Consider the following 118,083-nt stretch of genomic DNA (forward strand, 5'->3'; position numbering starts at 1 on the left):
GAGTAGGGTCCTGGGCCCTGCAGGCAGGACATCTCCAATCACATCACTGTGGGAAACTCGGAACAGCTTTTGCACAGGACATACTTAAAGCTGCAAACAGAAGGAACATTAGGTTAAGGATTAATTTCTTCCTGAGCTGGATCTAACAACCATCACGTGAAAAAGCATTGACAAGCAGCTGAGGTGGCAGAAGTATGTGATAGCATGAGTACAAAGTAATGGGCAGAGGGTCATGATAGTCCTGCCAAATAGTGGTACAAATTGTAGCATCCTGTTATCTGTCTTTGCAAGGCCTTTTTTTTTCTCCATCAGTTTTTGTCTGCAGGCTCAAATTGAGTGATATTCTGGAATGCAAATACCTAATTGTGCTTGCAAATCAGTGCTTAAACTTCCAAATCCTCGTCATCTTAGTATCTTTGTTGTCCAGATTATATGAATCCTAAGGATAAGAAAAGGAGTTTCAGTCTGTGAAGCTGTCATCCTGACATAATTCATACAGGACTGTGGCATTTTGTAAATGCCACATTAACAACCAGGGATGAGTTATCACCCAGAAGTATTCTTCATAAATGAACAGAGTTCCTCTTAGAGGCAAAAATGAAAGTCACAGTAAACATCCCCAGAGCAACATGTTTTGTATGTTGGACACTGTCACCCACTGGCTCAATGACAGAGCACACATAATTTCTCTTCTCTGTGTCCCGTTTACAACAAGCTGCTTGGGCAGGTTAGTGAGATAAGAAGTCCTCACTTCTGTAGAAACTGTGGTGGGCTGCTACCTGCTCTGTTGGAAAGCAATTGTCAACCCTTACATTTTGCTTCCAACTTCAGAAAACACCAATAAGGACCGTGTAATAGTTTCCTGTGTTTTAAAATACATCTACCCTTAGGTAATAGTAGTTTAGCGAAATGAATTACTGACTGAGTTACCTGGGATTTGGATCTTCAGATTCTTATTTATAACGTTTCTAGTGGGAGCAGGAAATGAATAGGGAATTTTGTGGTAAATGAAGACTTGCATGTGGGGATAAACTGTGGGTTCTTTTTCGGAGTCGGAGAGTCTTTATTTGTGTGAAATTATAGACTCCAGGAAAAATAAGGTTTTATCATCAGGTGTCATCCTCTTCCTTTAATGAGATGTAATTAATAACACTCTTACCTGAATAGATGGCCAGAAAGAGCTTAAATATTACAGTAGAGCTTTGTATTAGTTTCTGAGGCACATCATAGATGATTACAGGTGCTCTCACTGTGAGGCATGGTGAGGCTATTCCCACTGGAATATTTGTCAAAATGAAGCCCTGACAGCTTAGAAATGTGATGGGGAGAAGAGCATCTCTGGTTGATGCTGTCTGGGTATGGACAGTTCTGTGGCAGTAAAATGCATTCACGCAAGTGGAAATGTGGACAGAATGATGCTATCATCTTTGCATGACAGCTCATTCAACTCTCTTCTGCAGACCTCCTTCCTGCCAAATTAAAATATGGGCCTCTAACAGCTCTTTGTGAATGTCTAGACATCAAATCAAGATTGTTGTTGAAGTTTTCCAAACCTACAGTCCCAAATGCCTTTACTGTCAAAACATCATCATGTTTTTGCTTATCACAGATGTCTCCCATCCAGGCAGTGTTTAGACGTTGTAAGTCTTACATCCACATTTTGTTTAGGTCCTGTATAATATTTGAGGCAATGGCCCTTTCTATCCAATGGTTTACATAAAGCTTGTGTGTCCAGGTGTTAGCTTTTATTTCATTTCAGTAACATAATTTTTCCTCTGACTTTGACAGATGCTATATAGCTCAGCTAAAGGAATTGAATGTATCACTGTGACTGTGTTACCCATGTCCCCATCCTTCCCTCTATACTCCACCAAATCACTTTTCTTCATTTTCCAGAGCTTTCACAGACTTTCCCCACTTACAGCCTGTATCAAATGAGATCAAAGATCCTGCCTCCAATCAGCCCATAATGCTAGCCTTCATCACCTGCTCATTTCATTTTCAATCACACATTTCTGCTCCTTTGTCCTAGGCAATCCCTCACTCTTGGAGGAAACCCACCATCAGCCTGCACACAACAATGCCATTAGCATCCTTGAAGTCCATATTTCTACCATGCTCCCTGATGATAATGATTAGGCTGCGTGCTATGATGATCATCTTGATCTCACAGTTTCTTTGTATTTTTTCCTCTCTCTGCACATTTCTGTCATCTCTTGCCTTTGGATAGCGACTTCTTTGGGACCATGGTGGTGCCTGTACATTGTGTAATAGTGATGCAAGACTAGCAACAGGAGAAAAACAGAAGAACTTGGAAGGATGCAGAATATTCATCCTCTGAAGTCAGCATAAATCTGGTCAAAGCAAGACTTCAAAAATTAGGTACATATTTAGCAGATTTTCACTGTCCTTTGGGATGCTGGGGTAGATATTTGTGTCTTTTATTAAATTTTTTAGTAGATGTGGGAGTACATTCAGTAGCAGGAACTACTACTCCACAGTTACCTACTTTCTCACTAGCAACATCAATGCAAATTTAAAGACGTGGTAATGTCTGCAGAAGGACACAGAGAAAATGGTATGAGTTAATTAAACACCTGAATTAGTGGAATATTTAAACCTTCTGGGTGGAAACTTTCATGCAGAGTTAAAATTGCCTTAATTCACTTTGCAATAAATATTTAATTTTAAAATATGCACACAGCTTTTGGGGACGTTGTTATCTCCCCTTATTAATTTTTTTCTGGCTTCCTGGTTTGCCGGGGTTGGAAACGTAATACTAGGCTGGGGACTTGGTTCTCCCACTGACCTCTCTTCAGTGGATCTTTGGGATGTGCTGGAGATACTTGCTTGACTCCATGCCCGGATGCATCTCTGGGAGTCAGCTGGGGGGGGGCGCTCAATGAGTGCAGCTGATTGTGCATGCTTCTGGGGCATGCATGTGAATGGCAGGAGGTTGCTCAGATGGTTTAGAACATGTACTGCTGATGCAGGGAGGCTTGGGGCTCCTACTAATCCCATTTAAAAACGAGCTGCAGAAAAGGGATTGCATCTTGCACAGCTTATCTGAATCCAGCGGCACAGCTCTTTGTCCCTCTAGAGGAAGACAGGTTGCTGTGTTTAACAGGAGAGCTGGGAAATCAGGTAGCTCTTTTGACCATCTTTTATCACTATCAGAACTGTCCTTTAGGAAAAAAACCCACACAATTACAGTTGCTTAAGATTAGATTATGTGGCAGAATTCTAACACCATCTCTGCTGCTGGAGTATGTGTCTGCTATGTGTTATGAATATTTCAAGTGAAGCCTCCTCCTCTTCCCCCCACCATTAGTTTTATAGATGGCTAATTAATTATCCTCCCTATGGCAGCTGGCTGTGGTTTTTATTAACTCACAAATCAAAGGAAGAGTCTGAAAAATGATAAGCTAATTTTTTTAGTAAGGTAGGTCTTCTGTGCTTATTTTATTAGCCAGCAGTCTGCAAAGTTATCTGTTTAATTTGGGAAAACACATTATTGCGGTTTGAGTAATCTCCCATATTAAAAAAATAAAGCTTATTTTGCAACCACAGTGATGAAATTTATTGTACTTCAGTCACGAATATGCTAAACAGATACATATCTTTGCTTAATTTAAGTAAATCAGAGTCTCACTCTCCCATTATAATGATCACGACAGTAGTGTTACTGTTAATATAATCCTGGCATCAGTTTTCTCCTGATGTGGGACACTCCCACATGCCAGATTTCTGCCATGCAGTTTCCTGCCATCCTTTTTATTTCTTTACATTTGAGATAAATCCTGGGCCTGTTTCAGCAACAAGTGTTTTGCAATTGGTTTTGATGGAGCCAAGATTTCGCTGGTTCTCTCTAGTCCACAAAACTGAGAATTGCTCCACCAACGTGAAATGAAGTTTGTACAAGCAGCTCTTCCACATGAAAAGGATGAAAAAATACAGAGGAGCTCCTGCCAATGCTTGCTTCATATTGAAACTATTCTGAGGAGGATTCTCAGAAATGAGGGTGAAAACTCGAGGGGGGGAGGGAATAATAATGACTGATGCAACACTTTGATAGCTGTTTGTAGCCTTTACACCAAGGGTAATGCTTACCACTTGAGGTCCTGCTGCTTTTGTGGCTTATCTCAGGAAGAAATGAGCTCTGCAATCCTGGCCAAGTTTAGCAAAGTCACTAATTGAAAGTTGCTTTGATTTCACCTTTCAGCTGCTTGTCCTATTGAGTGCTGTCCTCTTTGTGGGACCATGCCTGAAGGTGGTGACAGATTCCTGCTGGCTAGGGGCTCGTGTGTGTCCTTTCCCTTTAGAGACAATCAGCTCTGTTATATGTTTCCCTTTATTCTGCACTTCTGCGATATTACCGGGAGGAACCACCTCTCACTCATCAGTTCATACCACACTCGGCTCGTGTGGATCCATCTGCTGTTTCGTCATGCTTTGACCATGGGAAGTACCAGATGCGTTCATAAGGAAGATGCTGGGCAGCCATAAAGGGAAGAGGGGATTTCCCACTCACCTCAAGGCCAGCTTTTTGAGATGAGCATAGGTTCTCTTTGAAGCTCTGAAGCAAATTGCTCCATTTGTTGCGCTGTTGAAAACTTGGCTAGAAGTCACTGGCTTTCATTCTGAAGCGCACTGGTTTATAATCTTCCTATTTCCTTTGTTCCATTGGCACAACTTAGTGATTTCTTTATTATTCATATTTATGAGCCAGTTCTTGGAAGAGTGTGGAGAAGACAAGATAGAGAAATTGTACTGAAAGATCAAGCTGTCAAGCTTAATATGGTACATTTCTCAGTCTCTGAAACTGTGGAAAGAAATATTTGTGAGGGTGTTGTTTGGAAAGCTTTAGAAACCTTGGCATGTGTGTTTGACTATACAAAAGGTATGAGTGCATGATAAATCCGGATAAGCAGAGCACTGGGCAGTGCTATGCCATCCATGGTCTGTAAGGTGTCAGCAGGTCACCAGTGACAGCATTGCGAATACTCATCCCATCTGTTGGATATGTTGGGCAAAGGGGGTTCCAGCCCCAGGTGCTTGCAAGAGGCAGGAGTTAGCTCCTAACAGCAGTTGGGAGCTGACAGGAAGTCACATTATTGTTGATTATGATCATATTTACAACTTTAATATAGCTGAGTTGTGTTTACAATGAGAAAAACAATTTTGGATAGCAGTAACATTTTGTCTGCCTGTGTGATTAGTGTTTCATTTAGTGTTCTGTTAACTGCCTGCCAGACTCAGAAGGGATAAATGCTGGTGCATAACATCTTTCTCCAAGGCTGTTAGGGTATTCTTTATTTAATCAGAGGTTGAGGGAAACTTTGTGCAAAGAAACCCAGTGGCTAATGCGATCGTATTGAGAAAGCAAGAACCATGCCTTGGTGTGTGTGTGAGTGGGGAGTTGTTTTGTTTTAAATCTGCATCATGGGGCTGCAGTGGAGAATCTGAGTTGGTTGGACTCATGCTGGCTTCTAATTGCAGTGGATCCTGTTGAACTGGAGAAGTCACAGCTCTGACATGGAGCGGAGTAGACTCATTCATATGTTAGCTGACTTGCTGGAATTGAGGTTGATGTATTGGCATGGTGCTCTGCACTGACCCAGGGAAGAGTGTAGGACTGCATCCAACAGCAGTGGGCTTGAGCAGCAGGGATTGCAGGGTGCATCCTGTGGGATGTGCACTCTTCTTCACTGCTGCTCACACCCAGAAATAAGACTCCATACACTGCTGTGAAGTTCTCGGTTCTGTTCTGTTAATGTCTGGCACCAATAGTGGATTTTGAATTCCCTGGGATAATTAGGCGTAGTCTGAAAACGCCAAAAAGAACTTTGACTGTATTTAGAAGTTGTATTTCACAGCAGTAAAAAATCCTACTGGAATTTTAGGATTGTCCACACACTTTTTCTTCTTAATCACTCAAACTTTGGTTTCCCTCCTTGGAGTGTCACTGATAAATATCTTGGCTTTCCACGTCATAATGTTTAACTAACCTTATTTTCACACTCTACCCAAAATCTAGATCCCTACCATTGGTAAATGATATGAGGAACACTCAATTTCTTTCCAATCTCAGGAAAATGGAGAAATCCCCACCCTACCAGCTTCCCTCGAAGAATGTGGCAATCACGTTTCTTTTTCTTACTTTATTTTTTTATTCCAAATAATTTTGCTCATAACCTTGCTGTATTGTAAGTTAAAGAAACTATTCTTTTCAGCCCTGGCACCAAACTAATTTAATTTCCATAGTTTCATTATCTTCTTCTTAACCACAAGTCCTCTTCAACAAAGAAGCGATTTGAAATATCTAAAGCTAGAGCCATTTCATGCTGCAAAGTCTCAGGGGCACCTCGATAAATTACATCCTCGTAATGAAGAAGTAAGGGAGAAAGAGTGGCAACAATAGATTATTTTTTTTTTTTTACAATAGAATGAAATCGGGGTTTGATCTGATGCAACATGACTTGCTCACAGCACAGATAGAATATCAAATCATCCCTGTGAAATTTAAACCTTGTGATATTCCCCCCGTTGTATCCATTGTCCTGCTAAAACCTTGAAGACTACATATAATAATTTGCAAATCGGGATTTAGTTGATATAGTTTATGCTTTTTTTCAGCTTGCTCAATTTAATTATCCTCAGCCTACAGACTAATTTATGTGTGTTTGATGTCAGTATTCATTAGCAGTACAGATACAGCCTGTACAGCGAAACGCAGCTGGGTTCCCTTAAACACACTGCTGGTTATATGCTGGAGTTGTGTTACAGAATGGGTTTGAAACAACACCGTCAGAGAAATTACTACCTAGAGAAGCATAAGAATGTGAGTTTGTACAAGAAATGTCTGTAAAAGTTGTAGTATCAAAAGGACATAGTTCTAATTCTGTGCCAGGACACATATCTGATTCATTAGCTGTCACTTAGAAGAGAGACAGACAGACAGACCCTAAAGTAGAGTTATGATTTTCAAGGTCACTGGCCACATTGATGAAATGGCAATATATTTAATTATGGGTTACTGTGAAATACATTTGTTTGGGTGGATTTTTTTTTCTCCTCTTTTAAATGAAAATTCTTTATAATGTTTTTAAACAAATGTAAGGTTTTGTGTATCCAAAATGAAACATTTGGGTTCTTTTTTGTTTTAGGCACAAACTGTGAAATGGAGGTCACTTCCATCTGAAAAGGAAAAAAACCAAAATGTTTTTGGTTTTCACTTCTATGTGTTGGGGTTTTTTAAAATACAAATATTTCTGCAGTCAAAACAAGCTACTGACATTGACAGCAACTTGAAGATTGGTTTTGATTAACAGAAATACACATTTGTAAGGAAGTTATAGACATTGGTTTGACTGACTTATCTAAATACACTGCCTGGCTCTAATGAAACAGTACATTCAACCTGGGTCCCAGCTTAGGAGTCCCTGAGTTTGTCAGAGACCAAATCAAGGTGCTGACTTTCCTGGTCCCTCCATCCCTATAAATGCAGGTGTAAACCAGTATTATTTTATGCCTTCAGGCTTAAGGGAAGCAGATTTTCCAGTTGAGGCCCATCCTGCTGGCAGGGAGACACCTGCTTGGGAAAATCCTTTCCACCCATCTTCCTCCCTCCACCCTTCTTGGCCCTGGGTGGGGGGGAATTGGTAAACCCTTGGAAATGGGGATGCTGAACTGACTTCTCTGACCTCTCTGCTGCTTGTTGCTCCCTGCTGCGGGTGCTGCAGAGTTATAGGGCAAAATAAGTGGGCAAACTGCTCTGCGAGGTCTGGAAGGAAGAAGTTCCTTACTGTGAGGGTGCTGAGGCGCGGCACAGGGTGCCTAGAGAAGCTGTGGTTGCCCCATCCCTGACAGTGTTCAAGGCCAGGTTGGATGGGGCTTGGAGCAAGCTGCTCTACTGGAAGGTGTCCCTGCCCATGGCAGGGGGTTGGAACTACGAGATCTTAAGGTCCCTTCCAACACACACCATTCTATGACTCTGTTTGTTACCCCTGTTTTAGGCTGTTTGCCTTCTGAATGATATAATGGTCACTTGGAAATTAATAAATAACTCATAAAACCAAAAAAGCCCATATCTCCCCACCAAGACCAAATTCCCTGCTAGGGTAGAGCAAATGGCACTATGCCTGTTTGTGGGAGGTCTCGCTTGGTCTCAAAATCTTTCCTTGGGCTTAGCTGAAATCTCAGATTTCAGGAGTGTGGCCTGCTGCCCTTGCTTCCCTGGCCATGGGGCTGAGAAGGAATTTCTCAGTGCCTGACGCTTGCCAGCTGGCCAAAGCTGCTGCTGATTTGGGGGGGAACCTATGGGCTGGCAAACAGAGAGATGCGCTTGATCCCAGCACTGCATTGAACATCCAAGTGATATGTATTGCGGCATTTGGGGTGGTTGGGGTCTGGAGCCTATGAACTATTGCATGCCAACATGGTGATTGCTCCCAGTTATCTCCGTGAAAAGCCACCTATTCTTACTATGAAAAATACAGCCCACTTTAAAACAATAGGGTGAATTGTTGTATGTATCAATTAAATCAACCCTTCCAGTGACAAGTGAATATTTGATTTTGTATCCCCAAAGGACAGTGCATACCATATTACACTACAGTGATATTTTCTAATAAATTATCTAGCTGACATCTTGCCTCCAAGGGGAGCAGGAGATTGTTAACAAAAAAGACAAGACCAGCTCTTTCCTATTTATGCCTCATCTCCATTATGCATAAAGGCACCAGTTGCAATGCTTTGTACCTTGTAAATGATGATAAATAGAAAAGAAAGCATTCCTTTGCTGTTTATACATGCACATATACAGTTTTGAAACTCGTAGAGAGCAGTCACAGAGTCAACCCCAGCTTTGTCCTTCCCTCTTCCTTTCTCTACCCAGAAGCAAGTGTTTATCTCAGTGATAGTAAGGGAAATACTAGGTCAGATCCTCCAGTGACTTTGCATCAGTGTTTCTTCATACAGAAGGGTGGGAAATCACGGTGGTTGCGCAATGAGAATATATGAAGTTTGCTGGCTTGGGAGAGACACTGGCTCTGTGCAGGAGCTAGGGTAGATAAAAGGGCTGGGTTTGCTTTCTTTCAGTCTTGGGGATAGCCTGGAAAAGGATGATTCATCCCTCAGCATCTCTTTCCTCATTTGCAGAGATTGTGATCCCGAACATTCCTACCAGGGCTAAGGTTTGGTGAAGAGCCAGAGGAAAGGCTATTTGAGAAGTATTCGTTGTTCCCAAGGGAACGCTTGTGAGGCTTTGGAGAGGGTTTTGGTGGTTTGCAACATTCAAGAGAATTACTGGGAATGTTAAAGTGGAAATAATAAATTCTTAATTACCATTCTGACCAAGCAAGCTGGGAGAGAGGGTGATAGATGACAGCTGGTGGACACAAGTTGCACAAACTTCCATGAGCTTTCACTGCCCCAACATCCTTTACTGGTTCTCTTGTTGTCTTTAAAACTATAACAACATCTGCTCAGGGATCAGGAATTGCGCAGTAGGGCTCCTGTAAATAAGCAAGTAAAGCAGGAGTCTCAGGAGACGGTTTTGGATGAATTTACACTGAAAATGCTCCTTTACACATAGTTAAGAAAGTGCTCGGGACTCAATTGCGTGCAAATACAATACATTAACTCATTCTTCTGTTTACTGGTTCTTTATTGTGTATTTTTATATACTCACTAGTAATTGGATCAACTACCTACATGCAATTTTCATTCAGTAATTTTTTGAACAAATTTTTGTACTTTATCCCAGAAACGTGACAGAAGAATTTGGTTTGATGGGTTGTGTTTTTCCTAGTTTTGCCTCTGAAAGGGTTTTCGCAGCTCTCAAACAGGAGTTGTTGTGGTTTAGTGCCTCAGAGTCGCAAGTAAATGACAGTTCTCCACAGGGAAGGGTATGTCTGAAAAGGGCTCAGCCTTCTGCAGATAGTGGAATAACTGCAGGAGAAGCCTTAATTGGGTGCAGGAGGGAGGAAGGAAAGAAAACGCTTGACAGGTTGAAATATTTTTCTATAGCAGCAGCATTTTAGAGACACTTGTTAATGAAGATGATTGATTGGAAAATGAGTCAAAGCTTTTAAATCTTTAAAAAGGGTATTTTTTTTCTCTTCTTCTTGAAAGTGGATTCCTTATCTGATCATGAAGACAAGAGAATTTTCCTTTCCACCTCCAAAGAATTAAAAGTTCCTCCAGGCTCAATCTGAGAAACACTGCATAATTACACACAGGACACCTGGTGCAGTCTGTGTGACAGGCAGGATGAGGTGTCTGCTTTTGCTTTTGAGAGACACAGAAAGGTGAGAAAAAAAGGTGTAATACCTTTTGTGCTAAGTGTTTAATAATGTCTTTTGTCAAACAAATTAACACCAGACACCCTCCCCAAAACCCAACCAAAGCTACCAAATAGGTGCGATAATACCCGAGATGTGACCAAGGTGTGTAGGCAGTATGTATTGTTGCTTCTCATGAAAAACAGTGCAAAGAAAGTAAATGGTTTCATTGTCTACTCTGTTCTAGTGAAGTGACAGTCATCAGTATTGGTAGGGAAGGTAGAAATAATAGTATCAATATTAATATCCGTCTTCCATTCAAGTCTCACTTCCAAATGCATGAAGTATATGTTAGAAGACACATGGCATTGATGTAGCATTAATAAGAGCTCAAATATTAAAAAAAAATAGCCAAAGTGAAAGCTTTTTCCATCAGTTTAGATTTGCTGCCAATTTATATTTAATAAATAAAATCTATCTTGTGCTGCCTACCCATATAGCTGGCACTCATATATTACTGATGCAGTAGAATTTGAACATGAGGAAAGGAAATGAATATGTTTTTTAAATGTTGAAGTTATGTGAGGCAGAGCAAACGTAGCTGGTAGGTTGCATTGCTTTCTGCGTACTCAGTCTTACAGCCGTGCTGCACGCATGGTTTATATACCTTCAAATTGTTTAAATGTCAATGGTCATAAAGATTAGTAAAAGTTAAAATCCAGTGAAGTAGGAAGCAGGGTTCTCCCCACACGTACTTTCTTAATTTTTTAAGGTTATTTTTAATGGGTCTGCTTCAAGCAAAATACTCAGTTCAGCAGCTTTGACCTCAGATAAATAATGTATTTTATCATAACTTGAAATCAATGGATATTCTTCATGTGCTCGATGTTAGCTGTGTATGTAAACACCTTGCTGAATCAAGGCCTCTTCTGGCAGAAACCCCAAAGTCTCCAAACCTCCAAGAGTGAAGCTGTTCACCTTGGGAAATGCACAGGCTCCATTTGTAATGGAGAAGCCTGTGCTAAATATACCTTCCTGCTGATCCAGGGTGAAAATGAACTGGTTCCTTGTTCAAAACTATGCACGAATGGCCTTTCTTGGCTGGCTGCTCTGCAAGGTGTATGGGGTGCTACAAGCACAGCTGAATTCTCCTTTCAGGTCTGCACTTCAGTTCTGGTGACTGGCAAACCACAGCTGTGCTCACAGTCCGTGCAGCCTCTCTTTTCCAGCATCCCATGCTGTATTTTCTTGTCTTTCAGTGATGGTAGGAGGGACTGAAATGATTTTTCCTCTGTTGGGCTGGCTTTATCCTCTGAGTACCCACGATACAATTTTGGGCTGGATGCCCAAGTGATCTGCTGAGCCTTGGATCTCTTTGCAAGATCTGCACAGACAGGGATAGGGAACATGTTTCATTCCATTCTTGTTTGCAGCCCTCTGTGATGGTTCAGTAATCCTAGGAGCTAACAATAATAATATCAAGTGTCATTACCAATGTTTTTTTAATCATCCTTATAATTCTTATTCTGAATAGCACTTAAATCACATTTTTATCTTTCGTTGACAATAAAATGCAGCCTCATAAATATTTAACTTGCCTGATTAAATTATCCATGCTGAAACAGATAACTGGGCACTTTAATAAGCTTAAACTAAAATCTTGGGTCTTATTATCTCCCTGGAGAAGAGGCAGAAAATGATAAAGGCTCCCCTGGCCTGGGTGACCCTCACACCATTCAGCTCTGCAGCGGGAGATTCTTATCAAACCTGAAAGAAGCCTCAGAAACGAACATGGAGTTGATGATAATTAATAGCAATTATCGTCTGTCTTTATGGCTTTATAGCTGATGAATACTGGGAGAGGCCAGAAAGTCTGTGAGGCTCCTGTTGTTGCACGGCCAGAGAACCAAAGCGGGGAGAGGTGGTGGCTGTGCTGGAGTTGAGGCACAGCTGCGATGCTTTAGAGATAGCTCACCAAACCAACTTCTTCTGTCTAAAGCCCCTTTCCTACACTCAGAGACACCTGCCTCAAGTGTGCAGAGAGGTTTTTAGGGCCAGAGAGGACTGTTACAGTCTCGTCTTGAGGTGCATTGAAATGTGCCAGGCACGGGATACAGCCCAACTCTCTTTGTTTCAAGCCTTCTGGCTTGCAGCTGGCTGAAAGCATGTTTTTTTTTTAATTGAAAAAGGAAATTATGATGGCAGCTGCTGTTTTGCTCTCTTTGTGTTCCTGGAGAGCATTGAAACAGCCCCTGGGTCACCTGCTGCTGACTCCTGTGGTCATTGCTCTCACTCCAACAGAGGTATCATCTGTACCTCTGTCCAGGCTTGTCAGTCTGAGTCACTGTTAAAGCACCTGCACTGGGCCATAACTCTGTAACAGGTATGAGAACATCTCCCAGAGCTACTTTCAGACCAGAATTGTAATATATTGCTAGTCCCTCCTCTGGACATGTGGCATATACATGGGGTTTGGTGCAACCTCGGGGCCTTGTTGATGGAGAGTGGGGAACCAGATGTGATGCATTTCAGAGCAAGGATACATGAAGATGTAGGAGAGTCACATTTGAAACAGAACCTGGGACAACAGAAGCTTGAGCAGGAGCAAAAGAAGACCATGGGTGAGAGAAAGGGAAGAGGAATGGAAATTTGGGGCCAGGGTCAAAGATGCATAGGTTGTGTTGTGGAGATGGTAAGTCTCTGCAAGACCTTTTGTGCAACAGGAGCATCCTCTGCAGTGGTGATGAAGTTGGCTTTGTTTGATCCCAGACTCTGGATCGCTTGCTGCTGACTCTCTGTGAGTCACTGAGCCTTTGGCTGTGCTGCTCAGCTCCTTCATATCTTGTCCAAAATTCTTGTGCCCCTCCTTGTTTCCCAATCACTTCTTGTGCCCGCTCCACACTGTTTGCTGTGGCTCTGCCAGGCAGCTGCAAGTGAATATAACCATGAGCCAGAAACTGGTATCCCTCACCTTGGGAAGAAGTGTTTAGAGATTACTTTGTGTGCTCTGGGCGAGTGTGGACTGGGTCAAAGTAGAGAGGAAATAGGAAAGATTTCCATTGCAACCTGTTAGATTGGGTAAAGTCAGTATAGCAAATTTGGTCACAAAAGCAGGAGGCATGATCTCAGTTTGTCTGCAGTCCCTTTGGTGCTTGACAAGAAATTAAACAAAATATCCTCAACATCCTTCAGCAGGAAAAAAATAACAACTAAAAAAACCGCACTTCATGCATATCTGAGGGGAAAAGAAATGCTTGGTCTGAAAGTAAAAGGAAAAGCAGGGCAAGAAATGCAATTAAGAGACTTCTTACCTCAGGGGAGAAGAGTTTGTTTTGCAACTTCTCAGGATGGGAAAGATTTAAATGCTAGGTGGGTGCCTATGTTTCCCTGTGCATATGAATTTCTAGGTCTGTGTCTGTGCTTTTGTGTCTGAGTATAGAGATGGAGAGTTGGCAGGACTTGTGTTACTCAGTTTATATGTAAAATGTATATACATTATTTATACATTTGATGTGAAACATGGAACAAGCTGTCAAGAGCAGGTGTGGGGTATGTGTGTATGAGAAATGCCTAATATATACTTTCTCTCCCTCCTTCCAACTTACACAAACACACCCAACTACATTTCCACTCCATTTTAGGCCAAATGCTCCCAAAGCCACTGAGCACTCTGCACCCTTCCCTGCAAATGAAGAACTGACAAATAATAGCTGAAAACCACCATTCCCCTCTCTCGTTCCTCCTTTTTAAACCATTTCCCACAATTTGGCTGCACTCTCATTTTCCAAAAGCAGAACTGCAGGTATTTGCCATGCCGAGACAAAACGTGTAACCCCAAACGTGATTGTTAGTCTGGCAGGTAGTGCACAGGCCTCCCTGTTAATGAATCTTTAATGTCATTAATTGGTTATCTGCTTGGTGGCAAGAAAAAAGGTAAATGTTGTTCACAAAGCAATTTAATTCTGCTTCTAACCAGCTTGTTTCCAAGGGGATAAAAACTATTATGAGCATTGCACTGACCGGACACCCAGGCTTTACTGATAACACCGCAGGAACAATAAAACATGCAAGCCATGCTCACTGTTGCAGCGCTGCTGATTGAGTTTCTTTCCGCTCAGATTGACTCATTTGTTTGTTGTGGATACAGGTACATGATAAGAAGGGGATATGTTGGATTTCATTCCTTCTGGCCAGCTGACTCCTTTTATTTATACCCTGGGCTTGCTCTAAAACAGACCTTCTGGAGTCTGCTGCAGTATGCAGAAATAAAAGCAGTTGTTCCTGGCTGTGGCTATTGAGCTTACAGCACAAGCACATGTGTGTTTCTTTCCACAGCGGGACCTGGGATTCTTCATTCTCTTAATCACTGTGACAATCTCTGCTCCAGCACCTGGGTAGGGTACAGCCAGCCCTTAGTTTTAGCATGGGTGTGACAGTGTTTGTGACAGAGCAGGAGCAGTAGCATGGAACTTCTCTTGCTGCCAGTCAGGTTTCGACAGAGGTGTGGGATAACGTGCCAAAATGAGAAGGTCTCAGGATGAAGTATGTGAGATCTGCACAGTAGATATCACAGATGTCTTGTGGTGAGGACTTGTGCTCACACAGCCACTGGTGGTGCAGCAGAGAGCTCTGCTGGGCTTTGCATGGCTTTTCCTAAAGATCAGGGGAAGGGTCTCTGTGTGTGCCTGTTAAGTGTTATTCCGGAGTATCTCCCAAGATCCATCTTCTATTTTAACCCTCTTCCTGCCAGAATTGGTGTACTAGAGCTTAGCCCTGTGTCAAATAAGGCTGAAATGCCCTTTAGTTAGCTAATGCCCTCTCTTCATGTTCTTAACTGCTTCTAGAAAATCTCAACTTATGATAATGTGACAATTTCCTACACCAGCCCTCTGGTTGGGATCAGAGAGAGCTGGCAAGTGAGCTGCATGGAAAAGGTTCTCCAGAGCATTCAAAATGATACTTAGGACTAAGTAAAACACCAACCCTGAACTTCAGAGCAGCTCAGACCACCTGGTAATCAGCCTGGTAACTCAGGAAAGCTGGAGTAGGGCAGCAGGCAGCCTTATCATTAACAGTGAGTATCAAGGCGGGGGGAGAAGGTTTTATCTCTGCTTGAGGCTAGGAGCTGATATTTAGTTCTGACACCTTCTGATCTGTAAAACTTTCTTAGATTTAAGGAAGAAAATGTCTCTTCCCAGGATTTTCTTTTAGAGTGATGAGGCCTTTTGGCTTATGTTACTGTGTTCTGTGCAAATGGTGAAGGATGTGTGCTGGCAGCAGGGTTAGGAATGAAGTAAAAGAGTAGCTCTTGTGGAGGAAGAGCAGTTTGTGAAGCACTGAAGAAGGTGGTTTCACAGGAGCACTGGATTCCCTGTTCAGCTCCATGCAGAGCCTGCAGCATGACCTGGGGTAAGTCTTTCTTTGGGATCTGTGGCTTGATGATCTTGTCCTGGCTCTGTTCTTGGTGAACAGTATTGCAGAGAGCACAAGGAGTCGGTGATGCTACAGCAGGATGTGGTACATCTACCTTAAGCTGTTCTAAAGCAGGTGTGGTAGTATCTGCTTTAGATTTGTAGGCACAAATACAAATGGGTGGACATGCAGTTTCTCACAATGTTGCTAATTTTTTTTTTTTTTTTCTAAGAAGTTATAAATTTAAAACATTCTGTGTATCTATTATATTTTTGGCCCTTCTTGAAGGACTTCAAAAGCCTTTTCCCTTCTTCATAGGAGGCAGAAAGGATTTTGGATTCTAACCATGAGTGTTTAAGCCTTAATGGTTTGGATGTGAGTTTGTGGTGCTTTGCCTTCTGCAACTATAGAGGCCAGACCTGGCTGCTTTAACTTAAGCATATCAAGACATAAACCTTAATTCCTTCAGTAGGATTGTTCCTTCAGACAGCACGTTTATACAAACACCTCGTGGAGTTTCCTGTACTGTCGTGACAGTTTTGAATGCTCCGCTTGCAGTGTTTTCATATCTAATGTGATGGTGTTCATGAAACCTTTGTCAGTGTCTCTCAGCAGGGCTGGAGCCTCTTTGTGTCCTTTTAATCTTAAAATCCCCCAGTATGGAGAATTTCTTTTGTACCTCATTTTCCCAGAAACTCATTGGGGCTCTTTGTTTTCCAGCTGATTTTTTTTATTTCTGACTAGAAAAACCCAATGCTCGATATATCTGAGTGCCCTGTTCACCTTCCCCAAGTGCTTGGGAGCCAAATGATATTTCCTATGTGCTTCTCTTGAGCTGCGGCACTTGCCAGGGAAGCTGCTTCTTCCATGTAATCAAAGATTGAAACTGTTATTACTCTTCTTTGGAAAATTTCTTTGACTTGATTACTCAGAGCTTTCAAGAGGGCAATGCTCTTACTGCTTGGGGTAATTAAGAAGCCTTAATTAGCTCTTCAAACAAAATCAGAACTTAGCTGTGTCATTGCTGTATTGCCCTCATTAGTTCAACCTGGCAGCTTCTCAGTGGCCCATTTATGTTTCTGATTTACATATCTGTTCCCATAGTGCTGAGCAATATAACTTGCAATAATAATACTGAAAAAGTTAAGTTACTCCAGAGAACCATTATATGAGATGTGGGTATAGACAATATGTGAAGAATATCCCAGTAGCTTACAGCTGAACTTGGTTTATTACCACAGTACTTAAAATACAATTAAAAATGTATGTGTGTATACTGCCTTTTTTTTTTGTATCACTAGCCTTGCCCTTATTTAAGTTCTGTGGGGGTGCAGGAACACATTATTGCTCTAGATTGCCCTTATTTTTGGAGGGCAAAAATGACAAATGTAAGCTCCTCTCAAGGAGTTAAAGTTAAAGCTGCAGGTACTTTGCTTCCAGAATGCTAAAAAAACTATTTACTGGAGTCAGAAGAAGGTTTTGCTCATGATCCTGAGTGAAGCAGAGGTTGAGTTTAGTTATTTATTTTAAAGCTTAATTAGAATGGCAATTTTAATCCAATCGGTACTTTATTCTAAAAGAGATATAAAGTCTTTATGTAAAGGTATATCACACCTTTTTCACTATATATATATGTAAATAAAACCATCCAAACAGAAACCAAACTGCTCATAGTGAGGGGGGAAAAGATACCTTTCATACTGTCCTCTGAGTAAACAAAATGATCCAGCTTTTTTTTCCATGTGCTTCACTGTGATTTAAAGTGATTCTCTAGGTAGAGTGTGGGGGTAACACAGATCCTTGGACATAAACAACTTTCAACTATCCACTATGCTGCTGGCCTCTTAGGACTGATTGTATGATGTTGAAGGATAATGTTGAATGTAACAATTATTCAAGATGGTATTCACTCTTAAAATGAATATGCAGAGCTGACGTTCTCTTTCCTTTCTAGCTGCATTAAAAGCAAACTGTGTTTTAATGCAACTCATGGTGTGTTGTGTAGGAGTTCACTCATTTACAATGGTTATCTTGCTCATCTACTTGCTGGTTACTGAGGCTTTTGGCCCTGCTGTGGTCTCCCAGTTTTGTGATGGCCAACAGCTCCCCTGACCTCACAGCCTTTTCTGCAGAACGACCGTCACCTTTATCTCCTTTCTCCAGGGTGTTTCCTTTTAAAAAAATCTAATCAAACCACTTTGATGCATCAGAAGCCCCCATCAGTCTTCAGCTCAGTCCCTGGGCTTGATGGCATCTGGGAGGTACTGAAAAATGCTTTTTTTTGCCCCTTTAATTTGAACAGTGTTCAAAGAAATGAGCCTTTACTTTCTGAACTTTTCCTTTGCCCCTTGACGTAGCTTCCTCAGATGTAGGACAGTGCAGCTATTTCTCTGTTGCTCTTCCAGCTGTGACATGAGCATGTTTGAGAAAACATGCAACTGGATTTGAAAGCTGACCAGTAAGTACCGAATTCAATAGGTTTTTCAACAGTGTAGCATCTAGATTGAGACAGCTGCTAGTAACGATGTATGTAGTTCATCTCTGGTTTATTAAGATGCTGTGGGCTTGAGAAGTTTCTAGATAATTCTGCAAACCTTGCTGAAACAAATCGTGACTCTTTCCATCAGAGTGCTTTTTTATGCAGAGCTTACTTTCTCATAATAGCAAAGCCTGAGCTAAGCAAGCGTTTCCCTGTGAAATCAGCTACTGTTTGTTCTTCCCCAGCCATGCTTGCCCTCTGCAAAGCCACAGTATAAACTAATTAGGGATTTGCTATTTGGAGAAAGTTATGATAAGTTTGCCAACAAGGGCATCGTCTAATCTCATTGCACACACATCAGTGGCTATACATGTGTGAAATTAAGTGGGTTTTTGCTGATTCCTGCACACTGCCTGTTTTTATCTTGAGACAACATTCCCAGTCAAAAATACATTTAACATCTGCTATCAGGGGCTTACTGTAATATGTGTAACACCAGCAGCAGTTCTTTGATTTCGCCTTCAAATGTATTGTTAAGGGAGATCATAGAAATGGCTTTGATAGACTACGTGATTTACCTAGTAGAAGGAAAAGCTGATAGGGAAGATAATCCTGCAAGGTTTTTGCTTCAAATAGAAATGGTATAGATGGATCTGGTGCCTCAGTTACTGATAGGAGCTTGTCTACTTGGGGGCATTTTGTTCTTTCAAACTAGTGTTAAGTGAAACAACTGGCCTGTGAAGACCTTGGAATCGCGCACCTGCATCTGGGAGGATGATGGGAGCTTTGAAGTGATAATAATACAGAGCAGGGAATCAAAAAAGCCAACAAAGCAGCTACCTTCTATGCAGCGAAGAGGGAGCATCTCCATTTCCTAAACCTAACTTTTTCTGGGTCACAATAAAACAGTAATTACTTCCATAGGATTTGCTGCAGGGAGATGGTTAAAGCACCAGATACACATAGCTAAGAAGACAATATTCACTTATGTTGTAATATGTTTACTTTATACTTTAAAATTTCCAGTTTGTAGAAGCTTTCTGGGCTTTGAGCTGAAACATGGCTTTGGAGGCAGTAATGTTCAACTGGGGAGAAATGGGTAAGAATACTAAAATACAGAGTTTATCACATGAGTCTGGATTTAACTGCAGGTAAGCCCAGTAAGATCACTCCTCTGGCAGTGAACAATTACTTTATGAAAGCATAGCTTTTGCTCAGCTGTCATAGTAAATGCCATTATGCTCCATGGAACAATGGTCTTGTGGAGTCCTTTGAGCACAATCAAGATCAGCTGCTCAAGGACATCAGCAATGTCCTCTGCATGCTGCTCAGCACAGCCTGTCTATGCTAATGCTGCCCTTCTTATTAGGGATGCTCCAGGGCACTGTCAGGACACCATCTCCTCTTACCCCTGTCTTGAGTTGTTGCAGTTCAAAGTACAATGGCTGCAGGATGCTTTCACACACAAAATGTTGGGGAGCACCACATCCTGTCACACTACAAAACCTTTTCATATCTGTGTGCTTTTCTGCACTACTGAGTAGAGATCAGTATTCAATTTTCAGGGAGTGAAAGGCATTTGGGAACTGTACTTCAAAGCCTTGGGTCTGAAATAACTGTGTGTGAAGGGAAGTCTATAAAATAGAGGTGATTTGTTATTATCTGATAGCAGGCATATGATTATTGATTATTTTTGTTCTATTTTAATTCTATGGAAGTATGTGTAGTGGGGATTTGCAAACCAGGAGACATTTGGTGGTACACAGGGGAGGATTTTGTTTTATTTCTTCTCTGGGGGTTGAGGAGACAAAAGGCAGGAAAAGTGAGAATTAGCTGAAACCAATAATTCTTTCCTGCTAATTAAAGTGAACCTGTATGGTCAGCTAAGTCATGAGGTATATGGAAGAAGATGGTGAAAACTTCCAGTTAAGGATGGACTGACTGGACACATCCTTTATGTTGTTAACCTTACGGATGTTAATAAATATGTAGTTTGTAGGGAACAAAACTAAACTGCTTCCTGTAATGGGCTAATTGGGATTGCTGAGGCTGTTGCACACTAAGCAAAATAACTAGGCTGTGAGCAAGGTGCTTCGCTGGGGTTATTTGCCCCATGGTATTCAAAGCACGGAAGGAAATCCAAGGAAATTGCAGGGCAGACTGACTTAATCAGAAGTCCCTACTATAGCAATCAGGATGAAATGGATAGTAATTGTGTTAATCAGCTTGTGAACTTTTATGTCCTGTTCTTAACTTCAAATATCACCAAATCCTGCACAGTGAGTCAGTTGCTGCTGATTCAATGAAACTGTTGTATGTGCGAGGAGGCATTGGTTTTGCCAGAAGTGAGATACTGGTTTTCCTCCAGCAGCTTTTGTCAAAGCCTTGGATTTTCATTTATTTATTTATTTAAATTTGGAGTTGCCGGAATCTTCTCAAGTACAACCATAAGAGTCCCCATCATACTTTTCAGGAAGGAGATTATTGTTTTGGTACCTCCACTGAGGAGGTACAGGCTTCCCTCTGTAACTGAGCAGCATGTCCATCGGCTCAAACTATGGACCTACCTCAGGAAAAACCTCTTTACCCCCAGACCAGGTTGTTGACCCCAGGAGAACTTTGTCCTCCTGGTTGTGCTGATGGCTTGGGGTGACTCTGAATGGGGATAAGGTTCCAGTATCCCACAGATGAGACTTTAACCAATCTCTGTTTTAAAGTTACTAAAGCAAGCAGGAGAACCCCCAGGATCCTGCTTAATATTTACTACCGTAAAGCTGGAGCTGAGTGTGTGGGAGCTACTGGCAGGTTGGATGCTATTTTGCTGAGCCAGTCAATCATACCTTGCAAGTCAACAGGGCTATTTTGGCAGGGTAATTAAGGCATCACATTTACCTTGTACCTGAGGCTGCACCATGGCCCAGGGCTGAGCTTCCCAGCCTGTGGCAGCTCAGGTGTGGGAACCTTGGAGCTGAGCTCTTATTTCCCAATGCTGCTGCCTCTTTTTTTCTTCCCAAAACGGATGCTCTTTGCTTTCTTGTCTGTTGGAAATGAGAGCTCTCTAGGGCTTCTAAGCCTGAACACAGGAGCAGCCAAAGCCGTACTTAAAACAGCTGTGATGTGATACTCTTGTCTCTCCTGTGTGTGTTTGCATGTTTGCTATTTTTCTTTGGTGTAAGTTTTTCATGGGCAGTATTCTGCTACTAATAGCAGTAAATAAGAGCAATGAATGTTATGTCTTTAAAGACTGAAAGAGGCTGCAGTGATTGGAAATGCCTAACGTCATGATGTAGCACACCAAATTCCTTTATACTTTCTTATGACTTACTAATAAAAGTGTCACTTATTCATGGGCTCAAATCCTCCTTGCAGAAGTAGGTATAGATGCTCACTCCTCATCTGGACCCCCCCCCTTATCCCTCCTGAAAAATTGCAGGCCAAATAAGACAAAAGCAGCATTTAAAATAATCTTTACATTCATGAAGTTTTACAGAGAGAGAAAAGGAGATTTATGCCTGTTTAAAAGCTGGGCTCTGTCAAAGCCAAAGGGAATTTTGCTTCAGTGGAAATGGAGTTGATCCAAATGCAGAATGGGAACGTGGGTGCAGGGAGTGTTAGGGAGAGCAAAGTATGATTGAAAAGCCTAAACAAAATTAGCACTCAAAGTAGCCTGGATTCAGTTTCTGCTCCTGCTCTGTTTCTTTTGTCTATTTGAGCAAATTACTTAAGCTGTTAATTATGGTGCATTCAGGTTATGAAACATACATCTAAGTAAGGCAAAAGAGTATGTATCCTTTTTTTTTCCCCTTTAAATGTGCCTGTTCCTTCCAGCACAGGGTCTGGATTCCTTGGGAGCTTTCAAGTGTATCCAAAACACAAATGCAGCCTGTATGCTGGCTGCCTTTTTTTAAGGTCACATGTGATATACACCATAACTGGGGAGGAAAGGGTCAGAAAAAGCAATGGAAGGTGAGGGGGCAGCTGTGACAGCATCACAACATCACCACATCAATTAAAGCCTGCTGTTGTCAGCACTGATTGGTGAGTGGCATCAGCAACAGCATTTCCTTCAGAACAAGGCTGAGAAAGTCATTTTATTGCTAATGTCTCATCTTTACAGAAGGATGTCTACAGGAGCCTTATGCTTAAATTCCTGCCTACCAGCGTAGGAAAGAACATAGGTTGTCTCTTATCCTACATTGATTAATACTTAAAAAATATGTGATTCTTTCTGTCTGATGCCATAGTTATATTTCAAAATGCTTATCTTGGCCTGGTTCACTTGTCTGAATGTTGTTCTCCCTCAGATAATGCTACAGCAAGACACAGGGTTTGTGCACAGGTAGCAGGCACTGTTTGGCTTTCCAGTTTCCTAACCCCTCATATGGGGAAATCATATTCCCTTCTTTATCCTGACAGCAGGGCAGGGCCCTTTTGAGGTCTTCCTGGAATCACTGCAGCAAGCTGTGATGTGAATAATAGATGACAGGAGAATCCCTGCCCAGCAAAGAGAGAATAGCTTGGTGCAGTTTTCCTGTTGCACTGAGACTCTGGCTGTGTGCTGAAAGCATGCAAGCAGTAATCTGCAATTCAAAAGAAGAAGAAATAGAAGCTCTCGTACCTCACTATCCTCTAGCTGGAGACAGCAGCATACCAGCTTTCAGTTCTGACAATAGATCTTCTTAGGAAGTCTTTTTTTATTCTGCTGTACTACAGAGAAACTAACAGCCTTCCTTTTGCATCCCACCTTTCCCTTTCCCCTTCACCACTTAAGAAAACCTGTTTGCAGAGCATAGCCTGTTCTACAAGGATGTAATTCCAGCTGTTGAGGCTGTCCCCAGCCTCATTGCATTGTCCCTCTGCAATGGTTGGGAAGGAGGGGAGCAGAAGGGGCTGAGGCTATGCTGGCAGGCTAAGGGGCTTCTCTCCTGTCCCTTCTGCCCTGACGCTGCTGTTGGAAACTGAGGTTAAAGATAATCTTTCCCTGTCATTTCCCAGGTTTAGCTGCATTAAATATTATGGTATCTTTATGGAACTTTCAGATCCTTTTGGAATGCTCTGATTTTTAGCCTTCAATTTAATGATGGGCTCATCCTTGCCTGATGGAAGACTCTCCTGTCACCCTGTTAGATTTTCTTCTTCTGATCTTCCTGAGGCTTTATTTTTTTCCCTTCTTTCTAGCTTATTTTTTCACAGTGATATGGGTTGTTTGCTTTTTCATGATCCTCTTCCCCTCAGGGTATTCTGTGACCCAACCATCTTTTTTTCTGTATTTTCATTTTTCTTTGTGTGTTGCCTCCTTTGGCATCTTTGCTTCATTATGCACACTGCTCATGTTCTCTCTGTGCCAAATATTTCCTTTGTGCTGTTTCATCTTTTCCTTATAGATCACCTCTGCCTGCTTAGTAATTCAGTGTTTCTAATTCCAAAATTATACATCTTTCATTTTACATTTTTAATTAATTTTTAATGTACTTTAGTTTGGTGACATCCTGAACCCATCGAATATAACCCTCTAAAAAAAAAGTTTAGGTAAAATTACTTAAGCAAATTCAGCAGAGAAAGAAAAAGAAGTACCTTCACACCTGAAATACAGGGATAGCCTCAGTAAAAGTTGTGTTAGTAAATAGATTTTATAGCTTGATCTTTGTTCTTTCCCTCTTCTCAGTTCTTGAAAGCAAATGGAGAAAGGAGTACATAAGTGAAATCAGTATTTTCCACCCCTCTTGATTAGAGCAGGGCTTTTTCTTAGTGCTGAAGGTCACAAGGGTAGAATGGAATATAAATGAAACTAAAAATGTTTTAATTTCATAAAATATAAGCATGTGCACTTAATATGCTGGCTTTGATTGGACTCTGCATTCCTAAGCTTCCAAAGTAAATCAGGTGTTTTGTGCAGCAGACCTGTGAGAGAGAAAGATTAGTGACATTTAAAAGGTGGCTATGTGGAGGCGAATGCATCCTAATGGTGACCATAAGTCTTTTGTATCTATTCATGAATTCGTGAGGCTTGTCTCGTTCATGGAGAGTGAACTCCAGGGATGATAAGCAAAAAGTTAGGAATGCTGAAATATGAATTGCTAATAAAGCTCTTGTGTTGGAGTCTCCTTGCTTACCTGGCTGGTGGGTTATTGAAGGCATTTCAAATTATTAGTTCGAGATAAAAGAGGTTTAGAGTTTGCTTATAGCTGTTCAAAGTTGTCATATACTTCAGGCAAATTGTACTTCAGCACATACAAAAGTTTAATTTGCTGGGTCTCAGCAACCTTCCTGAATGAATAGTTTCCTGTTTCTAGTTGTATCTCAGTCTCTGCTCGTGTTTTGTACTGAATGAGCCACACTGCATCCTTCCAAATGGCTTTTAACTGGAGATTCTCTTTACAAATGTTTCTACTTGCAGGCTTTGGGCAGCCCCAGCTCTGAGAGCTGCTTGTCAACACCTCCCACAGCCTTGCATGGTCAGTGCTTGATGAGTCTTGTCACCTATGTCCTGTCCCATCCAGGTAGCAATGGTCTCTGCCTCATGAAAGAAGGCAAATATTTAAGCTCATCACACAGCCTCATACATTGTCCTGTCCCTGATCTACAGGATGCCTCCTTTCTGTTTAAAACTTTCTGCTGTTTCTGGTCTGGGATCAAGCCTGGAGGACCAGCATGTGCCCTACCTTCTGCCACAAGCCTGTACTGAGTAGCCCTTCAGGGGTCTTGGATATGGTTGTTCATCTTTCTGATTTTGTGAGTAGTGTGGAGTTACTGCCTGAAGGGGAACTGAAATATTCCTCTTTCAGAGGGAGAGAGTGATTAGGACATCACAGCTCACCTCAGGATGGCTGTCTTTTAACACAGCTGGGAAGGGCAAAATATCTTCAAGACAGAACTTGTTACATTGCTAGTTTTGCATCTAAGTGTAGCCTAATAGATAATGAAGGTGGCAGCTAAAGGAAATGAATATCAAGACTTACATTCTTTCTAGTTCTACTAGGCAAGAAAAATGAAGTGTAGGAGTGACTAAAATTAAGGAAAAGTTCATTCAGTTATCATTTTTGGAAGAAGGGTGGGGAAAGGCACTGGTGTTTAAGTCTAAGCTCAGTATTCTGTTCTTTTTCTTATGATTGTCCTAAACCATTACATTAGTACTTTGGGAACTGAGCTGGGCCTGGGCACTTTAGTAAGAAGTGGAACTTTGCCTCTGTAGATATGTTGTCATTCTAGAAAAATTCTACCCAGAGTGATTTTTAAGTTTAAAGCCTGGAACTGATTTTTAAAGCATAGACAGCTTGTATCTACTATATTTAATTACCAGGCTGTCTAGCAGTAAAACTCTAGTTCCTTTATATTTTGTTAGCTCTTGGCTTATTAACTTCTAAGATGAATTCTGTGACCAAAATAGTATTTTTCACATCAATACTAGTTGTTATTGCACAAAGTCCTAATTCAAACGTTCTGTGTTTTTGCACTTGGTAGTCGTCTACAGTGCTCAGAGAATATTAATGATCTTACATACTTAGGGAATTTACAACTGTATGTCGTTGTTTGTGCATAGTGCATTTTATATTGCTTCTAAATGGTTGGATTTTCTTAAGTATTTTGGACTGAAGCTGAAAAGGTTTAGCTCTGCAGAAATCTATTTAAGTGGCTGCAGTTCTGTACAGAATTGATCCATCAACCAGGAGTTCAGTGTTGATCACCAGGACAGATCATAAGTCCTTCCTCTGTCTTCTCTAATTTGCTTTTTCCAGTTACATAATGTCATTGTTATAATTAATAGCATTAAACATTGATCTAGTCATTACCGTTTTGCCTGCCTCTCTCTATAAATGAGCTTTGGAGTTATAGTAGTAGTGAGTAGGACCTGTGAGGAACAGAAGAATGAATTTATGTGTCAGCTGTTGCAAACCTGACTCATGCCCACTGTAACATGGCTCTTTAGCTGAGATGGGATGAGTTGTAGTCCAAAAGCTCACTTTTGTAGAAATTCAAAATCCTTCTTCTTCCAAACTCAGGATGTTGATGTCTGTAGCAAAGCTTGGGAAGAGATATAAGGAGCTCCAGCCAGCATATCACTGCTCTGAGGAAGGCTCCTTCGCTTGTTTGCGTACTAGCTGTTCAAAGAGCCACCAAGGACTTTGCATCTAACTGCATTGTGCCTCCTTTTAGAGCTGAGTTCCTTTTCTCATCCTTCTTTGTACCTGTAGGCTTTGCATATTACTTCACATCCCACCTCCTGCAAACTTCTTGGGAGACTTAGGATGCTCTCTGCATATTCCTGGGCTGCATACTGTAAAGCAGTATGTAAGGCATAGTATAGGGCAGTATATGTGGCTCCTCAGAAATTCAGGACTTTGTACTGTGTGCATATTTTGTCTTTGTTTTCTTGCACTGATTATTACAGGGAGAAATGCCATCACAGAATGGAAAGCACAGGTGAATAGTTCATGGTGTTTGATGGGGATGTTTGTGGGTGAAGCTGGATTTGAGCTCACTGCCTTTTATGGAAAATAATGCTGGAAGATAATTCTAGAAGTGGTTTAATTTCTTACCCTTTTGATTTCTTGCTATATTTGGACTTTGCTTATTTCTTGAACCAACAGGCCATGGTTTTATAGTCATAACTGCCTACAATGGGTGCAGAAATCATTGTATAGAAGTAGAGGTTTGCTGTCAGCAACAGGCAAAGCATGAATCCAGAGGAAAAAAGCTGGAAGGTGAGGAAGGCTGTAATGCATGAGACATTGGCTTCATATCTTGCACAACTGGATCCTTCTGTGTGTGAACTGCAAACTTTTTTGGGAAATCCTGACAAAGAATTGGACTAGTGAAAATATGGATGGAAAAAGGGGGCAGGGGCATGGGTGGATATTATTTATAAGAGCAGTGACTGTATTCTCAACTCTGCTGTTGAATAATCTCCAAATTTTAGTAAGTTTATAGTTCAGGTGGATGCATGTAAGCCATTGTTTAAGAAGCCTGAGATGAAATAGGCTAGAAAATGGGAAGACGTAACTGTTAGCACAGTCCAAATGAAGTGAGTTAAACTTGTTCTACTCACCTAGGGATGACTTAATGTTAAGAAAGGATACGCTTGCCATCAAAATAAGTTTGTTTCTTCGCCCTGGAGTGGGGAAGAAGGAAAACTCTGCCTGCAAAATGCAAAAAAGCAGTTTGATATTGCAGCTATGACATAGCCTCCATTGTAAATGTTACAATGAGGTGCTCTAGCACTTATGAATAATTCAGGCTGCCGAGAGGAGGCCATTAGACACTGACCCAACACAAGCTTGGTCCCATCAATCTTTTTTTTTCTGAAGAAAGCCTGGGCAGTAGCAGGATCCTTTAGAAAGAACCAGCAGAAGACATTTCTGATTTGCAAGCTAAAGTGGCCCTCAAGTAAGAAAATCAATTCCAACACAAAATGACATGTGAGTTTTATTAAGTCAGCAGCGTCTAGCCTGCATTATTTAATAGTATGAGCTGCGCTGACCTCTATGAAGAGTTAAGCTGCATGAGGAGAATAAAGTATGCTTCAGCCTAGCTCCAAAAGTCAGTCAAGAGTTAAGGTAGAAGCAGCCTGGCAAAGCTGGATTCACCTACTGTTTATGTCCTGGCATAACAAGTAGGCAAAATGTAAAATCTCAGATGCAGCAAAGTGTTGTAAATAAGATCAGGTGCTTCCTTTCAGTGTATTTCATTGACAACAGCCCTAAAAAAGCCACAACAGGTTTTCTTTGGGACAGGGGGAGAAGAAGGTGAGGCAAAAACCCCACTTTTGGTAGCCTTTTTGCCTCTGGCTAAAGTAAGAAGCTTGACAGAATCCATTCTTTCCTAATATTCTGGGATCTGGGTTCTAGATGTAACCAGAAGGCTCCAGTTTGGAAAGCAAAAAAGATGAACACGAACAGCAAGGGAATGGATTTTATTTCTTTTCATCCTATTAACATTTGAAATCTGCAATATTTGTTATTGGTCCAGAAGGAATTGGGACCTTTCAAAGTTTAGGATTGAAAGAGGGAGTGCCACATCTAAGAGCGGCTGATAACTGGGAGATAAATCTACCTGGACCTATGATCTATGCATTCGATGATTCTATGATTTTTATGTCATGTGGAAGGCAAAGGCTTTAGTAGCTGCTATTGGCTATATAGGCTGTGTTTCCAACTCTTTCCTAATTCTCTGGATTTGATTAGAAATCTTGCACTTGATAATGCTTCCTTGACAAGAGCCTTGTTAAAACTTCAATGTTTTGAAAAAACAATGTTTTAGCAGATGTTCTTTCCCTGCTGAGGAAAAAATGACAATGTTTAAAAGTTTCTTTTAAGAAACTCTTAAAAAAAGAGTTTTTTTTTAAGAGTCAAAGATGTGTGAAACACCTCAGTCCAAAGTGGTTTCCCCTAAAAATGTAATTTTGCTGGTTTATTTTGGCTCCGAATGTTTTAAATTTTTGGTTCCAAACAAAATGCTTCAGCGCAATATTGCAAAATGTAAAAACGTAAAACGAGCATTTCATTTTAGAATTGTTTGTACATTCAGGGTTTGGGATTTTCAAATATTTTTGTCACAGGTTAAAAAAAAATCTGTTCTTTCTGAGGAACTTTTTTTTTTTTTTTTACCTCTTCTGTTCAGACACGAATGTGGAAAATCAATTATTCACATAATTCTCTTTGAGTGAAGGCTGAGGTCAGGTTAGCTCTTACTTTACCCTGCCATTCCAATTATTTTATAATATATGCAAATTCCCTTTGGCTCTTTGGCTCTCTGATAGTCTAGTCTGTCAAACTTTGGCTGCCTAATTGCATTAAAAATGAGACTCATCAAGCAAATCGGGTGCAGTTCTACTCTTAACAGTTCTAATTGTTAAGAAGGCTTGCTCAGTTGTTAAAGCAACCCATCCTTTGATACTACTTCTTTTTCTTTCCTGCAGATAAGGACTTTAGAGTGCAACTCAACTCCTAAGAGCAGAATGTAAAACTACCTTTAAGCTCTGGTAGTTTCCCTACCAGAAATGTGTAAGCTAGACTCTCTAACAAGACAGTTAGATGCATTTCACAGAAATAAATGCAAGTCTTTATGAGATTTCAGCTGAAAGACTTAAACGGCTCAATGTGTGGTGTTGGGATGGCATAGAAATAGACTTTGAGACCAGTAGTCTGAGCTCCTGCTCCTGAGCATGGGCAATCACTGTTTTTAATTAAACCATTTAAGAAAAGGTCTGAGCCCCAGGATGTGGCTCTGAGTCACTTGTTTCCTTCAGTAGTGAAGCCATTTCCCCAGGGACTTCAGTTTCGTAAGCCCAGCTCTGCCCTGTTGATTAAGGAATCCCATGACTTGGACCACAAGAAGTATTTCATTTATTTCGGATACAATTAAAGGCAAAGAAATTGAGTGTGTAATTTTCTGGCAAACTGCACCCCACTCACCCCCCCCATAACCCCCTAACCCTTATGCTTATTTTCCAAATTTGGGTACTGATGAAACTCGAGGGAAATGTGAATTATAACTTGCTTGTGGCTTGGCTAATGAAGAAGGAGCAGACTTTGTTTCCATCTGGACTGTGGTTTTATTTATTTTCTACTCTTTCAATGTAGGAAGTTGAATTTCTTAAAAACAAATTACGGCAAAATTAAATTCACCTGAATTTGCTGGTAGTGAGAGTGGGGCTCCTGAACAGCCCTTGTCTACATTAATAGTTTTTGCTTATATAAAGCTTATTGATGCTAGAACATCACCTTCAAGATGCGTAACCCCTTGTAGAGTTGTGAGGGTTTGCCTGCAGGAGCAGCCTGCTGAACGCAGCTGTGCAGGATCTTTTCTATGTATGGCCTCTGCTTATGTTTTCTTGCTCAGTGGGGTGTCCAAACTATTCCTTCTGCAGGGGAGAGGGATGGGGAAGCTGTAAGTATAATGCATCCTTGGATTAGAAGAAGCACTGTCAGCTTCTGCATCTCCTGAAGCTTCTGGCATTATAGGAGATCGGTTGTGCAGATATGCTATGCTACAGCTAGAAAAGCTGATCACTTCCTCTTTTAATTTAACTTCTCCCAGGGAGCTAGGAGCAACAGCTGAATGCTTTGCCTTTGCAGGTTTTCCAAAAGGATACCATTTCTGACAGTATGAGCTACTATTCCTGGGCAAATGCCATTAGCTGGACATCATCTAATTGATGGTGGCTCAACTCTAGTTGAGTTCAGCCTCAACCCACTGATATGCTTTTCTGGTTCTTAGGAAGCTGGGAGCTTCCCTGTAGTCTCAAGAAAGGCTTGTGGTAGATTTGGAGCTTCATTGCACTGAAGGGGTTTCATTACCAATCACAAAATGTCAGTGACAGCTGTAGTATTTTCTTAATCTTCTGACAAAACTTAGAAATCAATTCGCAGTGAAGTTGTAGGAGATACAGAAGAGCACTTGGACAGGCTTCTCATGCTTTTCTTCTGCTTCAGAATGACCCTCAGTCTCCGCAATATGTTTCCATATGTCCTAGACCATAACATTGGAAAATATTTATGTGGTTCTGGCCTCAGTAGGGATGATGTGAAAATGAAGCTCAGGTAGAAAAAGGAGCTGTAACCCTTGGGTCTCTTTCCCCACATGAAACAGCCCTGGAGGACAGAAAGCCCACCAAAAACCCTACTGAGGTCCTGTTGTGAGAAATCAAGTAAGTCATAGAATAGTTAGGGTTGGAAATGGACCTTAAGATCATCTAACTCCAACCCCCCTGCCATGGGCAGAGACAGAATTGTTATGGCATGGCTTGGCTTGGCACGGGGGACAACCGAGGAACTGGGGCACTGAGGGGGTCTGGGGCAGCCCGGCAGCGGGAGGGGGGGAGTCACTGCGGGCTGGGGCTGGGACCGTCTCTCCCTTCCCATCCCTCGGCCAGAGGTACTCGTGTTCCCTGCTGCCCCTCAGTGTCACGGTCTCCAACGGCAAGAGGAGCCCATGCCCTGACTACTGTGTACCAGCACCCAGCAGAGCCGGGTGTTCCTTTTAGCAAGTCCCAGAACCATGGCAGCAGCTTTCCTGGGAGAGGATTTTGTATTTGATGGGATTCAGGCTTTGGATGATGGGGGGCTCTTTAATTTTGGAATTACCAACCATGGGAATTCTGTTCTGGCAAGTCTGAGTTTCAAAGAATATTTTTCTGCTATCTGAGGAGCAACCCCCCCCCCGAGACAAAACACAGCCATTCAGCCCAACAGGATTCCCACCTTTGGAATGATTGCTCAGAAACATCTGATATTAACAATGATCTGCCCGGAAAGCAAGAAAAAGAAAACCCAGTTTAGCCAAGCCCAGCACCGTTTAGCCCAGTTCAGACCAGCCCAGACCAGTTTAGCTCAGTTCAGCCTGGCTTAGTCCAGTTCAGCCCAGTTTAGCCTAGTTAAGTCGGGTATAGGCCATTTCAGACCAATGTAGCCCAACCCAACAGTTTGGACCAGTATAGCCCAGTTTAGCCCAGTGGACACTAGTCCAGCCCAGTTTATCTCAGTTCAGACACTTTACTCCAGTTCATCCCAGCCCAGTTTAGCCCTGTCCAGCCCATTCCAGCTCATCCCAGCCCACTTAGCCCAGGGCAGCCAACTTCAGCACAATCCATTTCAGTTTAGCCCAATTCAGCCCAGTTTAGCCCTGTCCAGACCAATTTAGCCCAGCACAGTTTAGCCCAGCAAAGCCCAGCCCAGACTAACCCAGTTCAGCACAGTTTAGCCCAATTCAGACCTGTCCAAACCAATTTATCACAGTTCAGCAGGGTTTAGCCCAATTCAGAGCAGTCTAGCACAGTTTAGCCCTGTTGAGCCTAGTTTAGCCCATTTCAGCCCAGTTTAGACCAGTTCATCCTTGTTTAGCTCAATTCAGATCTGTCCAGACCAGTTTAGCACTGTTAAACCAAATTTAGCCCAGCCCAGTCAAGCCCAGCTTAGCCCAAAGCAGCCCAACAAAACACAGTTTAGGCCAGCTCAGTTTAGCCCAGTCCAGCCTATCCCAGCCCAATTTAACCCAGTTTACAGCCCAGCTCAGCCCAGACAAGTTTAGCCCAATTAGACCCAGTTTAGCTCAGCCCAGCCAAGACGTGTTTAGCAGATTCAAGCCCAGTTCAGCCCAGCCCAGCAAAATTTAGGCCAGTTCAGCCCAGTTTAGACCAGTTTAGTGGGATTCAGCCCAGTTTAACCCACCCAAGCAAAGCCCAGCCCAGTTTAACCAAGTTTAGTCCATTTTAGCCAAGTTCAGCCTAGCCCAGCCCAATTTAGCCCGATTCAGCACAGTTTAGCCTTGTTCAGCCCAGTATAGCCCAGCCTCCTTTAGCCCAGTTAAGCCTATCTTGGCCTACTTCAGCCCAGTTCAGCCCAGTCCAGCGCAATTAAGCCCAGCCAAGAACAGTTTAGCCCAGTGCAGCTATTTTATCCCAGTTCAGACCTGTCCAGCCTGGTTTAGCCCAGCCAAGAACAGTTCAGCCCAGTTTAGCTCATTCCAGCACAGCTCAGTTTAGCACAGATTAGCCCAGCTCAGCCCAGTCCAGCTCTGTCCAGCCCAGTTTAGCCCATTTAAGGCCACTCCATTTGACCCAGTCCAGACAAGTTTAGCCCAGTTCAGCTCATTTTAGACTTGTCCAGCCAGTCTCAGACAGGTTCAGCCCAATGTAGCCAAGGCCAGCTCAGTTTAGCCTAGAGCATCCCAGTTTAGTCCAGTCCAGCCAGTTTAACCCAATGTAGCACAGCCCAGTTTAGCTTAGTTCAGCTCAGAACAGTCCAGGCCATTTTACCCCTGCCCAGCCTAGTTTAGCCCAGCCTAGTTTAGACCAGTTTAGCCCAGTGCACACCAGTCCAGCCCAGTTTATCTCAGTTCAGACACTTTACCCCAGCCCAGTTTAGCCCTGTCCTCTTGGAGCAGAAGACCAGAACAAAAGTTCCATCTTGTTCTCATTATTTGTCCCACTGAATGTTGTTAGAACCTGTTGAAAATGTCCTGGTTTGCCTTTCTCTGGGCTTTACACTCCCTCTTCAAGTGTTTTGCCTGCTTGGAGGTAAAGCCCATTTAATTTCCATTCCAATCTGCAGCACACAGCACATGCCTGCTGCCTCACAATTATGCACACCCACGTCCCGCACAGCAGCACCCAATCTGTGTGTGTGGGGACACTTTTGTTCTCTCTCAGATTGATTTTCCTTTAATCTAACACAAGACGCGTAGGCAGAGGGGACGCAGCTGTGTGAGCAGTAGAAAACTGAACACATGCAGTAATGGAGTACAGTAATGCATCCTGTCTCCTCTCGGTCCTCTATGTACATTATTTCATGTTTGCTGCCCACTTCTCTTAGAGGAATAAGAAAATAAAAGGTCCAGGAAGGAGCCATTTATTTAAACACAAGCGTGAGGAACAACTGGATGCCTGTGTCTGGCCCTTTGTTGCTATCACATCTATGAGACCCCTCATACATCAGATCAGAAGTGAAAGCTTCCCTTTTTCCTCTTTCTTTCCATAAAATGGCAAATGACTTTGCCTAATTCAGCAGCTGATGTATTTAAATGCCTTGGCCCAGCTCCTGAAGCTTGCTAAAAATATATAATTTAATCTTATCAGATCCTGTTTCACTGCTTCCTTGTTGACCATATGGTGGCAAAGTTCTGAGAAAGGAAATAGATTTAGGAAAGAAACAATGAGAATTGTTCCTGCTTCTGAATGATATATGGGGTTTACTTAGTTCCTACTGTTTCCTGAAAGGGCACTCTGGAGAGTAAATTACTCTGTTAATGGTGTCTAAAGACATGCCTAAAATAGCTTCTGTCCTACTGTTAATAAATAATCTGCAAACATGTCACACTTCGCAGCTTTTCATTATATTAGGGGGAATACAGACTTTTCACAGGCCTGTCTCTGGGTGTGCATTTAATTTTCTCTAGCTTCCTTCATGCACAGATTAAAAGAGGTTTTTCTCCCAAGCTCTGATTCAAGGAAGAGACTTGCACAGACCATGCTCTTAAGCTTTTTTAATGCTTTTCTAAACCATAACTTTCTGCTCCCCAAAGCAGCCTGTGCCTTTTTTTTCTTTTAATGTTATTTATAGTTTTTATTTTTGTTTTTGTTAACAAGCCTGTGAGACATTTAAAAATAATATCTCAAATCTCTTTGAGGGAGGTCACAGGACTGTCTCAGACTCTCAGCTTCTGCTCCTTGATGAAATGAATTAGTGTGTGGGAGCCACATGTCCTGTTGCAAGCGCATATTGGGTGAACCAAGATCAAACTGCTGTCATTTTTTGGCTTCTAAACAATACAGAACTTGCTGACACTGAAAAACTGAACAGGCTGTAAGCACAAGGAAGAAAGGGGATTATCTTGATCTATGGATGCTTCTTCTCGGAATGTACAAACAGTACAGATGACAAAACCTTACAGCTAAAGGGGTTTTCATATTATTACTGACACTGGTCTAGATTGAGTGATGTTCTCCTGTCCCTATGTAATCCTAGCTGTGTAGCTACTCTACCTGGGAAAGGTGTGGTTTGCCTTCAAAGAGTTGTTTCATTTCTCCTTCTGTCTCTAGTTGCTCACCTTTCACACTCTAGGTTTGTTTTTCTTCCACTGTCCATAGCCATTCCTTTGTGACAACTCTGAACTGGCACCAGATTTTTCGGGAGTTTGGGTGCAGACGTGGTTTCACTTAGAATCACGGAATGGTTTAGGTTGGTGTCATAGAACTGTAGAATGGTTTGGGTGGAAGGAACCTTAAAGCTTGTCCAGCTTCGACCCCCTGCCACAGGCACGGACACCTTCCATTAGAACAGCTTGCTCCAAGCCCCTGTGTCCAACCTGGTCTTGAACACTGCCAGGGATGGGGCAGCCACAGCTTCTCTGGGCACCCTGTGCCAGCGCCTCAGCACCCTCACAGGGAAGTTTGGTTTGTTTTGGTTTTTTTCCTAATATATGATCCAAAACTATCTCTCAGTGTTCTTTGTTGCTGCCCCTCAAGCAGGATGCATCCATCCACTGAGTTTGGAGTCAGCCTGGAGAGAGCATGTGGATATGGCCATAGGGTCTGCAGGGCTCTTATCTTTTTGGGGATGGTGAGTCCCTGGCTGTAGTGTACAGAAGAGGCAGTGGCTGCAGTTCCTCCTGCGTTGTCAGGGCTACATTATGTAATGTTTATATTAATAAAGGAATGTTTCTTTTGTAGATGGAAAAAGAACAGCAGCACTTTTTATTGCTATAGTTTCCTGCAGAAGGCAGTGTAGTAAACTGCAACTCAAGATGAGCTGAAATTTTTGGGATTTGACCCAGAATTTTGCATTTGTCTACCTAAGGACTAAACTATCCTCTGTATGAACATCTATATGAGTGCTCTGACTTACTGTGATCTGATAAATAAGAACTGGATCCAGAAGTCTCTCTTCCATCTTATGCTTTCTTCTGCTCCATTTTTCAAAACCTGAAAGTCAACACATCCTCTCTTCCTAAAAGATGGTTTAAATAGGTCTGCCGTCTGACTTTGTTGCATTTTGTCTCCTCTGGTGTCATCACTTTGCTGGAAATTCATCTTATTGTAGTTTCCCCATCTTATTGTAGTTGTGTGGAAAAGCATGTTCCAGTGACTGGGGAGAGCTGGGCTATCTTGCTCTGTTAGTAATTTTAACTGGTATCACCTTTGATCATTTCCATTTTATGCCTTAATTTTGTCTTTCCAAATGCCAGACATGATCTCATTAGGAATCTCCTATGATGTATTTTGGGGTGGGCAATCCCAGCATGTGCATGTCCTGAATGTTGTTCTCCATAGTAGTGAACTAGCTCAAGAAACTCGCTGCTGGAGGGCATTACAAAGCTTAGCAGAGTTCAAAATCCCTGAACATAGGGAGTTCACAGGACTATCTAAAGGTAAGTTATACCAGCCAGAAACTATTATCTAACATGAAAGTTAACTAGAAGCTTTTCTCAGGTAATTATCTATTTCTTCCGCTTTCCTCTGAAGCGGTTTATCGCTTTCTCTGGAAGTGACAAGTATCCAGGGTAAAATGAGTTACTGAATTCATCCAGTGTGGCACTTTGCATGTGCAGTGATGAAGTGGGCATGCGAAAATGTCTTGGAGTGCAATCAGAGTGAAAATGGAAAACAAAAGTTCCACCTTTTGCAGCTGTTCAAGTTACTGCCTGGCTCTCTGTCATTAATCCCTCCCCGAGATAAAATTACTAGGGCCCTAAATGTTTTAAAAATCATTTACTGGCCTCCTTAGGATAATTAAATGAATAAAATCATCAGCCACACTCACTTCTCTGCTGAACTAATTATACCAGATCTACAAAGCAGAGGAAGAAATACTTTAGGATTTAGGAAACTCTCAGTTTTGCAGAATATCTTGCTTTTTTCCTTTCATTGCCCTTTATACTGATGAATAAAGGATGAAGCCCCAATGCTAAATACTACCTAGATTAGTGTAGCCTTTCAATTTGAAGGGCTTTTGTCTGGGTAAAGCCTGAACTGACTTTACTACCTTTACTTTATTACATACACTGAGGCATTGGTGAAGGACCAGCACTCAGTCCCACAGTCTTGGTCTTATTCTGCCTTCAGCTAGCAATGGTACAGATGAAATTATTTTGTTATTTCTCATATGAATATGAAATATTTCTCATCTGACAGCATTTAGAAGCTGATTTTCTAGAGCATTTTGAGGTACTGGACACTGATTACTCACTGGTTGCAGTTTGCTTCAAAGTTTCTTAATGGAGATGGAAAACCTTTTATCTGAAGAGACCTGAAAAGTGCTTTGCAAATAGCAATTAACCTTCATGCCATTCCAGTCTGTTGTCAGCTGTTAACCTTGTAAGCTCTCTCCTGAATCCTCTGCCTGTGTCTGTTTGGTGCTTGAACCTTGATTTAATACATGAGATGTTACTACCACATTAGTAAAAACCCTCTCTTGACCCAGGGAGAGACTGGAACTTTGGGGGTCATGTAACAGTTGTAATGTAAAAGGATAAAGAAAGTTTTGTGGATTCTAGGTGGGTTCTGAGTGGAAAAGGGAAAGGATAAACCAGCATTTGGCTCCCCCATCCCCATTTTCCTTTCCAAATGGTTCTATATCTCTGTAAGAGCTCTGATGTGTTAGAGGAGTTTAGGGTTTTGGATGGCAGAGCCATGGTTGTTCACTGCAGTCGAAGCCTGCAAATCTCTCAGGATGCCCCAGCTCAAAACAAGCTGCTCTCTTGGTGAAATATGTTAAACTGATCAATGACTGCTCCTTTTGTTAATAATTTAATTACACTCTGAGCAGTGGAAATGGCCTGTTGAGAGTTGAGCTGATACCTGTAGGTCTCTTCCTTCTCTGCCTCTGAGGAACAAGGTTAGATGGTGGGAAACAGTAGGCATCAGTCAGGCTTGCTTCCTTTCTATGTTCCACCAAAATAATCAGCTACACCGGGATAAAACTGCATTAGTGCCGTGGCCGACCAGTCTCCACATGTGCACATCTCTGTAACACGTATGTATTCCTAGGAGGACTGTAATAGCTCTTCTGCCTCAGTTTTATTGTCTCTTCCAACACTAAAACACCACACAGTGTTTGGCAGTCACTGAGCTTCTCTGCACCTCAGTTTTCCAGCCCCAATTGTGGGTCCAGGATAATAAGTAAGTCTGATAAATTGGAAAGCTGGCACTTCTGAAATAAGATAACTAACAAATCAGGGAAACTTCTGCTGTTTAATGCACTGTGATGTGGGCAATTTAATTATGGGTGAGTGGTAGAGGGTGGAAGAAGAGCCAGTGTTGTTAATGATACATGCTAAATAGCTGTGGAAGGCAGTGGTGGAGTGTCCACAAAGGCTGGCCCTGCTCTAACAAGCTCCTATTACTTCCAAATATTTAAATACAAGCCATAATACTAACAGCTGTTTGCTCCCTTCCTGTTGCTTATTATTCCACAGGTAAAAAACCCCACAAAGTTGCTCAGCTGGGCTGTTTGCCAAGGAAGTTTAATTGCAAGATCTTTATTGAAAGAAAATGTAATCCATTCCTTTAATTATCCAGAAATATGAGAGCTGTGTGCAAGGGAATTACTGCAAGAATTAGCATGAGCTTACATAATCACCCATTTTAGCAGGGAACAAATTTACAAAGTGACTGTGGTCTCCTTAAGGATCACTGCCACCAGGGAATGAACTGCATCTCACTTGTTTGGGGTGTGTGTGTGTGTGTCTGCCTGCCACGACCTGATTTAACATCTTGTCCTCTGTGCTAAGCTCAGCCTGTCAAGGTGAAGAGCATCCTCTGTTCAGTGACATGAACAGAGCTGCTGTTTCAGCATAGGTCTTTGAAAATTCATAGACTGGTGGTACAAGCTTGTGCCTTTTTGAACCAGTGAGAGTCTTTGATGCTCTCAAAAATGCATGTTTTAAAGAAACCTATTTCTTTTCTGTTCTGTCCTACCACAAAGGGCTTGTAAGGAATTGGGTGTTCATTGTATGCATGGGAAAACTGCAACTGAGAGAACTGAGACTGCAAGATGATTAAAGTCAAATCTGTAGAGTTCACTTAAATCATAAACTATCTCACCAGAAACACACACAGACTTTACCTTCTACCTGTCTTTTAGGGATTCCAATCAGTTATTGCTCCAAGATTATTTTTTGGTTTTAGACCATTATCTCCTTGCTCACTTTTGGTATTTTTATGCATACAAATAGTGGGGGAAATCGGTACCAGATATCTTGTTATACCACTACAACTATCATTTTGCCTTTTGCTAGGACCTTTTCATTGCTGTAGGTACAGATGTGCTTTGATTTTGCTGTTCTTGTGAGGACTCTGTATCAGCATGATGCCATCAGAGGGCACGTTGTTCCCTCTGACTTGCTGGAGTTTGTTCTCTTTTTGTTGGGATGCTAGTCTCGAAACACAGCTGCAATTTTATGGAAAATAGTTCTCTTTACACATATATTCATGAATTAAATATTGCATGTGTAATAACACATTTTAACTTCCAGACAGGGTATTTCATTCCCCAGGGTTTCACAACCCTCCTGCACAGGTGCAAGAATTGGTTCATTGCTCAGGGAAATTTAGTCACCTCAGGGATGCATTATGTGTTACCTGCTAAATCCATCTATCTAGTTTCTTATTCTGAGCCTACTCTGCGCTTTGCAAATGCACAAGCATTTCCTTCCCCACATAGCTTTACATTATCCATCGAAAATGAATTATGCCTGCAACCCTCTAATTCACTTACACTATTTCCAAAGTTGCCTTATTGAATATTAGAATCTTCTGTGCGTTCATGTTTTAATTTGCATTCGATTTCGCTCCCCAGACCTTGCGGAGTGACCTTGATCATCCTTGGAAGAATGAAAAACAACCACCCCACCACAAAATGACAATACCCAAACCCATGCATTTTTGTATATTAAAATTTAAGTTCTTTTTTCATGGTTTAAAAAGGAAAAAGGTCTCCATGTTTCAATGCAAACACACTTGTGTAGCTGGTGTTACAACATGCTCCTTCAGATGTGCTTCTGCCAGAGCCTTTGTCTCTCTGTAGCATTAAATTGCAGAGGCTTGAATTCTTCAGTCCACTTCACCCATGACTCTGCTGTGAATACTTTTAGCTCTTCTCAATGCTTCAGTATTTTTGTGTCTGTGGCTTAGGAGTTTTTTTTAGTTCTAGCCTCAGTAAAATCAATGTCAACTTTTCCTTTGCTTTTATGTGGCCACAACTTTATCGGTGATGGTAAAATAGCACTGCTTCAGAATTCACTAATGACAATCATATTCAGAGTCCCAGCAAAGTATGGGAAGAACTGATTGGGTCTTCAGGACTGTGACCAACCTTTTTCTCCCCATTTTCCTAAATATATGGTCTCTGTCCATGGTATTGCAAGGTTTATTGCAAGTAAATATAACCGTGCATGGTCTAAAATAAATAATTTTATCCCTCAAGGACTGTAGGATTGACAAACAAGATTTTCCTGAACACTTTACAGACCAAATAGCATCACCTTCCTATGAACTAAGTATACCTGGATGGCATTCATTCGGGGGTTTCTAGCTCTGTGAACTGCTTGTGATCAGATTGTGCTTTTTATGGGTTACTGCCTAGCCAAAATTGCCAGAGAAATGGTTTTGAGCAAATATCAATGTCTGTTCTGCTTGCAGAAGGTTTGCTATGATTGTTTATTCACAAAGCAGGACGGAAATTTCCTTATCCCTTTGATTCAGTTAGCCATCGCTTATGCCTTACTTCTGCATTCTTACTGTAAAACTCTTCTTAACGCCAGGGAAGTTCTGCTCATAATAAAACTACTTGAACTTTAAAAAGAGGCTCATCTAGCCATGAATCTTGTCTCTGCTCTTTGTTTTAATGTAGCCAGGCCTGTAGAAACACTTGCAAACCCCACAAAATCACAAAGTAGAAGTGCCGAGTCAAAATGTATGTCAGAACATGCTTAAGCAATCCTCGATACCTTTCTTTCTGGATTCAAAGATCTGCAGAGATGATGGTGGATTGGGCTTGTCAAGGCAACAGAAAAAAGTTTCAACTTTTTATTTGTTCCCTCCACAGAGGATGGATACCAACCTATGTAATTCCTAGAGAAAACCCACCTCCATACAAAAGCCCAAGTGTTTTCTTTATTTCATATTATTTTTCTAACAATCAAAATATAATCTAAATCAAGCCACACATCCCAGAGGATGGAGAAACAGCAGCTCTTTCCTGAGATGAATCTCTTTGACCTGATGACTGAGCACAGAATTTATGATGCTGGAATGATAAGGAGCATATCAGTTCTTAACTTACTCATGGTCTATAGCCTTATCAGAAACTTGTTCGGGTAGGATGAAAGACATCCTGTTTTTCTGTCTCTTCCAGACACATGACAGGTTATAGATGGATTATAGAAGAGATGATTTTGATGGCTCTGTCTTGACACCTTGCAGTGTTTTTTATTGAAACTTATTTCTAATAAAATCCAAAAAGACATTTACATCAGCTGAGAGTTTGACCCAAAGACCTTGTAGCTTTTTGTGGAGACACTGCCGTCATATAAATAGCTGTTTGTTCATGCTCTTTCTCCTATTCATTATGGTCAAAGTCTGAGCTCATGTCTGTTTCTTAACACAAAAAAAGTCTATAAATTCAGGGATGCTTAAGTCATTCTTGAGTTTCATTAATTGAAATGTTACATTATGATAAGACTGGGCAGCATGAATGTGAGCTTTTTAAGATCCTATCTCGGGAAACAAAAAAGATTCTTTAGCTATTTTGAGTTCTGCAATTACCCGCGCAAATAAATCCTAACTATTAAAGAAACACAGTATCTCCCATTACCAAAAAGCAGCAAATAGGATTTAGCTTGTGTTGGGGAAGACATGCTGTCGTTTATGTTTTTCATTACCAGAATAATCATAGCAGATTTATTTAACCAATCATTCATCATCTAGTTTACAAAAGCTCCTGGGGCTGCTGCAGTTGTTGGACAGTTGACAGAGTTGTTTAGCTGATAAATACAAAAGATAACTTGATTCAAGTATGATTTCTGTGGGACTGAGAAAAACACAGCAGTTGTTTTGTCTCCCTTTGGATTCAAAGAGGATGCGGAATTAGATCTTGGAGTAAGAGTTAATTTCACAGTTGGCCTCTGGAAATATCCTGTTATTTTAAAAATCATTTTAGTCATTAGTCCTGCTTGTAATTAAATAAATATAGCTACATTTTGCACTAATTATGCCCTCAGTCCAATAAAGCACTTAACAGGTGTATGACTTTAGAGCATGAATAATCCTGCTGGCTCATATGCTTATGGTTAGATCTGTACATAACAGCTTGGTTCATCAAAACACAATAAACACTTTAGTCTCACTATTAGCAGTAAGTTTTAGGTGTGTGCTTGAAATTAAGCATGTGTTCAATTGCTTTGCCTGGATGGTGGTGAAAAATAGCCTGTTAATTTAACTACATGCTGGAAAGCTTTACTGGATTCAGGTCTGTTGGAGCAAGATTCAGAGGGCCACATAGTTCTAATTTGGTCTGTGGTGCAAATGACCTGATATTAATGCTATAACTTATTCTTGGCACTAGTTGTTGTGGTACCTGTGATACTCAGTAATGTCGTTGTGACTTAGGTTGATCAGAAGTCTGGAAAAGATGAGAAAGATAAGCTGTGGTGATGCTAGAGCTGTTGCCAGTGAAGGTCTCCAAAAGCAGGATGGTCAATGTCCCCATGGATGACAATCGCCATCAGCCCTGCTCTGGGGTAGGGGATGAACAGAGTGACCTCTAAAAGACTCTGGCCTCTAGTTCCTGAATATGGGAAAAGCTTCAGTGATAAATATCTGAATAATTCCCATGCCAGCGATTTTATCATTAAGCAAAGAGTATAAATATTTCTGGTTCTTTTCCCCTCCTGTTTTACAAAAGAAGTTTTCCTGGAAAGAAATGAAATATGACATGAGCAGGGTACTAAGTGTCGGCTTGTTTTTATTCCAAGCAAATGCTTAATATTTATTTTCTTTGTCTTATTGAAATTTTACCTCCCAATTGCAGCATGTTTTGTGCAGATTAAAATGAACACTAAAACTATATCTGACATTATTTCCTGACAAAAGCTGAGAAACTCCAAGGCCACAATACCATTTCAGAGTACTACTTTTTTTTTCTTTAAAAAAGCCACACTTCCAAAATGGTTTGGAAGGTCCTGGATAGAAGAAAACACTGGAAAATGCCACCATTAGCAAAGCTGGTTTTCTCTACATTGGTCTGAAGCAGACCTGACAGATATAATGCAACTGTCTAGTCTAGCTAAATGCGTAATAAGAACTCCACTTAAAAATCTCAGACTCTTGCCTGGACTTTAAATTCTCGAGTCCCTGGTGGGGTACGTGAGCTCAACTGTCCTTATTTTTAGTGAGGAGAGAACAAGTGTCATTTCTTGTGTGTAGCCATTTGCCATGGAAATCCACCAAGGCTATGATAGAGATGGAGCCAGAAGATCTCTTGTAATTTCCCCTCTGAATCTTTTTTTATTATTGTATAAAAAAGACCTAAAAAAAATTAGAATTCCCAAACTTCCTTCTCTGCTCAGAATAAAGATGCAGTTACGCAGAATATCTTCCTTTTGCCTCTACACATGTTTTCCTCTGCCAGATCTGTGAGGAACTTGATGGATCTAGACCTTCAACCTAAGAAACCAGTATTTTCCAGGGTGTGTTGCATCAGTACATCATTATTTTGTTCCTTGCTCCCTTCTCCTTACTAATTTATTTATTTAATTGTTGGTATTAAATGGTTTTGTCAAAAGCAGCTCTTTCCAGACCATTAATGCCAGAGCAGATGATTGTTTTCCACCAGCCCTCATGAATAATTCAAGCTGCCGGCTCACAGCATCATGCTAGGCACTGAGGGCTCTTCTGAGGAAGCAGGGTTATTAAAGGTAACAGTCATGATGAGTCTCACCTTTGAGCAGGATGTAATCATTAATCCTCGGAAGCAGCCCTATCTTGAAACAAATCATGCACCACTGGGGCTTTTTCCACCTTCTGCTTTTTCTCTCCCCCTTGCAGCTGCTTTCGTTGATGATAGTGTTTTTGAGATTCTGCTATAACAAGAAAGTCAAAGGATGTGATAAATACTTTGGGAGAAGTGGAAGGAAAAGTAAACAGCGTGATGAGTGCTCAGCAAGCAAGCTGGTTTCCTTTCTCCTTGCTCCTCTTTCTAAATTAATTTACTTTACTGGTTCTCATGCCCTTTGCATGCTGGCTCTCTGCAAGTACTTGAATGAACATGTTTGTTGGCAGAAATGTTCTGGGACTCGGGGAATGATAAGACTAGAATATTAAAGCAATGAAAGCTGTATACATATTCATAGACCAGGAACTTGATTATTAATCCTGATAATTGGTTCTCAGCTGTGTTTACACAATGATGGCGAAATCTTATAAGTAAATTGTGAGGTTAGTTCTGAAGCTGGCAATTGGTTTTGTTCATGCCAATCATAGAAGATTACTGAGAAAATACTTGGAAACAAGCCTATTCTCTTGGGTTCACCAGTATTCAAAACAACCATGAAACATTTAGGCTCTCCTAAATGGTAATAATATCATAGGTTTTTGTTGTCTTTGCTTTGAAAGGTGATTTCATATTAGATAGTCTGAGGTTTTATTAGTGTATTTGTCTAAAAATACAGTAATAGGCCCTAGATTCATGCACAGCTGAGCTGCAGGTGGCTTCTAGTCCAGCCAACTATTTGTAATTTTAGTAAGCAAGTGAGTAGAGATTGGTCCCCCTTGAGTCTAAAGAGATGTTGTTGCTCTAGGCTTTTTGGATCATAAACAGCACATCTCTATTGGCATAATGCTCTGTTGCTTTGTATGGCTCTGTAGGTTACTGGAATAGACTGAAAAGATATTTTTTTTTTCTCTTTTTCTCTGTTGATGGTGCTTGTACGTTGCCATTATTTTTCTTTTAAAAATGAATACGGAAAGGGCAAAAAATATCTTTAAAAAAGCACATTGTTTCTGTTCTTGCTGGAAGAGCCTTTCAAACACTGGGAAATATTGTACTGGGAGCCAGCTAAGGCTGAATATCTAAGGAAGAAAGGAATATTCATTAGTCAACCTTAAATTTTCCATTTAAATCCCTATTTTTATCAACTTCCCAATTAGCCTGTATTGGATATTGGCTGTGGGGACTGGTACAATGCCTGCCTCTGATCACGTCTGCATAAACCCTGTTCTGGAGATGTGGAAGGACTGGTATTTTTTCACACTCTTTTGAGGAAGCTAAATGTCCCTTTCCCTCAGTCTATTGAATTTGTTGAAGAGGAGGTTAAAAGGTGATTTTGATTCACTAATAGATAGTAGACAGCTCCATTAATCTGGAGATGTTAAGGAAAGCATGTGAAGGTATCTAGTGGTTGGAAGGTAAAGCTGGCTGAAGTCAACCACTGCTATCTTTAACACTGAAGATAACTAACCACTCACCTGGATCTGCTGTGGATTTTCCCTCCTCCACATAAAATAAACTGAGTTGAACAGTAGCTGTGATTTTGATAGAGAAATGACTGTGCACAGTTTACTAACTTCTGTTCTGCAGGAGAACATCACGGCTGTAACTGTTTCTTCTGGCCTAAAAATCTATGAAGGATGAGAGAAACCCCACACCTACACATCCTTCAGGGTTTTGTGCTGTTAAACAGGAGGGAGAAGATATGATATTATAACATTCTGTGGCCAGAGAACAACAGAATATACTGCTATAACTTAAAACAAAAAGATAAGCATGGTCCTAAGATGTCTGTGTTCCTTTGTCCTAATGTTCCCTACCCTGGCAAGAAATTAGAGAACACTCCTATTTATGGTCTTTGTATATCACTTTCAGGCTGCAATGTTGTTTGATCTGTCTGATGGAGCCTTGGGGTACAATACTAATGAGAGAAGAATTTGTTGCATAGAATGCATTAGTGAGTCAATATTTCTTTCTTGTTCCCCAGGGCTAATACTACCTGTGTCTTGTTTTCTTGATGGTTCTGCTGCAGCAGAAAGTGTTGACTGACAACTGCTTGAAAAAAGTCTTTTTCTTTCCTCCAAGATAAACTGAGGCATAAACAAGGGGAAGCCACAGGAACTGCAATTCTATCACTGCTCCAAGAGAACTCAAATCTTGCCTCTTTTGCTGAGCATATCAATGAGAAGGTGCCGCTCAAGCTTGTATACCTAATACTGGGGCTTTAGAAACTGGTCTTATACAACTAATTTTAAGTTGCCAGAAGTAGGAAAACAGGTTTTTTGTTGATATGGATCTGCTCAATAAGCAGGTTAAGAACCCATATGGGAAATATTTAATTTCTCTTTCTAATCCCCTGAGGCTCCTGTTTCCTGCAAAAAAACACATCTTCAGATTCTTCAATTGATACAAATGACACAGCTGACTGCTCTTTCCCCTTTTCAAGTATGTAGGACAGGGCATTTATTTCAGTGGTAAACCTGCACTGTATCATGCTTTGAAAGAAATTGGTTAGTAGGAGGTGACTGAAGCATCACCCTCCCCTGGCAACCCCAGGTAATCCTCTTTGCTTTAGTGTCTCTTTTCACTTGAATCTACAAAACAAGTTGTTGTGCTTCTCAAAATGGACTCTCTGCCTACTTGGATTCCTTTTGAGGTCACTTGGAGGACGTTTGCAGCAGCATTTAATGGAGATCATGCTCTAAAGGCAGGGACTGAAGAGCAGTTGATAAGGGTTTAAAAACATTAAACTTGTTCATTTGCTAAAAGCATAAAATCACAAGGTTAAGCTTGATAATGTTCTGTTAGCTTAAGCCAATGCTTCAGCACAAATGTCAAGTGATGTGAATATTAATAAACCTTTAAGAGTATTTTTATTCTCACGGTGCCTTTTTGTGATAGTAAATCAAAGTACATGTAAACTCTTAATAACTGGGAGTGATAAGTAGAATACAAAGCAGCAGTTTGCTTTTAAAAAAGACTATAAAGTTCAGATTTTAGGTATTCAAGAATAAGTGCCTTGGAGGGACATAAGTCTGTCAAGACCCTAAGTCTGGTTATACAGTAAAGTGTGAATGACTGCTTCTTGAAGACCTATAGCATTTCTAATTTGAACTTCAGAAGTGCAGGTACTAATGAAAAATCAAATGACGCATGCAGGAAGGTCAGGATTTTAGGGTTTGGGCTGACTTGTGAGAGTTTTAGTCTTGGAAATAATGAACTTACATTAGCTAACAAATGTCAAAGAATTAAATACTTGCATTCCCACTGAGTTGCACAGAGCTGGAATCTGCCTCTCAAGATGCACGTCTACCCAGACATCTACCGTGCTGTCTTCTTGAGCATGTACTGATTTGTCTTTACCTGCTATGGACAGAAAGATGAATAGAAGCAGTTCAAAAGTAGGCTGAGATTTAAACTGTAAGTGTCCTCAAGTGCTAGGATTTTCAGGTCTGTTTTCTCCTTCTGAAAAACTCATCAGTGCTGTTGATGAGGAGCATGTGAAGTTGGTGTGAAAAATCTGGGAAAAGTCTGTTTGTCCCAGCAAAACCCTGAACCTTGGTGTAAACCTGGGGAGATTTATGGTTTCAAGATGAAATTGGGTAACGCTGACATTCTCGGGGGTGTGGGGTGTTCAGTACCAGGTGAAATATGTTGTTTATTCTTAGTTTTTCTTTTGAACTTTGTATTTGAACTCCTAAAAAGATATTATTTTGGGGGGTGCAAATTGCTGCCAGATGGCAAAGGATAAGTGTCTGACAACTCTTCTGTCCTGTAAAACATTTAGTCTAGGTGAGTTTCTGGAGCTGGAGGGTGGAAAAGACTGCAGGGGAGAGCTGGAAGCTCCCAGCATTCCTGTCATTGTTTTCTGAGATGGCTGAATTGGCTTGGGCTACCAAAGGGCTGACAAAAATTAAGGAGATTGAGAAAATAAATAGTGTTTGATTTATTTCATAGCAAAGTGCCAAAAGCTGCAATCCTCGTTGCTTTGCTGCGTGAAACATCCCGTGGCAAGGAGTTCTATACTTTAATACAAAGATTTCTGTAGGAATATGTTCTTTTTTGTATGCGTTAAGTCTGCTGCTTGATGAGTTTAAGGTTCCTTAGCTGTTTTGTTTTGAAAAAAAGGGAATAGCTATTCTTGCTTTCCAATAGAATAGCTTTCAGAGTTGCAGTTCTGCTCTTACATACTTTTACAACAGCCAGTAAAAGTCACATGCTTGTGACCGTCTGGACCTCCACTGCACATGAAGAAGCAAGAGCAGCATGTGTTCTAGATAGTCCCTAGAAAACTGAAGAATTAATGAAAATTAAAGAACAGAACAGACTCAGAATGTTCTCTGTCAAGTGTGGAACAGAATTTAATCCAGCTGTTTGAGCAGCGTGAGGATGGGATTGTGCTCGGTTTCATTAGCGTTAAATGTTTGCAACTCCACTGTCTTTAAATGCTTATGCTGGAACTGGCTTTGTAGCACAGATCAGCCTTTAGAGTTTTGTTTCCATTAAAGGTATGAGGGACAATAATGAGGAATAAAAGGGAAAATCAATGATTCTTCTCTTTTTTCCTGTGCCACAATCTTCCTCTCTACAACTGTGAAGTGGTTCTCCAGCGAATTATTGTGTCTGCTTTAGGACCTTCACAGCGTTGCTATTTCTAGCTAAAATGATTTTAGTGTAATCAGCATTTGGAACTTTAATTGTGGAGTTCAGTCCCTCTTACATCAAGCCAGGCAGTACCTATCCAAGTGCCAAAGCTTCTTCCAGCTTGATTTATTCATTAAGTTTCTGACCTTCTGGAACAGAAGATCCTTTAGATAAGTACATGTGTCCAGAAGTAAAAATCCTAAAACAAATGAAATCAGTTCCCACACTCCATGCTTCTGACCTGACTGGGAAGAAAGAGTATCCCATGAAAACCTGGACTGGGTTGCTGCTCAGATTCAGTTCAGCAGACATGCACAGCTCTTCACCTACCATCTGAACTATTGGTTTCTAGGACTCTGATTAATCTCATTTACTAGATTGCTGCCTAAAGAAAAAGTCTCAGATGAAAATCCCTGCAGTGTAGGCAGCAATAAAAATACAGATCAGCCCATGTATTTCTTCTACAATAACTCTATGTTTTTCTGTACATAAGGACAATTCTGGAAACACACATATTAATTTTCCATATAGAATTTCAAGAGGAACTCCAACACCATGGGAACGCTAGGTTTTTTTATGTATATAACACTCATGTACAATACGTGACCAATGTGGTTCCATCCACATCATTGTGCAGTTTAAACAAAAACAAAATTGGGCCACCTGCCATGAAAAACCTCAGCCTGTGGCTTGACTGCTGGGGAGAAATTTCACAGGTCTCGTGGTAAGCAAGGCATGAAAATAGACTGTGGGATTGCGAGCAGCTTATCAGAGGGAGAATGTGCGTTGCAAAGTCAGAGCTGAACAGAGTATTTCGTGTCTTTGGCAAGTGTGGTGTGCATGATCTGAACCATTAATCAAACACTGACAGCCTGCTTGGGGAAGCAGAGTGTCATATGGAGGAGGGCTTGCAGAGCCCCATTCAAATGGCATCTGGGGGAAAAGAAGGGGGAAGAGAACAATGAAAGGAATGTTTATGGTACTGGAACAATTTTACGTACATTTACTCCAAACATTTGGAAATTTATATTGATCTCGGTAGAAGCTGGTTCTGGGGGGAGAGTAAAATCATCATTCTATGTTGCCCTGTCGGCGTGATTTATGCTGGGCATTTGACAACCACTTGGTTCCAAAGCCTTTCACAACCTTCTTGTTTATTTCATAAGCAAAGCAAATGAGCTTTAAAAAAACCCAAGGAAACAAGAACCCACCCCAAAACAACAACAAAACCCAGATCCTGCACTAAATGTAGAGAATTCTGCACATCTGGCGATGCTAATGTCTGAGATGTGTTTCCAGATGTTTACTTAGAGAAGGTGGAAGTGTATTCAGCTTGTTTATGTGCAGTATTTGCTGACTTCAATTTTGGCAATCTGTGTAATAGCTGCTTTTGTTAAAATAACATGGCTTTGTCTTCCCCCTTCTTTTTAATATTCTCTCCTTTATGGAATTAAAAATACTGTGTGAGGCAAGAAAGAGTCTTTCATTGCATTTATTATAAATGAAAAATAAAATAATCTGGTTTGTCTTTACAAATTCATGTCGATATTGGAAAATGCAGAGTTGACCCTTTTGAAACCCCTGTTTTTTTCTGCTCCATTTATTTTGGGAGAAGACTGTACTCAGTTTTCACAGTGATGAGAGGTACATGTAGTCACTGATGTGAGAAAGGAGGTCTTACATCTTGCAATGCTACTGCAAATTAGCAGAACATCATCAGCATCACTAGAGTTATATTTAATTTCTATCGATGCCGCAGAGACCAGTTGACTGATCGGTACAGTGGTATTTACATAGCTCTGCTGGCCATGGAAATTCACAGCTAGGAAATGTCTTGGGTTTTTTGGTGGTTTTAGTTTTCTTTTGTGTGTGTCTGTGTGTGTATTTTTTTAGTTTGCTCTGTTGCGTCCTTCAGCTTGCATGCCCTTCTGAAGTACTACTGACTGCCTCCTATCATCAAAATAAAATGCTTACCTCTTGCCCACCTATGGTATATGTTCTAAATATCTAGAGACGTACCTCATTTTTACTGGGATCTTTTAACTGAACTGCTTTTAGCACATTTCTGAGTGTGTGCTGAATATGCGTGCTGAATATGAAAAGCCTTTGTTAAAGAAATAAGTGTCTTGAGTGTTCTGGGATGGGGTCTTCAGAACAGACTGTGGGAGCTCAGCTCCCATAGCCTTAAAAGCTAGTTATTGTGATTTATAGTTAAGCTTAAATTTGAGAAGTGAACCTTTTTCCATGTGCATCATATTCTCTATTCTGCTTTGCCTCACTTCTGCCCCAAGCACCCTTCTAATAAAAAGGATGTTTCATCTTCCCTGTATTATGCTGAATAACCCAGAAACCCTAATTGCAGTCAGTGCAGAGCAGTATCTTGACTGTGTGTACTTCTCTATTTGTTGTGAGTGATCCTAAGGACTTTGTTAGCTTTTCAATATGCAAAAAACTCGTGTGGGTACCTGCCTCCTGGCTTGGAACAACCATGGGCTGAGGAATGTCTCAGATGAATTCTCTGTTCCAAAGGGTGTTCATATCCAGGATGAAGGACACTACATGTGTGACTAAGGAATGTGTGATTAAGGTTTCATTAAGGAAAATAGGGTACTTATAAAAAAGAGGGGAATCAAGTCATGGGCAGAGTACTCTAGAAGCTTCTTGAACAGGGATGAAGCAGGCTGTGAAAGACCTGGCAGGGAGGCTTAAGGGGCAACTCTGAGAGGAAGCAGCTTGTTGCTTTGGTTTGACAAGTCCTGGTTTGAGTGCTGAAAAATATAAAATGTGTTTAACCTTCATTAGCAGTGGGCTGTATCACTTGAGATGGCTTTATTTTCTCTAAATCTGTAAGTTTCCATAGTCCATTACACTGATATTGGTAGCTTTTATGGATTTTTATGCCCAATAAACTTGTGCAGTTAATGAATAGTGTTGCCATAGAATTTTAATTACATTTCTTATTACATCTTATGACTGCAGCTTCATGAAATTAAACCCATCATTAAGGAAAAAGCTTTATTGACTGTCATCTATAGGGATGGGGAAATGCATGTGTGATGGAGGTAGAGCTGGGCAGTGAACATGCTGAAATGCAACGAGTTCGTCTGATTGCCAGGGCCTGAGCTAAACTCCAAGGTATACAAATACCTTTACAAAATGCTCTATTGGGCAGTGCCGTGCAGTATCTTCTCTGAGGGTGAGTCTGTAGATGTTACTCCTTAGCAGCTGTATTTGGGAGCCTGGTTTAGAATCCCTTTCCAGAACAGGACGGTCTTTCTGACCGTGTGGATAGCAGGCAGCCGTGAGTGCTCTGTTGCAAAGAGCCTGTACAGGAAAGGGCTCTGGAGCCAGAAAGAGAACCAAGACATTGACATCTGCCATTCAAGGTGATGTATAAAACTGTGCGTGTGCTCCAACAGGCCAATGTGCAGACTAAAAGCCACCCTGGGCTCCTGCTGTGCCCTGTGCTTTGGTGCTACAGTGACAAGGAGTCAAGCGAAAGGACTTGAACATGGAACCTTTGAAGGCTTTTGTGGGCTTGGTTTTAGTCAGAGTTTTTAGTTCCACAAGTGTGCTTTGCAAGCCTGTTACCATGAGTCATGACCACTATTCTAAGGGCAGAATTGGAAAATTGCAGTGCAATCTGCAGCCCTACTGCAGATACAGAGCCTGCAGCCAGGATTCCTCCTCAGTGGTGAGAGCTGGAAAAACAAGCCCATTAGACCTCAACCATTTTGTTCCCTAAGGAAATGAATGCTGCTTGGTAAGGCAACAGCAGAATAAAAGATGCATATAAAAAAAAACCTTAAGAGATTAGACAAGCTAAACTCTGCCACTTACAGACTGTCTTTAAAACAGAGACAAGAGGAGGAGGGAAAAGCCTGAACTCTTGTGTGAAATGCAGTCAACTTAGCCAAGTCAGCAGCAAACTCTGTTCTTCCACTGTTAAAAGATTCAGACTTGTCTTGGGGATGTTTGACTGCAGTGAGCATGCAGTCGGTTTTACTGGCAGGTAACACAGTCTCTCAGCTACGATGAGCTCTTCCTTCCAAGGCATTTTAATTTTTACAGCTCGAGTGATCTGAGAGTGCCAAAATAATCAGGGCTTTGCATTTCATGTTTTTGCCATATATAGCCTAGGATCTGATTGTTAATCCCTCATGGAGGAATAGCTTAATTAAAGCTATGTATATGTGAAGAGATAATTGTAATGTCCTTTGAGTGGCTGGTCCTAATTTACACCGTGTACAGCCTGATCTAGTCATCTATAATGTATCAAAGGTCCATGCTAGGTTTTAATGTAAAGCCGTGTAAGATAAATGAAGAGTACATGTGGCAGGTGCTCAGTACATGCATTTAGATTAAGCCCTGCTCATTGAGGTGGTGATTAGATGAGTTATGTCAGGGAATTGTAACTGCTTCAGTGCATGAGGAAAAGGTTATTTCTAAGAGCTCATTTTAGCAGCATAACTGGTACATAATTCAGATCCCAAATGCTAAATGAGAAAGGAGAGCAGGCAGGGTGCAGGATGCAGATTCTGAGCCATGTGAACAATACGCACACAAATGAAATAGGCATTCTAGGGCAAAATTGATGCTAAAAAGCTATTTGAGAAATGCATTCTCTGGTTAGCTTTAAGTACCCAGCAGTAATATTTAACTACATCTAAAGTGAGGTTAGAGTGTGACTTCTTCTGAAATAGGATCTCAGCCATAGCTCATCTGCTTTCCCTGTGCCTCTGTAGACCCAGGGACAGGCAGGTCAAATTTATCAGAGGAAGGTGGAAGTGCAAGGCTTGTTTTCCTCAAACAGTTTTATTAGCAGGAGAATCATGTTTATGAAACAGGCAGAACTGAGAGAGATAGTTGGGACTTGCTTTTTCAGCGCTGCAACAAGATCACAAAGAAAATGTGCACCCATGCATTTATTAACTCTCCAAAAATATGAGACCTTCTTTTCTGCATTGTTTCTCCAACTGGGCTTGGACAAACACTGGATCAGAGGATTTAGTGAGCACTAACGGGCTATGCCCTACTCATATAGATCATGGGTGCTGGTGCATGAAGAGGATGAGGCAGTTCTAAAGAGAAGAGAACCTAAGGGCAGAGGGGAGGCCTCATAGCAAGGATTCCTGAAAGGAAGATAGGATGAGAGTGGAACAAGAGCTGTGCATGTGTAATGAAATACTGTTGGATCTGTTCAGTATTTTTGTTTTATATCCACAAAGAAAACACAGTACAGCTTGGAAATACCAGGCTCTGGCACTCGCTGCCCTCTGCACACCCTTATGCCTGTGAACATACTCAAAATGTCAAGAACACGCTGCTAGGTGTTCACAGGAGCTGCTCTTTCCAGAAAGTGATTTTGTTTGGGGGTGTTTTTTGTTCTTTTTTTCTTGTTTTTTTTTCCCTACCCCAGCAAATGCAGCACCGGCTGTGAGGTTTTGCAGCCACACTTGGTGCATTAACCATCTTCACACCTTCTCTTAAAGGTCAGTTGGGATCCACGGCCCCTGTTATTCCAAGTGCAGCAGAAGAAAGGGCAAAGTGGGAAAAAAGTGAGCTGTAATTCAGTGAGATGACTCTCAGCAGGTAAAACCGGAGCAATGGAGTGCTGTAAGGATCCCACCTTTACATCTAACATGTATGAGAGGGAATGCACTTCCATATGTTGCACCTTCCTCTAGCCAGGAATGGAAAACTCCACAGAAGACACGCAGCACGATCTAGTAAGTTTATGATATTGGGTATATCTATGCATGACAAGAACACAGGATGCTGGAGGGTCCCAGAGTGTTTCTTACCAGCCTTTTTTTTTTCCACAATGGCAATATCTACTGCATCAAATCTTGTGCAGTCTATTAAATCTTGCAGGCAAGACAAATGCCCTGTGACAAGAGACTGATCTTCTGTGTCTTGCTCCAACCTCACAAAACAGAAGGCTTCCCTCAAATAAGGCTCTTGGAGGGGAACGGTGGAGCGGTTGTATTATTTCTTCCTGTTACGAGAAGGCTTAACAGGCCGTGCAATAAAAGACATAACATTCAGTTGACCTTTTGCTTATCTATAAACGTAAAATGAGATACACAGACCCCAATTCACCGAGGAGCCATTTCTGAGAAATTTATTTCCTTTTACTAGCCATAAAAATAAATTGCTCAGCACAAAGAATAGGCACAAGAATAGCTCTACTAGCCTCTAATAAGATTATTATGAAGGAGATGTTTTTCCTTGGGCAATCACAGCCAGCCAATGTGTTATCATATTCTTATCTCTTCAAATTGCTAGGCAGAGATTAGTGTTCTAGGGAGATTTTATATGTTACACTGGCCTTCTGTAACCTTTTGCAGCCTCTGTACCCAAAATAGGCTGGATTCAGGGATTGACTTCTATTCTTTGAAGGATGGATTTTATTTTTTTCCCTCTGCCCTACTTTTAAGCCAGATTTAAAAAGTCTTTCACAAAGCTTTCAAAGATGAAAAAAAGTAATTTTTACATGTCATATCAGTCTGTTTGGACAAAGCAGGGCAAAATTGTTCTGAAAGGCAATGGGAGGATAAGTCAATAAGTCAGAGTTTATCGAGCCCATTTCTCTTTGTGGAGCCTAAGACAATGAGGCTAGCTATTAATCTTGTCAGAGTTGTAACTGAAGAAGTTGGCTCACTCACTTCTACATTTTCATTCTGCTTTTGCTGTTAAATTCATAGTGGAAAATTCTCCTTCTAAAAAAAATACCCCTCCTAAAAGCTCATTGCCCCATTGTGATTAGAAGTCAGGAATTATTAGGGTTAATGTTTCTTGTGCTCAACTGTGTCTTGATGTGTCATCTACTGATGCAGATGCTGAGCAGGAGCAGGCTGGTGAATTCTAGAGTTAGGGCATGTGTTCTCTTGTTGGTGCAGTTATGTCCTGTTCTCCTTGCCTTTGCTTCCCATCATCTTTTTTCATCTGGTTAGTTACAAGGTTCTTACAGCAGAGGCTGTTCCTCAAAGTCTGTTTGCAGAGTACAGCTCAAGGTGTGCAGTGTCAGGTGAAACTGCTCTGAAGGGTCTCCCAGCACTTCTTCACCTAAGTCATACTTACTTAGCATCATGTCTTCCTACTGGTAAAGTTTGCAACCCAGATATGCCTTGTTACAAGCATGACATGTCCAGCGTCCCTGTAAAGGAGGAAGAGGGCAGCATGTCATATCTTGGTAGCTGCTCCTCTGACTAGGAAAAAGGAGTGCAAGAACTGGGGAGAGGTGGTGATGAGTGGGTTTGGCTTGAGAGCCAATATGCTTTGGTGCAAATCACTGTGGGGTCTCTTTTTGCTCATATCAAGGCAGGGAAGCACTAAATGGAATATGTTTACTTCAGATCTATTCAGGTCATCATTTTATGCTTTCTGAATATTTTTTGGTTGCATACGTTGAAGCTTAAATCATTATGTAATGGTGATTAATTCATTATATTGTGAAATTTCAAAAGCATCCTCTGTTCTCACATGGTACTAATTAGGAACCAGGGGTTTAGTAAAATCTGCATGAAATGTGTTTAGAACCATGATTCTTAAATGGTTTCACTTGTTTTCTTGGTCCCTATATATCTATTCCAGGATAAATAGTGCAAACCTCATTTCCTATTCGATGGCCCCTGAAGTTAGACTGCCCATCATGCTGTGTGTGACAGCAGCAAAACACATATATATGAGTGTAAAATTCAGATCCATTTCAAAAAGGACTGAATAGTCCTATTCTTTCTGGATGGGCTGTGCTGTGATTGCATTAGTGTGGACGTTGTGGGTGGGCAGGGTGTCCCTGCATCCCCCATCCCTCAGGCAGGGTGGCAGGCTGATGGGTCTCAGTTGCTCCCCATCTTCTCTAAGATAGCTTGGAAAACCCTTTGCAGGGGCTGGGAGGGACCTGGGTGCTCTGAAATTACCCTTTGACAAACAGTTTGGGAGCTGGCTGTGACTTTAACAACCAGCTTGACTACACCGCCTCCAACAGAGATCTGGATGAGAGGCCTGTATTTGGCAGGAAGGCTTTATAGCGGCACAGATTAACCTGGTAAGATGCTGAAGTAATTTTCCTATTAGGAATCTGGCTTTGCTTTGCATGAGTGCAGCATGTCTGCATTTGGGATTTCTGATGGGAGTGTTCTTAATTAGACCAAAGTTCATGCAGATCGATGTCTCTACAGTTAACCGCTTTTTTTTTTACCTTAAAAGTGCTTAAAGAGCATGTCCCATTGCTTTTAAATCACTCCAGAGTTCATGCTGAAGAAACAAAGTCAGTCTTGGAATGAAAGATGACTGTTATAGGTGATCTCTTGCTGCTAGATGGGGTCACCTCCGTTCAGGTATTGAAGAAGGAATTGTGGCCAACTCATACTTTCTTTCCTGTTTGCATCATTTTCTCTTACTCATGCATGCATATTCAGCTCCCATATATTTGAGATCCAAAAGGACTTTAAATCCTTTGCACAAGGATCCTTTTGCTCAGCTCTGTATTGATGGATCATAAAAGTAACACAGAGGTGTGCAAATGGACTATGATAGACCAAGGATCCTGCCTGTGGTGCCCACAAATCCAGCTAGTTTCCTGCCTTTGCATCTCTCCCTCTTTCCCCTTCTGCGGTAAATAGCCTCTAAAACAAACACACATTTTGAAGCATTATGTCACTTCTGGGCAGCAGCCAGGGGATAAGATTAGCACCATTGTCATCTGAATGAGCCTGAGCTGTCTCTTTGATGAATGATATTGGATCCTCGGGACTTTTTCTTTTTTAAATGTGTCTGTATATTTTTGGATACAAACGTCCCCAGATAGCCTCAGGACAGGGAGGGGAGAGCAGAGAGAGGAGTGAAGAGAGAGTGATAAGGAAGCTTTGCTGTCAGCTTATTTTCTCTTGTCTTCACCTTTGCTGGGGGAAAGAAAAACCCCAAGGTGTGACACAAAGGCCCCTTGACCAGCTGGGTGTCTTTTGTGCCCTCTGTGCCTAGAGAAAGAACAAAACACATATAGAACAATTAACATCACTTGATTTGTCACTCTTTTATCCTCCTTGTGAATTTTTCATCCTTATTTAGCTGCTCTTCTCTATCAAATACCTAAGATAATGTTGTGTTTTCCAGCTTGTCAGGTCTGAGGTTTTAAGCCAGAGCTGGGCAGCCGCTGACAAACTGCCATGCAAGCCCATGGTGCCTGCACTCCCTAAGCTTCTTTTCTTGTTTCTTCTCTATCTCTTTGGTTTTCATCTGTCTTGACCAGCCTCTGCCACAGACTCCAGGATAGAGCCCGTCCATTCTGTGTTCTGTGTTTTGTTCAGCACCTATTGCCATTTCTCACAACTGGTTGATCCCAGATTTAGAGGAAGTAAATAACTTCATTCACATCTCTAAATGCTTTCCCTTACAAATGTCAAGATGCCCTTTCCAGAAGGACTCAGGAGAACAAATTCTGTTCTTTTTGGGATAAGTGAACTGTAGCTGAACTTGTTTGGTTGGGTTTTTGTTTGTCTGATTTTTTTTCCCCCCCCCCCCCCCCCACTCTTAAAAAAATAAAAAGGTTTTAATTTGGAAAAACAAAACAAAAGAAGTAATTAATCTATTGGAAATTATTTTAGTTGCATATTTCATTGCTTAATCCAATGTGATGTGAAGCAAAGACAAATGCTGTCACTAGAAACAGCATGAGATTGCTTTGTGATCTTAACCCTCTGTAGGCTCAGCTTGAGCATCTGTGACTTCACCCACTGTGAGTCATTAAAGGGATTATGTATTAAAATAGACATGCCTTTTATTACCTGAGAACTAGAAAAAATCCTCATTGCTATGTCTTAATAGTAGTCTATATTGGTTTCACCATTTTTTTTAACCCATTCCCACCAAATGTGTTCACTTTATATTGCTTCTCTTGGGCTGGGGACAAGGACCCTTATTTCTACCTACATTTACATAATGCCCAGAGCAATTTATTGTATTTTTAGGGCTATTTATGTAATGCCAGGGTGCCAACACTGCAATATTGGGTGAAAAAAGAGATTTGAGGCAGTAGTCTTTCCTTTAGGATAGTTGCTTCACTATAACCCCTACATTAGGTGATGTCATAGAAATCGTTAATTCCCAGTGCTACTGGAGCTAGAGTGAAAATCAGCTTCTCATCCTCTTATGAAGCAATTTACTTCTTTTCTCTCTGTGGAGAATCTCATCAGCTTTTCTTCTCTTAAAGGGAGCTTTGGCTTTTCAAAAGCAGAGAAGACAGTTCCTTGAAGCATCGAGGAGGAATATGAACCACATGACAGCACTGGGATCACTGCAGTCTTCCCATTGTCTGACTGTTCACCTGGGTCTTTTCATTCTCTCTTTCCAATTTATTTCCTTACATAATAATGACCCAAAGGAGGGTCATCACGTTGCAAACACCATTTGGCTGAATGTTGATGAGGGATTTGAATCACTCTGACAAATGGGAGCTTTCTGCATGGCTGGTTGTAGACGTGGGGGGATGAGACATCTCACACAGAGCATGCCTGGCTCATGCTTTGTCCTGAAGGTCTTTATACCTGAGCTGACACATGCATGAAGAATTCAGCAATATTAAGGTTGGATGATGGAGTGATGGAGGGGAGGACTACAGGGAATGGTAGCTTTCAGCAAAGTGCAGTTCGGATAATTTGAGCAATTACAAGCAAATATTGCACTTACTTATGCTACTCCCTTCTCCCTCCCCTTTCCCTTTTCTATCACTTCCTTCTCCTTCTCATACCCAAGTTTCCCACATGCACTTGGAGTACTTGGGCTGATGGGGATAGTTCAGTGTGTAGTTGTAATGTACGGTTTGTGCTTCCCAGGGCTTTTCAAAGGGCCATGAAAAGCCCTGGTGTAGTTTTAGCTTCTGCTGAAGGTTGGCCAAGCCAAAGGAGAGATTGTGGTGGGCTGGCAGTGGCGTTTTGAATCTGGTACTACTTGATACACCTTGAGACTCAGAGTGTCTGACTTTGAGTTGTGTCACGGACCTCTCAGGCCACTTGGCACTCCTGCAGTTAGGGAATTGAAATGCTTATCTGAAAGTTTAAAGGATTAAAAGTACTCTTACAGAACCAATTAGTATCACCTTGTATGTCTTCACCAACTGTGCCAAATGCATCCTACCTTTGTGCTGGAAAAGAAGCTCACCTGGGAATCCTTATGCAAGATGACATTGCCTGTTTATGACCTTGTGTGCATTTTCACCAGGCTTTCAGCATGCTGGATGACTATCAGCATCCTGGGATATGTTTTAAATTAGTGCCCGAGGGGAGAATGGGATTGAGTCGTGCACCACATGCCCAACTCGGCTGAACTTTCCTCTTACGCTTTTTATTAAAGTTGTATATCATCAGGAGAGTGTGAAAGTCGCATTAGAGAAGGGAAATCATCTCCCCTGCACCCTGGCCTGTCATTTTACTTTGCATAATAACATATGGAAATGAACTGGCCACTTCTAATACTGGAGGACAGGCTGAGAGAGCAAGAGCCTTCTGAGGATTTTATCATAGAACAGCCTTAGATGGCACATCTGGTTTGCCTTAAGCATCTCTGTGTATTGGGACAAGAGCAGCAGGGGATGGGGCGGGAATGCTTGATTTGAGATCTCTTGCAAAGTTTGAGCCAACTGTTTATAATGAGAACAATGGTCTTGGGAAAAACGGCAACCGGGAGACAAAGCATCCGAGCATTTGAGTCACTAATGTGGAAACTTCTGTTGGCTTTCTTCACCTGCTTTACTTCCCTGCTCCCCTCTGAAGGGTAAATCCGTGTGAACGCTGCTGTGGAGATGGGATTTGCATTTGTGGAATAGCTGAAGATGACTGAAATTCAAATCAGACCCCTTTGCTCCAGTGCAGTCTCTCATTAAACATACAACCACATGCAAACCCCAGCTGTCTAAATCATTCTTAATTATCTAATTATTCACCTTGTGCCAGGGGTTGCTTAGTAATTTGGTGTGGTTGTGGTGAGCAGAAAATAGATGCAGGCTACTTCTATGGTGCAGAAGTCATGAAACTCGGGGGATCTACAGTACCTGAGGCTTGGCCCAAGTCTTGAAATGGCAAGGTAGCTACTGTTTGTAGCTTGAATTACGTACCTGCCCTGACATAGGTCTGGGAGAAGACTTTACTTCAGTCACCACTCATGTTTCTGGACCTTAAATTGAAGAATGAAGCAGTAAAAGAGAGTGAAGAGGCAGGTGACTCTGGAAAGCAAAGTGCTCCCTGGGGCTGAGGTACCACGCTAGATGGAGTCAGTATCCAAGGGAGATGAGCAGGGACCCTCAGGAGGTCTGTAATCCTGGGAGGAGTTCAGTAAGGAAGTGAGACCAGGACTAAGAGCCCAACCATGGGATAAACCTTCTGGGTATGCAACTATAAAAATACATTTTTTTTTCTCTCTGTCAACAGGCTCATTAGAAAACTCTCAGAATTGTTTACTTGGATTGCTTGGCTCTTCCTTGAGAGCACAGATTTAATATTGCTAAGTCAAATAAGATGCAAATCTATTTTGCACATAGTTAAATAGCTGCTCTGTTCTTATCAGCTTTACCTTACCAGCACAACACAGCCTTGTAAGCTGCTATATTACATTGGCAAATCCTAAGAAAAGAAAACAATTAATTAAACCTCAGAGCTAATTGGAATCAATACTTAATATTTTTAGCTCTCAGAATTAATTGAGAAATGATGTATCACTAGTTTGATGGTGAAATATAGATGGGTATCTGAGATTCTTCCTCTAGGGTGTCGTTCCTGTTGACTTACTGGCTGGCTCTAGATTTTTGCTTTCCCTCCTTTCTGTGTTCTAATTCTCTTGCTTTAAATCCCACTTCAAATGTTTCATAATTTAATTATCAAAATATAGCGGTAAATTAGAAAAACTGCAAGGCACAATGTATTGTTTATTTATTGAAAAGTATAAGGAGTTTTAAATTGGAACATTGGAAAAGATTTCATGTCATTGTTCTCCTCTGATTCAGCTGATCAAGTGTTCATTTCAGTTCCAGTCCAGGCAGGAAAGGAAAAATGCATCTTGGTTCTCATAGAATCACCCAGGAGTGTCTACTGTAATTAAGTGCCTTAAATTGCAGCTGGGGGCTCTCCTGGGGGTTTCAGAAGTGCAGGAGGAGGTCAGACCCTGAGTACCTGTTGATGTCCTGCTGATTTTCTCAAATAACAATTCTCCCTATACCATGTGAAACTTGTAGTGTGCTAAATGAGTTATGTGTTAGCCTGGCTGTGAGCACCTCCTGCTACTGCTCCTAAAGGTCACCCACAGCCTCTATCATCAGCCTCAAATCATCTCTGCTATAGCAGGTACTCTGGCTCAATAAGCAGCAATACAGTCTTGATCAAGCCGGCTTATGGCGTGGTGTAATACACCTAAATATACCCATGCACTCAGTAGGGCTGACTCATACAGCACAGAATATTTCCACTAATAAATACTAATAACCAGGTGCCAAGTGGCTGCCCTTGCTCATGGCAATGTGGATGGCAAGGCTGAGGACCAAGCATGGCTCTGGTTGGTGGAGATGCCCTAATGACATAGACCCAGCAGACCCGATTCAAGTATGAGTAAAAGTAAGCTGTTGGTGTTAATGCTGTACAGAAATTAACACTTAGACACATTCTGGTAGTATATTGACAGCCACAATTTCTGTCTCTGGTATCCAGGAGCAGTCAAAGGATTATTTCAGAGTTGGAATAGTCATTTTACAAGCATAGTAGGGACTCTAGAAAATGTTTTGTCATTTCCTTTCCACTCAGCTTCTTCCCAGAGAAACAGGCATGTACAGAACCCTGTTTATGATACCCACATTAATAACTGAACGTGTGTGTAGGTGTAATGATTGCAAATAAACACATCTTAAAACAAGACCTATCTTCCTTCCCTGAACTGGCACACTCCCAAATGAACTCAAATCTCAAATTCTCTCATGCTGAATTCAGGCTGGGCTTTTTTTTTTTTTGTGTATGAAAGCTGATGACTTCACAAGCCCTCCACATGGAGTAAGGAGAATGGTAAATGTATTTGGTGGTAATGTGAGTGCTGTTATTAGCAAGATACAGTCAGCAGGAAAGGCATACATGCAACCAGCTATTTGTGTTCGTGCTGGCTTTCCTTGTGCTGTCTAAAGAAGGCTATAAATGAGCATGAGGAGAAATCTTTTTCTGTATCTGTTCTCAATTTTTCTTTCCACAGTTGACAGCCCTTGTGCATGGCCAGTTCTGTTTTCTGTCTCTGCAGTCCTGCTGCTCTCCTGGATGGCTGCACGAGGGTTATATTTTTACACAAGTCCCTAAGAAATATGAATACAGCTTAAGGAAGAGCAAGCAGTAAGGTGCTCCCTCTAGTATAGGTGCTTGCATAGCATTGTGACCCAGGGCAGCACCAACTTTTCAGTCGTTATGACAGAAGCACAGAAAAACTTGGAAGCAAATATTACCAATCCTGGTCTATCTGGAAGTTGATAGCAACTCATGCTGTAAATTAAGAGTTACTTTGTGATTGACTCTAAGTTGAAAGGCTGCATTTTGGAGAAGGGTTCACCTAAGTACTCTGCACTGTGTTTTTCTCACCATAGATGTCCTTCTGGTGGCACACTCTCGTTGTTGTGAAGCTTTCTTGGTTATGTGAGCTCTGTGGCAAAGGGAAATATTTAGGTGATGCCCTTGGCAGTGCTGGGAATGAGCAGTGATTGGATCTAATATTTGGTATTTCAACACATTTTCTTCCTTAAGCTGCTTGAAATACTTGTAACTTTTCTAGTTCTCATTAAAAAAGGCCTCTGAAACTTATAGGTTTAAGCACTGTGAAAAAGGTTCCAAATCTGTATACTGCTGGATAAAAACCAAATCACTCCCCCTTTTTTTCCCTATCAATATTAAAAAGAGATTAAAGAATAAAAAAATCATTCTGAGATAAATTTAACTAATGTGTTTTCTAGGTTGAAAATAGAATAGATGGGAGACTTTCAGCCTAATTTAGTAACTACCACTCAAGATACAACTTGGAAAGAACTTTCTAAAGCTGGAAAGTAATTCTAATGACATTTGTAACTGGGGAAGCATATGATTCTCTTTTGTGCTTTGATTAGTATTCTCTATCATATTAGACAGCTTAAAGACTGAAGGAATACTTTATCACTGTGTTTTGCCATTCCTTTAATGCAAACCAACATCTTTCTATAAAATGAAAAAGTAAATTGGCAAGGAAAGGACCCTGGACTTTTTCTGACCTATGTGATGCAAAGCAGACTCTAGTAATACTCCTCTGTGCAATGAGCTGTGTGTCCACACAGTTAAACCTGAGGCAATGCACATCTATGATGAGAGACATATTTCTGTGGGTAAATGTAAAACATTTCTCTATGTTTTACTCCTTTCTGCAAGAGTTGTGCAGTAAGGGGTGATTTTGTCTAAGCCTCTTGCACAGAGCAAATGAAAGGAAGAACAAACAAAGAGAAGAAGATGAGGGAATTCATCAGAGAGTTTGCTTGCAGCTGGAGAAAGCTTCTAGCACAGGTCTAAGGGCTGAAATAAGATTCAGCATAAGATAAGTCTGTCTCTCAATTGTATCCAAGCCCCCCAGGAGACTCAAAGGCATAGGAATCTGCACATGGGTCTCTACATCTGGAAGAGAACATGGGGTGATGAATTATTCATGGATTATCTACTTGTGCTGGGGATTTTCTCTTCTTACTTCAGGAGCACAAAAAAGGGGGAAAAAACTTGTATCACACCTGCCTTTTAATTTAGAAAGGGATTACTTGTAGTGCTCTGAGCAAAGTCATCTGGATGCACTGGCAGGGTTTGGAGGATGGGGTCTTGAAGCCATGGCAGGCTGTAATATTGCAATTTTATTCCGTTTTTAGGCAATCTGCAAGAGGCCAGAGAAAATCTGTGTGATAAAGACACCTGTTTGGCATTTGAAAACCCACCAGTTTTTCAAACCTTTTGAAGTGATGTGCAGCTTTATCAAATCCATAAAGAGCTGGAAAAGGGTTCTAAAAACCACATTTCTAGGGCTCTCACTGGTCCCTTTACTTTAGTGCACTTTGCTCTATGTACTTAAGTGGGAAACTTGTTTTAGGCTGGGGAGCGGCTGGAAGAATTATATCCATGTTACACAGCCCCTAAAGAGAACCTATGGATCCAGTGGGAAGCTAAGAGGAAGGAGGGCAGATGTTCACTCTTATCTTGCAGCACAGAACATCCTGGGTCTTTCTAAATTAACTGGCAGAGGCTGATCGGCCTCAGCAGATGACAAAGTGCAGATTGCATTTTCTCAGTGTTTCTGATCACAGCACAAATCAAAAGCACCGTTCCATGCCAATGCTCTCAGTATAAGTGACACTTTAAAAGGTCATGGCTGTGGAGTTTGTGTTCATTTCAGTATATCAGTCTTGTAAAATTGTTGCTTTCTTGCCTTCTCCCTGTTAGTTGGGCTGTGGATTTGTTATTCCTTTTATTTATTTTCTTCTTTGTCAATCATCTAATAAGGCATTGAAAAAATCCAAAGCAAACGACTGAACAACAGCCTTTCTTGTTCTGTTTAAGCTCTGGATTTTCCATCTTTACTGTTTAACCTTGGTTAAGGGGAAACACTTGAGCTGGTGCATTGGGATCTGGATTTTTCTAGTACTCATAACAGCTTTCTAATCTGTCTTGTAGAGGTGAGAGGTCCAGAGCAGAAGTAGAGTGGTTCTAGGATCAGGACTGGGACTTAGCCTTTACTTATTCTGATATACTGAAAGGCACAAGGGTAATGCCTTCTTTCCTCGCACCTGGTGGCTGGCACTTGCTTTGCAGGGGGAGTCCTGCCTGTAGGAATCCTCCCTGTGTGTCAGCTGAACCATCACGGACTGCCGGAAAAGGAGGATGTTTGAGTTCAGGAGGTGCATCATTAATGCACACGAGTTGTTTTGCTGTTGGGAAGGGTAAAGAAAAGATGCGGCTTAAGGAAGGACTGGTTTATTCTCTGCTCTGGAAGTGCTGGTCTCGGCCAAGTGAAAGTTGTTGACTTCATTGTGTTTTTTTCTGACAGGGAAACAGAGGGTGGGCTTGGTGCTCGAGATGCAGCTCATGTTTCTTCCATCTCTGGACTTTCTTTCTTGTGAATTGGGCTCCCACTTATGGTCCTTCAAGACCATAGGTAGGTGTTGCACAAAGCTCTGCAAAAGGGCTCGGCAACTGCATCTTCCAAAACCTCTTGAGCACAAGGGATGGAGCAAGGGCTATTGGAGGGTGTGTGAGCATCTGAGAGAAACATGTCTGTGAGCAGAGTGAATATCTGGATTGTCCTGATCCCTGTGGCTCTGGGTGAGTGTAAGCCCACCAAGAGAAGGGGGCATTGATTTTACTGTACTAGTCTTTGGTACCCCACACAAATCATGTTTGCTGTGATTGTGAACAAAGGATTTGAATCATATCCTAAAATACAGTGTTAAATTCCTAGCAGGGTCCCTTTCTAATTCTGACTTCTTGTGCTTCAAGTGATAAACATGACAAAAAGGAGAGTTAAAACATTAACAGTACAGGGAAAGAGGGCAGCAGGATCACATTTCAAGGAGATCTCGGTGTGGATGATATCTCTCCCTGTTGCCTGTGCATATTTGCACCATGCAGAGAAACACGTTGGTCAGCACCAGCCAGTGCAGCTGATCTCTAGCCAAAGGCTAAATTAAACTAAGATGTTTGACAACCCTAAATAACATCAGGGTGCCAGATCCCAGGTGTAGTGTAAAGGAAAGCCAGATCGACTGCACAGAGAAGCCAAGATTTCTCTCATGTCAGTTGGGGCTAATTAGAAGCTCAGTTGTCAGTGGCATTGAGCTGGGTTCAGCATGCCAAAAGCTTTTATTCCCAGCTGTAAAACAGTAAATGACCAAAACACCAGTCAGAGGAAGTATAAGTATTTGGGGGATCAGTGCCACAACACCCACAGTTTAATTTTAAAGGTAGGGATAATGTATTTGAAGACACACTGTGTGAGCCTTTGACTCCATGAAAGACTGGTGAGAGCCAGCGAGGCAGAACCTGCCATGACTTCTTTATGATGAGAGCTAGGAAGGACCATTGTAATATTTGAGACACCTTTAAAGTGTGTCAGATTCAGTGTTTGAAGAAAGGATCAGAGGAATTTCTAAATGCACTAAATGATGAACAGATCTTCTCCATTATTTTTTAGTAGTAAACTAAAGAAATCATAAAGACAAGAAAATATTGATTCCTTGTTGTAGTAAGCCATGCAGAAAGCGTCAAACACAAAGCATTTGAAAAGGAAAAGCAAGTTAACAGCTGGTTCTATGCACACGCTTGGTCAGTCCTGCTCACACGTGAGCAGTGCTGGGGATATGTACTATTATACTACCAACCTTTTTACCCTTAACCTGAGAAACTACAGGTTTGGATATGTACTTCATCTGTTTGTAAAGCACTAATTCAACCCTCCTTAGGGAACATCCATTTACATGCCTGGTTGAGTGCTGGAAGAGGTGAAAAGGCGGCTGTGTTTAGTGTTTTGCCCCCCCTTCCCAAGTCTTTTCTGATGATTTGTTTGTTCAAGACTTGGCTGGTGTTTATGCGGAGGTAGAAGGTAAAGCCCACAGTCAATGAAGTGATTCCTCTGCTAACTTGTTTTGTTGCTTGCTGTTTAGAGGGGATAAAGCACGCTTCAGGGACAGGGATTCAAGCTGAGAGAAATCTGCTGGAAAGGTTGGGCTGTCAATAGCATCAGGCTGAGCTGAGCGGGTGAGAGGCTTTTGTCTCCTAATGCAGAGACCTCGAAAAGCTCCCCTGTGCGCTGGCAAGGGCTTTGTTTTGTTGTTTTGTTTTCCCCCCATTTATCTTCTTTTTCCTTGCCAGATTTCATCAGTCACTGAGGAATCATTGAGGTTTGATTGTTTGGACTGATTTGAGCGCTTGCCCAAGAGATTAGTGGAAACTTTCACAAGGAGAGGGCCCACGCCAACACCTTGGGTGCTACGCTGTGATTTGCCTTAATGGTTCAAACTGCGCAGCTATTAGCTAATAAGAAGATGGTGTCAGGAAGACTCGTTGATAGAAAGGCTGATGGTGAACAGTGATCTCACAGAAGTCAATTTCTTTATTTGTTTTCTTGGAGCAATACACTTTTTAATAGCAACACCCAGCTGACCCATTTTAGAAGAAAGCAGGGTTTGGATAGGAAAGATCCTGATGGAGCTGAAAGGAAAGCAATTGGTCTGATTCCCAGGTCCTTGCCTACTCCAGAGTCTGCCTGCACTTAATGCAGCCTTTCTGCATGTGCTTTGGGAAGAGAGACCAGGGAGTTAAAGCTGCAGTTTTAAGTAAAGAAAAGGTATAATTTGGATGGCCAAGTGCTTGAGAATGTGGCACTGTTGTCAGATAAAGGGGAGGAAAAAGAAAAATGTGTAAACATGTTGGCAAGGGGAAAATTGATCTGCAGCATGGTTATTTTTAGGACCTCTTCCTTACATTAGGACCTTCTTGGATTTTGAATCTTAATATCTGCTTCACCAGAGCAAAGCTGAAGCTGAATTGCAGGAAAGCAACACTTTTCCTTGCTGCCAGACCATTATCACAGAAGATGTTAAAAAAGAAACCACTGATTCATCTGCAGTGACTGCCAGGAACTCAAGCAAGCCCCACAAATCATGCTGCTGGGCAGATTATGCTTCCAAAAGCAGCTATTAGAAGTGTCGGCTGTTTTCTTGCTTTCTGAGTTAAGAATCGATTGGGAAATGGCAAAGAATATTCAATGCTTTCAGAAGTTGCTTTCTGACTAATTTCTCTCTGAATCCAGCTGTCTCCCTAGAGTGTTTCTTTTAAAGCTACAATGTTTGTTTATTTTTATAATCTGCTTTTCACCTGAAAAGAAGAATAATCCCCATTTACTTTAAGCTTGGCTGAACATGCACTGGATTCAGAAATTAATTTCTCCCTGCCCTTAGCAGTTAAGCTCTGAAGGATAGATCCTTAGCTGCTGTAAATTGTTTAGCTTCACTGAAGGGTATTGCCCTGTGTCTTTAACCTCTGGAAGCAAATCTCAGCTTAGAGACCATATGAAAATTGATTTTGCTTGTCATGTCATTATCTTTATTTGGGTGAATGGTGTAACTGATGCACTGTGGGCTCAGTCCTCTGAGCCTCCAAGTGCACCCAGTGAACAACGTAAGCCCCTGCCAGCAAAAAGACTTAGACCCAAGATGAGGGTGCTTAGCATCCTCATGGGAAATACTTTGTACTTCAACTGCTGGGCTCTGAGCTGGCACGTTTCAATTCTGCCTTACTCAGACCTTCAAATCTCATATATCCACCCTGCAAAACTCAGGAGATAACTTCACGTTTCGGAGATGATGAAAAAACAACACGTGGGTTGGCTCGCTGTTCACCTCCTGGCTTTGAAGCTTGCAGGGATGTTCTGATAACGAGGAAAACCTATGTTTAATTTACCAGTTCGGATTGTTACCTGCATGCTCAACTTCATCAAACTGTGTGTGAGGCAGCAAGAGCCCTTTCCAGGATTCCAGTCTGTGTCTGGTAGATTAGGAAGAGAGCAGTCCCTAGACTAAAGGTTGGGACTGAAATATTTCTGCAGGTCTATGTAGCAGGGAGTGAGCTGAGACCATTGCTAGGATATTTGCTCCAGACAAGGCTGTGATCTGTGAGGCTGATATAAGCACTACAGACCTTTGCAATTGGAAATATTTCTCTTGGTGAAGGAAGAACCTTTACCCTGGCTTATCATGTATTGAGAGCTGTGAAGGAGGAAGGGCTCTTAAACTGGATTTGAAGGCCATTTAATAGATTAAGAGAAATAAAATAGGTATAAAGGATATTCTAATATTTAAGTGTTTTTTTTTTTCCTGGTCAGGCAGCAGCAAACATGTGGACTGGGGCTCATAGCTCTCAACGCTGCTTCTCTAAACCATAAAATCACAAAAACTATATTGGAAAGACTTTGCAAGGATTTTTGCTCCATCCCTCTGGCTGCAGGCAGGATGTCAAACCTGCCTTTAAAAATTGCCACTGATGATAGCCCCACACGCTCCCCTGGCAGTTGATCTTAGTGCTTTAACTAGCCTTGCAGGTCACGTATTCACCCTGGTCTTAAAACAGTGCTGGTGGTGGACCTTTAGGATGCACCAAGCGTTTGATGCAGTAGGGGAGAGCACTACGTAGTCTGGCATGTTACCGCAAAATATTGCAGTCTCTGTGTGTCAGACACATACAAATTGGCATCTGTAGTGCTGCCAGCTATGGAGTTAAGGTGCTGGCCTTGCCTGCCTGGCATATTGCAGGATAATTTATTAACATCTAATGGACTCTCTCATTTCTGTCTCTCTCCTTGTGGAAACCAAGGGGTATTTCTTCCCTTTCCTCTTCCTCCACCTACTGTCGTAATGAAATGCTAAAGCATCTGGCTGCCTCCAAGCAAGGACAAACTACAAACACCTGGGTGTTTGGGCTTTTCCCTCCCCTTTTCCCTCTGAGATCTGCAGCTGCATGACAGACCCATTGTGGAGGCTGTGAATGGCACCTTCTCCCCATGGCTGTCATTCCATCAGAAACAGCCCCTGACTCTTGCTGCTTGATTTAAAGAGCCCTTATTCCTGGGCTGACCCGATTACCTCATGATAAAATGATGCAGGGCCGTGACACTGAGGCATGATGTCATGTGCCTTGACGTGTCACTAGAAGAAATACAAGCTTCCTGGTGCTGGAACCTTATTACAAGGTGTTTTTTGTTCCCCTGTACACTGATTTAAGGGTAGGTGGCACAGTTATCCCATTTGTCCCTCCCCACCAAGACCACCACCATCACTAAATTCTGTTGGCCACCTCGATGGTACCCCACAACATCATATCCACACAGGGTGGGAGGTCTGGATGTGCCCTAGATGCAGGTAGTGGTCATAGTGCCTTGGATCTGTGCACAACCCCCTGCTCGTCCAGCAGCTCAGCACTGCTCCCAGACGCCTAATTAGATTGAAGCCTGAAGTCTCTGGATATCATCCCATACTTTTATTTGAAATGATTTATCATGCTGTCTGATACAGTCCCTGCAGATAGCTTTTAGGAGGCCTTGTTTAACATGCTGCACACACCTCTGTCCAGTGCAGAAAATGTTCTTGGCAACATGAAAACCAAGGATTTAGAAACCACCCTCAAGAGCATTTCCCCACCTCTTCCTTTACACCAATTTTGCTTTCAACTGTGAGCAGGCTGAGAGGCCTTTGTCTCCCTGAATAGACGCATCGATACAAGTCATCCTGAATATTGACTTCCAGTGGTTTTAAGAGTCTTGTTTTGTTTTAAATATGATACATTGGAAACTGATGAAGTACTTCCCAAAATCCCCAGGCCAGATGTAAGTAGCTGACAGCTGAGACCCAGTGTGAGGCTTGCAGACAGGTTGGCTTCCAGAGCTGCTCCCACAAGCGCAGACATGCTGGGGTGGCTACGGTGATGTTGCTCCTTTCCAGTCCCTGATGTGGGCATCTCTTGCTGGATAGGTCAATGGAGAAATATTCCCTTTTCCTTGTTTTCAAGCCAGTGCTGTAACAGCAAGCAATGGTCTTTGGAGATGGTGTCTTATCTCGCTTACCTGCACCAGTGATGATGGGTTTGCTGTGGTCCTTCATGCTCAGGACCTGAATCTGGCTCCCCTTATGGCTCACACTGAAATCCTCAGGAGTGCAGGATTCAAGGTACAAAGCAAAGAGAGAGCAATTGCACATGGGGACACAAAAGCTATCTTTGATGCACAAAATACTCTGCTTGAGGTTGAATTTCTTATACTTTTCTCTAGTGAGCAGAGCAAGATTTTTGCTACTGATTTCACTGGGAAAATCGGGATCTGAAACGAAAGGTGACAGAATATGCTGCCTAGGTCTATTACTGTCAGTTTGCTTGAGCTGGCAGATAATTCATGGCAAGTAATTTATATACCACTTTTACTTATCCTGCCCTTTATCTCATCTGTGGTCAATTTGTTGGAAGTCTTTCTAATTAGAGTTGTCTTTGCCAATCACATGGTTTATTTCTATTAGCTCATTGGCTAAATGTAGTTCTTATAAGCCATTAATGGCATATAACTCTTATGAGAATAGGAAAAATAACTCCTTTCAACTGGAAATAATTTTTGCATTATTTAAGAAAATGGAAGCCAGATAAAGAGATTATTTTTTTAACCAAACTAGTGGTGTTTTTTGTTGGTTTGTTGTTTTGTTTTTTTTTTTTTTTTCAATTTCTGAGGCTCTCTGGGTAAATATAAAACAAAATGCAGCTGAAAACCAGTATTTTAGACCCTAAATGCAAAAGACAGACATTGCTATTTGCCACCACCACTACACATTTTTCTACCAAAGCAATTTCACATTAATCAGCCCAATCCGGTGAAATGTTTTGGATGACCTAGATCAGAAAAAAAAGAGTCTAGGAAATATTTCCTAGCATTATACACAATAATAAATTCAAAAGCCATTTTCCTGCAGGGGTAGCAACATTAGCTTTAAACGCCTTTGTTCCTGCCAGGGAGCTCATTTGCTGGAGTATTTGCAGAGAAGGAAATACAAAAGAGAGGTGAACAAAGGGGAAGTGGTTGAAAGATGGGAGTGAATTGTAATAGCCCAGACGGCAAATGGAAGGCAAGAGAGAAAAGACAGATAACAGTGCCACCAAGCTAATGAGTGAATCTGGTTAGTCCCTCACCTGCACTGGGGAAGAAGCTGCTTTTGACATTTCTTCTCCTTGGTAAAACCAGACGAGCTGTGGATGGGTAAATGATAAATGTAAGAGTATCTCCCTGTTCTGTTGGATATCCTGGTGAATGCTGGCTCAGAGGTATGAGTTTAGATCAAGTCCCGCAGGAATTTATCGCACGTCCTTGTTTTGAGAGGGGCAGATTTGGTTTCTAGGGGCTAACCCACACCTTTGCCCACCAGCACTGGGTTTGTGTGCAGTTCCTGGTTTACCAGAGTCTGTGTGTGGCTGCTACAGGGCTAAGCTTCAAAATCACTGTGAAGAGCAGCCTTGTTAAAGTCAGCTGGGGATCTGCCTGCTCAGATTATCCATGTAATCCCTGCAATGTGAGATTAGCATCCAGATCTTGAGAAAAATTTGGGCAAGGGCTTTATTTATACTGATTTCCCTCCTGACTGACTCCTCTGTATCAAAACACCCTCCAGCAGGTAACTTTGAACCTGATTTTCTCCTTTTCATTTCTGCCACGCTAAATAATTTAACCTCTTGAGGATGTTTCGCCTCAACAAAGCTTGCAGGGAACCAGCATTGCCTGACCAAATTGCAATTATGCAGACACGTCTGCTAGGAAGGAAAGCTGAGTATTACCCTAACTGCAGCATCTTCCCGCCACCTGGTCCCGCTGCTCCAGTCATAATCATTTGACACACATATCCATGCTTTTCATTCTGGGAACTGACTGTTTCCCACTTTCCTTCCCCCTCCCTTCCTCGCCTTCATTTCTTTTTCTGCTGAATGTCAGATCGTATTGAAGAAGCAGCAATTTTTTTCCTTCTTATGCTCTTTGGCATAAATATTGTGTGGGGCACAGGCAGCATGGGCTAAATCGATACTGGAGTGGTTGGGCAGCGGGGCCATTCACGCCTCGAATTTAATTTCACAAATTGATCTATGGAGCTGAAGACAGGTTGCAAAAGACAAGCAGCTCTCTGTGCTCTGCTCTGCCATTCCATGGCCCTCGGAGCAAGAAGGAAACCAAACTTACTGTGAGGATGTTTCATAAGCACAAGAGACAGTATTAGGAAAGCTAAAGACATGAAATTCAGACTCACTTGGGAGGAAGACTGGCCTGGGTTTGGATTTGGGTTCTGGCTACCCAGACATCAGTCCTAGGTTCAAGCCTCTAGTAGATTTGGCAGTGGTTTGGATTGTTTGTTTATTAGGACACAAGGAGTCACAATTATCCATGCTATTTTTTATTTAGCTCAGTTAAAACTCATGGGGTTCTTTTCACTACTTTTCTTTCTCTAATGACTATGGTGCAATCCAGTACAGTACAATCATCTGTGCCAGCAGGGAATACAAACCTATAGGTGGAACTACTTTTCAGGTGTGGAAAAGAGAGGACAGAAATTGTATGTGTGGAGTCTCTATGTGACAGTGGGAAAATTCATCTTTGGTCTGTACAGCAAGGCTCTGTCTGCCAGTACTCAACCCAAAGGACAGATGCGTTTGGAGCCTTATCTAAGTTTTTCAGTCACATTGAGCCTTCAAAAGGGGTGAGAAAAATCTTTGCTGTGCAGGCTTCCTACTGAGACTTCTCACAATCCTTCCTTCAGAGTTGCCAGGCATGGGGGATGCTCCCTGCTCATTGCTGCGGCCACTGCTGGTGCCAGCTGGAGCATCAGGGACAAAAGAGCATGAAAACAAATAAATGGGATTTGGGGGTAGCATAGTTGGTAGGTTTTGTTTTACACATGTGCATGCAGGGAATGTCTGAATCACTAAACAACCTCTAACAAATTTCACTTAGAAGGTTTGAGATGGTGTTTTCTTCTCCATGCGTTTTTCGTTTTTAAGCCGTTTTCTAAGCCCAGAATCAAATCTGATGGTAAGATCATCTTCAAAAGCAGGGAGATACTTGGAGCTTAGTCCAACCTTCATACAGCTCTGTTGAGATGTACAACGTCTGTAAACTCATGAAGTCCTGTTGGATTTATTTCTTCAGGATCAGGACCACTGTGAACCCTTCTCCTTTTCCCCTTGTGCCATTTTTTTTCTTCTTCCAAGTCATAAATAACCTTTCAAATAATCTTTTCCCCATGGATTAAACAGTGCAATGAGTGACAGCATGGTCTGAAGTTTCCTGTGTCTGCCTTTGTTCTTCTGAATCTGGGGCTGTGTGCTAAAATAGCCTAATTTTCCTTATGTCTTCCAGTATTCAGTGCTGCTGTCTAGATTTTCCCTTCTGAGTGATGTTCCCCAGTAATCATGCCACTGAGCAACTGCCTGCTGTAGCATTTACCGTTCTGCAGCCAGAGCAGTTCTGTGCCAGCGCTTTCCAAATGTTCATTTGCTTCCCTACTACATGGTTGGCACTTTCCGTTAGGTGAGAAGTCATGGTTTTATTTTCTACTTGGCTGTTACTGTCAGTACCCTGTGAGCATGAAAGTATTCACACATACACACGAGGGCTCTGACTTAACAGGCAGCCTTGCCATGACTTTCAAGCTAATTTCCTCACATAAAGCGTTGTGCTTGACTAGCATAAAGCAGCTGAGCCAGGAGAATACTAAGTATGTTGGGTTTTGTCTCTTACTTTCCCAAGATAGGTTGTACTATGAGCAATTTATGCACATGGGGTGGAAGAAAACACTTCCTGCAGTGAGAAGTGTTGATAGAGTTGCATGTGGATAGGCTTTTGCTATGCTTGAGCTCAGCTTGCCCACAGCCCCCTTCCTTACTCTTTCCATCTTTCACTTTATACCTTATCTTCTCCGGCTTCAAGGGATTTTTTAATTAGGAAAGCTTCTGAATTTGGGGAAAAAAATCATATCCCAGAAATTCTTTTCTCACTACATTTTTACATGTGTCAGTATTAAATATCTTGTGTCAGCACACATTTTTGCAGGAATGGTCATCTTGGGTCTCTCTCTGGGAAGCTGCAGCACACTCTAGGAAGTTTGCCCAGTGCAAAGCTCTTGCTCTGAAAAGGAAAAAAAGAAATTGCATGTTTCACTCAACACCAATTTCTGTTTGAAAGTGCCTAATACAGAGTTTTCCTGTTACAGCACTAAGAAAACAGTAGGTGAAACTAAAATGGAATAAATGAAGTAGCAAAGTGAAGGTAGAAGCCCTTCTTTCCTGGATACACAGTTAATGGCATCTCTTTCTCACCCTTCTGCCCTGGGCACAGCCATCCTGTGCACCAGCAGGTTTGGTGGCTTTGCTCCCTGCGCTGCTTTTGACACAAACACAGTGACCTGTACAAAATGTATCCCGAATCCCACTGCGGTCAAGTATATGTCCCCACGGCCAGAAGCAGCTTTATAACAGTCACAGAAACCAAAATGAGTCACAAGCTGTAAAAACAACATTGTTGTGGTAGTGAACTTGACAGTGTGCCCATCACAACATCTCCTGGTGCCAATCAGATAGGTTTTACACCTTGCTGATCCTCGTCCTTTATCACTCCTGCCATTGTTTCATCTACACTGAAGGGGCAGAAAAGCATGAACAAACTGTTACACTTGGCCTGATAGACATCTCTACTTTCAATTACTCCTCTGTAAACAGATTGAAGATAACAAGTGCAGCCATCTCAAATGGCTCTGTCCGAAGCAATGTGTTGCTCAGTAACTGCCAGCACCTGCCTGCTCACCCTCGACTGCAAAACAATCACGTTTCACATCACCTCTTTTGTTTCCACTCTCCTTTCTGTTAAGTATGAGATTAGAATTATCTACACTCTTGTTTAATGTCAGCAAAAACCTTCAAGCAAGAATGTGAGACGCGCTGACAGATGCCAGTCACTATTTTTAAAGAATACATAAAATCATTCTTTGTTTCCAGCATCTGTTTTATTTCAGAGTTTTCCATTCAAGTCAGGTAGGATTGTAAGGATTCCATTTTGGGTTTCGCATTATCTGGCTCGTGATTTTCTGAGTAACACAGCCCACCACGGCCACAGCTTTCCTGCATGTCAGTGGCCGATGAAGCAATGGCTATTTGTCCTTCAGATACCACCTCCAAGTCATCTTCTGCTGTGATTTACAACAAGCTCCTACTGCTATGGTGGCATTTAGATGTGTGGCAGGTTGTGACTCTTACTGCCTCTCACTTTATTACTCTTCTGAATTTTGCAAACAGCGGATCTGTGATGAAGTGCCTTCATCTGTTGTTACATCATCTTTCATTTCTGCGGCCCATGTTGTCTGACACAGGGATGCCTTTTGTAATGTGCCTACAGAGTGTCTCCAGATATGTTATCAATATGCCTCCATATATAGGGCATAAAGAACATTATTTTAGCAACAGTGCTGGTAGCTGAAATTGTCTGAATGTATAAATTAATGATTTTTAGCTTAACTTAAAACATGTTGTACTTTGGTGGCTCAGAAGGGAGAGGCATGTTTTATATGGATGTCACTGAATTAGTCCTTGGGAGAACACTAGGTGCTTTACTAGTGCATCCAGACATTTGATTTATCCATCAAAATTCTTCCAGCAGCAAATAAAAGTGCATCCCCCTGTTTCACACTAATATGCCTGTACAATCACCCCTGCTGCTTAGATAAGTGGCTGATTTCCATGCCAGGAATCCCGCTTTGTGCCAGATCCCTTTATTCTTCTTGTAACTTTGAAGATACATTATGATGCTAATTAATTCCTTTCTCGAGAAGAGAGTAATTGCAAGTATTGGAAGCATCTTCATCAATGCAGGAAATGAAGGCAAATAGATGCTCTTTTTCTTTCTTTCTTTTTCATTTCCCTTTTGAAGACAAAAACCATGAATTGATCTGACTTCTGGGTTCTGTCATTAACCCACCATGATACAATCAAATGGTTAGATGCAGCTGGTTGCAAATCGATTCTGTCCAAGCGTTGGGTTTGGTTAGTCAAGTAAATCATTATCTGTAACCCATCCTCATGCTAATTTGAATTAGTGAAATAATGTGATCTCTGGGAGGATACTTGTTTTATTCCTGCCTCTAGACTGGAGTCCTATAGCAGGAGGTGCAGTTGGGCTGCGGCACCACAGTTGCAAATGCTCTTTCACTCTCACTTTTAATTTTCTGTGACCTTATCCTTACTATGGCCGAGGTGCTTGTTATTTAATTGCATGCCCAGGTCTGTGTTTTTCAGTGGCTGGTTGGTGAACCGCAGTTGTATGAAGCTTCTCTTTTCCATATTAAGAAGATCAGGCTCTCGCCCTCTTTTTGGTTTAATGAATTTGCAAACCAGAGAAAACCAGAACTGCTAAAGTGTGGAACAGGGAAAAGGTCAAAGCACTTGAATGCAATGCAGGAAACTGCTGCCTTTTTCTGGCAGCCATAGCAGTAAGAATGGGAAAAACACATCCTATGCCTGATGGGGAAGAGGGCAGCAGGAATTGTGACACGGAGTAAATGGCAGTTGCCTGTCCCTTGCAGCCTCCAAGTACCAGCTCCTGCTGGGGCAGAGATTGGATTCCTCTTCCACCATGAAGCAGCAAACAGGGTGCCAGAGGCATGAGCACAGCCTGACTGATGAGCCGCTCACTGGCTTGTGCAGGCAGGGGTATGGGGAGAATGGGATGAACTTGCTGTGAAAGCTGGCAGTGAACAGCCAGCACGGCAGAAAGCTTTGTTGCATGGAAAGACAGCTTGCAAATTCATCTGAAGTACTGGAGGAACCTTGCTGCTTAAAGGAAACACAAGCTCAATGCATCTCTCAGAGCACATTTGTAAGCACAGTGAGTGGTAGCTGAGGGCAGTCGGTCTTGAAGCAGTCAGGAGGCTGGACACTGTTGGGAGAGCCTTCCATCAAACAGGCCATGCACAGACCCTATTGGGAAGGGAATCTGTGTGGCTGTCGCCTCCTGCAGTGGACAGAGTGGAGCCCAAACTCCTTTCCCTTGTTAATTCACAGCTGGAACTGGGGTTTGGATGGAGACACTCAATGGGATTTTCCTGGTGAGATAGAAGCAAATATTCATTAGTGGGAGTTTTTGTTCAACAGGAACTCTGTGACCATGCAAGATGAGGATTTGGACCTCTGTGTATCTTGGGGGGAGGCAGTAGGATGGCTGTACCATAAACTCTCTGTTCTTTACGGATTCTCTCCTGGGAATCCCTTGTCCTTTTAGATGCCTGATTTATATAATCCTCTCAGAGGACAGACTAAAGGGGGGATATTATCAGCCAATTAAAAGGTTCCCTCCTGAGGAGGGTGGGAAATAGCATACAGATGATCTATTTTTTTTATACAACATCAATTACCATTCTGTTGCCAGATGTTGCTCTGAGGAAGATCTGTGCTGCAATGTTCTCTATGGAGCTGCCTCTCCCAGACTGAAACTCTGGCAAGAGAAACCCTGTGGTGGATTCCTAAAGCTGGGTATTAATTAAATAAATATTTGATGGGTGTGAAATGTACCTTTCAAAAAGGTACAAAAAACACCCATCAAATCTGCATTGGCTATATCCTAATTCACCCCTAGTAACTCCTGCCAATTGATCTTTGGGTTTAGAACAAGTAAATAATTTTTAAAGCCAAGGGGCCATTAGTTTAGTGCTGTTTTCTAGGAATCTCTCAGCTAACGCCCACACTACACCATCACTATGGTATTTACTCACAGTTTCATCTGATCTCCTTCTTGCTCCCTTACTTCCAGCTGTTCTTTGCAACCAATATGCTGCCAGTTATCTTCAAAAGAGAATGTGACAGTGTGTACTCATAAAGATATGCAATGCCACAGTATTTACATCAGGGTTTTGGTCACACGTGTCATATGGAAAAGACGATGCTACAAATGAGAAACAGTTGTTGCAGACTCCAGGGTGTTAAGTAAAATATACTGGAAAGCATGTTGTGAAGAGGGAAAACTTTTGCCTTTCACAGATAAAACTCTCAGCTTCTGATATTTCTGGGTAATCCTCGATCAGAGACATTTTAAACAGGGTCATTTCTACCATAGCATGTGAAGATTGTTGATCCATGAATTTAGACCTTGAAGAGAGGACAAGAAGGTGGAACAAAGAAGGAGGAGTGAGGCAGGGCTGGAGCAGGACTGAGAACTGTAACTGGGAGCTCAATCCTGAAACATAGCTGCAGGGAAATGGCTGCTTTAGGCTATAGCATCTACTTTAGGCTATAGCTACTTTAGGCTACAGGTCTGCTCTTAGTCTTGAGAGGCTGTTGGGTGTTCTATGAGTCTCATTTTCCCCTGTGATCCTGGAAATTGTCTCTATCCACTTGTCTCTTCACCTTAAACTGTCTTTCAGAAGATCACAGCTTCCACCCAGCCATGGTCCAACATTATCAGATATTTTACTACCATTTCTGGCATACCCTGATCCTATCCCAGCAGGTGTGGTGGGTTTGGACACCTCCACAGAAGCTGCTGTGCTAGTTTGGCTCCATGGGGAAGGACATTACCTTCACTTAGTGGCTTTCAGAATCTGTACAATGTTCTGCATCCCGAACAGACTAGAGGGGTTTGTGGGTTTGCAAAGCTATGGCCAGACAAGGTCTCCAGTGCAGATGCATCCTGTGGAATGAAAGCTTCCATTATGCTGTCCTTTTAGTATGCGCCTGCCTTAGCTGAATGGTGCTCATTAGTTCATGTCCAATCACTCCTTGGCTAATCTATCAATGCCAGTCATGATGGATGTGCTTGTGAGGAAGGGCGTTGGTGTCTGGAAGCTGCTGAGTGTTCAAAATCCAGGTGGGACAAAAATTCAACCCATCATTCAATGACCTCAGTGGTGCCAATTCAGCAGCAATGGTGTCAGGTAGCACAGCTTCAGTCCTGAGTTTATTTCCCAAGCTCAGCACAGTCAAATCCAGATCAATCAGACAGATGAATGCTTCTAAAGGTCCTTCTCCAGCCTGTGATTCTTACTGGACACTGCTCTGGTTTCATTTTAGTTGTTTATGAGCCTGTAGACCATAGTGGTCTTAGGTCAAAGATCATCCTCTGACTGCTGACCCAGGGCGTTTTCATTAAGGGCTGTCTGCAATGATGTGCTACAGGTGCTAAATCTAATTTCAAGCACACCTGGCACATAGAGATCCCACCTCAGACCCTAAAAGATGTGTAGCTGCATTAGTATAGCTTTTTGCCTGGATTATCTGTCACTGATGGCTATGAGCAGGGTTAACTTTATGGGCCACAGTGTGAAGACTTTCGTGTCAGAGTGAGTGAGATAACTCAGCACTCCCAGACCCTGCACATCACGCACATTTCTCTCAGTTGTGCTCAGACAGGTAGATTCAAAAGCACCCAGTTTCTCAGCAGACCAACAACTCATCACTCTCACACATGTGGAACAGGGTCCAACACTGAGGCTGCTGTGTGGCTTGCCCAGGTGGAGATCATGCATCCCTCTACTCCACATTTCAGGGAACAAACCAGGCCACAAAATCCATCACTGTTTATTCATAGGGAGAAAGGCTTGCAAGATAAGGTCCCTCTAAGCTGTGGTGATATCATGAGGATGAGATGTTGTGACAGCAGGACAGACTGCAAGCATCTGTGAGTTAGCAGTTAGTGGAATACTGCTACATCAAAGCAACGTGGTGCTGACAGTTGTAACCTTTACAAAGAGTATGCAATCACCACAAATGACCTGAAGGCAGACAAATAAAACTCATTTTGAGTCCCTGGTGTATTCCATCGAGGAATTTGTATAAGGAAACCAAATAAGAAATCACAAGTCCTGTCTTATTGCTGTGCTGCAGAGGAGAACGCAGTGCTGACCCCTGATGAATCAGTTTAGGTTGGTTCAAGGGAAGCAGAGGTGTGTTTGATGACTGGGAGACCAAGTGCAATTATAGTGAAGGATACCTGATTTAGGATGCACATTGAATAACATGGGCAGCAGGTGGCAAATTGCAGGATATGCAATATCTTGTTACAAACCTAGCAAAATACATTTGATTCATTTAAACTCGAGGTGCCACGTTGTCGTGGATCTGTATAGTGCGTCATGCTGTGAACGAGGATATTGTGTCTCATTTCTTTAATGTATGCAGCCATTCTTTCCTTCTACTCCTTCACAGCCACACTCACACTGCCCATCCTGCTGTTTGATGTTAACTTTCAGGTCATAACTTTATTGGTCAATGTTCCACCACTGAGCTCTTCAGGCTTGTGGTCTGCATCTTAGACACTGACTCACCTTTGGAATGCACTTTGAGTTAGGTAGCAAGGTCGTGGATTTGACCACTGGGATCGAGATCTACTGGATAGAATGGGAAGGAGAGCAATTTCCTCATTTCAGCAGAAGGCTGAGCACTGGTCACATAGTTTGTGTTCCCTAAAGACCTGAGGAATTATCATACAACAGCAGCCATTTTATGATCAACTCAGTGCTTTCTCTTGGAATTATTACGACAAAGACAAGATTTCGAATAGTCAGGATTAACGAATAACAATTAATACCCTTTCCTCTGCATACATGCCTATACCTCATGAGCTGAGAACCTGCCAGATCTCTAAGTTCAAGAACATCAGCATGTTAGGGGAAAATTAATTTTGAGACCAAAGAGAGGAAGACAGGATGTAAAGGAGGTGGAAGGGAAACCTGAAGTGATGGGAGTTTTCAAGAATTCCAGATGCTCTCAGGCTGAAATCATAAGAAATAATCACTTAGTATCTGGGTAATTTGAAAAACAGATGACGAGGATGGTAGAAAACAGCTGTTCCGAGGAGTCTTAACCAGGTTATTTCTCAGAGCAGGAGGAAAAAAATAGTCCTGTCAACGGAAAGGAAGATTTAACTCCTCATGTTCTGTGAACCTCTGTTGCACTGTGATGATACTTGCAGATTCAGAGGCCCCTGTTTTCCAACACAAGGCTCTGTACACTCATTGTAAAAGTTTGGCTTTTTCCACCCAAACCACATTTTCACAAACCCTTCCACTTCATGTTTAAGTAACATCTCACTGTTTCCCCGCTTCACCTTCCAAGCCCGGGCTTTAAAGATTCTCATTATGTTGCTGGCAATTTAAGCGTAACCTTTGAACTTGAAATTTCTTCATATTTTTAATGAACAATAGTTTCAGAAATCAGGAATTATTGTCAGTAGAGCTACTCATATATTTCTAAGTTATAGCAATCCTTTATTAAAACCCCAATTTACTCTTTCTGGCTAGTTTAAAAACGTTTTTCAAGGCACAAACGTGAATTTGCCCAAAAATGGGTTGTAACTGGAAGCTCATTCCATAACACTCTTGCTTGTTGACTTTAGTACCAATAGCCTCCATGCTTCTAAACTCCTTTACTTTCATCCTATTAAACATGGAGCTGATAATGCAGAAGCTGATATCACTTTGCTTTTGGACTGTTAAGATGTGGTTATAACTGTGTCTACGTAAGTATCTACCCTTTAAGATATGCCTGGTGAACAGTTTTTAGTTAAGGCTCTCTTTTGCCTTACATGGACTTTTTCAGATGTGAGGCAGTAAATTTGGAGCAGCAGATGTGGCCAAATTCCTGAAAGATTCCCCTCACCCTTTTCCCTTTCCCACCCAGAAAAGTCTGGATTGTGAATCCCCCTTGGGAGCTAAATACCTTTGGGATGGTTTGAAGACAAGGCAGCTGATACAGCTATTGCCATGAGGAGTCTTCTGACAAGCTTTAGTTCCTCTATTATTATTCTTGCAGAGGAGAAAGGTGACAGCAGCATTAGGGAAAGCTCTATCTCTGCAGTTCAACTCATCTGGCAAAGGCTGACAGACCAAATATGAGCTCTTTCGACATAGCTCTGCAAGCAGAGCTTCTCTCTTACACTTAGAGAAATTGTTAAACAAAGATTTAATGAAAGAAATAATAATCCTGAAAGAAATGGTTATAATTGCATTTCAGGACTGTACAGGAAGTTAGTGGATTAATTAGTGACTTAATTTTGGTTATTTTCTTGTTCCTCAGGACAAGGTGAATCCTGCTTGTTTCCAGTCATCTCCCACCGCAGTCAGACTCCATTCCCCATTTTTAATTACAACTGGAGCTCAAGGTAAGAGCAGGTTTCACATTGACAACCCCATCTCTCCATCTCCTTTTCCTTCCTTTTCTCTTAACCATGCAAGTTCATTTTACTGTATATGGCTTCTCTTGACATCAGATCTGTACATCTCAGCTTGTTTCATACTGTTTGATCATCAGCTTTCACCCCATAAAAGTTTCTGGAGCAGAAGAAATTTGAGGATGCTCTCCCCATCTCTGAACTTCAACATTCTTACTCCTCAGATGGAGTTTCAATTCTCTTTTTGCTTTGTTTGCACTACTTTAAATGATGAGCAATCTCAATAAATTCATTGGGAATAATGAGTGAAAATTTGGTACAGGAGAGAACAGAATCACATCCTTTTATTGTTTAAAGTATAGCATTCCCTGTGGGTAAATATCCTGTAGTACCTCTGTGGAAGAGCAAATGTACGAAAAACCACTTAGTACCAATAGGGATACTAATGTAGTTAAACCATTAATCTTGCTGCAGCTGTTGTCAAATCTGTCATAGGGCTTAAGGTGGCTCCCTACAGCTCCTTGGGAGAAAACAGCACATGTGTTTTGTACGATCTTAAGAGGAGGAAACTGGATCCGGGGCATTTTTCATTCAGATATACAGAAAGACATGTGCTTCCTCCCCAGGACTCTTATAGCCTGCTCTCATCTGCACAGTATCTGTGAGAGCCTGGACAAACCCAGGGCTCTAGGCTGGAAAGAGCAGGTGGTGGGAGCTGCTCGGGATGCTAAGCTGTAGGATTTTGTCAGGATGTTTGCAGAAAATGGGGAAAAAAGTCCCATGAGAAGCATCCTTACAGGATGCTTGAACGTTGCTGGGAGCAGCAACAGATGTGTCCCATTGAACTACCTTCAGGCATTTGTGTTTTTCCCAGGATCCAACTTTTGGGCTGATCCCCAGCAGTCAAAACCTTCCCCATATATACATTTTGCAGCCTTCCCTGCTTGGCTGTTTAGCATCATTTTAACTCCCATCCCAGCTCCAATTAAGAATAGTTATAAAGGGAAAAAGAGGAAGAAAAAGACAGTTTCTTGCTTTAACAGCATCCAGAAAAAATCCAAATTTGCCATTAATTGAAAGCTGTTAGGATTTTAAGAAAACCTCAAAATTTTGGGCCTGGGAGTAAGGAGAGGGCAACCCAGCAAGGTGAAGATGGCTGAAATCACAGTATCTGCATGCTGAGGTGGGAGAAGGGCCCCTTACGGCCATGGGCTTCTCCCAAAAGAGGATGGTGTGTGACTTGAAGCAGGGTGTGTGCAGCACATGGGTATCATAATTGCCTTTATGGGGTGAAATGGAAATCCAGCCTTACTAGTTGTCTGACTGCTGGGCTATGTCTCCCAGCCATGCTAACAGCCTCAGGGGAGCCTCTTCCAGGTTCCCTCTTCTCCAGCTCCAGAACCCCAAATCCTGCCATGGAGGTGCCCCATTACTGACCATGGGGAGCATCTGCAATAGCTGATAGATGCAAATTACTTGGTGTCTCTTTGCAGATATGGCTTTTCACCAGAGGTGCACATATGTTTTAGCTGGGAACACAAAGCTAGCATTTCAGCACGGGAAAACTAACCAGTATGTTTTCCCTCTGAAGAGAAAACTGTTTCTCTGGGGATAAAGGGTGAGGCTGTGACATTGCAAGTATTCAGGTCCGTGTGCCCTTAATGGAGACCTTCTCTCAGCTGGAGGTCAGTGCTATGAGCAGGAACATTGCAAACGAATGTCATCTGAAATTAAACAGCTGAAGCCTCCAGTTCTACCCAAGAAATGTCAGTTCCTTTGAGGCAGCTGAAATCAGTCGTTCAGAGCAATCCCTGTCATCATCTTAATTACAGTCTGAGTGCAGTGTCGGTCACTGGTGTAGGGTCCAATGGGCACAACAGACTTCTGCAAGTGAGCTGGAACACTGCAGTCGATTGTCATCTTGTGGCTGTGCTGGGAGCCCTCACTGTACCATACTGTATCTTTATTTGCACAAAGTCTTGGCCAGGTGCCTGGCACCACGCCGGCAGACTGGTTCTATTTCTATTTGCTGATAGATCTCTCTTATATTTGATACCTTGATTAACGTACATTGATTTCTCCTGTTTCTGCTGGGTGGAAAGGGTGCTCTTAGCAGCAGCCTAGAAACTGGTTTGTGTAGGAGGGGTTACTGTGTTACATCTAAAACCCTCAGCATGTACAGCTATGAACCACCACTACGCACAACATATATTTTCTGGAGTTGCTTTTCCCTGCCACTTAGTGGCTTTAAATGGCAAAATATTTTTGCAAAGACAAATTGCTTCACAGGTACCGTGCTGAGCTTCTGGAAAGGCTCCAAATGCACAGAGGGATTCAGAATGACTCCCTGAATCCCTGTCAACAAGCCGAGGTGACCCCAAGCACTTATTTTCCATGTATGAAAATTAGAGGAGTGTGAAATATTGACAACAAATTGCAGCAGTGTTTCAAACTCAAGGCAGTCACGCTGCTGAAAGGCTCAGAGGACTAATTCACAACATCTCGGGTCTCCTAGGAGTATGTTTTGTTTTAAATGCAGCAAAATTAAGACCATTTTTCAATATGCATAGACTATTTCTGAGTAGGAAATGGCTCAAGTAAGACCGTTCCCCAGCAAATACAATCTGTGCTAAAACAGTGAACTTCTGCATAAATCTGCGATGCTGCGTAACAAGCCATTAGATTATCAAACTGAAGAAGAATGTCTTTATATTACATAGTGCTTGCAGACACACCTTGACCTGTCCCTGGCCTCTTTTGCCTAGTTATAGTCTCCAGCACCTGCAGTTTGTGTCTGCAGCAGCACAGTCTCCCCTTTTTTTTGCTGGTAATAAGAAAGCTGTATTTGTTTTCCAGTTTCTCATACTGGGACAATGTGGTGACCCTCTGGGTACTGGATATTTCCCACTGGGAAGAATAGCAGAGAGCTCAGCTCCTTTCTGCAGCTCTCTTCCTTTCCCTCCTTTCTCCTGCCAGTTACCTGTCCCTGACTTCCCTCATCTCACAAAAGAGGAGGACTTTGAGCTTTGGGGTTTTAACCCTTTTCTCCCCAGCACTGGTAAGCAATCTGATTCCCTACCTGTGAGTTCAACATGCATGTTATTTATTAGAATCAGCAGCTTTGTAAGGTTAGGCAAGAAGTTGCTTTTCAAGGCCCTGGGTGGCTCTAAATATTATTAAACGTGGTCATTAGAATATGCTTTTCCAACCATTGAATGGCTGTGAACATTAAATATTTTGTTTTAATAAGTGCTTGCTTTTTCAGCTGCTGAGTAGCCTTAATCTTTTTTTTTTTCCCTCATTAAAAAATGTTGTTTTTCCAGCTCATGAGCCACTGAAAATACTGTTCAGTTTTTTCTTTTTCCCCATTTTTTTCCTTTCTTTTTTCTAAATTCACAGATCCGTCTGTTTTTATTAAAAAAAAGAGTGAGAATTTTGGAGCCTTTGGCTAAAATAACTTGTTTTCAGCTACTAGGACAAGTATAGGGAAAGGCTTAAGATAACATAAAATCAAACCTTGCTTGTGTGAACAAGTTCCTCTGAGATAAGAGCATGCGAACTATCCAAACATCAGCAGAATGTTTCTGTGTGCTCTGAAAGGACTGATGAATCACACTGCTGCATGCCAGTTTTCCCACCTGCCAATCAAACTCGTCCTATTGTGTCACCTGTATAGATTCATGGGGTGAGATATGAAGCAATCCTAGGGTCAGAGGTGAAGCATGTGTGTTTTGGATTAGGGATGAAGATGAGAAGCTTGACTTAAGTTTCATTACCCTTATTTGTTCTACGCTGGGGACATGTTACCTAAGAAGAAAGGTAATTAGGAAGAAAGGGCTTTTGCCAAAGCATTAGATTGGGAAGAGCTACTTCTGTTGCGGGTTCATTGTATCGCCATGAGAAAGTCAGTTGTGCCATGACTGTTGCCTAACAGTCTTCACAAACTACTTGGGATGCTTTGCTATGCCTCACTTGACCTCCAGCTATCCTTCCAGGAGGAAAGAAGTCTCCTGTTCATCCAGTGTTGTATCTGCTGGTAGAAGGCCTTAAGTGTTACATCTCAAGCAACATTAACTGTCTCTGTTTAGGCAAATGGATTGCAATCCTGGTCTTTCTGCCTAGTTTCCCTACAACATTAAACCCCAGGAATCTGCTGGAGGCAGAGGCTGCCCCTTACAATATGTGCTACCATTCCTGCTCTCAAAGTTTGTCTCTGATTGTCATGGTTGCTCTGATGGAGGAGACATTGACAGCATAGAATTCAGTTGCCACAAAGTGGCCAACATCTTGCTCAGCTGGAGAGCTCTCCTTAGAGAGTCCAAAAGTGGCAGCTTTCCCCTGTGGCTGGGGCATTTGGCTTTCTGCAGCTTCTAAATCACCCGCTTGGAATGCACTGTGCATCAGCCTGGAAGGGAGTCAAACCGTTTTATGAAAGCTGCAATTAGTGGCTTCCCACAAATAGCATCTAGCACTGACAAGTGGCTGCTCTGTAATGCTGTTTATGGGCTTGTTTCAGGTAATGGAATTTCATTGCCTTTCAGGTGCTCTCGCCACAGGAAGCACAGATATTTTTTCAGCTCTGTGATTTTTTCCACTAAATTGCACAAATCATTATATTTGGGCAAGTGCATTGGAAACATTTTACTCTGCATTTATTTTGCAGCTCAAGTCCTTCATGAAAGGAAGAATAAATATGTTCTTCTAGGCAAACAACTGAGGCGAGAAAGCAATGAGAAAACAGAGATAGTGGGGAAGCAAATCCTGGTCTTCACACATAATAAATCAGTGTATCTGCACTGATTTAGTGTACCTGTGCTGATTGGTATTGGCTGAGGAGTGGATCCAAAATTTCCCCTTTCTGTGGCAGCTTCTAGAGGCCACTATCTGAACCCAGTCCTGGATCTCCTGGACATGTGTGTGGCTTCCCTGGGAGACCAGACTGTGAAGTGTTGTGGAATAGTTTTCTGACTCTTCTCCTGCATAGTTATAGGAAGTTATATTTGTAGGAATGGAGCAAAATCAAACTGAAAGTTCAAACTGAGTGGATAACAATGTTGTGTTGAACGTGGGAACAGAGGGCAAGAGCAAGTCACATTGGTTCTGGCTGGCTCATGTAGTATAACAGTTTATAAGAAAGCTGGAGAGGTACTTTTTACAAGGGCACGTAGTAACAAGGGGAATGGCTTTAACCTGCCAGAGGGGAGATTGAGATGAGATCTTAAGCAGAAGTTCTTCCCTGTGAGGGTGGTGAAGTGCTGGCACAGGGTGCCCAGAGAAGCTGTGGCTGTCCCATCCCTGGCAGCACTCAAGGCCAGGTTGGACAGCATTTGAGCTGGGCTGATTGCACTGGCATTTGATAGGAAAAGTATCCCACATGAACAGTGGTGAAAAGAAAGCCTGTGAGATGTGACCACTTACATTGAGCTTGCTAGGTCATGGTTAGGCATGAAGAGTATTTGCAAGGAAAGCTGAGCAGCATGCTGCATAGCATCCTCTTTACTCATGAGCCTTGTTGAAATCATAAGCCTCAAAGGGAAAAGAAGGCCGTGAACTCAAGAAACAGGTGAATCAAAGGCAAAGTAGTTGCTCCGAGGGGGGAAAACTTGAAATCAAGGTTGCAGAAAAACAGGGCTCTTAATAGGACAATGCAGGTAATACTATCACAGAGCATTAAAACAATAAACAACTAATTAGCTCAAATATTTGCTGACAATGTGGGTTTTGAGGAAGGGGGGCATGGAACTTCATAAAACTTAATTAACTCATAGAGTAAATCAGTTTCATTCATTGCCACAACAGAGCCAATCAAGATAGGCTTACTGTTTGCTCATTTGGAAAAAGATTAGGATTCCCATTTAGACTTAATTACAGTGCAAAGGCTGACAATTAGTATCTTTGTGGAAGCACTGGATGCCACAATATCTCAGTTGAACATGTGCCTATAATTATAGACATCATTTTCTTAGCAGAAAATCTTATCCACTTATTACCTGGATTTCATGCTTGTAATTAGAGATAGAAGAAATAAGAAAAATTAGGAGGAGGGCTGGTGCTGAATTACTTTGGATCTTTCCATGTAAATCACTTTGTGCAACTGTTTGTCACAAATTAAAACCTTGGTTTGTACTTTATACTCCTCGTGGAAGGGAATTTGTAGACGTACAAAGGAATCAAACTCGCCACATGGGTCATATTTTGACACCGCTAAGAACACCAATGCCTCGGATTGGTTTGGTTCATAAACCCTTCCTTATACCTCCCTAAAGTTTCTCATGTTACACAGGCTTGTACTTATCACCTGAGTGATTGCAGAAGCAAGTTGTTGAGAGAAACTTGGTCAAGTCACTTTGGAAACTCATTTGATCTGAGCCACGACTGCATAGACACAGCCTGTTGACCAAAATAAAACACATTATTATTAAAGCTTGCAAGATGTGCTTGACTACAGTCACATGTAATACTGCAAAACAAATGTTAAGCAAGTAGAGATTCCTCCCATTTGCCATCATAGATTCTTCCAACTCCTTGCATCCAGGGGCTGCACCATGGCTTAGATAAAAGAAAAAGAAAGTTCAAAACATTTTACAGATATTAATTACAGATAAGGCAGGAGGTAAAATGAGGATGTAAGAAACACAAGCTTGCTTCAGCTGCATTTCTCAATGTCCCTGCACCTCTCTTTATCCCATGGGCTTGTGAGGAAGCTGTGGGAGAGCACCCTTTAGAGGGAGCAGCAGCTCAGCACAAGGCTGAGCACTAAGCAAGCATCATATTTAACAAAGTTGAATGAGCCTTCCCTGCATTTCAATTGCATGTATTTCCAGACCAGGGTGAAGGAGTGGAAAAATGCAGGATTCAAACCTTCTTGTATTTGTTTCACACAGGATGTGTCTGACATTAGAGTAACATCTGAACCTCCTGGGGCAAATGGTGCACGGGACTTCAGGACCAAGGCATCGCATTTACTTGAACAGCATTTTGACTGCCTACCAACTGAATTGTTGAACTTGCCTTGGATACAGATGACTGGCAAGGGGCAGAAAGGACAGATTTTCCACTTATATATCCTTTTTTTGCCCATGATCAATGAAGAAATGCGGCATTTGATATTTCTTCCTACTTTTGCTCTGCTTCTTTTGAAAAACACTATCTGACTCCTGAAGTGAGCAATGGCCTGAAGTTAGGAAGGGAAAAAAACCCTGGCTTTATCAGGTCAGATAATCCATGTGCACCGTAATCAGGAAATAGTGTCAGCAGGACTTCCGGGTACACTTTTGTAGCTGATTCCTGTGGAAAGACAGCTGGGAGTCTGGAGGCAGAAAAGCCGTTTCCTTGGTTCTCGAGAAGTATTAACTTGTGTTTTCATTCAGTTTGTTTCATAAGTGCACATAAAAGGGAAGAAAACCAAGTTCTGAGCATTGGCTGTGCCCTTTTGAAAGTTTACTGCTCAGGTGCTTTTAATATTGCCTGAATGCTGAGCATTTTGCAAGGAGGATAAAACCAGTGATGGAAATAATAAAACATGAAAAATAAGTCCCTACATTGTTTGAAGTGCTTATAATGCTGAAGGTCTTTGCTTTTCTTTAGTTTCTTATACCTTATACACTGGAACTTTATATAGACATGGAGCTTGCATAGTGTTATTGTGTTGCTTTGGAAAAGCTGAGAGGTGAGGGGTTTGATGCCTTGGTTTCCGGCTGCCTGGCAGCAAGAATCTCCTTCAGATGTCAGCAGAGAATCCTGCTCATCTCCAGGCAAGGCAAAGCCCTGCAATGCCAGATACTGCTTGAGTGTGAGAGCAGGAGGGCTTTCACATGTCTTCTCAGATGGGAGCTCAGTGCTGGAGCATCTTGATCACCCCAGACAAGTTAGAACAGGGCAGCCATGCCCCTGCCATAGTTTTCAGTGCAGAATGAATGAGCTTTCTTTTGAACTACTGAACTACAAATTCCCCTCCTGGCCAAGGTTACCGGAGTGGGTGGACGAGGGGAAGAAGAAAGAGTTGCTCAGCGAATGAGATACTGGTAGGTGTGTGGTGTGTGGGAGCAGCTGACTTGCCAAACCCACTTGGATTCACTCTAGCGAGCTGAGCGCACTTGGGAAATCTGGCAGGGTTTGATTGCCTGGTACCTGGAAAAGCTCATTTGGAATGCCTGATATCTCCAACCAACCCACAATTAAGTGATTAGTTGCAATGAGTGGACGTTCAAAGACATACACAGCTTTGAGAAATATTCTAACTTGTTTTAAATAGTTTTAAAAAGAGAGAGCCCAAGGAGAGAGGAGTCCTCATAACAGTAGGAAGAAGGAGGATATGAATGGAGTGGGGATTTGTTAGCAAACACCAGTTCAGACCTATTCACAGATTTCATGCAGAACTAGTTGTTCCACTTCAGTGTTTATTACAAGAGTCCCAGGTATGAAAATAGACACAGAAACTTATCGGCATGCAGGTCTTTGTCATCTGGCAGTAGAGGCATATGTAATCCCAGGCAGGAGGTGCAGTTACCTATATGGCTCCTGCCTTTGAAATAAAGAAAATCAAAATCCTACAGAAGGGTTTTTAAGTGTTCAAAACCTGACACTTTAATGTGTGGTTACAGGTCAGTGGCCTTGGGAAGATGGGCAAAAAGATTCAGGAGCAGACACACTGAATACAGCCTCTTGCAAGCTTCGTAGAGCTACAATTATATCAAACTACTTCAGCATCAGAAACCTAGGGTTGCATTTGCTTTCATCTTTCACCCACCTTCAATATCATTTTTGTTTTTTCTCGGAAGACAGTGACAAAATTGTGTATTTCTGTCCCGAACAGAAGCAGTCTGAACATCACTGCTGTTTTAACGTTTCTGAATCAGTTTTATAAATGGGAGAAGTTATACCTAGTCAGTGTGGGTTTTGAAAAACACATTGATTTTCATATCCTTATCTGAATTTAGCCTGTGTATGTGAAGTGATTAATCTGGTTTTAACTCTTGGGTATGTGCCAGCCTTATAGTCAACAGCCTTGCAGAGGTAAACACCAAGAGAAGTCCACTTCTTTCTACAGAGTGTTAGTGTTACACAGATATATGAGCACAAATTTTATTATTGCCATCACTTGGAGTAAAACTGAGCAAAGAGGGACTTTTGGGGACTTTTTTTCCTGCATTTGCTCTTTATAGCAGGTTTTTTTATACCAGAATTATTAGCTGTGCTATTCAAAAATGAGAGTGACTTCAGTTGTGAAAAACTCTATAATGGAAGCACAGATTTGATGGCTAATAGAGAAGACCTTGGTTACACACACGCCTTAGATGTATTGGTATTTGTGTTAAGCAAGGATGAGAAGCAGTGGCTGAACTCTCGCTAAGCTTCTCTGCAGGATGACTGTAAAAATGTTTCTGAGAGAGCTTCAGGTATAGCTTATGCAAAAAATTAATCCAAGTGTTCAAAACCAAGCAATCTACTTCTAATGCAGAGTGCATCATATTAGTGAGCTGGAAGGACAGAAAATTAAAGATGACACGGCCCAGATCATCTTGGCTTTGGCATTTGGGGCTTTTGAGAGCCTTACTTTGAAAAGAAGGCACAGAAATAAGTGCCTTCTGAATACACTATTAACTGGAAAGTATTTGAAGGGAAGTTTGGTGCATGTGAAAAATATCCTTGGGAACCAGTGTTAGATATTATGCAAAGTGAATCTGGCAGAAATGAAGGGGAGCAGAATAGAACTGCTAAACAGGTTTGCTGTGGCTTAACATGTGTCTCCTGTAGGAGGAAACCTTCAGCGCTGGGCGAATGGGAGCTTGCAGAGGACTGCAGGAAGAAGGAGAGCCAGCTTTGCATAAGAACACCTCATCCAAGGATATGAGTCAAAGAAACATGGTAAGTGGGTCCAGCACAGCTCAGTACTGTGCACTGCATGAGCATTGAGTATCGTTTGCTTTTGGCTACAGTCAGGCTGTGTCCATCAATAACTACTCCCTGCAGAAAACCCTGGAGGTGACCACTCCAAGTCACACCTGGTTTGCAAGTAGATTATCTTCTTGTAAGGGGAAAAGGAATGCCTAATTTAGCAAGGAAGTATGTTTTGAATCTTAGCGTAATCTGACTCGTTGGATCAGGAGAGATAGTGCATGGTTTTTGAGACAGAAATATATCCTTGTTCTTGAAGTGGCTGGGAGAAAGCAGCTATCTGTGTGGGAAAGCTGGAGAAATGGCGAGAGGGAAAGGAAAAATTACATGCATTAGTGGTTTATGCCTTCCAGGCATTTACAAACTTTGGGTAAAGCAACTCAGAGGGAATTTCAGTCATTCCAAGGAGGCAGCATGATTTAAGAGGGCACAAGGGCTGCAGTTTGCTCTATGGTTTAACCCACAAATAAAACTTCCATTGCCCTGTTGAATATCTGGAAGGAATTTGGGGTTGCATTTTTAGGAGGTCAGGCATTAATAAAGTGTTGCTTTATTGCTCCAGTGACCTACCACTTCAGTATTGCCTTGGTCTTGTGCTGCTCGTGGTAGGGGGAGGTTAATGTGCAAAACATAACAGCTTCAACAGGTTTTGGGGAAACAAAGACAGTTTCACAGCTGTTGTATTTCTGATTGGGTTTTTTATGCATTACACTGCTCTTTCTTGCTGCTGCACACTTTAAAGACCACTCGACCCATTCTCCCTTGCTGGCCTACTCTCTGCCTTCCACAGGGTTAGAAACAAGACGGTGTGCAACTGAAGATCCGGTGGCCATCATCAGCCCATGATCTAATTAAATCAAAACTCTGAATGGTACGTGCCCCTTTAATAGTCTCCTCCCTGTTTCAGTCAATGACTTCTTTCATACCTTTTCCTAAATATCTGCTACATTAGAATAGGTTCTGTAGCATTCCTCTATTTCAGTTGCAGAGGCCACTTTATTTTAATACATGATGTTATCTGAAGGCTGGGGTAAGTTCTCTTAATAATGTGTTCTTCATCTAGCATTTTCCCTTTTCAGTTCCATCCCATTCTCTCCTTATATTTTCCATATTCATCACATTCCAAAATATTTTTATGCTTTGTTTTTTTGACGTGTAAAGATTTAATGTATTTATCAGTAGCAAAAAAAACCCTCTCAGTCTGTTTTGTGATGAACAACAGATGAGCATGACAGCAGTGGAAAAAAAAAACCATCATACTCCTCCTTCTGTCTTGAAGGACATTAAAAAATGGAGAAAAAAATATTTGGAACTGGGTTGAGAACTTCAGTCTACTGAGGGTTTAATATTTATCCCTATTTTATTAGGAAGGGGAAACAGAGGCAGAAAGACTTGCCCAAATGCGTCAGTCATTCAGCCTAAACAGATGTGCTGGCATGATTCTGGCGTCTTTCACAAATACCAAGACTCATTTTGATTGTGAAATACTTGCTGAAGCACATTATCAAGGAGCCTCAAAGGGGTTTCATTTCAGAGCTAGTGGTTTGAGACTGTCTGATGTGAAAGCAAAGTAGATAATACCTCATATTTCAATCAGACCATGAGCAAGGACCCAGAACAATCAAATTTGGCTCCTTTGCCCTTTATGACATACTTCACATCTTCATACAGCACTAAGTGAGAGTATAAGCCAATGGAAACTGGAGCAAACTTGCACTCTTGCATCAGTGAGTAGGACTAAGAGTAACTGGACTTAGACTCACAGGCGAATTTCAACAGCTCTTTCTGATCCATCTACTGGGGGAATATAATCAGGGTAATTTCATACCTGTCACTTCAGGTGTAAAATGATTTTAGTGATGATGGAAATCTCCAAAGTGATGTTTTCTTGGTTTGCTTCCTTCCTTCTGCTTCTCTCAGAACAGCCAGCTAGAGTAATTGTCTTGCTGTCTAGGTTATAATTTGGTTCATGACTAAAGTCCTCCTTTTCCATTGTGCTCTCATTCCAAAGGGAATTTAACAAACATAACAGGAGATAATTCCTAACTCTATATTGTCAAGGCAAAACATGGAGTTGCAGTGTCAGGTACTGAGAGTAGTTAAGTGCCTGATCACAGCTCCATTTGCAAGACAGGCACTTCAGAAAGGCAGAACAAAATGTGTTCTGCATGGCATCAAAAGACAGCATAAAACTTCAAAATACATCAGAAGCTGCTTAGCCAAGGCAGCAGAGAAATCGATATAGGCTACTAAATTAACTTCAGAAGCAGAGTGAGTGTTGAGTTGATTCCCCATCTGCAGGTGCCTTGTAACTTCTGGAAGGAGAACTAACATCTTTGTTCTGCTTCAGGTGTGTTGCACGATGCTGCGCTCCTTCCAGGGAGTACAATGTCAAATGCACTGCCTTAGGAGTGCTCTGATAAGGCTTTCAACCCTCCTTAAACAGGAGTCAAAGTCTGGATATATATGATATCCCAACAAGATCACACAGGAGAAAATATGTGCTGTTATGAAAAAAGAAATGAGGCATGCAGAGAGTAGCCTAAAAGACCCATTTTACTTGGTTGTGCTGATTTTCATATGGATACGGTTACCGTTGTTATTTGAACAATCTGAAAAACATCTTTTTTAATCACTTTTTCTTTTTAAAGGGGGTGGAGGAATCTAAATTTCAGGTATTTTCATTGTGACCAGTTTCAAAAAAATGCCTTGCAAACATATTTCTATAAAGAGAACAGAGCGTTTAGGCTGCTTCGACGGTAGCCAAAGCAAGCAGCAAAACATGTGAATGCCTCCAGAACGCTTCCAGGGTTTTGTTCCACTGCCAAAAGCTGAGACGTAGATTCACAGCATGAGGCAGCAAACTTCTCTGGCTTTCTGTGCTCACACATGAGGTGGATTTAACATAAGAGGCTGTTATGCTTCCCTTATTTCTCCTCTTCCATTTCTCACTCAGGATCTTGGTTTAACAACTAAGAGAGTAATATGGAGGTAATTCCTGCCCTAACGATACTGAAGGCAGATGAAACAACTTTGCCAGTCACAGCACATATTTATCAGACCATCTGTGCTTGTGAACCCTTTGGAAAGACCAGATTCAGTGTGTCATCAGGCTGTGTCTCTCTTGGGCCTGTGGATGGCTGGATATTGGGAGATCTCAGATAATGTGTGTTCTTCCAAAGGCTGTTCAGAATATGTGGTCAAGATGCCAGAAGGACATATAGTTTCTGCTCAGGAGGAACTGGATAGGTACAGGTACTTCATTTATCTTTCTGCCTTGTTCTTTCCAAGAACTTGGAATAAGCTCTGTATCTCACTATCGGGGGACATCAGGCCCTAAGAAGCAAATGAATCCCATCATCACAGGGCAACCTTTCTTAACCTTCCTTTCAACTTGCCTGCTCCCTGAGACACTCCCCAGCTAATGCGACTTAATTATCTTGAGGGTAAGGAAATCAGCTATAATTCCTGGCTGTAAGGGTTTAGTTTCTTAGATATCATCATTGGCATTGGAACCCTGACAACAATTAAAGGTCGTTAGCCACTGCTTGGCGAATATAAACCTCTGCAGGCAACAGTTACAGTTTGCTGCTAGTCTATTACCCTGGGGAAGGTGAACTGCTGGGGACTACTGCATTTGCACCTTGAGCCCTTTTCTAGCCCTCAGCCTAGCTCTGACCTTCATGAACACTTCGAGGGACACTTTTGTGAAGCAACTTGAGGGCTCTCTGTACCAAATCCTGGTTCCCAGTTCACGCAACGGCTGGAGATACAGGCTTGCAGTCTACAGAGCATGTTTTCAGGATGACTTTTGTCTGCCCAGTACATAACAGGTACGTGTGTCTGTTGGCAAGAGATCTGTATGAGTGGAAGTAGATCCTGCCAGAGAGGAACTTTGATCACCCATGTGTTATTTTGTTGTATGCAGATGCCAACTTTCATAAAGCCTATGGGTTCAGTTTCAGATTAAAGTGAAAGTTTTGCCCCTGTTTATTTTGTATCGCTTGAGAAAGGTTGACTGGGTCCTTAAAAGATTGATTGAATCCTTAAAAGCCCTGATTAAATCAACCTTTAGGAATCATCCAGTAGAACCCTGGCATGAATCAGCAATTGGAAATCTTAATTTGACTGTCTTCTGTTCCAGTTTTGCTTATAAATTGAAACAAGCAATTGTTTCAATTTGTGTCATCTGCAATTTGTGTCATCTGCTGTCCTTCAATTAATTGGGTCATAAGAGGTATTATTACATGATGAAATGATTTCTGAGAGATTATTTGGAGAACGGTTCCTGTGGGTCTCTTGCCTGTGCAGGAGTGGGAGCAAGTTATGAAAGCAGAAGGGTGGCAAAAGGTTTTTGCTGGCCAGGGCCTGGGAGCTTGGATGGGGACATGAGGACTTTGGGGTGGAAAGGGGACAGTGTGGGTGTTCTCATGGCACACAGCAACTATCCTCAGGCCACAGGCCAGAAGGAGGGGAAAGCAAAGTACAGATGCTAGTCGCAAAGGACAAAGATGAGAGCTGCCTAGTGTGTAGCATTGAGAGCTGGAGGAATCTCTGCTTTCTCCTCTCCAGAGCTAGCTGGCTTTGCCAGTAAGTTAGATGAGATTCCAGTTTTCCACAGAAAACAGACTAAGTGTCCACTTCGAAAACTGCAATTGTAGCAACAACCAGCTCCTGTAAAACACAGGTTATCCCCTCGTGTAATTCTCTGCTGCAACAACAAAAGCATCAACAAGCAAGTGATCTGGTATCTCAGTTTTCTCTATGCCTGCTATTTTAGCCAGTTCTAATCTTTAACTCTGCAGTTTGTTGGGCAGAGATATTCAGAGTTTGGGCAAACAGGCAGAGGTTAGTCACCTTTGTTTTGGAGCTATATCAATAAGTCCTACACCTCTTACGCAGATCATCTCCAGTCTCTCCCTCCTTTTTCTGCTTCTAAACAAAGGGCCACAGATAGAGATCACAATTTAGAGCTAGGAGAAGCTGTCTTCCTACATGTTCATGCATGTAGACTATTTCCCAGAAGCAAATGCATTTTTCTAATCTCAAGAGTTTGCTTTGTGCGTTGAGATCAAACCTTGAGCAATAGAAATTCACTGCCAGACTTCCCCTCTGCTACGTACAAATTCTGCATATCAAAGGTATCGGGATTGATCTGTATAAAACTGATTTATTAGAACTTGTGAAACCAGGTTTTATTCACATGACACTGCAGGTAAGCAGCATGGTTTAACTGCAGGATGGCATCACTGGAGGGCATTTCACTTGCGTAATACCTAAACAGAGTCAGAAATGGGGAGAAACGTCTTGAGTAACCAATGGCATAGTGGGGGTGATTTCTGCCACGTATTCTGGGCGTCAAAGAACTCCTTGGTTCTGTCTGACCAGCTTTGAAAGTTGCTGTTTAAATGAAAAATGTCCAAATATGCAAAGCCTATGTTTTTAAAAGGTCTATTATAGTTAGCACTTGGAGCCACTCAGTTCTACCCCTATTGAAACAAACCTCCTGTTTTCATGTTGCATGTGTATTTCTGTGGTACCCAAAGGGTAACTCAGATTTGCTATCTGTAGTCACTCTTGCTGTGTGGGTTTGTTAGACAGCTTTGGTGTGTCTGCTTCTGCCATGAGGGTACTGTGCCACTGAGAGCTGAGCTGGCACCAGCACCATGTTTCAAATATCCCCAAAGAACATTCAAACAGGGGGAAGCTCTTGATGGGGCAAGGCTTTGCGGGGGACTGCAGCATCAGCTGGGGCAGATCTCTCTGCACTGATGTTAAACCAAGAGTCTGGCTGTCTCTGAGCTGCCAAGCTGCCACTGGTAGCTTGAAAACCCCTTAGCTCCCCCTCAAACTTATGGAAATCACAAAATCATAGTTTCTTACAGGATGACTTCCTTAATTTCAGACTGTACTGGAACTGCCAGACTGAGGTGAATTGTACACAAACATGATGGGCCATCAAATCCCGGAGACTTTTAAATTACCAATATAGTTCAGATGTAAAATCCTTAGTATTCAATCTTCTTTCCTGCTCTGTGATATAACACTAGGAACCTAATTGCATTCTCTGTTGCTTTTTACTGAAATAGTGAGCTTGCTCTGCTGAGTAAGCTACTCCAAGAGCTGCTTCTGATCACAGGATTTCAGCTACATAACCTTGAAGCAGACAGCAACCAGTGGAAGTCAACTTCTTTAGAACTGGCATGAGTAGAGAGCTGAATCATACTCTCTTTGTGTTTGCATTCATGTCTGTTAAAAGCAGAGAAAAGGAGCTTTTCAAAAAGGGATGAAGGAGAGATGTCATATGAGGAAAATGCTGTGATAATGGTATCTGAGCATGTTTCTTATTTGGTTTTTGAAGTGTAAAATATTAAGCTGGTCAGTGAGGGAACAGAATAGGTGGAATTATGGATTCTTAGGAGTTCATATTGATCCACAGGAAAATGAAATCTAGGATGTGCCTATATAGCATGTGGCTTGAATGCTTAAAGCAGCGTTAAGAGTCTGTAGGTAACTTTGCATTCAGTCAAAGAAACAGATCAATTGGATGTTCCTCCCTGCACCTAAAACCCCCTTTCGAGTCTGTGTGTGTAGATGTATTAAGTCAATATTTCTTATTCACAGAATTGCTCTGAACAGCCTGAAGGCTTCAACAGCAACCAGTTATTTATAAAGGTAAGAAATAGCCATGACTCTTATTCAGTGCAGGTATACTGATGTCTGGATGAGATGGGGACAGTTTTTAAATCTCATTGACCCAATGGATGTGGAAGGGAAACCAAGGGGGATGAGGACACCCCACCAGAAAGAAGTTGCCTCTTTCTTGTATCCAGGAAATCTCTGTGGTGCAGATGTGACAGCAATAGAAAAAACTATTTCGTGATTCTATCCCATGAAGAAGCTGTGAGTATCAGCAACCACACAAAAGAGGTAGTGGGGAGCCAGGGAGGAGAGAGTCTTGAGAATAGCAAACATTATCTATCTGTCCTGGCAAAGCATTGTAGTTACTTGAGGATCCCACTGCCTAAACCCCATCAAAGTAAAAGCACAGCACTGCTATCTGTTGTTCTGGCTTGGTTTTTGTTTTCAAAATGATTCCAGCATGTCGGCTTATAGTTCTGAAACCCTGCAATTCTTTGACAGAAAATGTTGGTTTCCTTTGTTAATCAGTTGACAATCCAAGTATCCATCTGACACAAAGGACTGTGTGAGTGGCTGTGATGAAGCACAAGAAGATTATTATAATCCTTGTCCCTAGGGGAGCCAGCCTACCACCTGCAGAACAACTTTGTTGGGGATGGAGGGAATCAGGATCTCTCCTGAGATGTCACAAGTCTAGAGACTGCTCTGCTTGGGGTGGGATTTTTTTTTGTGAGAGAGGTTTGTTTGCCTTTTTACCCCGTCTCATTGTGGGGAACACACAAACCAGTGGTTAAAAATGAGGGAATTCATCCACAGAGAAGAGCTGTCCTGGAATAACCAACAGTATTGCCAACGGTAACCACACCAACAGTGGTGACAAAAACTAAACTGGTTTTAAGACATAGATCAATCAATGAACGAGATACTAGTGCTAAGGTTCTATAGTGACCCTAATTAGGGTTGACAGCTTTACAAGACATATTAAGCCTGATTAGTGCTGGAGGCAGTTGCACTCAATGGATCTTGGATCTGACTTGTGGTGTTTTCTTCTAGCAGAACAGCAGTGTGCCCACACTGGTGTCACTCCTGATTTGCACTTCTGGAAAAGGAGAATGGAGCCAGTGTAGTTTCAGGACATTTTCTGTGATACCTTATTAATGTTTCATAGAACCCTACTGGTTTCCTCCCTCTTAAACACTTTGAGATTTTCTATGTAAGATCTTTTTTGGAAGGCTAAGAGTATTCAGGAGGGAGGTGGTGGTGAAACAGCCAAAGGTGTGTGATAAATTAATGTAATTACTCTGCTTTTCACTTACTACTCAGAGATATCCCCTTTACATGTGCAGTGGATGCATTGGTATGCAGTAATAATGATAACATATCAGGATAAACAGAGATGGACAAAACCCATCTGTGACCCACACTATTTCTAGATACGTTGCGCTGCCACATCTGGCTCCTTGCTAGCAGAATAGGATTCTTTCATGCTATTTTTACTCCAGACTTTCTTTTCATAGAACTTTTGTTTGACTTCCGACTGCCTCTCCCTCCTCCTCTCTGCCTCTGACTGCACTCAACATGCTCTTGGGCATGACAGTGAACGTGTAAAATCACATCAGCAGGCCAGTCACAGAAGGGGAGAGAATGTAGCCCCTTTGTTTTACAAATCCACAGTCTCTTCTTCAATTGTTCTTTCTGGGTGAAGGAGTTGGTTTGGCCATTTCAATCTGCTGAAATTACTGCTGTTAAAATAACCTTCCAGACTTCTTGTTCTGTCCCTGTTCTGTGGGGTAAATCTCTCAGTCAAAGCAAAATTGTTTTCCTTTAAAGCCTCATGTTCAATTCCATTATGTTATCCTAGAATTACCCACTTAACCCTCACCTACTGCTTCTCTATTGAAGTTTGGAATAACAGCTGCTTGTTTCACTTTGGGCCAGTTACCCAATTGTAAGAGACAACTTAAACTGTAATATGCCAGGAGCATATGCATGCTCATCTCTACCTTTGCACAAGTGCTCACTGTGCAAGGGCCTCTTTGTGGAGGCAGGTGATTTGTTCACAGATTTTTCTATAATTAAGACCCATGGTTGTTGTCTTCCACCTTCCATGTTGGTAATGAAAACTGAAATTGGAGAGAGGTTCTAAGAGCCAGATTTACCAGTTACTTGATCAAGCAATGCTTTGTTACACTAAGGGATTTCTCAGCTGAAGTTACAACCCATAAATAACCACCCAAGAACCCATGAGAATGAACATTTTCCTCCCATAACAGATGGTTAGCAGAGAGATGCCAGTGAGATGATTTTTACTAATGTACTGTAGAGTTTTGTTCTACTTTTCAACTGTACAAGTCCTGCATGGTCTCTGCTCAGGAGGGGGCAAAAAGTTGTTCAAAACCATTTTTCCCTTTCCTCCCCTCCTTGACAACAGCATGAAGATGGCATTGCCCTTCTAAGAGGTTCTGCAAAGAGTCTCACCTCTGCTCTAAAGACATTTCTAGGGAGAAGTTTCCAGTCTTTGTATTTATGCAAAACTAATATAAGAAAATCGGTGCTGTACTCCTGCAGTGAAAACTGTAGAAACTCTTTTTGATAGATTTTTGTCTTGCTGACTGGCTTGCCCTTACTGCAGCAGTAAGTAGTTATGAGCAATTTGGCAATGAAATACTTCACTTTGGGGGAACCTGTGATTTAATATATAAGCACGAGTCCATCTGCAGTGGACTATTTTTAATATCCCTGGATCTGCAAGAATATGTTTAATTAAAGCAAAAATGTTTTTTCTGTGCTTGTTTTGCAGCTCTGTATAAATGCTTTTATGAAATATGAGACTGAATGATTTCAAATGAGAATACCAAGCCAAAACTGGAGGGTTTTTTCCTGAAAAGATGTGAAACAAAATGCAGAACCGAATGTTTGATGTTTCCTGCAATTCTCAGTAATGTGAGGAATTTATACAGTAGCTTCTTCACAAATTGTTTTGACGTAAACCTTCATGGCCAAAAGCAAAATAAGAGGTAAAAATACCAGTGAATAATGGATGCAACATGCTTACATATAGTCTTGTAACAAAAAGAACACTGCTCTGCTTCATACCTTTGTGGTTTTAATAATCACATTCAGATAGCAAATCTGTGAAAATTCAGGTGAACGGTATCTGGGTAGCCCCATTTGTCTACTATAGATTCTGTTTCCTGTCACTTGTGTGTTTTATGCATTCTAATTGCAAATATTTCTAACTAATTCTAACATTACAAATATTTAAGCCTTGGAAATAAAATAAACACCATTCAGTCACAACAGCTTTAACTTTTGTTCCTTTTTGTTTTGTCTCTTGCTTAAAACAATAATAATAATAAAAACCATTCTGTCTTGGTTAGGCATTTCCGGGGTCAGTACTCACTAAGCACAGAAATTCTTTCTGTAGACAGACAGAGTTGTTAGAAACACTGAGGTGTTCCTATAGTAGGTGCAAAATGTACTCAGTTGTATTCATATTTTCTTTAGAGTGCTCCCAGCCTGACCAGGAGCACATGCACTGCAGAGGACTATAGAGAGATGTTTATGATCGGTGACAAAACTGCAACCGCACTTCTGCATCGGATTTCCAAATCATGTCAGGTTCATTCAGCAAGGTAATTCAAAAACTATCTAGGCTTTGATGGTTGCACAGTTTACAGGAAGCAAGAGCTGTATTAATATTGTCAACAGATGCTTTTGTGTGAGCCATGCAATACAGAAACTTCTAAAGTTTCTGCTTTGCTGAGATCTAATCTCACAGTGCCCTCACCCTTTTACATGACTGACTTTGTTCTCCGGTGGGTATCTATATTGATTTTTTAACGTTAATCTACAAGAACACCAGTATTCATGTTTTTATTAATCTTTTGTTCTATCCTTCCTCATCCTGTTTTCCTAGTTAAAATTTGCTGGTTGGTGACTATTTGAGAAGGATTAATCTCCATTTTCCTTGCAAGTATTACAACTAGACCAAATTTTCATAGAAGGTCAAATTGCTATTTTACCACTTTGAGCTAGAAATGTGATGCTGAGGTGCAGTGAGATGCTGTGATGCTATATGGTTGTCAGAAGGACTAATGTATTCATAATAGGGTCATCCAAACAGACATACAAATTATAAGTGAAGCCCAGCAACTGGAAGGGATATGTTTTCCAACTTGACACATTTCATCATTTCTTCCTATCGACTGAAGGATTGCAAGAAACTTCTTGGTTGACATAGGGTCAGTTGATTGGCATAAGTGGAATGTCCATGTTAGAAAAAGAAACAGAATCTTGATGTTATATTGACTTTCTTAAGTGTTTTTTTCAAAGAAACAAGTATTTCTTTAGAACAGTTGGTGGAAATTGTATACAGCTTAGCTGACATGCAAACAGTTCCTCACAGCTCTATAAGGCTGAGCAGGAAATGAGCTGGAAATTTTTGGCCTTTTTGATACAGCAGATTTACCGGGCTGCAGTAGCAATGCTTGTTAAAATGTTCCATTTCAGCAACCATTTGCGTACTTACTGAGAGAAAGGGTTAGACAATAAAATGTCTACAGTATTCTGTAAATTTTTGAAGATAAACAAGTCCTCAAAGAGCATCTTTCTTTTAAAAACCATGACAATGACCTTACCCTGAAAAGAACAAGCGAGGATTTTGGAAGCATGAGATTGGAGTGGAGAAGCTGGAGGATAGAGTTTCTCTTTGTTCAGTACTTTAACTATTTTCTGTCTCTTTCTTTCTCCATTCCCCCCCCCGCCTCTTCTATTCAGACAACAAAGCCTCCTGAGAAGGAAGTGTCTCACATGTTCCCATGTTTGCTGGAAATTGACCACTGTAATGCAAATAATGTAAAGAAAGATTTGGTCCATGTTACTGCAAGAAGAGATTGAAAGTGGAAAGGAAGACATTAGACTGAGGAGAACATCAACAAGCATCAGATGGAGCTATCATCCTGGTGGGCTGTTAGCCAACTTGCTGTGAGCCCTGGAGTCTGCTTTGTGAAATGCCACTTCCAGCAAAGTCTGAACCTGCCTGTGATCACAGTGGGGCTGGAAATGAAGAACCCTTTAGCCATCAGTGAGATGAACTCTTAAGAGAGCCCTTTATCAGGATTCAGCCTTGATTTAGGGTAAAGTGTACTGCTTTTTTCCCCAGACTATGGTAAGATGATGTGACAGGTAACTGCAGTATAAAGGGACTGAGCACAGTGTCCAAAGAGGCCCTGTCTTGTCCACAGTTCTTACTACATTCTGCATATTTGAGTAGGAAAGCAAAATATTTCTAAGCACAAAAGCTCTAGTTTTAAGTTTTTAATGAAACTGAAGTTCAGCTCCTGTATTTGAATCTATCCCAAACAGAGGGAGCTTAACCACTACACTCTGAAACCACTGCAAGTGTTCTAGAGTAATTTGTTTCCTTCATTCTCTGCAGACAGATTCCTAAGCTGTAACAAGTGAATAGCGTAATTTCTTTAAAATGCCTTTTCTTCCTTCTCTCTATATTGCCTTTGGCAATTTTAAGCCTTCAAAGACAGCTACAGTTTTCCTGACAGTCTGCACTACTGAAGTAAGCCTTTAATTGAGCACGCTGGCATCCAAATATGATGCCCTGTGCAGCTGAGTGATTAATTTTTAACTACCCTGGATACCTCAGGAAAAGTATATATACTGTGAATACACAGGTATTTTTCATTTAGGTCTTTGTTTTTCTTTTCCCAATGTGACCTCATCTGTTCTACTGTGATAAACAGGAAGAGAATAAATGGACATCCTAAATCTAGACAGTGAATTTTGTGCTGGTCAAAACAACATTTCATTGTTTTCCACACTTGCAAGGATTATAATTAATCCCCCAAAATTATAACTTTTTATTAAAGAAGCCATTTAATCAACAACCAGAAGAGAATAAGTTTTGCTGATCAGACTGCTTATAGCTCTAATGAGATTTGCTTAATTTGGAGAAGGTTCTTGAATCTGAATCTTTTGTATCAAATGTGAAGACATGGAGTCAGACTGTTTTGCAAATTCTCCCAGTGTTGCTGCTCCAGTTTGCTGATCTTACCCACCCAGCAAGCTCATTACTCTGGCTTGTCTCTCCTGGAAGTTTCCACGAGGATTGTTGAAAGGTTTCATTTTTGTTCCACTGTGGAACGAAAATCAAATGTTAAAATCATGATGCCTGAGGCTTTGGTGTTCTCTTTTCCCTTCAATGGAATGAGGTTGCTGGTGTTTTAGTCTGCCTTCATGTACTGAAATGACTTCTCAATTCGAATCACCATTACCAAAAGGAAGACCGCTGTAGTTTGGGTATCCGTTCTCTAAGACCTGCAACCTGCCTGGCAAGAAAACATCGTCAGGTAGGCTTTGCCTCATTTAAAGGTCATTATTCCAAGGACTTGCTCAATCTATGTACCCTGAAGTGGGAGAGGGACACTGCAGAGAATGGAAAGATGGATGGCAGTCTTAGATGAATGCCCTGGTTATATTCTCTATATTAGATTGTCGTGGTTTTCCTGGCCCAGATGCTAACATCTAACACATTTTTAATACTATTGCCTGTTGAGATCCTATTAGAAAATGATTCAGAGTCTGGAAAGTTGGGAGGGAGGAGGGGGAAGTTAATTCCTTAGAAATAATACAGTCATTATGTGTACACACAATTCAATATGTAACTTGGGGGTTTTATGGTCTCTCTACCATCCTGCACACCAGCTTTTTAAAATTGCAGTCACATTCATTATAAAGTAAATGCCTAATGCAAGTGATTCTCAAAGCAGTTTGTAATTTAAATTCCTATTGGAAATAAAAGTAATGACCCACAATAGCTCATTAGTGGCCTTGCAAATGTTCATTATTTCCTTTGTCTTTTCTCCTGGTTTTCTCCCCTTGCTAAAGGACAGGGGAGTTTAAAGATTTAGACTACCTTTAGAGCTATCCATCTCTAATGACCCATGAAAATGAGCATTTGATTTCCGAATGAGGAAATTATCATTCCCTGGTGTTTTTCAAGGGGTAAGTGTGTTCTTTTAACAATCCATAAGGAAGTTGGATATTCCAGATAATTTTAAGGAATCATTTTATATTTATGCCCAGGGGATAATTTTTTTAAATAGTTCTAAAATATCAAATAAAATACTGAGAAGGCCAACAAGACCCTGGAAATATTGATATGGACACTTGGGATTTTGAACCCAGGTTGTTTCTAATGATACCATGGATGCTGCTTACTACCACAAGTTTATCTGGCTGCCCGTTGCTTAGAGATGCACAAGGAGATAGTACCTTCCCTCTCGGTGCCCTATGCTAGCTTCCCTTTGCAGCACTACTGAGTGAGCATCAAATGGTACCTGGCAGTTGGTGTGCTTCAACACAGCCCATCTCCACTGGCTTTTCTGTCAGATGAAGACTTAGCATCTGCCGTGCAGATGATCCTTGGATTGCTGGGGAAAATGACGCAGAAGGGAGGCAACATGGGGTTGCAGCAAGATTTCTGCATTACTTAGTCCCAGGAGCAGGACTTAACAGCATTTGCTCTGGAATAGTGTTTTCCTTAAAAACATGCTCATCCTTAAAGGTATGCTGCCTTGCCCACCTGGCTCTGTTAATGCCCTAAAGTCCTCTGTCCCTCAGCACCACTTCCTGTTTCTCTCCTTTATGATAGTTCATGCAGCAGCATTTGGTTTGAAAATGCAAGTGTTCTCTTCACCAAAGCCCTTGTAGTTAAACTCTGTCAGCTTAAACCTCCTGTATCCCACATGGCTCGAGCATGCTCTGCTGTAGGGTATTCTCAGGGGAAAAATGAGCACAAAGAATCTTATTTATGTTTAGTTTCTCTCTACCCCAGTGATTTTCCTCCTCATTAGTAATCAAGACTTGAAGATTGTCAGTATACTGATGATTGGTGGTGGGGGAAGGCCTTAATGCAAAACCTCTTTAGAATATAAATTAAAAGATTGCTTGCTTGTAGAAACCTCTCGTAAGTGCTTACCAGAAGTTAAGTTTCACTGACTACCTTCTATGTAGGCAAAAGGATTATTTTGGCAACATATGCATGAAACAAAACCTGGCAACATGCTTAAAAGCATTACCTATTGTTGGAATTTGGCTTATTCAGTACAGTCATTAGATCACACCCAATAATTCTATAAAACCCATTTTTTTTTTTTTCCATCCTAAGGTCAATTCATTTTTATTGAATTGCTTCAAGCAGGTTTCTCCAAAGCACAATGCTCCTCTGTGAGCCACGAGCACCATGGCTGCTACCTGGCTTGCTGATGCTTACATTAGTCATCTAGGAATCAGGTTTGACTGAGTTTGGACAAAAGTAGCTCTTTTGACCTGTGTTGGATTTCATTTAAAAGAAATTAGTTAGGAATGTTCTTTCTCAGTCCTTTAATCCGCTTTCTTGTCTAAACTCTGAGAGCACTTCTCTCTGGCTGGTGTGACTATACTAGAAGCATCTTCTGTCTGTGGTGGAAGGCAGCTGCTCTCTGCCTGGTGTTATGTCTACCTCTCAACCAAGAGAAACAAAAGCTCATTCCCCAGTTTCTCATAACTTGCATGAATTGCTGTTTTCTTTTTAACGGTTTTAGCTCTATTCTTATTTTGATCTACTTAACACACACACTGGCTTGCTTCCTCCTTGTTTAGTGTGTGCTCTGGTGTGTCAGTTGTTCAGCTTTGCCCATCGGGTTTGTGTCAGATGTGACGCTAACCACCTATTTTGAATTCCACTTGAAAACAATGTCATTCTCACTTTGTTCACTATAAACTGACTACACAGTACCACCTGCTGATGGACCAGCATCACAAACCTGGCTTTTATTACCATTTTTTCATAGGCAGAGTTGTCTGACAGCCGTGCTTCTTGGGAAGGGGCCCTGTGTAAGAGGTAGGAATGCTCTCATGTTCGTGCAGTGCTTCAGATTCTGTCATCTGCTACCACTTAGCAAAAGGATAATGTTGTGTCAGAAGGAGATTTGTGCTTTAGGAGAAAGAGTGAATAGTCTCCATTTTTCAGAGCCTAAAAGGGCAGAAAAAAAAATTAGAGCACAAGCGAGCAGGCCTAAGGCTATTCTGATTTACATCAGAATCTGTATAGGTCCTGTTTGGCTCATAAAGCCTAGTAATCATTTATAGCTACTTCTGTCACCCATCCCAAGGTTCAGGAATGAAGTATCTGAATATTGAGGTCATTATATTTCATTAGTCTTCATTAATATGAGAGCTGATCTTGGTTTGATCTCTTATTTCAAAAGCTTTTACCACTGAGGAACTAAACCCCTTGTCCTCCCTAGAATTCAGGAAGTGAAGTTGTATAATCTCAAGTTAGGAAGCAGGCTTGTGTTTTTACCTTGTGAGCAATACAGTGAACTACTGATTATAGTTTTTCAGTTGTTGAATCTGAGTCCACCGCTCACCCCAGGAAAGTTCCAGTAACTTCTGGCCTAATAAAAGTGTGCAGAATCTGTCCCTTCCTAGGAAAAAAACCCAAACCAGTGTAATCACAGCCAGATAACTGTCAAAGCGAAACAGTGCAAAGCCAAGAAAAAGAGACGATAGAGCCAGAACTTGGTATTTTGCAAATCCAGATTCTCGTCTCCTTCAATTATCTGTAGGGCAATTAAGAACAGTTTATCCTATGTCCAACATTGCTGCTTTCAAGAACTTCCTTTCTCCTCAATTTGCATGGCTTTCTCTCTCTTCTTTTCTTTCTTCTTTTAAGATGTGAAATACTCTGGTGCATGGGTTTTGGTTTAGGGAGCCCTGCTTTTTTCTTTTCATTTCAAGACAGAGTTCCATTTGTTCAGCATCTGCACAGGACAACATCTGGAGCCCCAGGAAATTCAGCTGCTCTGTGTATGACGCTTAAATGAAATTACTTTTTCATGCACTTCAGAAGAGTATCAAGAGCATCTCTCTGACCAAACAGGGCCTTTTGTTCTCCTCCAGCAAGTGTTTCTCATTAAAAATGTCATCTCCTTAACAAATTGCTTCATTGCCTTTGCAGCTGGGGTTATTGTTTTCATGGTTTTGTACTTGTGTGATTCTCTAAGGGAGCAGAAAGCTAGGAAAAGCGGGGATTGGCTTCTTCCCTATTTGCCCTGTGTGTGCCATGCTTTGATTTCCCACCTTTGGGGTGGAGTTCCATATATTCACCTCTTTACCCTCTGGATTCACACAGCACTCGGACTGCCTATGGCGTGGGACTGTCCATGCTCCCACTGAACTGCTGAGCTGCTCTCTGACCTCCTCAGCTCAACTCTCCTGGGGCTGTTGTGCTGCCACAGGGGGTGGAGGGTGAGAGCACGGAGAAAGCAAAATGAGAAATGCCCGTTTAAAGCTGGAATATGAAGGATGTTTTTTAAATGAGACCAATCTGTTTCTTTTTTTTTTTTTGTAAGAAACACCAGGTTTGATATTTTCTCCAGTTATTCTTCCTCAAGAGAGTCTGGAGGGCAGTTGGATCTGTGAGAAAACCTAAATTACCCTTAGGGACTTAGAAAGGTTGCTGTGATTTTGCAGGAAAAGTCTGACCTGGAATAAAACTATAAGCTAAGAGAAGGAGCTGGAGCAGTTCAAAGGGATGTAGAGTTAGTCTGTACCTACTGCAGCAGGCCCTTATAGTCCAGAGTATGTGTAGTACCTTACAATAATGAGCAACCCTGCAATAAACCTCACTTAGCACATAGAACTGAAGGGGCTATACCATTTTAGTGAAGAACTGCTTAGAAAATGTCAAAACCTAAAAAAGAAACAAACCCAAACATAACCCCCTTTTTTTTTTCCTCACTTCTCACTTTTCAACCACGTTTGCCTCCTTTGTGCATTTTGAAAAGATACCCCCCACACATACACTTGAAGAGAGATACATGCCAAAATCTTAGTCACAGCATATTTCAGGTTGGAAGACATCTCCAGAGGTCATCTACACCAACCTTTGCTCAAAGCCTGGTCAGCTTTGAAGTCTAATTTCGAATGCAAGTAATAAATAATCTAGAGGCTACATCTCAACTAACCTCTCTAGAGGCTACATCTCGACTGTGAGATGTAGCACAGCATCTGTTTAACCTCGTATCTCTTTTTTTTTGTAGGTGACTACAAATTACTCCTTAATAATTTCACCAACCGCACAAACTTTCTGAGTAATCAATTCATACAAGCTTGTTGCCCTCTGTCACACTTCTAGGGCTAGTTTCTAAGGCTAGTTAATACAGGTTTTCAGATTTTCAGGTGGCAGGAGCTAGAGAGGTATGTTGGAAGGCTCATGCTTCAAGGATCATAAATGAGAATGTAAATCATATTCCTTCAATATTATAATTTCTCTAAGGGAGAATGGTTTAAGTTATAATTTTATAATTTAGAATTTATATTTTTTATGATACTTCATATATCTTTTATAATACTTCCAAAATCTCATTGCTATTTAGACATTCTGGTGTTTAGAGCTTCAGCTCCAATTTCTCCTATCTGTAAAAAGAGGATAGGAATAGTTGCAGACCAGGGGTGTTTTTCTATTTTGGTGAGTAGTTTCTTTATGGGAAGGTCTTCCAAGTTTGTTTCTCTATTTTACCCAGGGCACCAGCAGCCACTGACCTCACAAAGCACAACAGTTACCTTTGGTGGTCTCAGGCAGAACTGATTTTACCGTGTTACCTCTCCTCCTCCTCCCATCCCACTGAAAAACATTTCTCTGTGTTAAATACTGCACCAATCAACCTTCCTGTGCAGCAGCTCCATTTCAGGCTGCAGCAGAAACATTGGGCACCACACTGTGGAAAATAAGTACGTAGCAGTTGCAAATATACACGTATATTTATATATATAAAATGGTGCTAGAACCCACAGTCTGTAATTTGTGGGTGACCTTTAACTACGTGAGGATAAATGATTACAAATGAGGACTTCTGGTCTTGGCTGTTGTAGCCTATTTTCTTACTCCTGTTAGTAAATCAAAAGCCATGTATATCCATGGGGTTATTTTACTGTAACATTTGGCTTAGATTTAAGCTGGCATAAGTGAACAAAGTGGAAAACCAAACAAATAAATATGATTATCCTGCAGTGTTCCATTTCATGGAATCAGGTTCTGAAGTAAGCAAAGCGTGTGGGACACTTAAAGGTCTGTAAGACAGACACGTGCTATTCCCATAATGAAATCTACTCCATGAATTAGATCTCTGTGCTATTAGGAACTTTTTCTTCTATTTATTTTGCTACAAGCAGCATGTTCAACTTCTGATTTTCAGAGGCTCTTGTGTGACGAGCCTGGCAACGTGACACCCTCGTCTTGAAGCACCAGCTGTGATCAGATGACAAGCGCAGTCTTCAAGACCCATGTGTTCCAGAATGTTTGGTTTTGAAATGCACCAGTAAGGGCTATTTGTGATGGGGATTGCACACCAATTCAGAAATGGGATGGAAACATATACAGGGTAGATTATTAAATAGCTGTTGGGTAATTGTGACTCCTTAAGGCCAACACACAAAAATACCTGCAAGGAGATGTAGCGCTTAGAAGTTTTAAATTGTGTTCCCAGTTAGCTATTTTTTTCCTATCCTTTAATGTGCACATAAGAGCCTTCTCTGTTCTGTTTGGTCATCACAACACAGAGAACAAACAGTTCTTCCAGGACCTTAAGGAGTTAATGTCTCTCTGTGCTCTTTATTTCTCCACCTTAATTTTGGTGGGTTAATTTCTCTGTGGCAGTCTCTGATTGCTATTAAGCTGTGGCCCATCTGCCTTTTGTTTTGAAGCCAAGTTATTCTTGTCACAACGGAGATTAAATGTTGGGCTTCATGAATTTGTCAGCTTACTACCCATTTGTTTCAATGTTTTCTTGAAAACAGGGAGTAAAATGAAAAATACCCAACCAAAATTAAAAGCTCTGTTAGCCCATCTGTATGTGGACTTCCTTTCTTTCATCTTTCTTCCATCCTTTCTTCATCTCCATCTCCACTAAACCTCATTTAAAATCTCTGCTTCATCATCTGGGCTATACCATACACACTCAATCTCAAGGTCAGCTTTATTTCCCATTTCCTTAGGGTATTTGCCCAAATCAAATCCCTGTCAGGTTTTATCTCCCTTTGCCTCCCTCTTTAGGGCTTTGTGGTTTGCTCCCGTAAACTCAGGAACTGCACAGGTCTCCTGACCCTATATGTATGCAGGTAACAGATTTCCAAGGCTTCTCAATTCTGGGTGCTGCTCAGCACCTATCCATCTTTTCTGCTTTCACTCATACGAAGCAGATTCTTCTTCAGGGTTTCTTCACCAGAGTGGTAATCCTATCCAAAGATCAGTGGCTGCATAGAGCCCTTCAGCTAGCTACAGCATCTGGAAGAAGACTGAATGTATCAGCTCCATTTCCCTATAAGGATCCCAGTAAGGATCAAGAAGGAAGAATAGAAATAACCACATGTCCCATGGTCAAATTAGCCTCACACAGGAGCCCTGGTTTAGTGGATACCCATGAGTCTAGCACTTCTTTTAGTGCCTGAATTACTGGAAACCTTACTTGTTCCTGAGAGGTAATGTCAGAGAAGAAAAGAAGAAAATCATTGCTAGCATCTTAGATGAAGAGGTACATAGGGAGGGAGACAGGATTGATAATGGCAACAAGATTTTAATTAGGTCACAGCTATATAAACTATTGCTAACAGTTCCAAGACAGCCAGTAAAGCTTTTGGGGAAAAAAATACCCCAAAGATGTGGTGAATTCTGAGATGCCTTGAAAAGTATGTATCTTTTGAACTGGGGAAGATGGGAAGGGAAAGAACATGGTGAACATGAGTCAGGGTTTTTACTCAAGAAAACAAGCCTAAGGGGCGAGGTTTGAATTCCTTTGGGCCCAGAGGGGAGATGTCATGATTGGAAAAAGCCTGGAGTGCAGATCTGAGATCAGGAGCAAGTCTCAGGCAGAAAAAGGCCATAGCAAGACCCTGTGATACATTCCAGATCACGCTGCATTAGCGCTGCACTTAGCACCAGTTACTGTTCTGCATCCCTGTGGATCCTCATGTACTGCCTTAAGCCCATGGGCTTTTTACATGTCTCTTTATGATACAGAAATTAATCTTTGCATATAGTTCCCTCGTCTGTACACTCCCCAGTCTCACTTCGTCTCATGTACAGGTTTAAGGAACTGTATGGCTCTACAACATCCTGAAATATTTCCTGTTAGTATTTTCCATGTTCTTATAATGAGCTTCCTGATGGTTTATCCTGCTGGTTATCCCAGCAATGTAATATCTGAGCATTTCTCATGAGACAAGAGGTCAGCAAAAGCAAGGTTGGGACACCTCTGGTTCTTGTCTTCTTTATGGTTAAAGAGATCTCTTCAGATGTGGAGGGATGGTGAAGTTGTGAATGTCATCCTGCTTATGATGGAAAAGGGGAATGGTTTTCATTGTTTCCCAAAGGTGCTCTAACTGGATTTGCCTCATTTCCTCTGCAAGTTCATTCCACAGTTGCATCTTCAGCCTGGCTTTTACACTTTTTGATCTGGACTTTGTGATCTGCACTGTCATGGAGAAGATGTAAGTACAACTGTCCAACCGGTGTAGGGATGGAGAGGAGGTGTGCAGCGTACCAGGCACTGTGCTGATTACTCTGAACACCAGCTCTGAAGAAAGGCAGGCTAAGAGCAGGTGGATGTCATGAACTGGTGTGTTGTGGGCAAAGCCAGGCAAAGAGTAAGTCACAGGGGAGTCCTTGCTTTTGGTCTGCATTTGCCTTGAGGTACAGTGCCTGAGTCATGAACACTGTGCACAGCTCCAGTACAGACATGTCTGGGGACTGCAGGTGCCTTTTCTCTCAGTTACTGGAGCTGTGTCATTTCTATTATTTTCTTTTTAATATACCTTTCTCGTGCAAGATTTATTATTCTGGCTTCTATACCTGAATCCTGATCCCTGATGAGATTGGAAATCTCATTTCCAGGAGTCTGTGGCTGTCTCAGTAAACTCTTAAAAGCTCACCAGGATTAAGGATGATTTTCTGTCCCTTTCATTCCCTTTTAGTAAACCCTGTGTTTAGGCAGACAAGGTGCTCACATTCAGGTGCATCCACCTACGACTTCACTGTGGATGTAGTTTTCATCTTTCTCATTTGTGGCTTCAGCACTCTCTCCTGCTCCCATGAACCAGTTCAGTCTGATTTACATCTGTGTGTGGGCAGCTAAACTGGTTTCAGAGTTGCTTATTGAAAACCACCTCCATTATGCTCCGTTTCCTTCTGCTGCCACCCATTTGCTCATGTTTGAATATGATTGCACCTTCCCTGCCCTCCAAGCCCTGGCTGTAGCAGTCCATCCCCATCTGACCCCATCCCATCTTCATGCTGCCTGGCCCCACCTCATAGCTGGTCGCTTTTACTTGGCAGCACACCTTGTTCTGAGAGGTGTTTCGGTTACTGATGGGTGAGTGACTCGATTCAGAGTTTGGTTTGGATAAGGTCCCATAAATTGTAACGCTTGACTGTAGGTTATCCAAACTATCTGGGCCTCTTGAGACTCTAAATGAGCCTGGAAGATTCAGGCTGCTTTGTGAAATTTTGGCACTTCCTGATCCCAGAGAAGCTGCAAATAGCATGGCAACAGGCTCTTGCATGACGGGTCAGCATTTCTGCTTCTTGTTTCAGCTGCAAAATGAGTGAGCAAGCAAACAAGCCCATTAGATCCAGATACTCAGCCACACGGGAGCATGAGGGGGCTGTAAGGAGCTCTGTGGTTCCTTATGCTCGAGATGAGCATTGCCAGGACCTGTGTGTTGGCATTTGATAGAGAGTCTGGGCAGAGTCTACTGGCACAATATTGGATTTGGCACCTCAATGCGCTAGTCCAGGGGTAAGTCTGGGTGGAAGAGGGATGCTGCACCACAGAAAATGGCCATTTGAGCTGGCTTTGTTCTGAAAAAAAACCCTAAATAGATCAAGCTGTAACTGTCGTATGAAAATGTGTATTTTTCCTTGTGATACAACCCCTCAGAACTGTGTATGTATGAACATCTGTAGTCTCACAGATAATGCAATATCCCATCTGTAGGGAGAGTAAGAGATTTTGGACATGACCAGACTGAGCAGTCCCTTGGCAGAACCTCAAGGGTTCCAAGGTGCAGTAGTTCAGGGACTTTCTAGCCAGATTTGTCCAGATCATTGCATTTAACAGCTATCAACGAACTCAACCTCCCAGACTTTGTCTATACAGTTTTTAAGCACTTTAACACTGGTGATTTAAAATGATTAAGGCAGGAAGATTGATGTGGAGAGACAGAAAATCCACTCTTTTATAAATCTCTGTAAAGATCCAGCTGCCTAAAAAAAAAAAAAGTGGTCAAAGATTTGGGTAGATTCTGTAGAATAAACCACTTATTCCTATAACTGCAGTTGTGGATGCATTCCCTAGAGAGTTTGGAGATGAGATAGAGCTTATACCTGCACTGCCAAGTGTGTGAGACAAAGCAAGCAGTCGTCTGACCTAATGATGTCATTTATTTTCACTCACCTTTTTTCTTATCTCAGCCCAAAAGTGCTGGATAAACACAATCATTTTGCCAAACACAGATGTAAAATGGGGGGGGGGGGGGGAAGCTACCCCAAAACCTACATCCCCATTGCATTATAGCATGTTCTTCAGAGCAGTTTGCGATGTCCTGGTGTCGTTGCTTTAGGCACTTCATCCCTCCTGCTCTCCAGATTCATTCTGGTGCACAGCCCTTCCTGCCCACATGGCGTTACGCTTCTTGTGGACGTCATGAAGCTATTGCTAAATCACAGCTGTCTTGCCAAACAACTGGCTCTTCCTCTTGCCAATTTTGTTCAGCTACAGGACTTGTGCTGGGCCTCGTTTAAACTTCAATGATGTGCTCAGTTACAAACACAAAATAAACCACAGGACACTAACAAAGCAGTTAGGTTTTGATTAATTCTGTGAAAGGGTTAATGGGATTCTTGGTGGTTTTTAATTCTTTTTTTTTCACCCCCTTACTCTCTAAAGGGGAAAAAAGGACAGAATAAGAGACCCAAGGACACAACTAGAACAAAGCCCTGTTTATGATTAGTATGGCTGAAAATATCCATGTTAGGCCAGGTGCAGATGGCTAATTCCCCCAGACTACAAGCCAATTTAAACCATAATTCCTGAGATAGACCACTTTTCCCAGCATTAATGGGAACCAGCTGCCTCCTATTAATAATATGGATGATTATAAGAAAAAAAAAAGAGTGGGGGAGGGAGCAGTGGAGTTAGAGAAGATATGATTTTCCAGACTGTCGGCTGTGTCCTGCTGAGGACAATATGGAAAGCTGTGGAATATGAGTCTTGAAAACCTGTCAAGTTAAACACGCACAGTGTGTTTGCTCAGAAGAAGGATCAAGTTATCTGTGTAATTCTGTGTTTTGGTGACAAGGTTATTTAAGGGGTAGTAATTGTATTTATTTAGTTATTTGCTGTTCTTTGCTTTTGCCTTCCCTCCGCTGACACTGCATGGTTTTGATTAGCTTCCTAGGAGGGGAGCCCATTGCCTTTGGTACATGGAGCCTGGCTGCTCCCACTGAAGCCTGATTTCATGTGAGATGCTAGAGTATATCAAAGCAGGAAGACAACAAATGATCTGCTCTCCTGAGAGCTTGACTCGCTGATTCAAGAAATTTGTTCAAGCTTCCATTATCGTTGTGCCAGTGTGAGATGACATGTGAAGACATGGCAAGTCAGAGCATGTTATACCAGTGTGTCTCATGAGTGGGTTTTTTTATGTGTGCTTTATGATTGTTTTCCTTTGGTTGTTTTGGGCAATCTGAGTAGAATTTATCTTAGAATATAAACTACACAACATGCTTATTTTACTTGTTTAGAAGGTGAGAGGAAAAGGCCCATGGTATCAGCCATCTTGGTTATGCTCCTTATTGCCCACATAGATGTGATTCTTAACACATGGATCATTTCTTTGAGACTGATGAATAAAGGAGACCCACTACAAATGTCATTCTTGCCTCTGCAGGAAATGAGTATGAGCCAATACCCTTTTCCCAGTTATTCTGCTAGGATTTTGTGGTGATCTTGGAGATGTTTAGCTCATGATGCTTGCATTTCTTCTTAATCCTTTTGATGATGCTCTGTGGAAACATGGAAGAAGCTCATGACATTGTGATTCCTGCTGGAAGGTTTGCAAGGGACATTTTTGTATACTTGGAGAGATGCATAGATGGAACAAGCTGGGATTCCCCTCTACCTGATTTGAGGGTACAAAAGCGCATGATGTCTTCCTAGACTTTGTGGATCTTGTTTGCACCTCCTCCAAATGGATGAACTGCAAAAGAGCCTCATAGCCTTTCCTACTTCTCACTCATATGTAAGAGGAAGCAGGGGAGAGACACAGACTAGGATTTTGATCCTTTAATACCCAGATCACTTGGCATTATAACAGGGAGCCAGGAACCATGGTTCTTGAGAGCAACTTCCCTCACTTAGGCTATTTTCTGTTCCTTCCTAGGGTACAGGAAAAG

General features: G+C 41.7%; 1 long non-coding RNA gene across 1 annotated transcript; it reads left to right on the plus strand.

The window, feature by feature from the left end:
* The first annotated feature begins 15,192 nt into the window (after window positions 1-15,192).
* Window positions 15,193-106,404, plus strand: LOC134170194 (uncharacterized). Its single transcript, XR_009967149.1, has 3 exons — window positions 15,193-15,692; window positions 92,790-92,900; window positions 104,352-106,404. It is a non-coding gene; the product is annotated as an uncharacterized LOC134170194 (long non-coding RNA).
* The last annotated feature ends 11,679 nt before the right edge of the window (window positions 106,405-118,083 follow it).

This window comes from Pezoporus occidentalis, unplaced genomic scaffold, assembly GCF_034315485.1.
Source record: "Pezoporus occidentalis ecotype Australia unplaced genomic scaffold, CSIRO_AGI_Poc_V1 ctg11, whole genome shotgun sequence".
Lineage (NCBI taxonomy): Eukaryota > Metazoa > Chordata > Aves > Psittaciformes > Psittacidae > Pezoporus > Pezoporus occidentalis.